At 32.4% G+C, this 144,179-nt stretch overlaps 9 protein-coding genes across 13 annotated transcripts in view; 2 read left to right on the top strand and 7 right to left on the bottom strand.

Moving 5' to 3' along the window:
* Positions 1-488, bottom strand: part of LOC132747993 (prestin-like) — a 55,532-nt gene extending 55,044 nt beyond the window's left edge. For both annotated transcript variants that reach the window (XM_060737531.1, XM_060737530.1), the window contains exon 1: positions 289-488. Coding sequence is in view for 1 of the 2 variants with exons in the window: in XM_060737530.1 (XP_060593513.1) it covers positions 289-307 (19 nt within the window). In the remaining variant the exon portion in view is untranslated. The remainder of the gene's footprint in view (positions 1-288) is intronic.
* Positions 489-12,905: 12,417 nt separating this feature from the next.
* Positions 12,906-16,663, top strand: LOC132747983 (uncharacterized). The gene is made up of 3 exons (XM_060737519.1): positions 12,906-13,044; positions 14,767-15,108; positions 15,626-16,663. Exons 1-3 carry the CDS (start codon positions 12,990-12,992, stop codon positions 15,931-15,933), a joined length of 705 nt encoding a protein of 234 aa, XP_060593502.1. The 5' UTR covers positions 12,906-12,989; the 3' UTR covers positions 15,934-16,663.
* Positions 16,664-19,463: 2,800 nt separating this feature from the next.
* Positions 19,464-22,616, top strand: LOC132747991 (uncharacterized). Of its 2 annotated transcripts, none has more exons than XM_060737527.1 (3): positions 19,464-19,615; positions 21,344-21,694; positions 22,246-22,616. In XM_060737527.1, the coding sequence occupies exons 1-3, from the start codon at positions 19,561-19,563 to the stop codon at positions 22,551-22,553; spliced, it is 714 nt and encodes a 237-aa protein (XP_060593510.1). In that variant the 5' UTR covers positions 19,464-19,560; the 3' UTR covers positions 22,554-22,616. The 2 variants fall into 2 exon arrangements, with proteins under 2 accessions (XP_060593510.1, XP_060593511.1); XM_060737528.1 differs by lacking the exon at positions 19,464-19,615 and adding an exon at positions 20,484-20,920.
* Positions 22,617-23,889: 1,273 nt separating this feature from the next.
* Positions 23,890-29,353, bottom strand: LOC132747992 (uncharacterized). Its single transcript, XM_060737529.1, has 3 exons — positions 29,240-29,353; positions 28,609-28,799; positions 23,890-25,002 (listed from the first exon to the last, which is right to left on the bottom strand). The coding sequence occupies exons 1-3, from the start codon at positions 29,256-29,258 to the stop codon at positions 24,832-24,834; spliced, it is 381 nt and encodes a 126-aa protein (XP_060593512.1). The 5' UTR covers positions 29,259-29,353; the 3' UTR covers positions 23,890-24,831.
* Positions 29,354-31,890: 2,537 nt separating this feature from the next.
* On the bottom strand, positions 31,891-36,658 carry LOC132747990 (transmembrane protein 26-like). The gene is made up of 3 exons (XM_060737526.1): positions 36,326-36,658; positions 34,759-34,966; positions 31,891-33,886 (listed from the first exon to the last, which is right to left on the bottom strand). Exons 1-3 carry the CDS (start codon positions 36,592-36,594, stop codon positions 33,230-33,232), a joined length of 1,134 nt encoding a protein of 377 aa, XP_060593509.1. The 5' UTR covers positions 36,595-36,658; the 3' UTR covers positions 31,891-33,229.
* A 2,513-nt stretch (positions 36,659-39,171) lies between these two features.
* On the bottom strand, positions 39,172-51,282 carry LOC132747997 (uncharacterized). Its single transcript, XM_060737537.1, has 3 exons — positions 50,952-51,282; positions 48,050-50,722; positions 39,172-43,072 (listed from the first exon to the last, which is right to left on the bottom strand). The coding sequence occupies exons 2-3, from the start codon at positions 50,690-50,692 to the stop codon at positions 40,391-40,393; spliced, it is 5,325 nt and encodes a 1,774-aa protein (XP_060593520.1). The 5' UTR covers positions 50,693-50,722; positions 50,952-51,282; the 3' UTR covers positions 39,172-40,390.
* A 2,089-nt stretch (positions 51,283-53,371) lies between these two features.
* Positions 53,372-63,577, bottom strand: LOC132747989 (cyclin-Q-like). Of its 2 annotated transcripts, XR_009628188.1 has the most exons (7): positions 63,429-63,577; positions 58,779-58,876; positions 57,416-57,504; positions 56,654-56,786; positions 55,198-55,425; positions 54,188-54,434; positions 53,372-54,154 (listed from the first exon to the last, which is right to left on the bottom strand). XR_009628188.1 is itself a non-coding variant. In XM_060737525.1 (6 exons), exons 1-6 carry the CDS (start codon positions 63,484-63,486, stop codon positions 54,342-54,344), a joined length of 699 nt encoding a protein of 232 aa, XP_060593508.1. In that variant the 5' UTR covers positions 63,487-63,577; the 3' UTR covers positions 53,372-54,341. The 2 variants fall into 2 exon arrangements, 1 of the variants encoding a protein (XP_060593508.1); XM_060737525.1 differs by having other exon boundaries at positions 53,372-54,434.
* Positions 63,578-68,696: 5,119 nt separating this feature from the next.
* Positions 68,697-93,917, bottom strand: LOC132747988 (protein Wnt-2b-A-like). Of its 2 annotated transcripts, none has more exons than XM_060737523.1 (6): positions 81,429-81,976; positions 75,670-75,905; positions 73,478-73,761; positions 71,174-71,314; positions 70,595-70,724; positions 68,697-70,026 (listed from the first exon to the last, which is right to left on the bottom strand). In XM_060737523.1, the coding sequence occupies exons 1-6, from the start codon at positions 81,509-81,511 to the stop codon at positions 69,779-69,781; spliced, it is 1,122 nt and encodes a 373-aa protein (XP_060593506.1). In that variant the 5' UTR covers positions 81,512-81,976; the 3' UTR covers positions 68,697-69,778. The 2 variants fall into 2 exon arrangements, with proteins under 2 accessions (XP_060593506.1, XP_060593505.1); XM_060737522.1 differs by lacking the exon at positions 81,429-81,976 and adding an exon at positions 93,071-93,917 and having other exon boundaries at positions 68,699-70,026.
* A 9,231-nt stretch (positions 93,918-103,148) lies between these two features.
* LOC132747987 (suppressor of tumorigenicity 7 protein homolog) lies at positions 103,149-143,146 on the bottom strand (the record flags this gene model as incomplete). The annotated part of the gene is given in 12 exon segments (XM_060737521.1): positions 103,149-106,820; positions 107,710-107,849; positions 110,159-110,251; positions 110,726-110,876; positions 111,785-111,893; positions 112,403-112,475; positions 113,067-113,181; positions 117,375-117,472; positions 119,875-120,029; positions 124,819-124,897; positions 140,459-140,629; positions 142,954-143,146. Coding segments are annotated over 12 exon segments (1,473 nt in total), but the record flags the coding sequence as incomplete, so codon positions are not given.
* Between the last annotated feature and the right edge of the window lie 1,033 nt (positions 143,147-144,179).

The raw sequence follows: 144,179 nt of genomic DNA, 5'->3' as shown, positions 1-144,179 counted from the left end.
AGGGTTCTGCATTTTACACACAAATGGGGATTCTTGAAACAAGGTTAACTAAGTTGTGCTAATCTTTTCATGACGGGCTTATATACCACAACAGATAAAAAAAAATGTTAAAAAGTGGCATACTGTGACAGTATCACTAAAGTTATAAGATATAAAGTTCTGGAAGCCAGAACTAAACTAGACTATGTTACTGTAGACCTATAAATAGTCACATACCAAATAAAAAAATCCTTGTTATCTAAATTTTGTATTTTATGAAAACAAACAATTTTGTAACAATATTTTTACCAAGTCCAATTTCTTCCATGACTAAGATGCATCAAATCTACATGTTTGTTGTCTTACATACAATCTTCATTAAAAAGCGGATAAATGTGTTACTCAAGTGCTCTCTACTTTAATTCGGAAAATATTGCAAGTCATTTTTTAAATCAAATCTATAATGCAAACGTGAATAAATGTAAACAGTCGACCTTTATTTTTAGAGTAGCGTCCCTTAGTTAACGACAATAAACACAAATTCAATCCGAGTGATTCCCGCCATATGTCATGCATTAAACACATGTAATATTTCTGCTATAAGATAGGTAGCACTACACTAAATGCAACTTTCCAGCTAGCCTACATTAGTTTTGTTTTTCTGTTTAAAAGTAATTGCCATTCATTATTCTGTACTGTACTGTATGAAATAATGAAATTTCTCTATTAAATCACAGATTTTTATTACGTAATATTATGATATATTAATCCGTGGTTGAATCCAAGAAATATGGTTGTAGATCTACTCCCTTACAGATTCCACGGATTTGTAATATAAATCCGTGCAGACTCTTAGAGTCTTGGACGAAGTGATCCTTGGGCACCCACCACAGAGCTATATTTCATTTGATTTATAATATATATCAAAAATAAAATTCTTTGGTATATCGTATTTAAAGTCATTTTAACACTTTCACTGAATATATATATCAATTTCCCCGGCAGATATTATACATAAATATTTTGATATTACATGTATTTCATTTACTTCGAAACCTTCATAACCGATACTATTCTTTGAAATAACAATTTATTTGTCCAATAAGGAATTAATACAAATATGGTTCAAGTATTATATTTAAAAAAAATATGGACACCTGAAATAAGTACATGTACGAGCATATGATTACAAAACATAACTACATATCAAACCAACTAGACTGCGCATCATGCACATTTAAGAAGTATAAGAAAGATTAAAATAGCAGGACAGTTATGTTAGGGTTAGACTGGTCCAGTCTGGCTTAGAACCTTACACTCTTTCAAAAATGCGCACAAACAATGTGACTGCATCTGCGAAAAAAAACATTCTGGTCAACGAGAAATGGTCCTGAAGAAAAATGAGTAGTAGTATGTAGTTGTTTGCATGTGAATGGGGATTTTGAGTTGTTACTAATATGACGTAGTCAGGCAGGGAAGTGGTGGCATTATTTTGCCGTCATTCTTTTTAATATAATAAGGCTCTGATCTATGCGTCTTTGCTTTCGTCATGAAACAAAAATCAAATACCTACAGAATAAAAGAATAAAAGACAAGGGTATATGACTAATTTTCACAAATTTCTTTTAACAGTGTATAAAGTGATTTAAAATCCTACATAAATTCGGTCAAATTCATTGCCCTCTCGAGGAGAAATTGTTTTATCATCAAACATCATGAGTTACATCTTCCACCACTCAAACTAAATTACAAATGTATTTATAATAATAGATAAATATACAATGAATAAATGCTTTTCTGGGAATTCGTTTTGCATTTTTCAATAAAGCAACATTGTCGCCTTTTTTCTTTCTAAGTATTTCACGCTGTCTCATATAATTCGGTATAGCAAACTACATCTACTTGCCATGAACAATCTCTCAACCAAGTTATATATTTTTAGCTCTTTTAACTTTTTTTCGGGTGCATGTATTGGTCGTACATAATATCACCGTGACCTTAACCTTTGTCCGCATGACTTCAAAATCAATAGAGGTCATCCACTGGTCATTGACAATGTCATAAACCACCACGTTTTCCTTCTGAGCCTAATGAAGGGACACAGCCTATAGGGCGATGAAAATGATAAATGATCCGTGTAGTTTTTATTCAGATTGTCATTATATACACATGTATAAATCAGCTTATTTATTGCATCTATCAAATGCACAAATCAAGAAAATCCGTACTGTGCAAGAGCGATATATAGGATATCTTTGCTGCTCTCATGGTATCGCGTTACGGTTGAATAGTTTCTTTGAAACAAAAAAGATCATTCCTAGGGTAGAGCAGGTTCAAACCAAAAATACTAACAGTTTGTCGGACGTGGACTTGAGAGGTCAATGTCCCATATGTTATCGGTGTTTCACCAGACATTTAAAGGAACCTTGGTTGCTTCTGGAACCGGGCATCTGCTAGGGTTTGAGATACAATGTACTATAATAACCTTATTTTATTAAGTAACTTAATATTATAGGTCATATCACGATCTATTTTAATACCATTTAAATCGAAATTATTTCTTACTTTTTTTTGATTGATTGATTGATTTATTTGTGTATATATATATGTCATATTACAAAACAAATTAAGACAAATTTATCACAGTTATATCTATCACATTGTTTTTAACACAGTAATTAATTGAAAAAAAATAACTTTACATTCATAATTAAATCAAAGATCTTGTTGACTTCAAGACAATATATACAACACAGGATAACCCATGAAAGTTCAATATAAAATAGATTTCCAATGGGGTCCTTTGATGGTAAAGAATATATTTTCTTGAGAACTGGCATTCGGGTCCATACTTAGAGATGATATACTGGACTGATGTTAAATTTCTAAGATCAAATAATATTAATTTCTATTGCACATTATGTTAATTACATATATCACATATTTGCAGGAATAATACTATGAATATGACTAGTTAAGACACCAATGAAAGATATCTATTTATATATATCACAAAACCAATCACAAGATACATATAAAACATACTATATTTGATTAAAACAATTATCTCTAAAACTAATAAAAAATAAAATCAGCTTGTTTCAAATTGTTTCATATTTTTGCTTAGTTTCAGCTTTTTACTTTCTTTTTAAAGTTAAAAAAGTTACTTTCCTTTTTAATATCAAGTGGGAGCATGTTTCCAATCCCTAATACCCTGGTAAAAAAATGTACTTTTTGTAAAACTATTAACATGGGGTATATGAAAGTTCCCGACACTGTTTCTACTATTATAACAATGAACATCAGACTTTAAAGAAAAGTTATCATACATATAAGATGGACACTTTTTTATTAAATATTTTTGTGTACATGATTAAGTCTTAACTGCATACTCTATTTTCTATATTAAGCCACCCAATACTGCAAAATCAATAACTTTCCACAATGATTTTTCTAGAGGAATAACCATGAATATAAACGAACAAATTTGTTTTTGTGCTACTTGAAGTTTATGTTTAAAGTTGTTTAGTAAGGCCACTATACCAAGATGAGCTGGCATAATCGAAGTGACACTGTAATAAGAGTTACATAATAGTTTTCTTAGCTCCATATTCAAACTGTTTGCCTTGTCGTGTACAAAAATTTTAATCGAGAGTTTACTTTTTGTACTATATTATCAACAAATAGAAGTGGCTGAGAGAGCATCATTACCAAGATAAACCGAGATACTTACTGATGGCGAGATTGTATGGTGTGATTATTCACAGTGTATTTTAACCTGCTCTAGTTTTGACAATTTCCCTCTTAGAACTAAAAACAATACATTCTGTTTTACCAAGATGTAATGATAGCTTATTATCAACAAGCCATTTACTACAATTTTCTAGTTCCTTACCCAAAACATTACAAATAACATCTGGATCTTTATGTGAATATAAAATTGCACATCATCTTCTGCATAAAGAATAAGCTTACATTTTTTGCTAATACTAATACTCATATCATTGACATAAACATAGAAACAATAGAGGACCCAATATACTTCCCTGAGCGGAACACCACATGTAAATTTCATAGCTTCCGGACATAGTATTATTTACATTTACAATTTGACTACGACCAGTTAAATAAGATTGAACCATTCTACTGACTCCACATCCCATTTTTTGTAACTTTCTACAAAAGATGTCATGGTCCACCCGTGGTCAAAACGCCTTTTGTAAATCTAACATAATCATACCGGTGAGCAGTCCTTTTGAAGTTTGACTTTTTACATGGTCAGTGAGATGGATTAGGCATGAGTCAGTAGAATAATTACATCTAAAACCACTTTGTAATTCATATAATAGTCCCTGCTTAACTAAAAAAAATTTCTAACTGATTATATACAGTTCTTTCTAAAGATTTTTGAAACAATAGATAAAATACTGACAGGTCCATAGTTGGAAACAATCAGATCTGTTATTCTTTTTGAATAATGGTTTGAACTTTAGCACATTTCAGTTCATTTGGGAACTGATTTAGATGTAATAAAGAATTATTCACTAAAAAGGTAAATATGTATCTTTAAAAATGGTGCAGCATCTTTAAGAAATTTTGCTGGAATTTCATCTAATCCTGTGCTTTTAGAACAATTTAATTTACAAAGCTACTTTATATATATATTCTTCACTAACAGTATGTAATTTGAAATTTATTTCCATCTGGATTTCTGTTCTTATAGAATTCTTTAAAGATGTCTGATTCTACAGAAAAAAGGTTAAATGGATTTGGCAATTTATCCACCAAAACAGAAGCAACAGTAGTAAAAAACTGATTAAAATGACAAGCACGTATAAATCATACCAAACATAAGGTAACCACAAAAACATACCTGAAAGAAAATAATTAGGATCCAACACCACTTCATTTGTTGCTGTAGCACCTATCGTATTGTCAGTAACACATTCCATTTCTTTGTCTGCCTTGGAAAATTGACTTTCATTTTTTTCATTCAATTCACTGCCGACAACATATCCATTATCTGTATTTTTCACAGCATTTATGGTATCTTTATTATATGTTATAGTATCTTTTGGTCCAGCAACATGTTTGTCGCATCTTTCATTAGATGTCGTTTCAGGATGTTTATTATTGGAACATTCATCCTCAACATCGATTTTTGGTTCCCTGTCAATAATCACTTCCGGGATGATATATTTGTTAACTTCATTTTCTTTAGTTTTAATTGTATAACTTGCATCTCTTTCACGTTCTACACTACCTGCCGCTTTGGTTTTATCGCATTTACTTGCTTGAATACCTTCTGGTTTATCTATTTTGCTCACATTACTTTTACGTTGCGTTATTGATCTCACACCTGTGCTAGCTTTAATTCCTTCTGATGGGTTTATTTCACTTATATCTTCATCAGATTCTGGATTTTTTGGCGTCGATGGTGTGTCGCTTTCAAATCCGTGATTTTCCATTGTACTGTAAAAAGTCAAATGATACCATATATGGAATAAAACCAGGCAGTGAAACTAAGACCGCACATTGATCTTTAAATTATCACGATTCATATTTGAGAAAAAGGAGATCTGTCTGTTATAGGTAGAATATTATTTAGTTTGTTTCTTGATATCTTGATAACAAAAAATCACTCTAAAGTTCGTAAGTTGAAATAATGATGATAGCTGGTGTCTGCATGTACATAATGATCCTTTCAACTACTTGAAAGGCATGCTTCAAATGATAGAGATACCATGTCTTCTCTTTAAGATATGACCATAAATTAATATGAAAACAATTTGAGAGTACATCTTCTTTGATAAAGTTATCGTATATTTCGCAAGTAATATCTTGACACCAGTTTCCGTAAACGAGATATTAGGTAATGGAAGACAAAAGAAATCTTTTAAGGTGCTATATTTAAAAGCCCATTATGCCCTAAAATGCTTTTGTTATTATGACCATTATTTTCTTCTGTTGCTTTTTAGTTTTTTATGGAAGTCAAAATACTACTTAGTTGACATTGTGCTACTTTTATGTAAAAACTTGTTCATTTCTGAAGTGAAATATGTCTTTAATTAATTAAAATTACATTGTTTCTTTTTAAATCATACGCTTATAATTTACTGGTGTGGCATATAGATAATCAAATAGAGGGATAAGTAGCAATAAATTGTAAAAAATGGCATAAGTCAAAAACATAGACAGTGAATGCATTGAATATAAACAGAAACGGATGCATTACATGCGTAAGAAAATACATAGACAATATCGCCACCAAGTGCAAACGGAACACTGTCCTTATAAAAATATATCAGGCCACATAAAAAATCATAAAGGAACAAAGTTATTTGTGGTAAATTTTATATTTATATACTCAAAACATTTTGTTAAGGAGATAAATTGTCATCGGACGCTTAAAAATGATGATGATTATCATTATTTGGATGGGCCATTTTTGTCAATGGATATTTGCAGTAAATAAAGAAACATTACATGTATATGTTCTCAAATATAAATGAGTTACTTAGAATTGTTTTTATACGTTTTTTTGTTGCTTTTTGCAATATAAAAACGATATATTATTGAACTATTAAAGAAGGATAAGTGTAATAGATAGCAAATTATTGCTTATTATTTAAATTTCCTATTAAAGACGCTTTAATAAAGTGGATTGATCCAAAATAGTCACTTTAAATACTGATAAAAAAAAATAAAAACAATACTGGCATGCGAGCAGTTCCCGTACAAAAATCACAGTTACTTAATCATTATTTTTTATTACGCTCACTCACCAATATTTGAATGTTACACATCAATATTCGGCTCGTCACACAAATCATGGAAATTCCATCATGTTCTAAACATAGAATAACCCTTACTTATGAGGCCTCATATGGGGTACCGAAATTATCCATTATTTTGTATGAAGAGAAGTAGTTCCCGTACATAAAATCTAACCCATTATAATTATACAATTTTATTATATCGGACCTATTTTTCATTTACTATTGTTGAACAGACCATTATCTAAGAGATAAATAGATGTAATTCAGGAAATAGAGCGTAGACTAAACGCGGGTATCTATTACCCGGTACCGTTACCCCAACGCATTCATATGCAGTAACATGCTTTGTATGCATGACATTTTACGCATCAAAGCCATAAAATTATTATTTATAGTAATATTTGGTCAACATTCTGATAATTAAACAATTTTTTCATCTCATTGCCTACTTATTTGTAAACAGGTGGTATAAGTGGAAAACCCTTTAACAAGCCTCACGTGTAAGTATTTTTGCGCATGCGCGCAAGGACGGAATCCCCCAGAGAAAACAAGGTCACGTTTTGACGACGCACAGGTGAAAGTGATTTAAAATGAGACTTTATATACGTACTGCCGAACTGACAATTAGATTTTGTCTCGTTTATGTATCTGCTTGATTTGAAATGCATTTTTGAAGAATGCAAGTAAAAATCAAGCGTTTAAATGAAAAATACGGGTACTGCTTCTGTACGGGAACTGCTCGCATGCCAGTAGAATGTATTTTTTTAATTTTCGTTTTGATATTTCTTGGAAAAACTAAGTTGATATACACGTTCAAGTGATTAAGTATGTTGAAAAAAAAATGTGTTCTTAAAAATATTATCTGTTATATGGACGTATATGTAATATCAGTTTATGTATATTATAACATATGGGCCAATAGCATTACATTATTGACTAACTAACTTTAGCGTTACTAGTACGGCGAAGTAAAGCATGCATTTTAGTGCTTTTTCTTGACAGCGCAAAAGGTGCGATTTCAGAAATAAGTTATTTAAACAAACACCATTTACCTTGTTTATATATAATCCATTCATTAAAATCAGAATAGAGTTAAAATATTTTTCAGCCTCTCTTTTTTTCATTTTTGAGATACATGGGATCACTGAGGCTGGATCAATCCAATTTAACTTGTTTATTGTCAGCAGTCATTTTGAAATCGGCTGGTTAACATTGATAGTTTGACAGACGACATGTTTCAATGTCAGCGTAGTTGGAATACAATATTGTACGCTTTATGACAAAGATTCGGCTATCGGGTTTCAAAAGTAAACGTGACCAACGAGTTACTATTCTCCTTGCACTATGTAGGAAACGTTTTTAAAAATAAAAAATATGTATATATGACTAGAAGAATAGAATCCTTCTAACATTCTTTTCTAAAAAATGTCCGTTTTAACATGTACCCTTACAAATATACTTTTAAATTAAAGTTAAATCTAAATTGTCAATGGTATTTATTACACGTGTTAATCAGAACTCTAGCACACAATATATTTGATGGTTACTTGGTACAATTTATAATTAGCGGTAGGCTGTTTATAATTGATAAAAAATAAATTATACAAGTTGTGACAAACTCAGACAAAGAAACATGTTAAAGAATAATTATTCCTAATACATGCGAGCTAATTACTTTAACCTGCTGAGAATATGTCCTAATTTATATACTATTTTGTCATGTCACTATTTAACCGAATTTTCTTAAAATTAATTTCGTGTATGTCCATTTTTAAAAAAAAAAAAGCTCAAAATAGCCATTGAATCTTATCAAATGGTTTATGAAAATTAAAGAAAAGCCGGCTAAAAATTAAAAAGCTAAATTAAATTTCCAACAAAAGGCCGGAAAAAAAACGGCTTAAAGGGTTCAAAAAAATTGACCTTCCATGTTTTTGATTAATTTAAACGACGAAAATTTTCTCTTTTTTTATTGGGAAAAGAGTTTCAAAAATTTTAAAATAGCCAAATATCAAAAACTTACTTAGGGATATTTTATCACGAAGCAGATGTTGTTACTGTTAATTTAACAGTTTACCTTACTAAATGTAAGCTATATGTTGAGAAAAGAATACTAAACATTGAATAATTCTCGTTTTTATTGTGTACAATGCATTCGTTTCAAAGGATACTTTTTGCTGGACGTGTACATATGATCTTCAGTATAAAAACAACAAATTAATGATAAACCTTTAAAATGTCTGTACCGAATATTCAGGCAGTACTTTTATGTAATTACATATTCTTTTATCCAAGAATACATTTACGGAAAGATAAGCGTCACTGTCTTTACTTACCTCCTTTTGTTATAGATAAGCGGGACAACTGAGGGCCGTCTGTCGTCATATTTCTTTGAATATCCTTTCTTAAATGAGAATAGTTTTGCTGCCATATTCATCCACTGACGCGCCCACCAAAAATGCGTGAAACTTTTCCGGTATTTCTTTGTCTAAGATTTGAACATTTCTTATATAAAATCTGAAGTCTTCAAAAAGTATTCAAACAAAAGCATTTATATTCATTTTGTTCAACTTATATGAAAAACTTATACATGTATTACTCAATTACACACATTTCATCATCAAAATTTCTGATGAAAATGAAAACATCATCAACATATATGCAATGATAATAGAGTTATTGTTATATGAGCAGATCTTATCTATAATAATAAAGTGTTCAAATAATCATAGAACTATCCTAAACAATTCATATAAATTGGTTACAGTCCATACTTATTATATATTATATTTCATTCCTTGTCCAATTTTGATTAAAACCATTTCATTATTTTTGGTACTTACATAAAATTAAAAGAGTATGATAATGCTGTAATTTCTTGCAAAGCTTTTTGAACCAGAACAGTTAAAATTTTCCAATACATTACAGTGGCCTATAAAATAAGTTACATGATTGGTCATTAAGTCTCTTAAATGAAGTTCAATAAAACATCAAGTAGCAATAAACAGGGATAGTTAGTAAAATTTGTAACATATCATTGATGTTTGCTACCATGTATTGAATCAAACAAGTTAGCAGAAAAGATACTCACTGTATACTCCAAGAAAACTTATTGATATTAAAGTGAATCGGTAATGGCATATATATAGTACAATTAAAATGATGTTGATAGTTTTTAGTATCATACATGTCAACAAAGCACGAAAGAATCATATATGGATGTTGTTGGTCAGTGTTAAACACATGACATTCAATATATACCACCTAATAAAGTGTTCTAGAAAATCATATTATCACTCATCATAAAATTGTTCATACTAAACACTTTAGAACTAAATCAACATTTTGTTTTCCGGACAATTATCATGATATTATCCAAATGATACATTTTTATCATTTTATCAATACTAGAAATTGAAATACTAATGGAAAATGTGCTCATTGTAGACCAAGCCACTTCTAATTTTATGTCGGTATGATACGCCGAGATGTTTGTTGCAGGAAATGCTCATGCAATTTAATATTTTTAATGTTTTATCACGTTTATACTACGAGGATTGAACTTAAAAGTCCAAAACACTATATAACACGACTAACACGACTAACACTGCCTTTTCATGTATTTTTCTGTTTACATTAGGCATGCTATATCGTTATTAGAGTACAAACAATGTAGTTTATTCACCCCGTAATTGCACAATAAAATTGATTGTATTTTAAAATATACCGTGTGATCAGTGCGTTACGTTTCAAAAAAAATAATGACAAGATTTGTTTGCTCATATTAGAGATTCCATATGTCTGTAACTTCTTGACCATTTAGTAATATATCATTTCCAATATTTAATGACGTGTTTTGTAGGCAATGTTCTTGATTCATCATAGAAATGTTTTCAAGTTTGATAACTGAAATGGCTTTAAAATTGTCGCCAAATTAAAGCTGTAAGCCTCCAAAACATCAAGTACAAAGAGAAGTATTAAGATCCTTGAAGATCATCCAACACGACATTATTGTAGTTTTTGTGGTACTTTTAGTTTTATATATAATTTAAAACGCTAATTTAAATTTGCCATAGCTTTCGGCCTTGCGACCTTCTTCAGCATCATTTATTATACTTTTATATACATGCATATATTAGGCTTTTTACTTGGATGATTATTATTATATTTAGTTCCACCCATTGTTTTTCTGTTAGGGTCACACACATTCTTTTTCTTTGGGACAATGCGCCGCTTTTCGTGGAATGGCACTAACATGTCTCATTAGAGGCTCTATTATATCCACCGTATGAACGAATACAACTCCGAATGATTCTAAATACAAAATTTCAACATAAACAATTTTAAATGATGGATTCTGTATAAACCTGTACTATGAGGCGTTGACAGTAGCTTGTACTTTCCAGTACTGTCCATGATTAGGCTTAATCGAACCGAGCTTGCAAAGTTTTCAGTTTTGCAATTTTGGACTTTCCTTAGGGGTGCTATTTCTCTCTTTTTTAAGAAAAATATTCAAGTAATAATATACGCATTATGTGCGATTAATGACTAATTTTGCAGTATTTATCAACATATTGTTGGTGAAGTTCGCAATGTGTCAATTACTTAATTTGTTTACTTCACTAAATGTTACTATAAAACATTTTCATGAAAACAAGCATACATCTGGAGGCATATTGTGGAATAGCTAACAATACCTGTGTATTCATTTGTTCTTATTCAAGCTTATTTGAAATTGTTGACAAACCAATTAATGTTCTTATTACTCTGAATTTCAACCTTGAAAATATTTGATTAGCAACTAGATGACTTGTTGTTTCCGAACAAAACTAGTAACAAAAGGTTCATAAAACGATTGCAGATGTAAACTTATGTTCCGAGTTGATAAAAAATATTTTATAGATGATTCTAATTGCGATATAATTTGAAAGTTTTCTGACATAGAGAGATAGGGACAACAGTCTGTCAAATACATGACCATTATGTATTTCTTTCAGTTTCTTTAGTACTACTTACTGTTGTTTTTTTATGAACATTTTATTACTGATTTTTTCTTATGCAATGCATGATGTAATACACAATAGTATTACGTTACGGAGAATTAATATGATAGATACACCTTACTACGTGATAAAATGTTTATCTTTACTTGATAAAATATAACCTATTTATTGTAAACTAGTACAATTGTACTTGATATTTGAAGGTCAAGTTGATTTCGTTTCATGCCATTAAAAAAAAGAACATTGTAAATAATAAAATATGAAAATAAATACCTCAGAACAGGTCATGAATTGGGGATTTTGGCAATTTTGTCCCTCTTCAATAACGATGTTTTGTCTATCCAAATAAAAGATGTTTTGTATACCTGCATGCCTTAAAACAAGAAACGACTACATAGTACCGACCAGTTATACATATTTAATTAGTATTAACCCAATTCATAACCATAACTCAATCATACAATCAATCACAATATACCGGGTATACTATGACTTACTGTCACTAACAATTCATAGACAATAATTACACACGAAGAACATTGCCCTGTGCAACAGAGAAATGAAATACCTAAGAATTGGAATTGCTTCAGAATCGGGGGGCTTAAGTCTGATCATGAACTTTGCTTAAAGCAGATTTCATCATTTAAAAAAAAAAAAAGTAACATATTCGCAGATATGTTCCTACGGTGTTCTAGAACATTTAATGTGACACGTTGTAATACCAGGAACAGATGTCCAGAACCACTCTTTCAAACCCTCTTTTGCTTGTGTACATATGACAATTTATGTATTAATACATCACCCCCAAAATATTGGTACAGTCAGCTAAATAGCCAGGGAGATACGGCATACAACCAAAAAATAAAAATATTATGCAACTTAATAACATAACAATCATATCTCAAGTTCACATTAGATACATTACAAATTGTTTTCTTTTTAAATTAAACATTTACATAAGACAAACGAACAAGTGTAAATTAGTTGTTTTTATTTTATTTTGGAAAACACGGTTGATTTAATTATGTCGACGCCCACTATCTGACCCATAAATGTATATGTACATTTACCCATTTCTGACGATAACCTTGAATTTTTAGCTAATTTACTACCCTAAAAATAAATAGGTCTACCCGATATGCTTCAAAGGCCATTATACTGTGAACATGTATTGAAAGAAAACAAAGTTTTATATATTTTTAAAAGAAATGAGGACTATTTATGCAAACTAATGGAGAATAGACTAGTGGATTTCACAATTTCAATCATTGTTTTAAGCTATCTAGGTAGGTAAATTTCATATTTAAGAAAAAAATTTCTAAAAAGAAAAATACACGGGGTTGAAATGGAGGAGAGACATCGAATATTTTATATGTTGTTTTTTTCACTTGATTCATCATGAGTATCTCAAGGTTTTCTGATTCAAATATAAACCATTGTTTTGATTGACTAGATTACTTTTAGCTTGCAAAATATGCTTCCATATTACAACCTAGAAAAAAACTTTATTAAAGGGATAATGTAAATGAGATTAAATGGGACTTTTAAGTTTTTGTAATAATGCACTCGGAAAATAACTGCAATAATATATAAAATACAATATTAACATATTCTTTCAAGTTACACATTCTTGAATTTACTTACGTAAAACATATAGTGTTTTCCCCCACAAAATAGGCTTGTTTATCGTCAGTGTTGACGTGATAAGCATACTAATATTATTTTGTAATCACACAAATCAGGAAGTGATTGTTTGTGTCAAAGTATATAAAAGGATGTTTTAGCGAAAGTCATTTATTTTACAATCTCGACATGAAAAAGAACTAATACATTCATACTGCTACTTCTGCAACATTTGCCTGCTCAAGGATAAACGCCTTCTTTTAAGGTTTCCGCTTTCTGAAATCCTTGCCATTCATCTGACAAAAGTTAGACGTACTTTAGCGAACTCATTATCAACTCATGTTTATATATTAAAACAATTATGTTTAAATAGTTTAATGTCCGGATATAAATGCCTCTATTCTCAGGTTATTTCAAAATTCCTAAATATGGATTGAACAGAGTAGAAATGACTTATCATTTTATATTTCGTCACAGAAGTTTATTAAACTTTAGTTGTTTGTTTTGACCTAAAATTCATGTTAGCAACAGGTTAATTTATTGGAATGTAAGTAGTCTGAACGGTAAATGTGACATTGGAAAAAACGAAAACACATACCATGAGTTTTAATTTACATTAATTGCTGATAACTTTAGTCAAATTATAAAAAAGGTTCAAATAGTGGCTATCATAAAATGTGAGGGCAATTGTGATAAAAAAAACAACTTAAGTATGCAGGCATAATTATATTATATCAAATCAATCTTATGTATAAAATGCATGCATTATTGCAAAATTATTACATTCCAAATGATACAAACTTGTTGTTTATAAAATTACAAGTTTGCAGCATTGTAAAAGGATTGATGACTTAATTAACTCGGTATTTGCCCGCGTTTGATAACCAGTGGATCATATTTCATTAACATACTTAAATCTTCCTTTATTTACATATTTTAGCAAGGTTAAAGATGAAAGTTAATTTTTTTCAGCTGAATTATTACTGTATCAGTAGATAGGTATACCCGATATACTTCATATAAGTTTATTTTGTAAACACCTGAAAAAGGAATACAATTTTGGTATATTTCTCTCACTAAATAAAGGATAAATTGTGTTTTTGTGTAAGCTATGGAAATGAAAGATACTGTTTGCCTTATTTTAAAAATTATATGTGCTCTCTTAGGTAAGAAAGTTTTATATCTCTGTCAATTTGTATTATCATATAATATGTAAAACAATTTTTTAAGTCGGTTATCTGGTAATTTGTCATCATCTGTCACCTGTTGCGATTGGTTTAAACATATTTATTCAACATAACACTTCGCGTCCATTGAATAGTTATTAAATACAATATAATTAAATTAATATCATGGGGTTAAAATTTTGCAAAATTTGATTTTAGGTTCATTTACCTGGGCAAAGCCATGCAATAACGTTAACCATACTTACACGGGAAATCCAAATGAACTTTGTGGCGAAACAACAACTCAATTAGAAAAAGACATCAGTAACAGTAACAGGGGAAGTGACTCGAAAAATTCTGGAATAGCTATTCACACTGTTTATACAATAATAGTAATTTCTGGTGTGATTCTGATACCAATTATTGTGTTAACAAGGGTATGCTGGTTAAGAAAACTGCAGAGGCAGAGATGTGAAGTCATCAACGAAATGAGGCAAATTGTTGATGAACGTTTTACAGAAGAGCAGATGAGAACAAGCGGGATGTTTAGTTTAGATCTGTGTAAGATACGTTGTTTTAATAAAGATTTCATGTTATGTTATTTGTTTAATTGGTTGATGAAGAGTATAGTCGGAATAAGTTTAAGATTATATGCATCGAGGCGTGTCAAATATACATTTGAAAAAAATCGTTTTATTGATTATTTGTAAATCTGTTATTGATATGAATTTGATTATAAACTTCGTTAGATATATCATTCTGATTGAAATTTGAATTGTTTATTTATAGTGCATTTAATTATAAATCTAAATTAAAATAACTTAACATCTCTTACTTCGAAGGAAAGTTTTTGTACTTATATTGAAGGCCTAATCAGTAAAGGTAATTATTAAACAAATGTAATTATAAGATAAATCAAAGGAAAATGCATCGAAATTATGGTTATTTCTGTCCTAAACCATGATAACTTTATCACCATTTAGTTATTTTTGTATAATGCAAGTTGTATTGAATTAGAAATGTGTCTATGGTTTGATGCTTAAGTTATTACACATATGTCATATTCATCTTTTTACAGCAAACCTACCACCCGTTGTGATGCTTGGAAAACCACCATCATACGAAGAAAGTATTGCAAACCCCTGTAGTGGATCTCCGCCACCCTATGATGATCCACTAGGCTATAAAAACAATCACTTTGATTTTGGTGAAAATATAACAAATACTTGTGGAGAAGAGACTAATATACAACAAAGTACAAGTTCAACAGTTGCTTTCGGACACGAGACAGAGAATGTCCCTGTGCCTTCAACAAGTTCAAATAATTCAAACGACTGTGTTGTTGTAAACAATGAAGTAACTTTTACTAGCTCATATAGATTCTGACCTTGATTGTAAATCGAAAATAAAATTGTTACAATACTCACTGTAAGCTCATAGGGGGCTAACAAATGAAATGCACGTTTTACCAGCTGAAATAGCTGACAGAAATCGGACTTATATGACAGCATAGCACAAGTCTGTATTTGAGAAACTTTTAATTACATCGTTGTGCTTGAAAACATGATCCAAAGATAAACCAAACTGGTTAATCAATGGTTGTGTTGTAGAGACAGATTGATCTACTTCTCTTGCAAACAGCTTGCTTGACTAGGATAAACTGTTTGAGTATACCTGTACTAAAACAAGAAAAGGAGATTATCATACAAACAAGTTGATATTATTTCACTGCAACTCTATGATGCACAAACAGATATGTAGATAGATATGAACATAGGCTGAAAGTGGGCAAAAAGAAATTCTTGTTACCTATTAATTACAAAAGTAACCAGCGGAGGGAGAGATTGTATATAAAACATATGTTTGGTATTTTTGTGGACCAATAATTCTCTTCCTGATACATTTCGTCGAATTTAATATATTTAGGCACGAACAATATATATTTTGTATCTCCGTTAACGTTGCTATTAAATGTATTTGTTATCACATGGCAACATTTCTCTGACCATTCCGATCCATAATATTAAACACTGTTTTGTTGTTTTTGTTTATTTTTTGTTTTGTTGCTGTTGTTGTTGTTTTTTTATCCAGTTTTCAAATCCTGTAACTAACTTTTAATGTACAAATAATGTATTTACAAGTATAAATGTAACTGACATTTACCTAATTTTGTCATTCAAATTAAATGTTTATATATCTGTTTATACACATTACCACTTTGCACATAAACTGTTAAATAAACTATGCATTTATTTGCACATAAACTGTTAAATAAACTATGCATTTTACTTATTTGTATTTATTTTATATATTTCTACAGTGAGAGATCTGGTGAGAAAATAAAAGTAAACAATACGAAGTACAAAACTTACATTGAAATAACGTGTTTTTTGTGTATTATCATTACTATTTTATTATTATAATGACCGCCTTCATTTCATCAAATGCACAATTCTTTTAGATTACTTTTCTTGTTTTTTTCAGCATGACTCTTTATTCATCATGATCTATCTGCAGGTACAGATAGATACGAATTTAATGGATATTCGATTGATAATTTTCATTTAAGATGTAGGGTTGTCTCCCATTGTTTGTAACTAATAGTTGTGTATTTGTGAAAAATGTAATTCATGCTGCCTATGTAAAACATTGTATTTGATTATTTGTGAAGTGTGTACTGTCCAAAAATGGTAACTTTAGATCTTGTTATGAGCGATGAATAGTTGGTAAAACACTCAGTTAGATAGACTGTTTAATATTCTGTCAATAACATTTACTTTGAGTAAAATCTCATTATCTTCTTCAGTTATATGATGCATCGTCTGTAATTAATAAAGAAAATAGTCAGATAATCATTTACTATTTAGATCCATATACATACAACAGTTTTACCACTGAGTTTGCGCGTAAATATTCTATAGCAATATATTAATGTTCAAAAAATCTATTAAGACTTGTTTATTATTGAATCTAGGTAGGACATTCAAGATTGAAAATAACATTTAAGCTTGTAAAACTACAAAATGAAATTTAAAATGAAGGCGAATCAAGCTCCATGCTTCTGGTAAAAGTCAGTTATTTCAGACACAAATTATATCAAATTATTTTCAAACAATTTTAGCATGCAATTTGATTATGATTATGATACAGGACATATACAAATGATTCAACAATCCATTATGAATGTGAGGATTTATTATTCGTTGACCCCCGAGGCACAAGTAAGTATATCATATTAAAATTATATGCATTTCTATAAGTCGCGAACGGATAGAACAGCCGACCTTGGTAAGTATTGTCTGAGGAGATCCTTTAATTGACGATGTCTTGTCTTGTAATTTTGTATATTTTGGACATACTTCTGACCACTTATCAATAATGTATATAAAATCCTTGGTCAAATTAAAAAAAAGCTGGTTACTTTAAAAAAAATTAGAGGTCCTGGTCGTTTGATGTCCATATATTTGTTTGGTATTAGATTTGTCACGTTTGTATTGTGTTCAAGTATGTACCTCAATTTATTACTTTCAGGAAAGGTAGGGTCAACAGTCTGTCAAATATATGACCATTAAGTACCGGTATCTGTTTCAACTACTTTAGTACCACCTACTTATCAAAACCGTTGTGTTTTTTTTTTACTTTTTAATACTGAAATTAAATTGTATGCTAGTGCTTGTTTATGAAGGTCTTGTCGATTTCCATTCAAAGAATAGGACGTTACGAAAACAAATAAGCCTCAAAACAGGTCATAATGTGGAATAAGTATCTATCTCTGACGACAACCTTGACTTTTCAGCCTATTTACTACCCTTAAAGGTAATAGGTCTACCAGATATGCTTCAAATGTTGTTATAGGCTAACAAATATGGAAAAAAAGTTTTACACACATGTATATTTATTTTTTTTCAAAGGAAGAAGGAATATTTATACAAACAAATTGGGAATAGAGTAGTGGATTTCATAATTTCAAGCACTGTTTTAAGCCATCTCGGTAGGTAAATTGCTTATTTAAGAAAAGAATTTTAACCAAAAAAAAAGAGGTTGATATAAAGTAGGAGAGAAATCGGATATTTTACATGTTATTTCTTCACTTGATTTCAAATTACAATCTTGAAAAAGATAAATAAACGGTAAGTGTGTCATTGGCATAAAAGAAAACGCAAACCATAAATATAAAAGATACATTAATTAATAATAATTCTAGTGCAAAATTTAAAACAGGTTCAAATAGTGGCTATCATATTGTGAAACATGTTTTATGCTGTGATTAAAGTGTTTTGCAAGCAGATGGCCATTTCGATTAAGCTATACCACAAAAAAAAGAATTAGTGTATAGGTCTACAAGAATGGCAACAGTAGGGATGGCACCAAAGACATCTTATATATTAGGAAATCAATTTACTGGATGTGGTATTGCGGATATGACGACCACCTATATATTAAGATAGTGTGACTTTTCAAATAATGAGTTATTAATTCTCGTAAACTATACGGGCAGGACCGAAGTGGAATCGAATATTTAAATGAGTGCTTTAATTTATTCATTATTGACAGGTCAATAAAATCAGACTTTACCTATGAAAATCTATGTATTTATACATCATCCCAAAAACTTTATTCAGTCAGGCAAATACTTCATACACGAAAATAAAAGCATTATACAATTTTATAACATTACCACTATATCAGTCTTGATTTACAAGTTCACATTAAATACATTACCAATTTATTGCATTTGAATTAAACACTTAAATAAAAGTACGAACAAGTGTAAATAAGATAAATAATACATGGTTGATTTAATTTCGTTCTGACCCATTTATAAAGGTTGATGTACTTTTATCTATCTCTGACGATAACCTTGAATTTTCATCATATTTACTACCCTTAAACGTAAATATAGGTCTACCCGATATGCTTCAAATGTTGTTTGTTATACAGGGAACAAGTTTGGAAAGAGAACACAGTTCTATATTTATTTTTTAGAGAAAGTAGGATTATTAATGCAAACTAATGGGGAATAGAGTAGTGGATTTCATAATTTCAAGCATTGTTTTAAGCCATCAAGGTAGGCAAATTGTACATTAAGAAAATAATATTTTTTTAAAAAAAAGTTTAAATATCGGATATTTTGTTTTCATCACTTGATTCATCATAAGCATCTCCAGGCTTTCTGTTTAAAAATAAACTATTGTTTCCAATTGTCTACATTACTTTTAGCTTGCAAAACATGTTACTATATTACAATCTGGAAAAGATAATTAAAAGGATAATGTCAATCAGATCAAATGAGACTTTTTTGTGTTTGGAATAATGCACTTGGAAAATAATTGCAATGAAATATAAAATACAATTTCAAAACATTCTTTATAGATAAACATTCTTGAAGTTATTTACATAAAAAATAAAGTTTGTTGTGTGTTTCATATATTTTGTATTCGACACTTTCAGACAAACGCCTTCTAGAAACGTTACCATTCAGGTATCCGCTTTCTGAAATCTTTGCCATTTTTAGGCAAAATTAGACATACTTTAGCGAACTCACTCTGAAATCGTATCTATATATTAAAAGAAAATAGTTTTATCAATTCAATTTCTGTCTATAAATGTCTCTTTAAACAGGTTCTTTCAACGTCGGAAAAAAGGCAGATGATATAAAGCAGAATTGTTTTATCATTATGTATTTCGCCACAAATGTTTATTTAAAATTTAATTGTTTGTTTTGACCTAAAAGTCATGTTAGCAACGGATTAATGTAGTGGAAGTAGTCTGAACGGTAAGTGTGTCATTGGTGTAAAATAAAACGCATACCATGCGTTTTAAGATAAATTAATTGATGATATCTTTAGTCAAATTATAAAACAGGTTCAAATAGTGGGGGTAATTGTGAAAAAAGATAAAAGTGATCAGGCATACCTATATGATATATCAATCTTATTATAAAATACATACATTATCGCAAAGTTATCACATTTCAACCAATACAAACGTACTGTATATAAAACTGCAACTTTGCAGAAACAAAACCTCACACTGGAAAAGGATTGATGACTTAATTACATCGACATTTGCCCGCGTGTGATAACCATTTTACGATCAGATTTCATTTATAAACTTAAATCTTCCTTTATTTACATAATAAAGAAAGGTTAAAGATGAAATTATATTTTTAAAGCTGCTTTATTACTGTATGAGTAGATAGGTATACCCGATATACCTCATATAAGTTTATTTTGTAAACAAACGTGAAAAAGGAACACAATTTTGGTATATTTCTCTCACAAAATAAAGGATATAAATTGTGTTCTTGTGTTAGCTATGAAAATGAAAGCTACGGTTTGCCTTATTTTAAGGATAATATTTGCTCTCTTAGGTAAGAAAGGTCTATACATGTATGTCTTTGAATTTTTAGTAAATATATTTTTTAAAGTTGGTTATCTGGTGATTTTTATCACTAATAACCTGTTGCGATTGGTTAAAAGATATTTATTCAATATGACATTTAACTTGTAATCAATATTTACAAATAACATTTTGAGATAGGCAGAAAGCTATAAAAGTTTATGAGTGCCCTCTACCTATTACGATAATAAGACAATAAATGCGTTGAAATTGATAAGATATAAATTATGATTAATATGGTTACATATACTCATTAATTGACATCGTCCAATTAATAGTAATTAAATCTCCCATTAATTATATCCCCTTTTCATAATTTCAATTATATATTTTTAATACACCATATAATTAAATCAACATCATGGGGATGAAATTTTGCAAATTTTTATTTTAGGTTCATATACCTGTGCAAACCCATGCAATAACGTTAACCATACTTACACGGGAAATCCAAATGAACTTTGTGACGAAACAACAACTCAATTACATGAATTAGAAACAGACATCAGTAACAGTAACAGTGGAAGTGACTCGGAAGATTCTGGAATAGCTAGTCACACTGTTTATACAATAATAGTAGTTTTTGGTGTGGTTCTGATACCAATTATTGTGTTAACAAGGGTATGCTGGTTAAGAAAACTACAGAGGCAGAGATGTGAAGTCATCAACGAAATGAGGCAAATTGTTGATGAACGTTTTACAGAAGAGCAGATGAGAACAAGCGGGATGTTTAGTTTAGATCTGTGTAAGATACGATGTTTTAATAAAGATTTCATGTTATGTTATTTGTTAAATTGGTTGATGAAGAGTATAGTCGGAATAAGTTTATATGCCCCGAGGCGTCTATGATAATCATTTACATTAATTACTTGTAAATCTATTACTTTTGATATGACCTTGATCAATAATCTCGTAAGATATATCATTCTAATTAAAATTTGAACTGTTTATTGATGGTGCATTTTATTAATAATCTAAATATCTCTTTCTTCGAAGGAAAGGTTTGATACTATATGCAATATTGAAAGCCTAATCAATAAAAGTTATGAATAGACAAAAACAATAATAAAATAAATCAAAGGACAGTATATCAAAATTTTCATCAGTATCGAAATGATGATTAATCTTATTATGAATAAAACATGGCGATTTTATCATCAGTTGTTCATTTTCGTAATAATTGCGAGGTGTATTGAATAAGAAATGTTTCACTAGATTCTATATTAGTTTCTATTGTTTGATGTTCAAGGTTACAGCTTAAGTTATGACACATATGTCAAATTTATCTTTTTACAGCAAACCTACCACCCGTTGTGATGCTTGGAAAACCACCGTCATATGAAGAAAGTATTGCAAACCCCTGTAGTGGATCTCCGCCACCCTATGATGATCCACCAGGCTATAAAAACAATCAATTTGATTTTGGTGAAAATACAACAAATACTTGTGGGCAAGAGACTAATATACAACAAAGTACAAGTTCAACTGTTGCTTGCGGACGCGAAACAGAGAATATCCCTGTGCCTTCAACAAGTTCAAATAATTCAAACGACTGTGTTATTGTAAACAATGAAGTAACTTATACTAGCTCATATAGATTCTGACTTTGATTGGAATCGAAAATAAAATTGTTACAATACTCACTGTAAGCTCATAGGGTGCTTACATTACAACAGCTGAAATAGCTTGTAGCTATAGGCTGATATACATCGGTTGGTTTAGACTAATATGACAACATAACACAAGTTTGATTTGAGAAACTTTTATTTGCAACGTCGTGCTTGAAAGCATGATCCAAAGATAAACAAAACTGGTAAATCAATGGTTGTGTTGAAGAGACAGATTGATCTACCTCTCTTGCAAACAGATTGCTTGTTTGAGTAGTATACCTGTACTAAAATAAGAATAGGCGGTTATCAAGTTGACCTTATTTCATCGCAACTCGATTATGTAGATAGATATGAACATAGGCTGAAAGTGGGCAGAAAAATATCTTGTTACTTGTTAATTACAAAAACAACCAGCGGAGGAAAGGTTTGATATATAAAAGCACGTGTTTTGGCTTTAATGAAGGTATTTTTGACAGACTCATACTAGTAAATAGTTTTCTTCCTCATCCATTTCCTCAGATTAAATACATTTAGCCCCAAACGATAAATATTTTGTATCCGCTTATAAAGGTTATCAGAATTTTTCTAATCATTCCAATCAATAGAATAAAACCTGTGTTTGCGCTGTTGTTCTTTTTTCATCCTGAACATGACTTTAAACGGATTTTAACAAATGAGTACAACATTAAATATATTCAATTCATGTTATACTTGTATGATTGTTGCGTTGTTAAGTCAATGCAAAGTTTTAGGACAAATGGTCTGGCAGAATGTGACGATTTGTAACCACATTTCAATAATATTTCTTCAATAATTGCACGGACCCTTTTAACTGAATATTTGGAAAAAACAAATATGTATTTATTTTTTCTATTTATATCTTTGCATCTGATATTACAATTAATATGAGTTACATAAATATACGAACACTATTATCTACTGAATATATTCTTTTGAATTCAATTGTATACACTCCTACAGTTCAATTTTTCCATTTATGTCATTTATTTGTATATACATGTATATTGTATTTGTGGTACTGTACACATCACATTTATCTTAAATGAGTTATATTATTCATAGGTTCTGGTAATATCCGCTGTTTATGAGGTTTAAACATTTATTATTTCTTGGCTTGTGATTTTTACAGTCAAAAATATATTGATGCATATTTTATTGAAGTATTAAAAACTCTGTTTGATATGCGTGTATATATATGTGTAAATCGTCGAATAAGAGTGTTCGTGGTTTTACTCATGCATGAATATTGTAAGCGCATTCGATTATAATAAAGTGTAATAAATGTTCGTAAAATATAAGTAAAAGATACTGACATTTACCAATTTTTAATCTCGTCATATACATGTATATATTATACAGTATGCACATATACTGTTACAGTAAGAGGTATTTCACATTTATTGTAAAATGTATTGTTAAAATTTAATGTCTGATACTGTGATGTCTCATGCTTATATATTTAAAATACTGAAATTTCTTAAATAACTTTTTCAACATGCATTTTTAAATTGATGTGTTATTTACCTGTCAAATACGTACTAGTTGTACGGTCTATGCACACAATATATTTTCGGTAAGTTTCGGTAAGTTTTGTGAGATGTACGTAGTCAGATGTGATTTGTAAACAGTCAAACACTTGTCCCTCGGTGTCGAGGGTAGTGTTTTGAACTGTTGCCCTCGGCCTACGGCCTTGTGCAACAGTTGAAAACAGTGAAAACACTATCCCTTCCAACTCGGGCCAAAAGTTTTAATGTTCCCAAATCACATATGAAATAACTGTATACTATTATTTTATTTTTCATGACCCATAAGCACTATTTACTTTAAGATTATTTTTTTCTAGTTTATTCAGTATAGCATGACTCTTTATTCAGCATGACTCTATCTGTAGGTGAAGATAGAAACGAAGTAAATGTATATTTGATAATTAAATTTAATTTAAGATGTATGGTTGTCTCCCATTGTTTGTAACAAATACCGTTTAGTACTAGTATTTGTTTAAAATGTTATTCAAGCTGCCTATGTAAACATTGTATTTGGTAAGAAGTTATTTGTCAAGTATGAACTGTCCAAAAAGTTAACTATTAGATTAATTCTGCGCGATGAATAACTGTTGGTAAAACGTTCAGTTTGCCTGACTGTTTTATATATTGTCGGTGACATTTATTTTTCCTCAATGCCTGCATCTTGCGGTCCGCTTTTATTTTAGATACAAATAAATAATCACTTAATGCGTGATTAAGATTAGTCACTATATATCTGTCTCTAGGTAGGGTTTTTTCTTTGTTTCCGATGACGCTCGTGTTGCTAGGACGGGACTTGTCTTCATTTCCATATGAACGGTGTGCTCCTTATGCTGCTCTTGTGTACCACTGTATGACTGTAAAATCTCCGTATCCTCTTCAGTTATATGATGCATTGTCTGTTATAAATAATAAAGAAAATAGTCAAATAATCATTTACTAGCTAGTATATCTTTATACACATATACCTGTATCATTACTAAGTTTGCGCATAAATATTCTCTAGTAGTGTATTAATGTACAAAAATGTATTAAAAATGTCTATTGTTAAATCAAGGTAAGACGTTCAAGGTTTGAAATAACATTTTAATTTGTAAACATTCAAAATGAAATTCAAAATGAAGGTGAATCCAGCTCCATATTTCTTGTAAAAGTCAGCAATTTCAGCCACAAATTATATCAAAATAGTTTCAAACAATTTAATTATTTTAACATGTTATTTGGTAATGAATTATGACATATACATATGATTCAACATTGCAATGGATGTCAAGATTCTCGAAACACAAGTAAGTGTAATATTGAAATAATCTGCATTTCTATTCAAATATCCAAGTCATTTTACGACATTAACCCTTTACCTCATATATACGCGAAACAACACCCCCAAACACATGTTCTCGTTTGAAAAATGTTGCTAAAAAAGTGAGCTCTTTTTCGGCGCCGTCCCCCATCCAGAAGATACATCAGGGGGTTGCCAGAAGGGGGATGTGTCCCATTCTGTTCGAGGGGTTTGAAGGGGGACGGTAGTCCCCTCATCGCCAAGAAAGTTTTGGACTTGTGAGAGGCTAAAAATGGCCACAGGTCGATCATAAGGTAACGTTAAACTAACGCTGAAAAGCCTTTGCCCTTGAGAAGTTGCAGCACTTTGAAATAAATTTTTATGGAAAAAATGAAGGCAAAATAGTGATTTTTGGCAATTTTGAGATGTCCCCTCGTTGCCATGGTAACAGGAAATTTAAAACTGAGTATGTCGTTACAAAGGCAATGGTCCAATCAACATTTGTGCCAAGTTTGATTAGTATTGTAACAGGAGGCTTTTCAATGAAAACGGCCATTTTTTCACAATATGCTCATGGGGGAAAGGGTTAACTAAAAAAATAAAAAATGTACAAAACAACAATTTTTCACCAAAATTTGGTGAAAAACCACATGTTAATGTGCAATAGTGAATAAATATGATGAGATAAAATATACCTCATATCCCAAAGAATTTGTTAATTATGGCTCACCACTTAACACTGTATCAATGAAATTTAGAAGACATTCGTTACTCTTGAAAAATATGATTTAAAAATAGAAAAGGAATAAGTCATATATTTCAAGACCTCCCTTACAAGGGACAGGTAGTGATGGGGTTGCTTGCAAACTTTACCAAACGGCTACCGAGTCATGAATATTTACAACACTCGTACGTATTTTTTTTTTCAGGTAAATGGGTTTGTATGTTATTTTGAAAAAATTTAATTCCTTAAGGCAATGCTTGTGACTCACTCGGTTTAAGGTTTCAGCTTCCTAGCAGTTATTGAAGATATGAACTGGTCTTGTTCATATTGTTGCGATTTAACAGATGACAGTTCTGGTCGTATTTTTTATTCATTTATTCACATCTTTAAGTTTTGGAGTTCACCAATCAAGACAAAATATATTTTTGTCAATCTTGAGTAAATGTTTTAATTTGCAAGTTCCAATTAAAGTTTCAATAGACACAAATAATTTGTTCAAACGCAATTTAGTCGCAAACTTGTACCTAAGCATTTTTGGTGGCAAACTTATGCTTCAATATTATTGCGTATAAAGTCGTGGACAGAACTATAATTTTAAGAAATAATTATTCCTAATATTATGGTATTTTTTTGTTTTTAGTGTCTTAATAATTAGATATGAAACGATAATGGAAGTACATGTATTTGAAATTGGTAGATTCTGGTAGGAAGAAAATTTCATGAAATGTTAGGAAAGTACATTTTAAATCACTAAATATCATTTAATTAGAATATTGAAATGTACGTTTGACAAGGTTTAAGAAAAGTAGCTCTAAAAAAATGTTACTTCTTGGAAAATAAAAATGGAAAAAAAATAATTTCAAGATCAGTGCATTTGAATTAAACAATATCCGTCAAATTACTCATATGCTATAAACAATCGATAAAAACCGGCAAATTTCGTTCGTTCTCAATTGGTATTTTCAGTCTTCTTTCGAAAGATGACCCAAAACAAGAGTAATTATGAAATATCGTGTGACAGCTGTAAAAGGTTCCCCGTGTTTTTTCTGAACCTTTGGGGTCATTGATTCCATCACATTAAATGTTGAAAATGGAGTACCCTCAAGTCGGGGCTAGGGGACGTGAGAGATGTTGCATAACTTTTTATGTAAAGACTCAATCAAACCAAATCTGCAACCCTTCGCCTTATTTTGTTGTTATTAATGCTTCCGAGGGATCACCATTTTCCAGGTTTTGATACATCTCACTGTTTCCGCCTAATAGCAACATCTTACTCATAACATGAAAATGTCCTCGCGTCGCGATGTTCATCATGAAAAGTTTATTTATGATGACATGTTTTTCAACTGGGGTTTTCTTTCATGTCGTATTTAATTTATGCTGTTTTTCTTCTTGCAACTTCAGTTATTTTGGTAACCTCCCATTATATTCTTTAACGCTTTTAAGTAATGAACTGAGGAACGTGAAATTAAAAGAAATACGCACGTGTATTATGGTTGTGAAAGAAGACAAATATAATAACAAAGATCAACAATGCACAGCGACATTCAGAGAATGCAGCCCCCAGCAAAATCCAGTTGCACTGAAATAACGCAAAGGCACACAGTAATGCACAGAACAAAATACAGGAGAGGGCACAAAAGCCGTGACATGGAGTGGTCGTGCCAATAAATCATAACAAATGACAACAGAGTTAAGAAACCCCTGAAGATGTCAAAGCCATAAAAAATAAAAACCAATTGAAATAACACATTTGTATAAAATTGTCTAGGAAATATCTGTGACTAATAAACATGATCTTCGTTGTATCATTTTGCACTTTTTTATTTGCACATTTATATTTGACTCTTCTTTTAAAAGATAATAAAATTAAGTTTGCAACCAAAAATGTTTGAAGTACAAGTTTGCTACTAGAATGCGCTTGAACAAGATGTTATTGTTTATTAAAACTTTATTTAGAACATGCAAATTAAAACACTTACAGTATTGACAGAGACAAATTTTGTCTTGTTTGGTGAACTTCAAAACTTAAAGATGAGAAAAATGTGTAGAAAATCCTGTCAAATCGAAAAATATGTACATGACCAGCTTATATCTTCAATAACTTCGTCAAATCAGAAGTTAGGAAGCTGAAACCTAAACCGAGTGAGTCATAAACATTTCCTTAAGAAATTGGCATATCACGTCTACTCTGGTTCTAAGCTATTAAGAAGAGCTAATGTGTTGGCTTTAGGGTGGATGAGGGTGACATGAAGGGGGTTTTTGTGGTTGTTGTTGTTGCTGCTGCTGCTGTTGTTGTTTGTTTCGTGTTTGTTGTTTTTTGTTGTTGTTAATTTTGTTTTTGTTGATTTTGCTTTTTTCTATTTTTTTTTTTTTTTTTTTTTTTTTTTTTTTTTGGGGGGGGTGATTTTTGTGTGTTTTTTTGTATATATCCCGTAGGAACACTTGTCTATGAACTATTTAAATTGAAGATATGTCAACAAAGGTTATTTTACAAACCAATTCTTCATCAACTTGTGAAAATCTTGAGAACGTCTGCTTCAATCTTGGTCTAGCGGTTCTCGTCTCTACTGGTTTGCCATGCTTTTTTCTGTACCATTTACAGCCAAACCAGAACCCAGCAAAGACGGCAAGGCCTAGCGACAAGCATAGCATCAATATGGTCCCCTTGTCAACTTCACTAAGCCCATCTTTACGGAAAAGAAAATTTTTTTTTATTGTTTTATGTTTCAAAACAAGAAATGAAAATATGAAATCAGGTTAAAGTTTTAAACGAGATGCCTTGTCTAAATGCATGCTTGATTAGTGCATTGTTGTATTAAAGAACGTGTAGAAGTTACAAGTGCTAATGAAACAGAACTTTGTGTGTTTGTTTATTTTATTTTCCTTATTAAGTAATCTTTACATTTACTGTTACTTAAACTGGATAAAATATTGAAGCTAAAGTGTTAAAGACATAAAATAACAACAGAAACAGTCTTATACCATTTGATAAATATTTCCCTAACAATTATCAAATTATATTTCGAATAATATAAAAAAAAACTTTGTTTTCGCTTATTATATTAATCGGGGTGCTTTCATAAAGTCATTAAAATCAGATCGAATGTGAAAATTTTAATTTGTTTACCTCCATCATCATCCGCCATATTAATCAACTCATTTCCAACTTCCAGTTCCCTTACAATAACTTAGTTCACTCTCACTATCTGACTATTACATCCTTATTTCATTTAAGGTTCTGGTCCACCTTTTGTTAAACAACTATCTTGTTTTCAATGAAGTTCTTTGCGCCTTAAAATGGTTTCCTATTGTCTGAAGTGATCTGTTTTAACCAATTATAAAAAGCAGGCTCTTTTTAGTGCATTACATATTTCACAAAAATGTCATTTTGCAGAACTTTATAGGATAATTTGAATCAAGCTTACCGAATATTTTGAAATAAGTGACAATTCTGCTTTGCAAATCTCTGTTCAATTAGACTTTGACATTAAGTTAGAATCTGACAATTTCGTCTATGTTTATAGATATCAAGAACACGAACGTTTATTTGCATTATGTAACGTGAAGGAATATAATATTTAAACTTGCAAATCTTCAGCAAAAGCTTAAAATAGCAAAAGTATGTTAATTAAAAGCTGATATAAAATAAAAGAAAATAGCCGTTGACTGCAATCACGTGATCCAAAAATGCCAGATATCAACTTTCTCGCCGCCTTAATATACGAGTAAAAGAATCAGTCATCGGTTGATGAAAACCTTAATATTGATGTCGGTTTGGATAAGTAGCTGATGGAGGGATACACAAAGATGTTAAATCGGAAGTAGTCTCTCGTGATGTGCAGAAATGTAACAATACTAGTATAAAACAATAATAGTATAAATATAGCAATAACATACAATCGTTTCTTCAGTTTTCGTTGTATTTTCGGGTGTACAAAAACAATGTTTGAGTTCGGGTTTTCTTTTTAATTACTTTTGTTCTGGTATTTTAATATATTTTATTTTCACTGGTATGTCCTGTTCAAAAGAATGGACGATTGAAAGACTGCAAAACATAAATTAAAATGTATATAAAACCAGATGAAGTAGCGTTTGGTAAATACATGTATAATCATTTTTACAGTACATTCGCAAATACTTTGTACCGGAAATTGTGTTTTTAATCAAATAGGTAGGCGGTTTCGTGATACGAAGTTGTTGTCAACAAACCTTGATTTTTGTTGTTGTTTTCTTTTATAAACGCTTTAAGGGATTCATTTAATAAAAGGTGCAAATTCATAATCTGATTACATTCGAGAATTTTATGTCATGCTACTTGTTGAAGTTCTTGTAGAATCAGAATATGTGTTATCCGTTTATATTAATACTTCCTCAAGGAATGAATTAAAAGTTTGTTAAGTATGGGTAGCACGTGGACATCTTTTTAAAGGCTCTCACCTCCAAATGGTAAAATGAAAAAAAAAATGAAAAAAAAAAATTCATGTTAACGGTAAATGCTGGTAAATGCTATGTAAATTCATTACTGACATCTTAATTAAAGAAAAAAAATGTTGACAAAATCATCAATATAGCGTGCGTTTCCTCTTTGAATAATACGTTGCGTTACTAACGCAGTAGCCAATTTAAATAGCAGATATTTTTTTCAACATGGTCACGTGTAACAACAGTGGTTCGCAAAAATTCCAGGAGCTGGTACTCCTGGGTCGTATATCACTGTTCGTAAATAAGTAGACACTTATCATATTTGAAGCTTGAGTATTAAATCGATATACTAGTCATCATATACATGTATATTATATAATTAATCAGTTATAACTTTTAGTGACACAAATTAGTTTAAATTACCAAGCAGTTAATTCGTTGCCTATGTTTGATACGATCCCGGATTCCGTGCGCTCCGGATCACAGGTCGCGATTTTGTCCTCTACCATCACGTGGTACGAGAAATAACCTCCGTAGTACAATGTATGATAAAAGAAGGTAAATACCGTTGGCGGAAAAGGGAACTGTCTATTTACACAATATGAACATTTTAAAGTGTCATTTCGATTTCTTTCAAATATATAAAGTTTTTGGAGAGAGATTTTAAAAAGATAGTAAGACGAGAGTATTTCGGAAGAAGCTGTGAAAGTGAGAAACATATTATTCATTAGAAATCCTTCTTTTTTATAAAATTTGATAGGGTTACCAGCTACAGTTTTACCTTCATATGGTTTCATATGATTACATTCTTTGATATATCCTTCCATATTTATACCAGTATTGTTCTGGTTTTGTAAGACAACAGTATAATTTGATTTTTTCTCACTAGTTCCTTGTCCACACTTCATACTTCAGTATTTTGGGATCATTGATTCTAAGCACATTGGGCGTTGACGATTGAATACTGCTTAAGCCGGTGCTAGGGGGCGGGGCACTTTTCCATTGTCCATTGTAAAAGGACATAATCAAAATGAGCCTGCAATTTTCATGTAATTTTATTGTTTTCATTTTTCCCCAAGGATCTCCTCTTTTGCAGATTTTTATACTTCACACCAGCAGGTATCAAGTGTTTTGTGGTATCTTTATATTATAGTTTTTTTTGTGACATCGATGTTTTTCATTTATGAAGTTTTTTCACACAAGGCATGTTTAAGGCTTTCTTGTTGTTGCTATTTTTTGTTTATCTCCACTTGAATGACATTTCAGAAACTGTTCTATTTCAAACTATATTATAAAGTAATAGATTATGTGATATGAAAGTTTTTTAGGATATAACATTACAAGGCAAACAGAAAATCATTTTACAAGAGTGTTTTTATTAATATTAAACAGCAATCAATTAAATACCTGAAAACCTGAAAAAATGGTATTGATAATAATTTAATTGTCTGTAATCAACACAAATATTGTACAAACTAAAATAGTTCACCATAACTTCAATCGAGAATATAGTGGGTTTTTTTTAATATCTTCCATTGATATAAAAATGAATAAACTTATTCTACGAATATTTACCTCAACTCAAATCAACTTTATTAGACAATCAGTCTGTATATGCAATGACATTGGGCAAAAACAAGAAACTGTTCATAATAAATAGTTTATATATTACATATAAATAATCATTGGCAATAGAAGATCATATATTGCACATAAATATGTATTGATAATAAATATATTATATATACATGTATTATATAAATACGTATTGATGGTAAATAGTTCATATATAACATATTAATACGTACTGACAATAAAAATTTCATTTATTACATATAAAAACGTATTGACAATAAATAGTTTGCATATACCATATAATACGTATTGATAATAGTTTATATGTTACATATTATTAAACATTGATTCATCATGTACATAATATATTACATTTACTTACAACAACTACTACAATAAACACACAATATACAGGAACAAATTAATTTTACATTATACTTTTCTTTAACTTTTTTTTCTCTCTTAAGATTAATGATTCTTTAAAAAAAAGCATGCAACATTTTATTATTTTCTTTTGTTATCTGAGTTCACAAGATATTTATAAACGGTTCGACATTGTCGGCTAAGATGAAAGTGTGTAAAACATATAAGTAAAAATGATATTCACTTTCAGTCTCGTTTTTACATACTCGACACAAAAGTACATAATTCTACATTAAATTACATGTACTAAATCTAAACAGAGCACGTTTATTCGTCCAACATGTTCCCGTTAAGTTAATTATATCACAATTTTCAACATAAACCCTATTAAATTTAGTAATCATTGTTAGTTTTAACCATTCTTTTAATGATTTTTCTAATACAATGACTTAAAAATGGTAACTTTCTAACTCGCCTAACACTGCAATATTTGTTGCTTGTTACTTCAAATAAAAAAACATCAATATCTTAATCAATAACTACAAGAATATCAAACAGTACAGATTCAATCTTACATCAAAATAAACCTTTTTTAAAAGGGAATTTTTTAAATAGCTTTACTTGCCTGTTCTGATAAACATTTTACAGCAAGTAAATCTGCAAAAGAACTTGATTTTGAAAATTTAAAACCCAGGTAACTAAAAAGACAACATTAATTTGTCATTACATACACTACAACAATATCTTTATATTTGTTTTAATATCTTGTCTTATTTCGTGTATCTTTTTTTCTCTTTTTGCCTTTCTTCTTTGAAAAATCTTCTTCCATTTCTAAATCGTCAAGGGATTCCATACTTCTCGCGATTTCCGACTTCCTTAGCAAATCGTTTCCCTCTGTGCTTATACAGTCGCATAGAACAAGCAGACGATAAAATCCGAGAATCAAAGTTAGAGCATTTTTCAGCGAAAAGAACATTATTAGATACTCAGAAATATGAATATAGAATATAGCGTAACATCTTACACCCAGAAAAGGCCCATCTTGCATAAACAGAACCATCAAAACAGAGAGTATTTCGGAGCGATCTTGGCTTCTTGACACTGTATTGCGTTCATGACGTTTGATCGCAAATGACGTAGTAATGACGACGACAAATTGCACGAGACTCCATGACCAAACGCCAAGCACTACGTATCTAAAAGGACCGCTGTGCTTTATTTGATCTTTATTAAAGATCTCAGAAAAGTCCAAAATATCAGCACTGATGGCAGAGTACATGATCAGTAATTGTGAAAGAGAATTTCTGTCTATCCTCCCTCGTGGTAAAAGCCATCTGCACAAAATGACCAAAAACATCATCGACTGCTCTAGCAATGAAATTGGTCCTACGTTAAGAAGAAATGTTGTAAGCTTCTGAAATACACAAACAATACATAACTATAAATATATACTATAAATAATCATCAACCACTCTAAGAGACAATTTCTACTTATGTTTTTTTTTAGTAAACATCATCATTTCACTTGGTAAAATCTATTATGAATTATTAAATAGAGAAAAAATGATTCCCTTAAGGAAGCCCAAAACTCAAAATTGAAAATGTTGCAGGCTCGGTTTGATTGAGCCTGTTCATGGACGGTACTGTCAATGCAAACTACCGTCCACGCCCCATAGCACCGGCTTAAAGGGACTCCACTGAGGTTTTTTGACATGATGGGACAGAAAATATTTTTTTCCAGATAAATGTACCATTTGATGTAGGTGTAGACCACGAATCTTTGTGCAAACTTTCTTAACGGTCTATCATTCGCGCACTTCGTTTTTCCATAATAATTATTCAAATTGTAAAGAAATGACCCAAAATGAAAAGCGTTCAAACGCTTTTCACTCAAATTAGGCTAAGAAAAGCATAAAACTACGATTTTCGATTTATTTTAAGGTATATTTCTTAACTATCTTTGCATATATTTCTGATTAAAGCGCCCCAGTTCATTTATGTAAGAAATTCTAATGTTATGTTTTTAGGCTTTTAAACCTCAGTGGAGTGAGTCCCTTTAAGCAGAATCTAACATTTAAACATGAAATGGTAAAATTTTGAATTTAGAAACATCTGCAGATGTATTCATACGGCGAACCTTCAATATGACACTTCTGTCCCCAAGTAATACCTAAACGAGAAAACAATTAGCGGAACTAAACAAAATGGAATTTTGAAAGGGGATGAGAGGTTATGAAGCCTCTTTTATATCGATACTTAGTATTCAGCATATGATTTTATACTTACAGAAGCTTGAAACAATTCATCTGAAGTATTATTCCCTCCGTTTGTAATTGAAAGTGGCGGTATTGTCGTTGTATTTGTTGCTGTTGCTGTTGTTGTCGTGTCATTTAAGCCTTTCGCTGATCCACCATCTTGATTTGCGTCGTGTAGCCTTAAAATCCACAAAACTGGTACAACAGTCGACAGATATATACAAAAACATGTACATATTCTGTAATGGAAATAACAAAGTTTTGAAAGAATATAAACATAATTGACAATATCCCCATCTAGTAATTAAGTATGCAGGTAAAAGTAAAAATGATTTTTCTTCCATTTTGACGTGGATCTAAATGTTTTCTATACTATAAATAGTTCACATAAGTAGTCAGTAACCCAAATGATCAATAAAAAAACTTCTTTAAATATCCTAAAATGTATAATGTATTGTTAACGTTAAATTGCTAAAAAGAGTAAGGCAGTTTTATTTTGTATTTCAGGGAGTTCCTGTCAATTATTAGTCAATCATCATTATAATGGCAAATATTTTGAAATAGATAGCTAAATTCCCTCGACTTGACAGCATAAAAATAAGCATACATAGAAAATGTGCTACATTTTATTGTTTAAGGGTAAAATTTCTAACAACCACGTGTTAAATATTTGTAACCCAAACTAGCGTACAGAAAACTCGATGGTTCTACTAAATAAAACATGAGTTATACAAAGAACGGTCGACACGAATATTCATAATAAGCATATTTATTGTGTCAAATATATGACGGTCTATCTGTATTCTGTGGAATGATTTTTAATATCTGAATTTAAAATCATACTTAAGAATTTGTATTTAAAGGACTCCACTGAGGTTTAAAAGCCTAAAAACATAACATTTGAATTTCTTATATAAATGAGCTGGGATAAACAGAAATATATGCAAAGATAGTTAAGAAATATACTTTGAAATAAATTGAAAATCGTATTTCTATGCTTTTCTAAGCCCGATTTGATTGAAAAGCGTTTAAACGCTTTTTATTTTGGACATTTTATTACAATTTGAATAGTTAGTCTGGAAAAACGAAGTGCACGAATGATCAGAAATTTTGCACAAAGATTAGTGGTATAAACCCTACATCAAATGATACATTTATCTAGAAAAAAGACTCAGTGAAGTCTCTTTAATAAAAAAGTTTGTAAATTTCCTATAAAAAGCACACGCCACGTTCTCTTATAGAATATTTAATATATTCCTATATGATATGATGCATGTGGGAAAACACTGCGCAATAATATAACAATTTAAATATTTAAATCACGTGATTTAAGAGCTTTACATATGCACATTTGTAGTATCTTTCGCTATCTCAAGCTTAAAAAATTGCTCTGTAAATTGACATTAATTTATTATTAGAGTGTGCATGCAGTAACGTTAAAAACATCTGTAGATTTATTCATTTGGTTGTACCAATTAACTCGATAAACTATCATTTTCTGACAAAAATATTTTAATATACCCAAAGTACCAAATATATAAATATCAAATCGATAAACATTATAAATATTTTTTTCTTAAAGTAACAAAAAAACATACCTGCTCCATTCGCAGCCCCATCTGCAATATAGAATAACGCTGGTTTCGAGCAGAAAAAAGAATATGTACGGTGCAAAGATGCCATAGAATCTAACATCAACGGTTTTCGCGACTATCAATATCGCCACAACACAATGTGTCAACAGCAAAAGTCGTGTTAGAATGGCGCGAAATATCTTTCTATATTTATGAAAGTCTGACCGAAATATCAAACTGTCTAATGATATTTTTTGTTTGACTCCATTTAAAGTGACCGTTTTACGCACCATTGTCTTTCTATATCATCAACTGTCACATCAATTTATAAATGTTCAATATATTATTATAAATTCTTTCTATATATATGTATAACTACTAATTACAGGAAACTGATCTCTTCATCTTACAATTACTCACTTCACATTTGGGAAGACGTCTTCCCAGCTGGCAAATATCACGTGATCTGAACACTAAAGAAAGCCAAATCCTTTAAAGGATATGTTAGTCATTTCTCAAGTACTTTTCTATGTACTCTAATAAATTTGACAGCAGCAATTGCTAAATGCGTAAAATCAAATTTGAATAAAAATTCATTCATTTATTATTGATTGATTGATTGATTGATTGATTGATTGATTGATTGATTGATTGATTGATTGATATTTTATCAATGTTTTGTTTGTTCATTATTGTTTGTGTTTTTTTTTAAATAATTAAATTAAAGTCAAGACATTATTTCTAAAGTTAGTTTGTTTATATTATCTTCAACCATACAAGTTTTCATATCAACTTCTGTTCAAATTATCTTTCTATGACCTTTGTCTTACTGAATATTGATTTGTTTCACGGTTTGAACATGCGCTATGGCCTATACAGATCAAACGTCGGATATTAGTCGAGATGTTCCATTTGATTTCCCATCACTAAACTTGATGTGAGACTTTGACCCTTTATTGCGTTTGAATAACGGAAATAATCGAGTTGATGAATGTCAATGATGCAATCTAGTATTTGTGCATTTCATTTTACAAGAAAAATTGTTTTTGTAAAGACGTAGGTGGTCCTTTGACGTCAACTCTGCGCATGCGTAACATCGGCCGAGACGCTTTCTCTCCTGATTCAAATGCTTTTTACTGGTACAATGGCAGGTAGTTGCAGAAATTTTATTATTTTCATCTAAGGTGGATACATCTGGCATTTTCCATTATTTAAAATACATTGTATTTATGGAATGCATTTGAGAATCTGAAACGGATTTTGACATTGCGTTTATCAGATAACTCTTCCGAATACAAAAAAGGTATAAAATTTTGGTGCAAAGTTTAGAAAAAAGACGATAATCAAAAAAAGATTAACATTTTATTAAAGTTTAATAAAGCCCGTAAACATTTCTTAATAAAAAAACTAACAGAAAATAAAAAGTTCACTAAAGATTACAAACAACAAAAATGATTTCAGACAATTATTATTAGGATTTCTAGAACACAAATTCCACTCTGTTATAATGAAAACAAGAAAAATATATTTCAAGATTTTCTTTGCAATATAGTATATTCAGATTCATAGAGGCGTTTTACATAACTTTGAACTATTTTGTATAGTGTCGTCCAAACAGAAAATATAAGTGCATTTTGCTGTTTTTTATAAGTGTTATAAGTCTACAATGTACCATGTTTTGAACTCTAATAATATACCGGATTTCTCAAATGCATTGTTACATTACAACAGTATTGTTTCAATGAAAACATTTATAATTTATTGATATATATACGAATGTATTGTTATGATTATAGAATGAATTAATCATCAGTTATGTTTATTTCCGGTATTTTTATTTGCTACATGTATAAATAGAAGAAGTCATTTCAGGGGCATACAGTAATATCTGAAGTGTTGACTTGAATAATTTTTATTTGAGCATCATATTGAATGGTAAGTACATGTATTATGTATATTTATAATCATAATCGCTAACATTAATAGATCTATCATTTACTCCATCTCACATATTTCTATATATATAAACGATGACTGCAACTGAAAACTACGGTGTCCCGTTTGGGTCATTGTGACACACACATAACTCGAAAAACGCAAACATAAATTTTCACCATTTTCATGTTTGAACGTTGAATTCTGCTTAAGCCGGTGCTAGGGGGCATGAACGGTAGTTTCCACTTGGCAGCACAGGCCATAAACAGGCTCAATCATAACAAGGCCGTGCGTCTGCTACACTATTCTCCAACTAACCAGGGGAAGTAACCGTTGCTGGAGTTTGCGGATACACTGCAAACTTTTCGCAGCGGTTACTTCCTCTGACAAGTACAGAAAAGTTAGATTGGTGAAACGCACTAATTAAGAGAGCCAGTTGTAGATCGTTAAATTAATATGCAGGTCTTAGAGAGGTAGATGGATTTTAACTAGTGTTATATCCTTTAAATATTAATAACAGTAGGAGACAGTATCTTTAACTAATACTAGGAGCTATAGACGACTCCATGCGGAAAAACAGAAGCTTACACTATTCTGTAATGTAATGCAATATTTAATGTTATGTAATATAATAGTTCATTACATAAGAAGGATACAGCGGTCCATTATCAAAGTTATTGCCGATTGATTGACAAATGTTATTAGCTCCAGGTCCACTGAAATAAAATAATAAAAAAATGTTTATTACTAACGAATGTGAAAGAAATGTTTCATGTGTTTGACTATCGGCATATTTTGCAAAAATATTTGGATCACTTATTCTTATTTAAATCACAGTAAACGAAGGATGGAGTTCTTATGATAACTTGTCAGGAGTTCTTGTGATAACTTTTACGGAGTTCGTCGGGAAACTTTTGTATAAACAACAAAAACACTCGTCATAAATGGTTGTATTATATGTCAAAACACAAAATATTTTTTCACCATTTGCGGAATTGGATATGATATTATATAATATATTTACAATTTATTACCACTCAGTATTATAGGGTAAATGCAAGTTTTTCCGTGTTATAACGTCTGCAGAATCCCGAGGAACAGTTGGTGTCGAGCCTGCAGACTTTAATAACAGGAGCGCATGACTCATTATGGCAAATTGTCGTACTTTTTTTACCGGCGCTGAATAATGTATTGCGCATTGGTAAAAGCGGGCTATAACAAGAGCACGTGACTCTGTTAACACATGGTTTTGGTCCCGTTAAAACATGAACAAACGAGGGGAAAATAACCGATTTTATACTATGAATGATATGATACAATGTGTCTTGTGAAAAATAATACATTTTAGATCAACGAGACTTTATGAAAACACCTTGATTTTAACTATAAAAAAATGTTTTCTGCAATATTCACAGTCACGCATGACTTCTACTTCCGCTAGTGAGCTGTTTTGTATATTCTGTAAATTTATTTGGTTTACAAGAAGTTAATCTTCCTGAATGGTTTTGTTGTCAATTGTTGATAGAATGGAATAATTAAACGAATCATAAAGAGCTTAAGATAAAAAAAATGAACATCCGTTTACTTGATAGATAATTGTCCCCGTCTTGTATAACACATGTACAATGACGATGAAAGTCCATATCATAAATAACATATGAAAATGATGTAATAATGTGTGAATGTTTAAGTTTGAAAACACATTTAACAGTAACATTAGTTTAATGTTTCATTTGTGCTTTTACTGGTGTAGAACTCGAAGCGCTACCTCAATGGTAGAGCGTTTGAGGTTCCTGGCTCCGATTCTCGGCAGACTATAATGTAACTGGAGAATGGAGAATTGTTTAAGGGCCTGCCAATCCGGTGACTATCATTTCCATGATATTTCAATTGGCAATCACTATCATTTTGTAATTATGATAACATTCAAGTAGATATTATTAGATACTGTTCAACAGATTGTTCACGTAAAGCATTCAGAACTCAATCTTACTTTATTTATGAAACTGTTTGTATGAATTATGAAAGCGAAAACAAAACAACAACAAAACACATTAACAAGGCCAATGACCGATTTACATGTACATATATACAAGGAGTAGAAGGCTCCGGTATTTAAAATATTGTAAATAACACTTAACATGGGCACCAGTCCTAGTAAGCATTGATTTCGGTAGCAAGGTTGGCCCAGAACGTTGTCCTGTCCTGCTGATCCACTGGGTACTCCAGGGATCGTTCATTGTGTAGAAACTTCATCAAGCCAATAGGCACAGAGTTCATTGGTATCTGTTCCATCAGAACAATTACAATCAGTTGTCTATTTGTCTCAATCGACTCCTGTCTTGCCATGTTCATTTCATAGTCACACCACGAATCTAACAGATATTCTCTGTTTATCAATAGTACAGATTTTCTGCTGTTATAGATGGCGTGACTGATATTCTCGGCTACTGATGCACCTGCTAATGCGTTCCTGTCTGCAACCCAAAGGTGTAGATTATGCTCAGTCTCGAGTTTCGGAACCATTTCGTTCTTAATAAAGCTTGCATTGTTCTTCGCATAGGATACAAATGCATCGTTCTCGAACAGGTGCTCGAAGCCCTCGTGCACATGCCGTCTGTTCCGGCTGTAGTATATATACCGAAGCTTCCATCGGTTTCTATACATAAGGCAACCAGCAATTAGTGTTAGAATACCAACAAAGACACTGCAAGACGCACTTATTGTCCATGTTATCCAACTTTTATCACGACAAATATCATTTTCAAGTTTATGCACAAGCTCGTCAACACGCTCATATATATAAGACGGGTATGGATAACTTTCACCGTCCAGGCGACACACATCTTTTTCTTTAAAGAGAATTTCGACCTTTGTTTTAAGCATCCATTTTAGAAATGGCAAATGTTTGCAATCACATTCGATCGGGTTTGAGTAAAGCATAATTTTAACTGTTACATTTTTGTTACAGTCTTCGTCTGCTATAGCGTCTAATTGCAGCCTCAATCTCTCTGGGAGACTATATATTTTATTGCTGGACAAATCCAAACTACGAAGGCAGCGAATGTTATCTAAAGAAATGTTACAGCCACAAATATTATTGTCACTCAAGTTCAAATACATCAGATTCGATAAGTTCGAGAATAAATCTTGTGGGAGGTTATAAATTTTGTTATAAGACATGTCCAAATGCGTCAAATTCTTCAAGTTCTGGAATATTTTGCTTGCATTTTCGTTTAACTGGAGATCGAAAACGGGCCCTAAATTGTTCGTAGAAATATTTAAATGTTTCAAAGACTTGAAGTTTAGAAAGAACTCAGGTGTAACAGCGTCGCAAATGTTGTCAGATAGGTCAAGATGTTTTATGTTCTCTACACCAAAAATGACTGCCGTCCAACGAGAGATGAGATTGAAGGATAAGTCTAGACGTTTTAAGCCTGCTGCCCCACAAATAGCAAAAGGAGTATCGATGTGTAAGTAAATCATACTTTTCCGCCATTTTATACTGCTTATACTTTTAGGTAAACAAACGACACATATACCTGGGCAATCTGCATTTATCTGTAGGTTGGTAAAGTCCGTATTCATTAATTGAGAAATATTCATACTGTTAAAATATCGAGGTCCTTCGTAGTGTTTGTTGAAAAATGGGTCGTAGTTTAAATGTTGCCTTGATAAGTCCAAATATTTGATTCCCTCTGCACGATGGATATATTTTTGAAATTTTCCATGTGTTAGCCGGTTTCCAGATAATGTTAAATGTCTGAGAGTCGCTGGTAACTGATAACTCGGATTAAATATTTTTTCATCAAAAACTTCTATCTTGTTTAAATCCATATGCAATTTCTCCAAGGTACGAAGTGTTTTAAGATACTGTATATCAGACAGTTTTAGTTTTATACCAATTTCAAACAGCTTATGAATTCTGTTAACATTTAATTCTTTCAACGTTGTAGAGTTCTGTAAACCGTACAAAGCATTGTTCATACCAGAGAAAGTAAGTTTCTCGTTGTAGGAGATATCCAAAAGTGATAGATTACCAAAGAAGCTGAACGCTGCTTTATCTATTGTTTCAATATAGCACGACGACATGAATAACTTTTCAACAAATGGAACATATCTAAAAGTTTCATTTCCAATGTGCGGCGCATTGCATGCGTGTTTGGATCTTCCGATTAAACTTAGAGTTTTTAAAGACGTTAACGTGCTAAAATTGTATCCAAACTCACAAGTTGAACATAAATCTATATATAAACCCTCTAGAGTTGTCACATGCTGAAGCTCATTTCCGACACAGTCAAAAGAATAAAAGTTGTTTTCCTTCAAGTTTATGTTTTTCAAATTTTTAAGAGGTTTGAACACTCCGACACCAAAGCTTTCTGGTTGATATAACTTATTACCAGTTAAGTTGAGGTACAGCAAATTGGTGAGATTTGTAAAAGCCTCTGAAGCAATAAAGGAAACATTACTGTATTCTAGATACAGCCATAATACATCTGTAGTGTTCAGATTCTTCACATTCACAAAGGAATTATTTTCTACCTTAGTGAAAATGTTGAACCCGAGATCCAACAAGCAAAGTGGCGGAGGAAACTTTGTCATATTGTCTGGCTTAGGATAATGATTTGGAATTTGATTTAAATTCGTGTTATTGCATCGCATAGCATACCCCCTGTTTCCACACTCTTCATAGGATTTATTGTCCAAGTGTCCGATAGTGCAGTTCGCTTCTTGCATTGATTTTGAAACCGTCATTTGCGAACAAAGACACAGTGTTGCAAGTTGTAAGTACACAGTAAACTCCAATTTATTGTGTTGATTCTTCCTGAGAAACATCTGAAAGTATGTTAAATCAATGCACATGATTCACAGTAACAACATAAAAATGACAATACCATGTAATAATAATATTGTTTTGCTAAGATAATGAAATTACTAGTTTTATAAACGCTGAAAAGACGTTAACTTAAAAAGAAAAAGGTTCTTAGTACTTTTTTCAAAACAACCAAATAAGTAACAACATAAATTCCGTAAAGAGAATAATCCTCGAATAAAAGTCAATTACCTTTATTTGTGTTTATGATATCACAGTCAAAACAACCTCCAAACATATAACGATCACGCGGTGATTTAACTTCGTACATATAGTATAGGGTTAGTCAATGTGCAAAGTTCCCTTTTTATATAAAGATATATAATCTTCCGCTCGTTTGTTTTATTTGCATATATAAGCTTAAGTCAAAAATACATTAATTTCCGTGTTTAACATTTGATTAACGGAATAGAAATTTATAATCAGCTTCTTTACGACATTCAATGGGCTCGGATCATTTAACACAACTGAGATAAATTTACATACTTCAGTTGTGTAGTTCTTGTGTTGCTATTCTTAGATTGGGGAACCAAAATTTCCTTAAGTTAAAGCTTATTAAAATAATTATACAATTAAAGTCAGTTAACTTGTTCTTAATAGTCCTAGTTATTACAAATATTTCGAAATGAAAGGAGGGTTGGGAGAGGGAGAAATCATATGATAAAAAGTTACCATGTATTTTAAAGATGTCTGTAATATAATAACTTTACCTCTAGAAATTCAAGTTCATGGTTTAGGTCAGCCTTCAAAACATTTTCCCTTCCCGCGACACATGCCAGTTTGATTAGGGTATGTAAAATAAATTGATTTCGAAACGAATAGTGAATGCTTAGCATCTGTTTAAAGTAAAGAACCAAAGTGCAAGTAAAGAACCAAAATGCTTATAAGTTTTAAACATATATCTCAGTTTGTATATTTATAATTTAAAAACATGACACAGATATTAAAGATGCGATTCTCACTGACAGATTCCTTTAATAGTAAAAATGATTGGGGGTCAGTAGTAAAAAAGATCATCCTTGTTGCAAAATACGCCCGTCACAAAAGCTTTTGACAGAGATGTGGACATTATAGATATGTTTATAGGAGATATTATGCTCTGGGCAATATCCGGCTGATATCTTGATATTTAATCATCTCTATAGTGACCTTGATCCTGCAAATATTAACTTAAATTACATGTGTCACACTTGTAGTCATGATAGTTATCAGTTGTGTTACAATCCATCTATAAATGAGGACTAACTATGATCACAAATTATTACCTCTCTATGTGATCCTGACTTTGGTAGCAGGGACCTTGATTATGTGCCCCATAAGCCTCACAATGGTGAACATTTATGCCAAGTTACATTAAAATCCCACATAAATGTAGTAGTTCGGCCCTGAACAAGCGTTTTTCAATGTCCTCTAAGTGTGACCTTCACCTTTAACCTAGAGACCTGGTTCATGCACGTCACATTCTTCTCATTGTGATGAAGTTTCGATAGAATCCCACCATGCGTGGAGGAGATATGCTCAGGACAAAATTCTATATTTTATCATCTTTAGTGACCTTGGCCTTGCATATTTTAACCTTAAAATTAAACGTTTACACCAGTAATTATAATAATGTCCATTTGCCCATTTTGTTCAATCCCTCAATAAATAAGTTTCACACTGCCTCACAATGGTGAACATTTGTGCAAAGTTATATTGAAATCTCTATGCTCTCTGGACAAGTGCTTTTAATGACCTCTATGTGTGACCTTGACCTTTGACCTAGAGACTTGTTTCATGCGTGCGGTACGGCTTCTCATAGTAGTGAACACTTGTAGGAAGTTTTTTTTCTATGCATGTAGGAGATATGCTCCAGACAAAAATTGGACGCCGCCGGCATGTATTTTATTTGGAAATGAAATGTTTTAGGTAGCCGTTTTCATGAGAAGGTAGCGGAAGGGGAATCAAACAATTTTATTTTAAGACTTATTGTTTAGAGGTCACATATTCTTCTAAATTGCAATGAAATATTCCACTTATAGTATCATGTTATCTAAAGGTTATATGCTTAGTTAGCATGTTAAGAGTACCCTGCTAAACTTATTTTAAGAGGCGTTAGTAGCACACATTATCTATCTGCAACGAAAAAGAACCTGCAATATTTCCACTGTTATCGTGTTAAGCTGACGTGTAATAGGACTCAGAATATGTCACATGCGGAATATATGTATGTTGTGTGTTATTTCTTTTAAAGATTTTAGATGCAACCGTGTACTATATTACTTATTCAAATTGATAGTACAGTAGTTAAATGAAATCACTGTACCCTTTCATGTGAGCCTATACAATTCAATATGTACCTTGTACGTTACACCATCATACTTTAGGTCATATGGCGACTTTCCAACTTCCCTGGTGGCGGAAGACCTCAGGTGCCCTTCCATACATTATTTTAGACATAACAGGCACCCGAGTAGTACCTGACGGGATTCGAACCTACTAAGGTGAGGTACAAGGGGCTTGAAGTCAACAACCTTAACTGCTAAACCACAGAAGCCTCTTGCAATACAAAGTCGATGCCTATAAAATCACTAGCTGTCACGCCATGTGCAGTCATTTTGTTGAAAAATTGCGGATGGGATGTCATTTTCGGTAAGTGTGCTAGCAACTCAAAACTATGACACTTGATTTTTGGGAAAATCAAAAAATCATACCCATCGTAAAGTTGAAGGCATAACACATGTTTGATTTTTTCACATCATTTATTCAAATCGCAAATGTTCGTGCTAAAAAATACCGGTATTAGACAAAAACAAATACACAACATGTACTTTCTTATCGTGACCTTTAGAGGAAGTAGGAAACCTGTGTACACTTATTCTAACAAGTGTTATAAAAAATAGTTTGTTATTTATATCATATATAAATCAACTGTATTATAGATCACTGTACTGACAATGATTACTCATTACATATTTCTCATAAATCTAGACAACAGATAAATAACAAAGCTATAAATTAACCTTGATCCTGCTGGTACCAAAACTGATGGGCCTTTACCACTAGTATATAGCCAGGCAAATCTGTATGTCTGTACAGTAAGACAAGGCTCTCTTCTGTTGGTGGACTAGTCTAAATTTAAATTTTTACCACGAGTTTTCCCTATCAAAGACATATATTGCAGAAATATGTTTGTGCCATAACTGACAATGGACAGATCTAAAAATGAAAATGCTTAAGTCCATTTTACAATTTCAGTTTTGTTTGTTTGTTTGTTTCATTTTACGCCTTTTCCCCAACAGTATTTCAGTCATATAGGCGGGTAGTTTTCTAACCATCGTTCCTGGACAGTTTCACCAGTACTAGACTACCTTCCTCCGCGCTAAACTACCAAAGCATCTCCCGGGGATCGAACCCACGCCAGAGAGGTAATTGGATTAGAAGTCATATTGACTCTAACCCCTCGACCACGGAGGCGAATTTTACAATTTCAGTAGGTAAAGGGTAAATTGAATGAAACATAACAACCTTGAATGTTTCTGGCTTGCTAATAGTCAGACTGGCCTTCTATCGGCATATTTCGCCAAAATATTTGGATCACTTATTTTTATTCAAATCACAGTAAACGAAGGATGGAGTTCTTGTGATAACTTGTCGGGAGTTCTTGTGATGACTTTTACGGAGTCGTCGGAGAACTTGTGTATAAACTACAAAACACTCGTCATAAATGGTTGTACTATATGTCAAAAACACACACACACACACAAATATTTGTTCACCATTTGCGACATTGGATATGATATAATATATTTACAATTTATTACCACTAAGTAGTATAGGGTTAATGCACGTTTTTTTCGTGTTATAAAGTCTTCAGAGTCCCGAGGAACAGTTGGTGCCCGAACCCGCTAGTTATAATAGTTACGAGGGACTGTGCAGACTTTAATAACAGGTCTGGAGCTGAAACTGGCAAATTGGTCAAATCGGCACGTACATTTCTTTTGTTTACCGGCCTTGTATAATGTATTGCGCACAGTAAAAGCGGACTATAACAAGAGCGCGTGCCTCTGTAAACACATGGTTATAGTCCCGTTAAAACATAGGCAAAAGCGGGGAAAATAGCCGATTTTATGCTATAAATGGAATAATACAATTTGTTTTGTGAAAAATAATACATTTTAGAAAAATAATACATTTTAGATCAACGAGATTTTATGAAAACACCTAAATTTAACTATGCAGTATTCACAGTCGTGTATGAATTCTACTTCCGCTAGTGAGCTGTTTTGTGTATGTTGAAAATTTATTTGGTCTACACGAACAAGAAGTAAATTTTCCTGAATCGTTTTGTTGTCAATTGTTGATACAATGGAATAATTAAACGAATCATAAAGAGATGAAGTTAAAGAAAACGTACATCCGTTTACGTGATAGATAATTGTCCCCGTCATGTATAACACATGTACAATGACGATGAAAATGATGTAATAATGTGTGAATGTTTGAGTTTGAAAACAAATTTAACAGTAACATTAATTTAATTTTACTGATGTAGGATTCGCAGCGGTACCTCAATGGTAGAGCGTTTGAGGGTCCTGGCTTCGATTCCTGGCAGACTATTATGTAAAAAGAGAATGGAGAATTGTTTAAGGACCTGTCAATCCGGCGGCTTATCATTTCCATGATATTTCAAATGGCAATCACTATCATTTTGTCATGATGATAACATTGAAGTAGATGTTATTAGATATTGTTCAACAGATTGTTCACGTAAAGCATTCAGAACTCAATCTTACTTTATTAATGAAACTGTTTGTATGAATTATGAAAGCGAAAACAAAACAACAAAAAACACCTAAACAAGACCAATCACCGATATACAATGTATATATATATATATACAAGGAGTAGAAGGCTCCGTATAATTTTGTAAATAACACTTAACATGGGCACCAGTCCTAGTAAGCATTGATTTCGGAAGCAAGGTTGGCCCAGAACGTGCTTCTGTCCTGCTGATCCACTGGGTACTCCAGGGACCGTTCATGGTGTAGAAACTTCATCAAGCCAATAGGCACAGAGTTCATTGGTATCTGTTCCATCAGAACAATTACAATCAGTTGTCTATTTGTCTCAATCGACTCCTGTCTTGCCATGTTCATTTCATAGTCACACCACGAATCTAACAGATATTCTCTGTTTATCAATAGTACTGATTTTCTGCTGTTATAGATGGCGTGACTGATATTCTCGGCTACTGATGCACCTGCTAATGCGTTCCTGTCTGCAACCCAAAGGTGTAGATTATGTTCAGTCTCGAGTTTCGGAACCATTTCGTTCTTAATAAAGCTTGCATTGTTCTTCGCATAGGATACAAATGCATCGTTCTCGAACAGGTGCTCGAAGCCCTCGTGCACATGCCGTCTGTTCCGGCTGTAGTATATATACCGAAGCTTCCATCGGTTTCTATACATAAGAAAACCGGCAATTAATGTTAGAATACCAACAAAGACACTGCAAGACGCACTTATTGTCCATGTTATCCAACTTTTATCGCGACAAATATCATTTTCAAGTTTATGCACAAGCTCGTCAACACGCTCATAAGACGGGTATGGATAACTTTCGCCGTCCAGGCGACAAACATCTTTTTCTTTAAAGAGAATTGCGACCTTTGTTTTAAGCATCCATTTAAGAAATGGCAAATGTTTACAATCACATTCGATTGGGTTTGAGTAAAGCATAACTTTAACTGTTACATTTTTGTTACAGTCTTCGTCTGCTATAGCGTCTAATTGCCACCTCAATCTCTCTGGGAGACTATATATTTTATTGCTGGACAAATCCAAACTACGAAGGCAGCGAATGTTATCTAAAGAAATGTTACAGCCACAAATATTATTGTCACTCAAGTTCAAATACATCAGATTCGATAAGTTCGAGAATAAATCTTGTGGGAGGTTATAAATTTTGTTATAAGACATGTCCAAACGCGTCAAATTCTTCAAGTTCTGGAATATTTTGCTTGCATTTTCGTTTAACTGGAGATCGAAAACAGGCCCTAAATTGTTCGTAGAAATATTCAAATGTTTCAAAGACTTGAAGTTTAGAAAGAACTCAGGTGTAACAGCGTCGCAAATGTTGTCAGATAGGTCAAGATGTTTTATGTTCTCTACACCAAAAATGACTGCCGTCCAACGAGAGATGAGATTGAAGGATAAGTCTAGACGTTTTAAGCCTGCTGCCCCACAAATAGCAAAAGGAGTATCGATGTGTAAGTAAATCATACTTTTCCGCCATTTTATACTGCTTATACTTTTAGGTAAACAAACGACACATATACCTGGGCAATCTGCATTTATCTGTAGGTTGGTAAAGTCCGTATTCATTAATTGAGAAATATTCATACTGTTAAAATATCGAGGTCCTTCGTAGTGTTTGTTGAAAAATGGGTCGTAGTTCAAATGTTGCCTTGATATGTCCAGATATTTGATTCCCACTGCACGATGGAGATATTTTTCGAATTTTCCAGCTGTTAGCCGGTTTCCAGATAATGTTAAATGTCTGAGAGTCGCTGGTAACTGATAACTCGGATTAAATATTTTTTCATCAAAAACTTCTATCTTGTTTAAATCCATATGCAATTTCTCCAAGGCACGAAGTGTTTTAAGATACTGTATATCTGACAGTTTTAGTTTTATACCAATTTCAAACAGCTTATGTATTCTGTTGACATTTAATTCTTCCAACGTTGTAGAGTTCTGTAAACCGTACAAAGCATTGTTCATACCAGAGAAAGTAAGTTTCTCGTTGTAGGAGATATCCAAAAGTGATAGATTACCAAAGAAGCTGAACGCTGCTTTATCTATTGTTTCAATATAGCACGACGCCATGAATAACTTTTCAACAAATGGAACATATCTAAAAGTTTCATTTCTAATGTGCGGCGCATTGCATGCGCGTTCAGATCTTCCGGTTAAACTTAGAGTTTTTAAAGACGTTAACTTACTAAAATTGTATCCAAACTCACAAGTTGAACATAAATCTATATATAAACCCTCTAGAGTTTTGACATGCTGAAGCTCATTTCCGACACAGTCAAAAGAAAAAAAGTTGATTTCCTTCAAGTTTATGTTTTTCAAACTTTTAAGAGGTTTGAACACTCCGACACCAAAGCTTTCTGGTTGATATAACCTATTACCAGTTAAGTTGAGGTACAGCAAATTGGTGAGATTTGTAAAAGCATCTGAAGCAATAAAGGCAACATTATTGTATTCTAAATACAGCCATAATACATCTGTACTGTTCAGGTTCTTCACATTCACAAAGGAATTATTTTCTATCTTAGTGAAAATGTTGAAGCCGAGATCCAACAAGCAAAGTGGCGGAGGAAACTTTGTCATATTGTCTGGCTTGGGATAATCTTTTGGAATTTGATTTAAATTCGTCTTATTGCATCGCATAGCATACCCCCTGTTTCCACACTCTTCATAGGATTTATTGTCCAAATGTCCGATAGTGCAGTTCACCTCTTGCATTGATTTTGCAAACGTCATTTGAAAACAAAGACAAAGTGTTGCAAGTTGTAAGTACACAATAAACTCCATTTTATTGTGTTGATTCTTCCTGAGAAATATCTGAAAGTATGTTAAAACAATGCACATGATTCACAGTAACAACATAAAAATGACAATACCATGTAATAATAATAATATTTTGCTAAAATAATGCAATTTTATAAACGCTGAAAAGACGTTAACTTAGAAAGAAGAAAGTCCTTAGTATTTTTTTTCAAAAAAAACAAAAACAAATAAGTAACAACATAAATTACGTAAAGAGAATATTCTTCGAATAAAAGTCAATTACCTTTATTTGTGTTTATGATATCACAGTCAAAACAACCTCCAAAAATATAACGATCACGGTGATTTAACTTCCTTCATATACTATAGGGTTAGTCAATGTGCAAAGTTCTCTTTTTATATAAAAATATATAGAATAATCTTCCGTTCGTATGTTTTATTTGCATTATATAGGCTTAAGTCAAAAATACATTAACTTCCGTGTTTAACATTTGATTTACGGAATAGAAATTTATAATAAGTTTCTTTACGACATTCACTGGGCTCGGATCATTTAACACAATTGAGATAAATTTACATACTTCAGTTGTGTAGTCCTTAGGTTGCTATTCTTAGATTGGGGAACCAAAATTTACCCAAGTTAAACCTTATTGAAATATTTACAATTAAAGTCAGTTAACTTGTTCTTAATAGTCCTAGTTATTACAAATATTTCGAAATGAAAGGAGGGTTGGGAGAGGGGAGAAATCATATGATAAAAAGTTACCATGTATTCTAAAGATGTCTGTAATAAAATGACTTTACCTCTAGAAATTCAAGTTCATGGTTTAGGTCAGCCTTAAAAGCATTTTCCCTTCCCGCGACACATGTCAGTTTGAATAGGGTATGTAAAATAAATTGTTTTCGAAACGAATAGTGAATGCTTAGCATCTGTTTAAAGTAAAGAACCAAAGTGTTTATAAGTTTTAAACATATATCTCAGTTTGTATATTTATAATTTAAAAACATGACACAGATATTAAAGATGCGATTCTCACTGACAGATTCCTTTAATAGTAAAAATGATGGGGGTCAGTAGTAAAAAAGGTCATCATTGTTGCAAAACAGGCCCGTCACAAAAGCTTTTGACAGAGATGTGGACTTTATAGATATGTTTATGGGAGATATTATGCTCTTGATATCTTGATATTTTATCATCTCTATAGTGACCTTGATCCTGCAAATATTAAGCTAAATTACATTTGTCACACTTGTAGTCATGATAGTTATCATTTGTGTTACAATCCATCTATAAATGAGTACTAATTATGGTCACAAATTGTTACCTCTCTATGTGATTCTGAATTTGGTAGCAGGCACCTTGATCATGTGCCCCATAAGCCTCACAATGGTGAACATTTATGCCAAGTTACATTAGAATCCCCCATAAATGTAGTACATGTAGTTCGGCCCTGAACAAGCGTTTTCCAATTACCTTTAAGTGTGACCTAACCTTTAACCTTAAAATTAAACTTTCACACTAGTGATTATAATAATGTCCATTTGTGTCCATCCCTCAATAAATAAGTTTCACACTGCCTCACAAGGGTGAACATTTGTGCTAAGTTACATTGAAATCTCTATGCGCTCTGCTATGTGCTTTTCATGACCTCTATGTATGACCTTGACCTTTGACCTAGAGACCTGCTTCATGCGTGAACATTTGTATGAAGATTCATTTATATTCTTCCATGCATGTAGGAGATATGCTCAAGGCAAAAATTGGACACCGTCTGCCCAGCCGCTCGCCGGGGGTGGGGGGCTATTATACGACCTGCTTTTCAACGTACATGTATATTAAATAAATATGTATTTTATTTGGAAATGAAATGTTTTAGGTAGCCGTTTTCATGAGAAGGTAGCGGAAGGGGAAACAAACAATTTCATTTTAAGCTTTATTGTTTAGGGGTCACATATTCTTGTAAATTGCAATGAAATATTGTACTTATAGTATCATGTCATCTAAAGGTTATATGCTTATTTTGCATGTTTAGAGTACCCTGCTAAACTTATTTAAGAGACGTTGGTAGTACACAGTATTTATCTTCAACGAATATGCAATATTTTCACTGCTGTCGTGTTAAGCTGATGTGTAATAGGACTCAGAATATGTCACATGCGGAATATATATGTATGTGGTGTGTTATTTCTTTTAAAGATTTTAGATGCAACCGTGTACTATATTACTTATTCAAATTGATATTACAGTACTTAAATGAAATCACTGTACCCTTTCCTGTGAGCCTATACAATTCAATATGTACCTTGTACGTTACACATCATACTATAGGTCAAATGGCGACTTTCCAACTCAGATGCCCTTCCATACATTGTTTCAGACACAAACAGGCACCCGAGTAGTCCCTGACGGGATTCGAACCTACAAAGGTGAGGGACAAGTGGTTTGAAGTCAACAACCTTAACTGCTAGGCCACAGAGTCCCCTTGCAATACAAAGTCGATGCATATGCAGCAATACAAAGTCGATGCCTATAAAATCACTGGCTGTCACGCCATGTGTAGTCATTTTGTTGTAAAATTTCCGAATGTCATTTTCGGTAGGTGTGCAAGCAACTCAAAACTATGACACTTGAACCGCTGTTTGATTGTTGTTGTAAAAATCATAAAAATCATGCCCATGTAAAGTTGAAGACAGAAAACATGATAATTTTTTTTCATACAATTTATTCAAATCGAAAATGTTCCTGCTAAAAAATATTAGACAAAAACAAATACACATGTACCTTTTTTATCATGACCTTTTAGAGGATACTAGTAAAACTGTGTACACTTATTCAAACAAGTGTTATCAATAAATAGTTTGTTATTTATATCATATCATCTGTATCATAGATCACCATGTGCTCACAATGGTATTAAAATCATATTAACAGTTCATTACTCATTACATATAACAACAGATAAATAACACAGCTATAAATAAACCTTGATCCAGCTGGTAGCAAAACTGATGGGCCTTTACCACTAGTATATAGCCAGGCCAATCTGTATGTCTGTACGGTAAGACAAGGCTCTCTTCTGTTGGTGGATTAGTCTAAATTTAAATTTTTACCACGAGTTTTCCCTAATCAAAGACATATATTGCAGAAATAGTTCTGAGCCATAACTGACAATGAACAGATCTAAAAATAAAAATTCTTAAGTCCATTTTACAATTTCAGTAGGTAAAGGTTAAATTGAATGAAACATAACAACCTTGAAGGTTTCTGGCTTGGTAATAGTAAGGCTGGCCTTCAAATTTATTCAGGCTGGCATAGCACACTTTATCCTTTTGACTGCTCCAATTTTAATACTATTTTCATATAAAAATCCCTAAAACATACAGTAGACTGTCCCAAATTCAAACTTTGGCAAGGTGTATCATTATTATATAAACAAGCTACATTAAACTTCTTCTGTTCTCCTGCATTATTAAAACATGTGAAACCTTTATTTCCTGGTTAACACAAACCCGCAAAACCTTTATATCCAGGTTAAAGAATTAAAGTTTCACTGCAAGTGAAATTATCTGTAACACAGGGTGGTTTCAAAGATTGCTTTTGTTAACTGCCCTTAACAATGTTTACAAACACTTGACTGGATGTTTGTGGTTTGATAATTATGTGCTGCTTGTTTCACGCTTGTAGAGTACTTTCCATGTCATATGTAAACACTATTTCATTTATGATATCCTTTATTTCATTTAATGATATATCTTCCTTAAACACCTGAAAAGGAAAATAATAGGAGATGGAAAGATAAGTATAACAAATGCTATTTATATACAAGTGTAAAATAATGTTTGTGAGATAGATACTACAAAGCCTACAATGGTATTTTAACTGATATCTTAGAGCTTTGTTATTAAAACTTAACTTGCTAAAAACTATGAATAATATTTTAACAGATATCTTAAGATTTTTTGTGTGCATGTTTAACCACATCAGTTCCTCGTCATATTATAATTTACTGTATAAATGGTTAATTTAGCGATGTTGAAATATTTGCGATTTTTGCGAATTGAAATTACATATGTATTCGCAAATATTTGATCACGCATAAATTATTTCTTTTTAGGCGAACTTTCTGCTATCATTTGAAAACACCTTTTCATATAGCATCATACATGAATAAGTTTGACTATTCGGGTACTGAGATTAATTTTTCTCATTGCCTGTTTGTTTAAGTTTGGTCTTAACAAAGCACAAAGGTATTACACAACTGAATAGAACAACTACAATAACAATGTAACTGCTTAATTAATGATGTCACAAAAAGAGTATTACACTCAAGAAATCATATTTTCGCAAATATTTCCGCATGCTAAAAGTCCACTTTATGACATTCGCAAAATTTTTGTGACGCATAAATATCCACTTATACAGTAATTTCCTCCAAGTCTGTTAATTGAAGGTAATATATTTAATAAATTTTAGGCTGGTCAAATTATATGTTACAAAAAAAGTGTATGCTATATTATGAAAAGATTACCTTCCACCATGGGGAATCTGCTACTCTGTTATATGGTACCTCTACACCATGGCTGAAAAGGGCCATATATATCACAGCAATAGCAATGTGTTGAGGCTTGTACCTCAAAGCTAGAGGTGAGTGGTATGAATCTCTCAGCAGTGCCCAGCAGGTGCGGGACAGAGGTACTGACTGCCATGTGAAAGGATCAAACCAATCTTCCAGGTATTTAAGGTAGTGTAACAAAAACTGAAGGAAAATAAAAATCAAATTTTTCAAATACAACATTTACATCATAAAAGTAAATTTGAAATAAATCTAAAACAGCATGAATCCTAAATAACCACACACAGCTTTTGAAATATCAACATCAAGCTTCAAAGCATTAAAACTGATGTACCAATCCATGTAATTTTTACAGAAGTGACAATTCGTTACAAAAATGCCCATCACAAATGCTCCATCTCATAATATTGAACATTTGTCACACAATTCGTTATGATGTTTTAGAATATATGATTTAACAATCCCTCACTGTACTTTGGACACATGTTTTTCCTTGACCTGTATGTTTGACCTTAACCTTTGACCAACAGACATCCATAAGGTGTGAAACACTATGTGTCAAGTAATACTAGGATCCTCCATGCACGTTGACGTATGCTCCGAACAAAATTTTCACATTTAATTTTCTCTCGTAACTTACTTATATTGACCTGAAAAAAGCTGGCTTGAGATTATACACAGTCTCATGATCGTTAACATTTGTAATATAATCCCTAAATTCAAGACTTAAAAATTGTCCTTACACTCATTTTCATTCATTTTAACTGACCATTAAGCTCTACGTTTGACCCTGACGTTGGCTAAAGGAACCTGGATTTTTGTGTGTAAAACTTTGGACCACACTGATGAACATTTGTACCAAATTTAATCAAAATCCCTATACATGTATGTAGAAGCTTTGCTCTGGACAAGGTTTTCCCTTGACCACTAAAGTGTGATCTTGACCTTTGACCTAACAACCAGGTTTATGAGTGTAACATTACATTGCACCTCTAATGGTGGAGATCATTTGTATCAAGTAATAATATAATCTATCCATGCATGTAGAAGATATGTCCTAGACAAAACTAGACGCTGTCTGTATTACAGCATTATTACTCAAGTTAGAAATATTTAAGGGAAACTTAAATAGCATGAAAGACCACTAGTGATGAAAAAAAATCTATTTTTATGAAATAACATGAAATTGTTACCTAGGTTACCAATTATTATGAAATAAAATGAAGTAATAACTGAAATTACCAAGTATTAAGAAATAACATGAAATCATAACCCAAGTTGCCCACTATTATTAAATAACATGAAATCATTACCTAAGTTACATAGTCACATAAAATATCATAACATCATTACATATATTAACCAGTTTTATGATAACATGAAATCACATGCAATAACATGAAATTATTACCTTATGTGGATGGTATACGACAGATTTGAAATGTAAACTTCTCAGTAAATGAAGCTCACAGTTGACCAGGGAATCTCTATAATGTTGAAATGTAGTGCCCATCTCTAATGCAGGTTTATCTCTGTTTAATGTTCTGTTAGTAGGAAATAATGAAAACATAGAAAATGACCTGTCAATATGACTTTAATGTTTAGTTTTCAGTCCCAAAGATCATAAACTACAATATAAATTCACACAATCATTATAAAGTATAGCCAATGAACTTTCAACATTTGCACCATGTGATGTCTCAACAGAAATCAATATTGGATCCAATCAATTTTACCCTCGTTTTCATTTCCAGAGTCCAAAAAGTCCATATTAAATGCATATCGTATCCCAAATAGCCTTCATATAATTTCAGAATCCAAATAGTCTATATCAAATATATATCATACTCCATCAAGCCTCATTTTCATTTGTGACCATTTCAAAATCAATATCAAATCCATATTGTTCTTGAAGTAACTTACAATTTCAATTCATCTGCAATTAATAAGTCAATTAAAGCCTAATTGTACATATTTACACTTATTTGTTACATGTATATACTGATTTTTAACAAATAATCCAGTTATGTATTACAAAGATTTTAATTAAAAACTGATCAAAGAGAAATCAAGACAACTGTAAAAGTAGGGCACAATGAAATACTGCTACATTTTGTTTCAACTATGATGTACATGTAACTTTGTAAGTACTTAGCAATTATTTTATTTGTACCTGTAAGTAACATTAACAACATCTCGAAGTTTAACATGCTCTTCTTCCTCTGTCTTACCACCAAGATACAAGCAAGTGGCGGCAATCAACTGAAACAATAATAAAATACAACATCTTGACATGATCTCTAACCCCTGTAGGTGGTAACTGCTACAAGTGCAGACAAGATCAACCAGCACATCCAAGCTGTTGGAACATGTTCTGCACTGTTTGCTTATTCATTCAGTACATATTTTGAAATATTCTGTAGGAATTGTAAATGGTTTTGTTGAATGTTCAGATTAAACAAGAGCGATCAGTGATCATATGTGTCGCCTCATGATGGCCAATTTCATGTTGGGACAAGTTTTGTGACAGACGGACAGTGCACAACTAGACTTGGTACAGATCAATCCTGTAAAGTTTCATTGAAATTGCATTAGTGGTATAAGAGAAGTAGTCCGGACAAACTTTAAAAATAAAAATTATTAAAGGGCCATAACTCTGACAAAAATCATTGAACCGGAAAATGCTGATAATATGCACAACTAGACTTGGTACTGATCATTCCTGTAAAGTTTGGATGAAATTGCACCAGTAGTTTATGAGGAGTAGTCCGGACAAGCTTTTGTGTATCTGGCAACACACAGAAAAAAACACCTTTTTATCAAAGGGCCATAACTCGGCCAAAAATCATTCAACCGGAAAACCCTTGCAATATGCGCAAGGACTTGAGCTACAGATCAATCCTGTAAAGTTTCATTGAAATTGCATTAGTGGTATAAGAGAAGTAGTCCGGACGAACTTTTAAAATAAAAATTATTAAAGGGCCATAACTCTGACAAAAATCATTGAACCAGAAAACAATATGACAATATGCACAACTAGACTTGGTACTGATCATTCCTGTAAAGTTTGGATGAAATTGCACCAGTAGTTTATGAGGAGTAGTCCGGACAAGTTTTGTGACGGACGGACAGACGGATAGACAGACAGACGACGGAGAAGTGATCCCTATATGTAGCCACTACTCCGTAGAGGCGACACAAAAATGGGCAAGTCCATTTAAGATACATGTATTTAGAGGGGAATCGATTAATTATACAAGTGAAACAATCAAACAGTTTACCTCATTACAAATAACAGTCTATAAAATTTCTTAAAGACATGCATCTAAGACCTATAAAAAATGTGTTGCATTCTTTATAATACATGTATATAAAAAATATTTCTACTTGTATACTGTATACAAAATATTTCTACTTGTCATCATGTTTTGTACAATTTTACAATGCTTTATATTAAGAGACATTTAAGAAATAAATTAAACACTCTCAAGGATACAAAGTACAGTACATAAACTAATTGATGGAAAAAATCTTACATATGGATCATAATCATCAACTTTGTTTTCTCTGAAGAATCTATGATACAGTACACACGCTGATGCCAATGATATTGTTTTCATTCGAAGCTTTAAACCTGAAAATATATTAATCTTGCAGATTAAAAATAGGGTCATAATTGCATATTGCGAAATATAAATAATTATCTTATATAATGTAAAGTCTTAAACAATATGGATATAAATAGTGGGGGGAAAAAATTAAGCTATGCATTTTCCGATTTACATTGTCATTATTTATAAGTAAAACAAATATAATAATTAAGGAAAAATATCTACTGGTTTCACCTGTTAAAGGAATCTTTAAGATAATGACATTAATAACATTGCTTGGTAAAGACTGGATAAAGGGACGTCAATGGGACATAATAATAATTTTCAATAAAATATAATACAGAAAAAAAAATTTTTTTGTTTAAATTCAATTCTGGTTTCAAAACATTTATTAACACAGTTCCATTCATTTTATTGATTGCCATTATATCAAATTTCAGAATAATAATTAATATCTCTTCCACACATGGAAATTATCGACTGGCTAGTAAAAATGCATTGTCTGAATTTCGTATATGTAAATCTGAAGTTTCTCCAAGCATCCTAAAAACATTTTAATTTAGGTTATTTATTAAACAATGTAGATACTGATGGAATTTTATATTTTGTATCCAGTTTAAACTTCATACAAATATTTTTTTCTACATAAAGTCCAAAAAGATGACCTACAGTGCACTGAGCATTGTTTTAATTAGACCTTAAGTGCACTCATTTTATCATTCTATTTATAGCGCAAAAAATGTAGAATGTCTTGTTTTCAATGAAACTATTTCATATCCTGGAAGGAAATGACTAGCTGTATGAGCCCATTCTCTCTCTTTTTTTTTTTGCTATATCCCGGTATAGAGCCCAGAGTCAAAACACATATAAAGGTTCATCAGTTTGATATATTTGATATAAAAGTTTAACTCCTAAAAATTATAGTGGTGTCTAATCTGGGAGATTGCCATTTTTATAGCGAGCTTGAAGAGCTGGCCCGAAGGGCCTGCTCGCAAAGCCAGTTTTATGGTAACATGAGTGCCTGCTAGATAGGGTTGGTTTTGAAAACTTTTGTCCGAAGTACTGAATTGACACATTGCAACTTTTCGAATGGCAAGATTACCTTTATATAAAAGCTGAGGTATTCTGATTGAAAACGGAAGCATAGACTGGTGTCCTGCGAACTTATATTGGAACCACAGGGAACCAGAATAATCGGTAGCAGTGTATAAAATACCAAATGACAATTTTAAAACAGAAAATGTTAAATAAAAATGAACGATTATTGTATACTTTTTCATGGTAAAGTAAATCGAGCTCGCTTGGAGGCTTTGCCTTTTTCATATTAACATATGTAAGGATTTTGCACTAAGCACTGGTCAAACCACTACAGTTTTCGACTGGCATAAGTCATTGCATGGGTGTTTATATCAGACGTTTATTTACGTAACAATTTTTTGAGAAGTTTCCATGTGAACATAAAGAAATAATTTTTTACCCAACGCGAGTCAGATAGTTCATAGGTTCTGTTTAAAATATATTTATATTAAATGCTCAAACTTGTAGAATATCTTTAAATATACTGGTCGGGGACCATCAACAGGACACTTGTTGAACATCTTTCCTTACAGATTTAATAATTTGAAGCTACGGATCTGAAAATTTGACACAGTATAGCTAGGTTCTTCTCCTAACTAACAAACTAGTTTGTTTTGTTCTGATTATGTTGACATTTATGTTTAAGACCCGTCAATGAGGGTATCTAAATTACGTAAATTGAACATAGTACTGTGAGTACCATGTGTCCGGACTGATATGTATTGACAATGATTTAATTAAGATAAAAGCTTGAGTGTTTTAATTTTAAATTTTTAACACGATGTACAATATATCAGCAGCAAATGTTGAAGTTTTGGGTGTTCTATTGTTTACACTGTAAATGATTAAAGCTGGTAAAAGAGGTCAGGCATTGCGCTCTTGACGTCTAAATTTCCAACGTCAATGTTCTTGAAATAGACATTAAAATATTACCTTTTACAAAAGTTGAAATAAACTTCATTACTTAATGATAGAAGAAACCTGTATTTATTGTTGATACCAAAGTGACTGATAAATCGTCAACAACTGAACAAAGAAAACAACTAAATCAGGCATTTATGGGGCCGTCTCGATTTGGTGGTTGTCCGGTTTTGGTGGTCCCCTGGGACCTGACCCCAACCAGTAAAGAGTGTTCGTTAATCTGGTCTCAACCCGGTACGGAATTAGACCCAACCCGTTGTAGTCTAGAAAGTAGTTTTTTAAAATTTTGAAATGGCCCAATTTAAGTCATCTCTAGTTAGATTGGTCATAATTAAAGTGTATTTATTGCATGTGTGTAGTTTTTGTGTGTTATATGATGACTTTAAAAGTTGTGTTTTGTGTATTCTCCAGGAACTCATTTGTTGGCGGAAGGATTAAAGATGTACTACCCACCAGCTGTCAGGAGTTTTTATTTGTTTGGGTCGTCAGACCAAACAAATAATGGTAGCGAAATTTCAGAGTCTAATGTTCTTAATTGCAAACGCCGAAAGTAGTCCACTTTTTTGAAGCGGTTACTTCCCTTTTGTATGTACACTAAAGCCGAAAAATTCAGGGGAGATCACTGCGTAAAGATGGTCAAAGACAGGCGCATCAATTTTCAAGCAAAGTAATTCCCGAATGGTCGAAGATTTCTAGTATTGTTTTCTGGTATTTTCTGATCGAAAATAACTAAATACAAAGCGGACATTCAATCTCTGACACAGAAGTTTATGACAAACCTAACAACAAGTAGTTCTCAAAACAGCTTAAAACTAGCGATTTAAAAGAAAGAAATATTTTATTATGTTACAAGTATCCAACAAATTACAACGCATTTAAAGTTAAACAATAGCGTTGGCTTATAGAATTGTCAATAAATGCACAATCACAAATTACGCGGATGAATATGATTTTATCAATGAAAATACTATTTTTAGCCATGTAGATTACCGAATACTACACAAACCGAGTAGTGGAATATATAGATTCTACATGTCGGACTGTTTGGGCGAGAGGATTTTCGCTAAAATATTTACTTCAATTTTAAGCAACAGGTTTACCCTGAACAAAATACCTCGAAATTAATAAGGATTACCAGGTACGTATATTAACGTACCTGGGATTACAAACCTGAATGCAATGGAAGTTCTAAATTTAGAATGACTTGATATTATTCAGACGTTCTGTGTATAACTTCTCCGTGGTACAGTGGTAACGCGCTCGCTTAGTGAGTGAGAGGTCTCGAGTTCGAATCCCAGTCGAGGAAATTTTTTTTTGTTAAATTCTTTTTTTAATTGTTTTTGTTAAGGAAGTAGCCATGATTTACAAGGATAAAGTGTGGCTGTCGTAAAAAAAGTACATAAATGATTTTTTGATGCAACTCTAGTTATGCAGAATTCCGTATGTGCCTTACAAAATGAATTATAATACATAAAAATAAACTTATACAGGAAAATGCATACAGATATACAGTACGATTTAGATTGCAAAGATCAGAAAATACCAAAGAACTTGAAGCCCTTTGATTCTTTATAAATATACATGCTTATAGTAAGCTTCAGGATTATTTACATCTGTGTTAAACAACAGTTTAAAGTCGTTACAAGCCCTAATTTAGAATAATATGGTTTTCTTCAGGCCGTTCACATATAAATTTAACCGTGGCTGAAGGGTTTTCGGGCTCGCTTAGGAAGCGAGAGGTCTGGAGTTCAAATCCCAGTAAAGGTAACTCATTTTTTTAAATTGTTAAAGTCAAATAAACATTGGATTGAATATCAGTGTTGCAATTAGTCTTATAGCCAATTTACTACAATTAAAACGCTGGAAAGCATTGGTGGCACTAAACATATAATCTCACAACCTGCACCTTTCTTACATTCTGAGACCCAAACAAATTCAGCGCCTTCTGTGCTTTGATTAAAGAGTGTGACTAAAAAAGGATTGGAGCACCACACTAAATTACCACATTCCGGTATATACTGGACAAGGCGCTTGAATGATAAAATGCTAAAATCTTGCTTTTTCACCCAATGGAATGAACTTTACAACATCTAATTCATCTTTTTACACCGATTTATGTCAGATAATGATTGAAAAATGTAAAAATCGGCTGAAAAAATGATATTTGTCTATTTTGTGATCATGATTTCTGCGTCTACAGGTACTGCTCCAATCCTGTATTGAGTTAAATCCGTTTTTAAAGTGGTGAATTTAAACAGTGTATTCTAACAACAGAATGAAGATTTCTGAAAAAGTAGATGGCTCACCTATTATATTTTGGGCCTCATTGGACTTAGATAGTGTTAAACTAATGTTTGAAGTTGAAGACAGTATATAATTCATCGAAAACAGTGGAATCCAGAATTAAGCCTCAAATTTGACTGAGTCCTAAAACCCTGGACCTAATTTCTCAAAGAATAAAACAAGTTGGGAATATAATTCAGCTAAAAATAAAAAACAAGTCGCGAAAACTAATTAAATTGTCGTTTCATAATTACTTCAAAACTTTTGCAAAGCTTTTAGATCATCTTCACTTACCAGCTTCATATATAAAGCGCACTACACGGAAATGAACCTTTCCCTCGCTTTCATTCATGACTTATTCTGTTTTGAAGTTTAGTTTTTTAAGTAATATTGAAAATTTGTGAAGAGTTTGTTCCCTTTAACTATTGACAGTAAAAACAGTCTTTCCCGTACCAAGAAAGGATGCAGAGTACTAAATACGACTTAAAAAAATTTAAGGAACAAGCGAGGTTTTACGCATGCGTAAAATGGCTGCGAAGGAATGGACAACATAAAATACTACCTTTACGAATGTCTGTATAGATCCGCGCAGTTGCGGAAATTGAAATTAAAGGGGAAGCGACACGACATGAAAATTCCAGTTCTGCAGGACGGGTACGCTTCCTGTATAGTTAATGCCAAACAATAATTGTGCCAGGAATATAATAACATTACGTATTTTATTTTTTATATATATGTAGATAAGGTAAATTTACTGCCTATCTGTATACTCATCCTATATTTACACACACAGTTGTAATCACTGTAGTGAACAACTAACTGTACATTCTCATTCATATATGCATAATCACATGACATCATTTTCATTCATCATTATAGAATTATGGGAAATGTCTTGTTCTTGTTGTGAGTTACTATGCTCAGTGAACTGTCTCTTGTTATGCCCTTGTTATGTCCTGTGTTGTTAAGTAATGTCCAATAAATATCTTGTATATTTATAGAGAGTGATTTCATATCATTTTATGCATGGGCAATTTACATTCCTTTTCTAAGAAATCATTTTCAAACTTTGCATTGTAAAGTTAACTTCAGTAGTTCTTCATAGAACATTTTGAGTATTGTATTTATATAAATCAACTTTACGTTTGTTATTTATAGAACAGAATGGCTATTATTTTATATAATAGAGGTCAGCCAGTTGCACCTGGTAAGATATGTTTTACTTTAAATTACTTAAAAGAAATGTATTGAAATGGATGAATTAAATGGTTGGAATTATTTGAAATGTGAAATGTTGAAATGATATTGATATTGAATTTGTACTTTAATTTGTGTTTTGTATTTCATGTATTTATAATTGTTTATTCATTTTATAGGTTTCATTTTCACATCATCAAAATAAATAGAAATTGAACACCCAGTTAGAGTTGGTCATGTATTCTACCCAAACCATACTCTACATATAGACACTGCGGACACGTTCGTAATGGTTTATTGCAATACATTGGACATAAATTATATCCAGATTAAACGAGTTTTACCATTTCTCGACAATAAATCGCACAGAACGTCAATGTTTTCTCTACCACTCTTTCACTATATAATTAATGAAATGGGACCTTCACACCATAACGTCATGGTCAGCGTTCTATGACGTTTTAGAAAACGTTGGTAGTCGCCAATGGTTGCTGGGAGAGCGCCAGAAGAGCACTAGTGAACGCCGGTAATCGGCGTTGAACGCTGGTCCGAAAAAAAGTTTTTAACATGCACAAAAGTTCTCATTGTGACCAGCGTTCTTCAACGTTTAATTTTAAACACAGAAGATCGTCTAACGTTCTCCGAGCGTTGCACGCGGTACGCTATCGTTAGAAAATCGTTAATCTAGCGTTGGTTGTTACAAATCGTTTGCGTGTGTTCAGTGGAACGACTACACTGCAATGGGCGACTTTTCAGCTAACGAACTCTGAGGACGGTCTGAAATACACTTCTGGGAAACTAAACACTCGACCGTCCAGTCAAGGATCCCGCAATTCTTACTCTGCGTCTTCCCTCTCTTTGCTAAGGACAGACCGTCCACATTGGGGATTTCGGGATGTTTAGAGTACTAGTGTTCAGGGGGTGTCACAGGGTGCGTTATTTCCCAGATGTGCTGTTCCTTCCGGTGTTCTTCTTCGTCCAAAGACATTATTGCTAGTGAAACACTATGAGATTTCAAGCGTTACGTAAAATTAATACACACCAGCAAGACGCTATTCTGCCGTTATTCACATGTTTGTCAGACGCTCAACACGCTCGATTAAAGTTGGCAAATCGTTCGTTGCGCGCCAGTCGCACGTTAGCACACGCTAATGGTTTTCAGGGGTATCCTATTCGGTCGCTGTTACACGCTTCTCGTGCTTTATATACATGTACACGCTAGTCATGCATTAAAAACACATTAAATCACACGCCACATCTTTCTTCCAGAACGCTCGAAAATCAAACGTTTGAAATGTTCAGAGAAATGTTCATGGTGTGACGACCCCATTACGGGAAAAGGAAACCCATGCACATATTTCATATTTAATGCGGGATTAAAATTACGGATATATTATAAAAGCTAAGTTTACACAATTTTATCTACAATGCAACTTTTATCTCTGTTTCAGCTTGATTCTTGCGGAATACAGTATTTAGTGTGGTGCTCCAGCACGTTCTAGTATCACTCGTGTAAGTTTTCCACCGTGGATGAACTACAATTGGAGGAAAATCCAACCAGAAAAAGCGTTCGTGTTAAATAAGGTTAGGTTTTAATTTTGTATCTCTTTTTCGACAAATCGGGCATACATGTATTTTAATTAGTGGCAACGGCAGTGCGTTTTTATAAATAAGTCATACCTGTGAAAAATGATTAGTCGAGTTCTTCAAAATATTCACCATGGACCCTACACACTGTTCAAACCTCAGAATCCTCGGGCTGAAAAAATAAGCCGTGTTTCATTCCCTGTGACAATTTATCTCAGGCGTCTTGATCTTTGATCCTAGTAAATAAGGGCGGGGCTTTTTCAACCCGCCCTCTTTCTGGTTGCGGTAACAGGCACATACTTTCCTTAACTTAAACTTTTCTTTCAAGATGGAAAACACATATGACACACTAAGGCCCGATATGACACTTATCTCCTCCACGGTAAATCTTGCATTTTCATCAACTATGGCTTTGACAGTGCTGATGTCTTTTTCAGAGATAGCGGAAATTGGCCGCCTAGGGCGGGGATCATCCTTTACATTAGTTGTCCCTTCTTTAAACATTGAAACCCCCCTGTCACTTGTATGATATTGAAGGGAATGTTCTCCGTGAACTAAATTTAGTTCCGTTTTTATTTCTTGCGCGCATTTACCCAATAACCCAAGAATTTTGCAATAAGCTGTTTGCTCCTCTCTCAAATTCCAGTGCAACTCAGCCATGTTTACAACTAGTATACAAAACCAGAAGTATTTATATGATCTGCTGAAATTTTATTGCACGTGCAAATTGTGGAAAAACAGAGTGTTGGTTAGAAAAATCTATAATATTTACAGTGTTATATTTTACATGTATTTCACGTACAAATAAATCATGGTTAAACTAATCAAAAATATGCTCGTATCTTTTAGAGTAATTATTGAACATTTCACTGTTTTACCTGGGGAAAATATAACCATTGGTCTTAAACTTTTTTCCATCCCTCCATTTTTTTCTTACGACACTTCGAAATTTGTAAAGTTACCAGCCTAACAGCCCGGCAGCCTGGTAGCCTAGCAGTCTAGCACCCTAGCAGCGTAAAGAAAACTAAGGATAATACAAACATGAAAACCGTCGGAAATGAATCGGTAGCACATACTTTGACCATTCCACGTCTTATTTCAGTATCGCGATCTTTATTTTTATAAATATTGAACTTTGTTTGTTTGTTTTTTGTTTTTTTTTTTGGTTTTTTTTTTACACTTCAAAATTTGTGAAGACTTAGTTAGCAACCTAGCAGCCTGGCAGCCTAGAAGCCTAACTAAAACTAAGGATAATACAAACAGGAAAACCGTCGGAAATGAATCGGTAGCACATACTTAGACCATTCCACGTCTTATTTCAGTATCACGATCTTTATTTTTTTAAATATTGAACTTTTTTTTTATTTTAACACTTCGAAATTTGTGAAGTTAGCAGCCTAACAGCCTAAAGAAAACTTTGTTGTTTTTTTTATTTTGTCGCTTAGATTTTGTTAACTCCACAAATTTCGAAGTCAAAATAAAAAGCTTCAAAATAAAAAAAGGTTTTCTTTAGGCTATTAGGCTGCTAACTTCACAAATTTCGAAGTGTCAAAATAAAAAGAAAAAGTTCAATATTTTAAAAAAATAAAGATCGCGATACTGAAATAAGACGTGGAATGGTCTAAGCATATGCTACCGATTCATTTCCGACGGTTTTCATGTTTGTACTATCCTGCTAGGCTGCTGACTTCACAAATTTCACACAAAAAAAACTATGTTAAGATGAAGTTCAACATCTTAAAACATAAAGATCACGATATTGAAAAAAGGCGTGGAATGGTCTAAAGAAGTGCTACTAATGTATTTCCGACTGTTTTCATGTTTGTACTATTCTTAGTTTTCTTTAGGCTGTTAGGCTGCTAGGCTGCCAACTTCAGGTTGCTAGCCTGCTAGGCTGCCAACTTCACGAACATCTTACTTGATCATATATATCAACGCTAGGGCTGCAAAACTTTAATGGGCAATGTTTAAATCATCCCGTTATTTTAAATTGAGAGCTATAGTAACTTATCACTCCTCTAAAATCAGATTATTTTCCTTTATTTCATACACAGTGCATTGCATTTTCGAGAGTAATAACAGTTCTATTTGTATTTGAGAAGAATTGCTTTAATCATTTTCAATAAATACACGAGACTTTGAAAACCTATAAAATTGGTCAGGAATTCTTTAATAAACAGGACTTTACAAATGCTTACTACAGGACATGATTTGTGACCTACTTTTAAGTTAAAACAAAAGCTTGTACATGTATCACTTGTACTTATTCTGATATTGTTTGTATGTATGACATTTCTTCTTCATTATCAGTCTTTGTAAAGAATCAATATCAATATCTATTACATATGTGTCAAACATACTGTGGACTGTAAACTGGAAAAATTATTAAACATAATGTTATGAAATTATATTGTTGTTTTCAATCTTTAATCCTTAAACGCAAATTGGGTCTCGTATTAAGTCAAACATATTTCTGTTCTCTACATCAGTCATTCAATAACTTTAGCTAATGACCGGGAAAGCAGCCCTACGTCAATATTGCATTATGTAATACATCCATAATTGTCAAACAATTATTATTTAAATTTAATATTATATCATATGAATAATGCTTTTCATGTTTTGTTGATTAACATGAACATTTGAAATACCCCTTTGTAACTTACAGGTTTATTGGGTCGGGTGTTTATATTATGCCATTTATGTTATTATTTTGTCAATATAATTAAATAATTACATGCTTACTGTTTCAGCTTTGTTTCTGTTTCTATGAATTTTGTTTTTTTAAGAAATAAATAAAACTAATAAAAACTCCGTCAAACATTTAAGAACGTCAGTATAAAAGGATACAATAATGTGGGTCTAACATATAAACTGATGCTATTATATAAAAGTCCAAAGATGAAATACAGCATATTAGTTTTAATCTCAATATTTACAATGAGGTATATCACATATCACAAGAGAAACATATATTACACTGTTCACCAACATATATATACATGTATACATCTTGAATTATCCAAGATAAATTACATGTTATCAACTTATCATAGAACAACTTCTGATCAAGCAAATTATGTTCCTTCAAAACCAAATAATTTAAGCTTCCTTTACCTCGGAAAAAAATGTGTGTACATATTGATTGTACAGTTTGCTTTTTGTTGAATATATTTGTAGCATTACTCTTGAAGATTTACCTTTTTTATTTGTATTTAAGTCATTCCAACTGTGAAATGAACATTTAGCATCTCTTGTAGTTGTCTTCTACAGACAAAAGTCTTGCCTACCTGGTCTAAAAGACTGCATGTACAAAATTTCAAGTTAACATTTTTTAATAGTTCAAAAGTAACAACAATCTTTTATAAAAAAATATTCCATTTATCTAATCAGTTGCAAATTCAATAAAACATTTGTATCTGCAACAAATAAATTTGACAGTCATAGTCAACTCCTATATGTACATAACGCTAACATCATATTCATCTACAATTATTTCAGATTCGTCATATTGCGCCAGGTACTTTTTAGTCGAAATCTCGTCTGAGACAATTTCTTTTGTATGTTATGGTTTTTTGTTGCTTTTCACCCTTTTTATTCCTCAAATACCATGACTCTCCTTAAAAAAGTGGCTGTTTCAAATACTTCAACATCCATATAATTGTCACTAAATTTCCAGCACCTTGTACATGTAGTTACTTTTACATTCAAACTATAATCAGATCTCGACTTAAAAGTCACTTTAGATAAATAAGCTGACAAACAACCATATGTGTGTAAAACTGTAGGGACGTAGACGCTGGGGATTTTTTTTAAGATTGCGTCAGATATTGCAAACCCAGCTGACCAACTGTATTTTCCTACAGTCTCAATCCGTAATTTCTATGTGTGGACCTTGGGTATGGAACCTCGCCTCTACAAGTATGTCTTTCAACAGTCTTTGTGCAGTTTTGACATATGACGTCACAACACCAGTGAAATTTACATTCACATTGGTCCACGCGCTGTACAACTTCAGTGTCAAAACCTCGACCACAACACATGATGTCACATCCGTCTGTATCCATAGACGTTTTATTACACTCTCGTCCGCTAGTTCCAAAGGACCCTGTTAAAGGAGGAAAAGAATATCTAGAGTAGAGGCTTTTCAAAGTGGTTTTACATAACCTGTTGGAGTCAGTGAGTAATATACACTCAAACTTTTAAGTAAGATTTAGTAATGAAAGTTACGAAGACTTTTAACAGCAATACCTTTCTATTTTTCTTAGTTTCCAGACACATTTGACCTTTTTCAATCTATCACTACATTTGTTATATTCGAACATTAATTTGTTTTTATTGAGAAACAACATGTTACAAACAAGGAAGACGAAGACACTGTAGGCATTTAATCCTCATGCAGTTCTGCTAAATGATACATAATACAAAACATGAAAGGTAATGAATTTCAAAAAGACATTTTAGTTCTGTTTTTATATTGACTTACACCATATCAATAGGAAAATTAATGAGAATACGATGATAAATCATTCATTTTCACGCATACATTGCCCATTGATACACAAAAAAGAATATAAAAGAAAATTCAAGAACAATTCATTTCTAACGCATTAATTGCTCTTGCAATCTAGACGTACATAACACCAAGAAAACTCTAAGCAAAATTTATGTTATACCTAGCCCTAAATCTTTTGTACAGTAGTCTGGTGACTCGTCAAAATATACTAAATCAAATTTTGTCGGTTTCTTCAAGTTTTTATTGGCAACTATCAGCTCGCTGTCTGCGGCATTTTGGTTCATCATCACCTATAATTATTTAAACATGATAATTCAAATTTCTGACTGTGCATTACCAGCAGTTTACAGCAAAGCTTTGAATATTGTGCAAATCTTTTTATCAAAGTGGTAAGAATATCTAATCTTAAAAAAAATATTTTTGATTAGTTCAAAAAAATGCAAGGCAGCTTATATTCAACGCCATATCACTCAAATTGTAAAAGGAATGAAAAAGAAAATCAATTTCCTTCTCATCAGCAATATGCAAGTTTTCTTGCAACAGACTCAATATAAAATGTGATTTGAACACAATTGTAATATATGTATAAGTCCTTGAATGTTATTTTTATTGTAGTTTGTTTTATTTCAGACAAGTAAAGTTGATATTTCTTTGTGCATAATTTGATTTTGTCGTCAACTAGGATTACATGAAACAGATCATAGTATAAATTACTTTACCAGATATGTTAAATACTTACCTTAACGGCTCCATTATATCGTTTCTTCAGGAAGGTACCTACACGTCTAAAATCTCTCATTGCACGCCAGCATGTTTTCATTGCGCATGACCCACTAATTCCGTGACATTTACATTCTAGTTTCCGCATCTTTTTTACAGTCTGAAAATAAAAATTTTAAAAAATCATGCTTTGTCTTTCTTATAAATAAAAACGCCCCGGGGATCTATGTCTTTTGTTTCTCAGTTAAAATAACGCGACTTGTTCACAATTCTATGATATTTTTTCAATCTATCTTCGTTTTTCACGACTCGTTTACAGTTAACCAAAGACATTTTTATGGTCTCTTCAATGTTCACAACTCATTTTACAGTATTGCGATATTTTTCCAAGGTCTCTTCAATATTCATAAACAATTTACTGTTCCCTTGATATTTTTCCCAAGGTTTCTTTAGTGTTCATAACTCGTTCATACGATATTTTTCAGGGTATCTTCAATGTTCATAACGTCACACTGATTATACGTATGAATATTGCTTGTTGCGTAAGTAAGTAGTGCATTCAGTTTTTTTTGTTTTTTTTTTAAATATATTTCATAACCACTTTTTAAAGAAAATGGTCATTCCAATTATTTCTTGAACTTTGGTCATTTGTTACAAAGTAACAAGCAACCGATCAATTTTGTGTAGTAACGAGCATTGCTCGAGGAAAGAATACATTGTGATCTATAGGTATATATACTGAATTTTGGCCACTCAGTTTTGTTATTTGTTTGGTTTATACAGAATTTATTTTAGTTCGATTGTGTAGGAAGGTATAAGCTTATCGACACACTTTCGAATCCGTTCCTGTACTAAACCAGTACTGAGCAATGAGTGTAAAGTTTCTTGCTGAAGGAAACATCGACTTGCCTCTGACGGGGTTTGAACCCACACGACTAGAGATCCTTAGATTACTAGTCATTGTTTGAACATTATGTCTAAATAATTGATAATAAACGTTGGACACTTATTTCTTTATTTGAAAGTTAAACACTTTACTTAGTATGATATAGATCTAATTCAATTTTTCCAGTATTCATCATCTTGAAAAACACACGGAAAATTAAAGAAACAATAAGGAATCATATTTTCAAGCTTCATATATACATGTAAATGAATCATCATCGCTATAGTATTTTCACTTTAATTAGAATACAAAAAGTAGTACGGAGGATATTCACTTTAATTAAAGAATACAAAAAGTAGTGCGGAGAATATGATTAGAGTCTAATTACAGTTACTTGCAGCGATCCATTAATTTTCTTTGACAGCATGGAAATGACATGACAGTAAATGTTTTAGTCCATAAAAAGTATTAATGGTTTTGGTATTGATACACGAATATACAAATTATACAAGTCTATATCTGATAATTCGGTTTTGTTTCCTGTCTTGCTTTATTTATTTATTTTTTATTTTTTTTTGTTTCTGCTTATAAATTAAAATTTCTTAAAAATTCATGATCTACTCTTTTCAGTAATCAACTATCAATTATGTTGCCACATAAAAACCATTTTATTTGTTTTTCCCATTGGCAGTTTTCGTGTTTACTTGTAGTTTTTGTTCCTTTGTTTTCTATAAAGTTCAATACAATCCAAGAATCGATTTTATAACCACGTTTTGCATGTGTATGAGTTTATTTGTGATGGCCCGGTGTAATGAATTATTTATACTGGTACACTGGTATTATTCCAAACAACAGTATTACAGCGAATAGCATGTCCTTTTAATATAATATATTTTAGATCACTTCCGATGATAAATGTTGTCTTTGTAATGGATAAAGAAATAACCATTGATCTTTTTCGGTATGTTGTCACATTTATTTCAATGAGAACAAGAGCCATGTTAGCATGGCCATCTCCCGCCGAATGTGTTTGCTCATTGGAAGAATGTATATGAAGTAAAGCAGAATAATTCAATTTAAAGTTGTCTTTTGGTAATGAAAACGGATGGCTGAAGTGATTACAGATTTGAAACCTATGTGAATACTGATAGCTGAAAATAAGAAAGGGCAATAACTGAAAAATAATGCAGGATAGGTTATCATTTTTGTGTGCTGCACTCCTCCTCAATGAAATCTATCCACCTATGGACTTTCAAGTTGATACCTCAAATACTTTTTGAGATATGCTCTGGACAAAAATGTCGGACGGAAGGACTGACGGACAGACGGACGGACGGACGAAGACTATTTCTATATCCTTTCGGCGGGGGATAAAAAAACCATAGCGAATTGTATTATTATGATTATTGTATAATACATGTTTTTAATTTATTTTACCTGGCGACCCGCTCTGTTGTTGTGAAGATTCATCAATGCACGTGCGTCCATATTTTTCCTCTCCTTAGCGTCAATAAACGTGCGAGCAAATTTTCTACCATAGTTGACATCATCGCTACAACCTCCCCACTCGAACCACTGACCTTTTTTGTCTCGACTTTTCCCTTTCTTACCGGGATCACAAGCGCACGTGCTTAAATGACCTAGACTACACGCACGTGTAATGGAATATACAACACCAGCAGATGATATGGAATAAACAAATGCTGCCTCTCGTGTCCCGACTGAAAAGAAGAATTGAAATAAAACTTATAAATGAAATAAATAGCACTAATATTCCCTTAAAAGGCACATTATGCTTCAAAAATCCATGTTTTAATTGTTTAGAAAAAATGTATTTAATAATGTTTTAATAATGAAATTTAGAGCATGTAAGATGTTTTACAAGTGAAGAAAGTAGTGCTGGGCGTAAAGTTGTCATAAAGCTAGCAAAATGTGAACAAAATAGTATTTTAACTTCCATTATGCAAAATACTATTTCCTTGTAATTATATCAATTGTCAACAGAGCAAAGAAAGCAAAGGATAATTCATCCATGTGAAAAATGAGTATTTCTTTTTAAGCTTTAACAAGATACCAAAATAAATGAGAATTTTTTGAGAAATGAAAATAATAGCATATCTGAGGCATAATGGATTTTTAAACTCAAAGTTTGATATTAATTAGGATTATCATTGTTTTGAACTTTCAGACATTTTATCATGCTTTATACGGTTAGTTTTAATCTTGATGATATTAACATTTTTAAAATTTTGTTTATGAAACAACGTTGTTTTTTTTTGTCTACACGTGTATCGAGTACACAAAAGCCAATATAAAATGCTCCGACAAACGCAAACATTTAGTCATTTTGGTCATATTTACATGTAGTATATCAACATTTGTATAAGCTAGGTTATCATGCCTTTAACTTTAAATTATATGGAAGAATAGTTATTCCCTGAAAAGAATTATAAAAAATTAAAAACAATTTATTCCGATACGGTCATCTTCGTTTAAAGTAAAAAGGTCCATTACTACACAACGGTTAGTTATGAGAAAACTTGCAACCAGAAAATTTACAAGACAAAAGGTGAGCACTAAAGTTGCCTAAAGTGAACACATTATGTTTAATTAATAACTTTCAACATAGTTATCATTGCAAACCAGAAACCTTACAAGACAAAAAGTGAGCACTAAAGTTGCCTAAAGTGAACACATTATGTTTAATTAATAACTTTCGACATAGTTATCATTGCAAACCAGAAACCTTACAAGACAAAAAGTGAGCACTAAAGTTGCCTAAAGTGAACACATTATGTTTAATTAATAACTTTCAACATAGTTATCATTGCAAACCAGAAACCTTACAAGACAAAAAGTGAGCACTAAAGTTGCCTAAAGTGAACACATTATGTTTAATTAATAACTTTCAACATAGTTATCATTGCAAACCAGAAACCTTACAAGACAAAAAGTGAGCACTAAAGTTGCCTAAAGTGAACACATTATGTTTAATTAATAACTTTCAACATAGTTATCATTGCAAACCAGAAACCTTACAAGACAAAAAGTGAGCACTAAAGTTGCCTAAAGTGAACACATTATGTTTAATTAATAACTTTCAACATAGTTATCATTGCAAACCAGAAACCTTACAAGACAAAAAGTGAGCACTAAAGTTGCCTAAAGTGAACACATTATGTTTAATTAATAACTTTCAACACAGTAATCATTGAATACATCGTAGAGACATTTGGTATGATACAGCACGTTAAGTAATAATGGTTCAAAATATTACCCCGACATACTCTATGGTGAGTTCAAAAACTTAATTTTTGTTCCCATATTTTTGTAATAAAGAAATGTGCCAACATAGCCTTACGGACTATTAACACTTTAATAAACATCAAATAACATACAAAGTTTAGTATATAGTTTTACTTAAAAAGTTATTTTCTGCTATCTTGGCAATCAGACCATTGACTTGTCGCTTAAAGCAACTATTCCATTTCCAAGGTTCTTTTGCCATCATAAACATTAATAAAAAAATATTGTTACTACAATATCTAATAAGGGATCGTGACAATTGTCATAAAAAGCAGACGAGCAAAGGGAAATCTATTTTATCATAATGGTACTCCCTTATTTACCTTTTAAAAGTATTTTTCCAAACACTGAAGCGTCCCTTTCCAATGTGCTGCAATTCCATCTATGTTTTCGAAATTGGTGTTGGCACTCGTGTACCCCTTCTAGCGCCCCCTGTCCGAGGGGAACCATTGCGTCCTGGTGCAAACGACACATTCGTCTTTGTTTTCCAATTAACCCGGGAATGTTATCACAGATAATGCCAGAACTTACCGCTTGAAGCGGCAACTGACTTATGAACCTGAAATAATAAGACTTTTTGTTTAAATATTATTTACGAATGTGGATTTTTTTGGTGTCCGCGCCTAAGCGCGACGCCCCTTATGGAATGAAAAAGGGCAAGTGCAATTTCTCGGGCCTTTTAGTCGGTCATAATAGCCGATCATTCCGATTGCTTTGAGGGTGTTTGATTATTAAAAATGAAATGTCGCAATATGTACAATGAATAGTGAACTGGACAATTCCGCAATGCAAATATATTCAAATGAAATAATCTTTTCCGTCATTTAATCGCGCTCTTCGGGGTTTTTTATTAATCATTTTGTAGTACACAGTGGGTTATTATGTATGTTATTGTTGTACATGTATCCGAAAGCTATAAATAGAATGATGACCTTATCATTGTGAAAGTCCGAAAATCTATTTATAGAAGCAGATTTAGTTTAACGAAACGGTAATTCGTGTCGCGCACAATTTATGGTAATAAATAACAAACTGGAGAATTTTGAAGGAAATGAAATGGAAACATATTCAAACAATTAATTGCATTCGTTATAAATCTATAGAAAAAAATTAAGTATGCCATTTTTTACGAATTGTTATATCATAGTATTATCATTTTGTAAAATTCTTTTCCGTAGGTTCTTTCCGGTTTTCTTTTTTACGGCTCTGATTGCACTTATGACATTTTTACTGTCGACCAAGTTCACAACTTTATATGTCGCTTTTATTTTGACGTTATGCGACAGTTAACAGGTCTAGCAGTAGTATACTATAAAAACCTATGTTCAAGTCTCTTTTTCTAAAATCGATCCTAATTTCTCTATTGATTTTGAGTACTATTTTGTATGTTCCAAAGAAAAATACCATATGAACTTGAAATTCTATCAAATCACCAATATTAATGATAATAACCAAAAATACCCCTATGCAGTATAAATAAACTTATACCATATGGAGAGTATATTTTGGATATCTTATCATTGACCTGTATATTTTGAATATTATCGTTAATATTGATAAAATTTTAAGTTCCTGTGGGAAAAAAGTAATATTTTAATCTCTAGCATGCCTACCAAAGTTCATAATGAACAATGTCTTTTGTCCAACCATTCATAAATGATATATAATTTTGGTAAAAACCAATTAACCATTGAAAAGTTTATAAGAATATCTTTTCTTGCATATCAGACTGGCGTTTCCGTTAGTTTTACCCATGCCGGAAATTTCATCTGGCATGGGGGGTTCCAGATGAGTCGCGTGCTGTACAATGGCACGATAAAGATGACGTCATTTTACCGTTATGAATGATTTGTAATTCATACGCTGTTGAATGAAAGTAGTTACGGTTGTAATGATATAAATTTTCATTGAAAATAAAGATAAAGAATTTAAAATATAATGGAATATGGTAGAATATGCAAGAAAAAATATCTGACATATGTTTGCGGTTCGGATCGGAATATCCGTCCCTCGGTCACCCGCCCATGGGCGGTAACTCGGCAAGCCTCGTTACCGCCCAATGGGCGGGTCACCTCGGGACGGATATTCCGATCCGAACCGCAAAATATGACAGATATTATTATTCTTGCATATCAGACTGGCGTTTCCGTTAGTTTTACCCATGCCGGAAATTTCATCTGGCATGGGGGGTTCCAGATGAGTCGCGTGCTGTACAATGGCACGATAAAGATGACGTCATTTTACCGTTATGAATGATTTTGTAATTCATACGCTGTTGAATGAAAGTAGTTACGGTTGTAATGATATAAATTTTCATTGAAAATAAAGATAAAGAATTTAAAATATAATGGAATATGGTAGAATATGCAAGAAAAAATATCTGACATATGTTTGCGGTTCGGATCGGAATATCCGTCCCTCGGTCACCCGCCCATGGGCGGTAACTCGGCAAGCCTCGTTACCGCCCAATGGGCGGGTCACCTCGGGACGGATATTCCGATCCGAACCGCAAAATATGACAGATATTATTAGTTATCATATGTCTACTAGTTCATCTTCACTTGCTGCATTTCCTGCTTGGACGCCCTTTTGATGCTTTGCATCAATGCTTTTCTTGTATTCATCTTTATAATAAAATTACAATAACTTTTCCTGTAAATTTCAACCGTCTGATGATACGAAAAACGTGTCTGCGCTAAAGAACAAATGTTTCATACAATGGTCTGGAGCCGCTTCGTTTAACATCAATTCTATTATGAATTGTTTATAGAAATGAATATCTGTTCTGAATTAAGTGCAAAAAGGTCAAAGCCAATATTTCTTGTAGGTCGAGGTGTGTGATATCAAGTGGGCAGAAAAGATTCAAACAATAAAATAATGATTTAATAATGTACTAATCTCAGTAATGGAAAATGTGCACAATTTATCGTCTGCCATCAAAAGAATAATTCAAGAGACTGGAGATTAGAGCAAATAAAACCCCACAAATCTGCTTTTAATATTATTACATGGATCATGAGCGTTCCAAGAACGTAGGAAATAAACATCGTCTGCTTAAATTATGATTTAATCTCGTGTGATATCGTAAATCTAATTATATCATACAAATATGACGTCATCGGTTCCATTCGGTGCACAATTGAGTACAGTCCAATCAGAAAATCATGTAATTGACGGTACTTTGATCTATTTTTAGAACATTAAATGGTCAAATTGAGGTATTTTAAATATCATATTTCCTAAAGTTGTGAAGATTAAAAACGAATATCGGCAGGTTGATTGCTTGAACTTTACATAACAATTCTGTAGCGCGTTTATATTGTTTACTAATTTTATAATAAACGTTGATTTATTTTTGAGCGTCATGAAAACAAAAAATGTCACTAATTTTATTCTTTTTATAGCATCATAGTTAAATACAAAATTACAAAAAAGCTATATTTTAACACTTCAGCGTTTGTGTTTATTCGTAGTATGTGATGTGTTGTTATACCTTTACTGAATACTGTTGATTTCTTTTTATCCATTTCCTTATGGACCAAATAAGACTGTTTACTGTTGTATTAACACAATCAGACAGCTATTCTTATACTTGTAGCTGTTCTGATCACAAAGTTAGGCAGATAATAGTTATGTACCAATTCTAATTACAAAGTTAGGAAGCTTATCTGCTGACAAAGTTAGGAAGATTTGTGCCGCATTGTAATTAGGAACCATTTAATTCCGTCATTAGATTTGACAAAAAAAATTGTTTTAACTATCCAATAGTTTAAAAATGTTTTTTTCGTCCACGATATTGTTGCAGTTATTGAGCCTGGGATCATTTTATTTGAAATAAGAAATATAGGTGATATTTAATTTATTAAAATGATATTTGTATACTATGCGATTATGTGTTATCAATTCTTTATTTAGTCAACGTTTCATATTATGTTACGTCAGACAATTGTCAAATAATATCAATATTGAACAGATCATTTATTATATTATCAAGCAATAATCTTTGATGTATCCCTTAAACTGCGAATAAATTAAATCATTTTAATGTATTAAATAAATCACGTTGACGATAATTTAATGAGCAGAGTACCGTGAATTTGTGAACAGAATGCTTCATTTGAATAATCCAGCTGTAAGATAGAAAAATATCTAGTGCAATCTATTAGTATTCTTTGTGTTTTTGTGGGGTTTTTTGTGTTTTGTTTATTAATTTTTTTATTGTTGTTGTTGTGTTTTTTTTGCTGTTTTTTCACTTATTTGTTTTGAACTGATACTTGATATTTACCGAATTTTCTAAAACTTTTAATCTATAAGAAAGTATAAATAAAAATATATATATAATACATCTAAATTAATGTATGTTTATTCTTTTGAAGCAGATATGCTGAAGCGGTATACTTTTCCCTTTTCCATATAGAAAATACACATATTTTAAATTCATGTAAAACTCTTGAAAATTAAACTTTAATTATTACAAAAAGCTATGGATTTTTGCTTAGATTATTGAATTTCTGGTTATTTCCTCCGCCCAATATTGGTATTTCACATCTTTTCTACCATCTGTAATGCTACATCATCCATCATCATTTGTTGAAATAAATCAAAAACTATGTATACCAATTACTTCTCCATTAATCAACCTGCGAAACAAAATAGTTCTTAATTAAGTCGCATGCAAACGATACGTCACTACGATATTCCGATATACATCAGACGAAAGGGCGCAGTGATATCGATTTCAAAAACGCGCACTATTTTTCATGATATATTGTAAACTGTAATAAACACACCTGTCAATAGATTTAGTAATTTCTACCATATTTGTAATCAATTTACGAGAGAAAATGCTTTGTTGAAAGGGGGTATCATATGGAGTTTTTTCATTTCCTCAAGTAATAACAGACCTAATTTGGTACATTCTGATTACAGTTGTATAGACGCTGGATAGATTAAATGTAATTAGAGATGAAAGTCCAGTCATTCTTACTGAAGAAACTAATGAGAATTTCTGTAGAAGAAAATGCCCGCAAGTTTCTCTACTTAGGATAAAACATTCTTTTCTTATGATATTAACATGTAATAATAATAATAATAATAATAATAATAATAATAATAATAATAATAATAATGATAATAATAATAATAATAAATAATAATAATAATAATAATAATAATAAATAATAATGATAATAATGATAATGATGATGTTGATGATGATGGTGCATTTGAAATAATAATAAATGCTATAACTTTGTGGTCATAAAAAAATCATCATTTCATTACCAATCAACATCCTCCAGGAACGGATTCAAGAGTGTGTCTATAAGCTTATACCAAACGTAATTTACTTCTGTAGAAACTAACATCACCATAATAATAATCATCATTATAATAATTTCAAAAGATGTAATGGCATTCTATTAATGCAATTTTATCTCGGTGTCTTTAATAATTGCACTGAAGCTCGGGGGTACATGGACATCAGAAGATGTTCATTAATAAGCGAAATGATATATAATTAGCGCCATCCTTACAAAAACTTTGTAGGTAAACCATTACTATACTATTTTCATCTTTTTCGGAAAAGAGACATTATTATTTTCAGGTCTACAAATTACTTTTGAAATCGTTTTCTTATCCAAGTCCGAATAAATACGTTAGGGTATATTATGTTTTTGACAGGCCAAAGAATTCTCGCGTAAAATTATACATGTATATGATAATCAGACAGACAGAAAGACAGACATGCTGTTTATCAAAAGGAAATTAATTTTAACATTAACTTTCCATTCGCCAATCAAATGAAATTGAACGTAATTGGAAATTATATAATATGATTTAACTAAAAGAATACATATGAACAGGCCGTGTAGATCTGTTAACACTTAATTACTAAATCGTTCTAACAAAATGTTACATCTATTTATGAAGGTGATTATATTCTCCATCATCAAATTATATATCGGCTAATGTTTATTTTTGTATAAAAAAATATTTCTTAGACAAGAGCTTTAAAATCCGGTTAATATGATGTGAAATAGAAAAGAGTATGCGTCTGTATTAAATAAAAACAACAACTTACCACCACGTCGACACGACTTGTTGTAATAATAGCAACACGCATATAACTGTTACATTAAATTTCATCCAACACTTTGTTCCCATTCTGTGTTTACCATCGACATGATCAATTATATAAGAAAACAAAACATGTCCAGTTTCACTTAAATATAATAAATATATCCATCACTTTAACATTATCACGAGTCATTCCGTAAGAATAAAGTCGCTCAACACTTTATTCACACTCGCTATTCTTGAAATAAATTGCAGTTTAATTCACAGATACCATTATATCAATCATTGTTACATATTCCGAAGATATCAAAAATAAAAACAAATAATAAATCATGAGAGTGCAATAAGTTTGTTCTCCCTTCACTTTATCATCCCGATCATCGATTTAGAATTCTTTTTCCGTTTAATTTTAATTCAATAGTAAGAAAATTTAACTGGACAAAATCCTATCAACAGCTTGTCATATGCACAATTTTCAATCACGATTTTGTCAAATACATATCCCCAAGAACTAAAATAACACGATGTTATAAACCGTGATAAAGGAATCCAACTAGTTGAATAAAAAAACAAAAACAATAAAAATCCGACTTTTTTTAATTTTTTAAGTCCTGTGTTGTTTTAATCCGATGTAATTGTGTCCGGTGTATAGCGAATTGAATTGGAAACGAACGTCTATGTCATTTGTAAGTTAATATACCAAATATAAACAAACTTGTAGTTTTATAAGAAAACCAATAGTTTTGACAGAATTATGGTGGTAAACATTTATTCCCTAAATATTTCACTGTGTCAAGTATATTTCGTATTTCATATGTAGCAGCGCCAACACAAATGTAAAAAATATACCACAATGAACAAATCAAAATGTACGAAAACGTGCCCTGCGTCAAATTAAAGAAACAAATTCAATTATAGTCTTAATTTGATTGAATAATTGTAAGTTACACCGACCGAACCAATATTCTAATTCTGTTGAACTATTTTAATTCACGCAGTATTTCCAAATTTAGTTTTAATCAGTTTTTGCTTTGATAATGACAATGGCATTCTTATATTTATTTGTTTCATCAAAAGAAAAACTTTGAAATAAACTAAAGTAATATCACAGTTTGTCTCCCTTTCACAAAGTGCTGTATTCATAGAAACCTTCTTGAAAAGTGATTCAGTTAGAATGTTGAAGAAGAACACGGTGTTTATTAATCCCACTGACTATCTTGAAGTTTAATATCGTCTGCAACTGTTTCCTCTCCATTGTTGAAATTGTCAGTTTTCAGTTCAGAAAAAAAATCTATATTGAAATAATTTTAAAGAACAGTATGCCAGATCCTCAGACAAGATAATCAAGCGTACCGTTAATATTCTTTACTTTGTTCGATTTTTTTTCACCATTCATACAGTCAGTCAAAAAGTCTGATTAAAATGATGTTAGAATGCTTGTTTCCAGTTTGCTATATACATTGTTAACATGATTAAAAAATATCCAGTTTCTTTCACATCACATTTATGTTGTTCTTTTCTGTTTTTAATAATAAAAAAGGTCTTTTAAAAAGGACCACCTCCATATTGTCCACATTAACCTCAAGTGTTTGAATAAAAAAGATTCAATATCATAAACCAGTGTTTAATACGCATAAATAGCTTAAAGAGAAATAGAAACAAATTATAAAAGGGGGTAAACATTTACACAGTTTCATTATAGTCTTTGTTGATCCGCCTAGGGTAACATTTCTGTTATAATAGACTTTACAATTGGATTGACAGAACAAGGCTAATTTGGTATATGGAGAGTCTTCTATACGGTATCGTACCATATATGAGCCGCGTCAAGGCAAAACCAACATCATGGGTTTGCGACCAGCATGGATCCAGACCAGCCTGCGCATCCGCGCAGTCTGATCAGGATCCATGCTGTTCGCGATCAGTTTCTCTACTTGTTATAGGGTTTGGAAGCAAACAGAATGGATCCTGATCAGACTGCGCGGATGCGCAGGCTGGTCTGGATCCATGCTGGTCGCAAACCCATTATGTTGGTTTTGTCGTGACGCGGCTCAATTATGTTTTCTTTACAAACTTCAATCAGTTTCTACAAAATTGACTTTTCTCGTATCCGGGTGAACTACTATTTAAAACAACCACATTACCATGTTTTCGCCTTTAGACAGATTATTTTTTAGAGAAAAAAAATAATTTCATAGCGTAAAATAATAACATAGATTCTTTAATGAACCTTGTGGAAATAAAAATACATGCTAGAATTGTTAATTTTGTCCCATTCTATTTTTTAAAGAACAGAATAGAACAGATTTTATTGCTCAATATTTTCTCGTAATTACATAAATATAGTTCATAGTTCAAAATCATTTCAGTGTGTCTATCTAATTTAATTTCATGATTGTTGCAAACATTGACCTACATCAAACTCTTTTAAAACGGATATATAATATTGTGTTTGGGCTATAAAGTATTTTCAATATATGCACACCATTATAGAAAGCGACGATAGGTTAATATACCGGAAATTGAAATTTACTGTAGCACCGCTTTTACTTTCGACATTCTGACAACGATAATGCGGCAAATTAAGCGTGGGATTCGTATCAACACAGCAAGCTATAAAACGGAGCCAATATTTTAATTGAAAAATTACATTTCCTTTATGCAACAAAAAAGTAGCACATTACTAATAATTGGTGAAAATTTGCACTTAAAATGTGTTACATTCAGATTTCACAAAGGCATATGACTCAGAAGTTAAAAGAAGGAAAACGTCTATAAAATATAATAAATATGCCGTTCATGTTTTGTTTTTTCTATGTTCCAACCTATCAAAATAATTTAATTCGGGGAAAGAGTATCGGCTACAAGAAAAATATCATCTATGTACATCATTATTTTAACATTGAAAACAAAAGTTTCAAAGTTCTTTTTTTATTTGGTGGTATCTAATGCATGCTTTGCTTTCGTTTTCTTTTTCTTTTTTTCTTTTTTGTTTTTGCGGGTTGGGGAATTACATGCAATTGGGAAGTTTTGAATGCTATATAATAATAATGTCACAGAAGGGCCATTCAGAGGAAATGTTTATATCATTCTTACAGCATTAAGCAACTTCAAATGTGAAAATTAATAAAAAGAACATCATTTAAAATGAACTTATACTCATCATAAACCATCTTTCTGGAATCATTTCTGATGTTTTCATATGTTACATATATACCTTATAATGAAAAAGATTGTCCAAATGGCATCTACATTATTAATATTTGAATAATCTGTTTGTCTTGTATTTGACACATAGTGTGCCTTATCATTTGATTCTGATGTATTTTTATATATATGATTTTTATGCCACTTAATTATTGTTTAATTTATGTTTCACATTATCGACTACGTTTTCTCAATGCATTCATCAGGAAGACTGGCGTTCCTATAAATTTAAAAGATTTAAAACAGCGAATTCTGACAGATAACAAGGTGGTTCAACAAACAGTGCACCTGTTATTAATAGAGGCAGAAAAAACAACGTTCTAAATGCAAATTCTTCTTTCGTCGCATTAGACCAACAGAGACGTCGATAAATTCACGCGCGTAGCAATACAGAATCTGTAAATATTTTCAAACTTACTCTCATCTTCAACACTACCGCCATCATCACCATCACTATCATAATCAGCATCACAACTATCGGCATTACATTCTACCGGCATCAAAATCATCATCATCATAATCACCCACCTGTAGTTATTTTATCATTATTGTTACTATAATAATCAAATCATGCAAAATTAATTTATTATCATTCTTGTATTTTTTATGATGACTATTCAGAAAAAGATAGGTAATTTGATTTTTCCAGCAATATTTTCCCTCACTCAAGACTAAGTACATGTAGTGTACTCAAGTAAGATACAATTAACGGACCTCTGTACAAAAATGGTCGTTCGTTAGTGTCTTATTACATGTATTGTTAACAAAGACAAGGTGCCAGAATGTAAAACTATTTCTGATTGGACGAGCTACGCACGTGCAAGTTTTTCTCTTTTACCAACGTGTCTATATCTTGTCTCATTCGTCTTCATTATGTTCTCACGGCGTTCTCGTCACTTACAAATGCATTCTAAACTAATATTTCAACGTTAAATTTCTGACACGTTCATATAAATGTGTCTAAGGGTGGAACCGTACTAATTTAAAAAGCAAACACGGTACTTAAAAGTAGAAAAATATAAACTACAGGTGTATATAGTCAACTTTTTTTCTCGTAAACATGATAATTTACTTTTAAAATTTGTCTTATGTAGGCGAGATCAGTTGAAGCGTTTGGATTGAAAAGTTCTGAAAAGTTTGGAAATACTATTGAATGGGGCATTCTTAATGCATGTATTTTCTCTCTTATTTAGTATGTTCATGTTTTTTTGTATTGTCATGAACAATATATCAGAAAGGAATTTCTTCTTATTTCAGAATGTTGTGAAAGTTCTAGAGGTCAAACATGAGGTCAATTCTTAAACCGGAAGCATATCCAGAACCCGGAATTTGAACACAATACTACACCGTTTATGTAAATTAATCTCACTAAAGAAGTAAAATATTAACATAAATTCTGTCTTTGATTCTTTAAAAATACATTTCACGTTAAAAAGGTACACGAGTAATCGTTCCAGTTTGGGTGGCAAGTGATAATGGCTCACAGAATGTTTCGGAAAGGGTTGCTTTCCAAATTATAAGCCAACAACATATGGTTAATTTCTCAAATTTATAAAAAATCTTAGTATCTACTCTTTAATACAGCTTACTATAGACATTCTATTGGGGAATTGGGGAAATGTTCCAGATAATATTCGTACAATTAACTGCCCGATCATTTTGCATGTACATTTAATTTTGCTAATTGATGTTATTTTGTGATGTTAATATATGATATTATTTTATTTACATTTACATAATAAACTAAACTAATTTAACTCAGAAACATAGTAAACTGAAACTAAAAAATGTTCTTTTTTAAGCACCAGACAGGGAACACCGATTCGATAATATATCGATACACAGTTTACCGAAGTTTGAGAAATATTTGATAAAGCTCTTTATACTAAATCAAATATTATTATACTATCATAACATTTTCAATACAACAATTAAAACATTTTGTGGTTATGATAACTCTTCAGTGAGACGTAAATAATATATATCCCTCCCCAAAAATGTTAAATCCACAAATATGCACTTGGTATTTTCATTTGGATTATAGAAATATTTATTGGATTATTGTCATTCAGTTAGTTTAAAAAAGGCTTTAGGAATGTGTCATCTACGGAATGCCGTTAGGGCCATCGCCTATGAATATGTTAATCTGAAACGCGATAGTCGATAGTACGATGGTGAAAACACGACATCACGAAACTACGATGGTGAAAACGCGATAGTGCGATGATGAAAACGCGATAGTACGATGATGAAATCACGACAGTACGATGGTGAAAACGCGATAGTACGATGATGAAAACACGACAGTACGATGATGAAAACGCGATAGAGCGATGGTGAAAACGCGATAGTACGATGGTGAAAACGCGATAGTACGATGATGAAAACACGACAGTACGATGATGAAAACGCGAAATCACGAAACTACGATGGTGAAAACGCGACAGTACGATGGTGAAAACACGATAGTTTATCGCGCTTTCATCATCGTAGTATCGTACTGTCGCGTTTTCATCATCGTACTTTCGCGTTTTCATCATCGTGCTTTCGCATTTTCACCATCGTAGTTTCGTGATTTCGCGTTTTCACCATCGTACTATCGACTATCGCGTTTCAGATCAACACATTCATATGCAATGGCCCTAACGGCATTCCGTACATCACCGCGCCAAAGGTCAACTGTTGGCTAATATAACATACTTCTAAAGAGTTAAACAGCCGAAATGTTTCACCTACATATGAACGTTAATATAAAATTAAATTAGATTTTGTTTTATATTATATTATATAGAGTGTTTATAATAAGATATCATTCGTGTACCTTTTGAACAAAATTCGACCATAGACAATTGAAAATATTTCATATGCTGTGTGTAATTGGAAAGCTATGGCCGCTTAACAAGGGCGAATCAGAATTTGATTTATATTATATAGAGTGTTGATATTAAGAACTTCTAGCAATGTAAATGTCATGTACATTTTGACACAATCCGAAAACAAAACAAAAAGTTGTAAATCTTTGATACGTAGTCATTATCAATTGAATTAAAACAATAATTATAAACATTTAAGATTTGAAAGATTGTTGTAACAAGATTGGGTGCTTAAATTAGAAAATGCGTTTAATAGAGGTGATGGATAGCTAATGTTTGCTTGCATTCCAAGTACTAGATTTCAAAACGCATAAGACAGTTTAAAGCCTTAGCTTCTACTTTCTTCAAATTCTTCCTCGTGTTCGTCTTGTTTATCATTGTATTTGGCCTAGGATTCTTTTGTCTCATACAGACGGTATTTTCTCTCAATTTTATACACATGTTAAAATATTAACATTTGAGCCGCATCACGACAAAACCAACATAATGTGTTTGCGACCAGCATGGATCCAGACCAGCCTGCTCATCCGCGCAGTCTGATCAGGATCCATGCTGTTCGCTATCAGTTTCTCTACTTGCTATAGGGTTTGTAAGCGAACAGCATAGATCCTGATCAGACTGCGCGGATGCGCAGGCTGGTCTGGATCCATGCTGGTCGCAAACCCATTATGTTGGTTTTGTCGTGACGCGGCTCATTTGTTCTGATCTGTTATAATTAAGTGCCTTATTTGTAACATTCGTCAGAAGATTTCGTCATAAAACAATCCTATCTCTTCATATCATTTTTATTTTTTCATTTCATAACTGCAATTCATTGATTTCCTTATCATCAATACTCTTTATTTAACTCAACATGATTGCTAGTGTAATAGAGACACATAGATGGGCCTGTGGCTCTGGACTGCCGAAATATGAACAACCTAGCAGCAAATCAAAAAATAGATAGACAGAACAGAACAGTAATAAATAAAGAATGTGACGAATATAGAAAATAACGGTCCGAAATGCATTTAAAAAATAATCAATTTCTAAGGACACTGCTGTGACCTTTAGGTTGCTGGAATGTAAAGTTAGCAACCAAGCTGCCTTAAGTAAATGGCAGATAAAGGAAATGTGGAATCGGTCAAAAATGCGTTACAATCATTACATGCTTATAATTGAAACTGACTGAATATTGGAAGAATGCAAAATGTTCCATAAATACTTAGAACTTTGCATTTCTTACTTAAAAGAATCAATTTAAGCAGCAACAGCAACAATAACAAAATACAAAAAGGTAGGTCTCCAATCTCGCTTTTGTCTAATCTGTCTTTGAATTTTTTTTATATTTCCATGTTTTTTTCTGGGACAGATACGTTGTAATGAAGTAAAGAAAGGTCTTATTTTTCCCTGCTTTAAATTTAACCGACTTCCTTCAGAGTAATTCTGCAAATTTTCAAGAATTGGTAAAGAGAGGTGAAATTATTTTTTTCATACATGCATGTACTTTAATACCTTAGGGTCTGCAAGTTTTTAACTGTTCATCATCACATTTTTGGATATTTAAGATCAACATATAATTTAGCAAACAGTCAATAGCCAGGTCAGACTGCACGGCAGTGGGTAGCTGGCCTTGCCCTATTCAGATGGCACATGCTTATCACTTTTGTTTAGAACATGGTAAAGGGTAAGAAAGTACGTATTTCAAACGCAACACTAACGCGTGAAACATAAACGTCTGGAAGCGCAACAGACAAATTGAAATCAAAACGATAAAAAAGGCATTCCTAACAACAATTAAAAATGCATAAATAACATAAAGGGAGACTTAATCTCACAGCACGCTTCCATTAGTATAGATTTTTTTTTTCGTGTGTAAAAAAGATGTATTTTATTCATTCACACTTTCGGTAATTAAATTTGGCAGTAGATCAGTACAAACGACCATAGATTATCATTTTTATCTACAAAATCAGTGAGCTACTGTCAGGCGTTTTCATGCAAAGCAATATCCCCCAGTTATTTACGATTTAAGCATTATTGTTTGCCAAGAAATCGCCAGTATAGACTAAATTACCAAGTCTTTCATATCCTCGTTAAACTGCCACATCTTCTCGCAATATCTCGTGAGAAAAAAAGAATATAACATAATGTGTTTTCAATACGTGAAAATTTATTTCCGACAATTTCTAAGCAGAATAATTCGGATGTGACCGGTCTTATTAGTTTTGCATTTATAAAAGTGCATTAAAATAATGGAAGTGAAGCAGGTATCGGTTCAGTTTAAAACATTAAAATGTCTAGTTTCAAAGGTGCCTATGTCGTCGATAGGAAAATTTATATATGTTAGTTATTAACCTTTTTGTTTTTGATCGAAAACAAAACAACATTGAAAACATTAAAAAACAAAAGCATCATCAGATTAATGCTTATGAGTCTGTCTGGCCGATAGAATATCCAAAGGCAGTTCACAAATAACTTGTTTCTTGCACTTTTTCTGGCCATAGGCCCACAGGTGGCAGTATCAGTGTTTGACCACCCCACCCCTATCTGCCCCTGGACCCCTACTACAACCCTGAAAAAAAAATAATTCAACACTCTAAGGCTTACTAAAAGGTACCAAATACAAAACCACCGATGAAATTATATAAAAAAAAATTTTTTTTCCACTATCAAAATTATAGTTATAGAAAGGTGAAAAGCCTACTAAATGTTTATTTGCCAAACAATGTGGAACACGGGAAATCGTCGTTTCGGCGACTGAGGCGCATTCCGGCGGGATTTCGCTGCATCATTCATTAACATCAATAAAAAGAACTAGAATTCCACAGCTTATCTAATTCAAGTCCAACGAATATCACTATCATTCCGATTTTTTCTGTTTCACGGTATTTTTTGAATTGTCGTAGCCATTTTGCAGTCTGATACCTGGGTTGAAATACGCGATCTGATTGGACGAGCCAAATTGGACGTCCAATCAGATCGCGTATAACACATGTAGGTATCAGAATCCAAAATGGCAACGACAAGTAAAAAATTACCGTGAAATAGAAAAAATCGATATAATATTGATATTCGTTAGACTTGAATTAAGTAAGCTGTGGAATTCAAGTTCTTTTTATTGATGTAAATGAATGATGCAGCAAAATGCCTTCGGAATGCGCCTCAGTCGCCGAAACGACGATTTCCCGTGTTCCACATTGTTTGGCAAATGAACTTATAGTAGGCTTTTCACCTTTCTATAACTATAATTTTGATAGTGGAAAAATTTTTTTTTTATATAATTTCATCGGTGGTTTTGTATTTGGTACCTTTTAGTAAGCCTTAGAGTGTTGAATTTTTTTCAGGGTTGTAGTAGGGGTCCAGGGGCAGATAGGGGTGGGGTGTCCAAACACTGATACTGCCACCTGTGCATAGGCCGGTCTGTATTCAGTTTGACTTCCTGCAAAATTTACATGGAAGAACTGAATGTAAGAAGAATTTTCATTTGTTATTTTAAAATTACAAACTGAATTCTGTGAATCTCATTGACTATTCTAAAATAAAATGTAACGGATAGTTCTTGTCATTCTAAAATAAAATTGTTAGGATATTTCTAAACAAATGTGAAGGATAGTTATTGCCATTATCAAATAGAATATAAAAAAAGTTCTAAAATAAACGTTCGCACAATTAATGTGGTGGGTGGGTTATAACACCAGTTTTACTTCGGTCGAGTATCGTTTTAACGATAATTCTTGTTTATTTTTTATTTTTATAAAAAAGCAAACAAAACATACATGTATAAAATCGAACAAAAATAGAGATCCCGAAACTCATTATGAGAGGCAATATCACATTATAAGAGGCAATTCCACATTATAAGAGGCAATTTCACCGATACGATTATATTTCCTACAAAACAAATGAGATACCATCCTATGTTATTGCACCTTTACTGAAGGGACTCTCTCGGCTTCCTATGATATAATTTATTGTCAAGAGATGGTCCTAATAATATTGACACGTCTACAAGTTATATTTTGATTTGCACAACGCCACTGGCAATTTGGATTTACACAATGCCACTGTTAATCTGGTAATCTAGTGTTAAAAATTCAATTAAAAAAAACAAGTGAAAACATACTAGAGAAAATATTTTTAAAAAATCATAACGGAAAGGATAAGAAGGAGTCGGTGTTAAATGGCATAGACAAATTATGATATATATCAAAATATGGACTGTAAACCATCATGAAATAAAGACTGCTGTGGAAAATATTGCTCCATTAACTGGTGAATATCTGTCTACAAAATGTATTTAAAAGTTTAAAAGTTACATTCATACTTCCAATGGTGTCAAGGCTGGTTTGTTCATCACCTTTCGTGATAGAGCGAAACCATGGAAACACGTGCCGATGAATATCCCGTCAATCTGGTGTCAGTACATATAACGCTGTTTTATATCAATTATCTATTTAAGATTTTAAGTTTCTATTATTGTATGAACTGAAAATATACAGAAACCATGATATTTCAAGCAGCTTTATGTATTTAACTTGATGGTTTAATATGACATCTCTCAAAATAATCTCCTCTTTCATATCAAGAAAATCTCACATATACGTAACTGTATATTAGACAATTAGCAAAATAGATAATATAATCACGTTAGACGACATATATTTAACACTATTTAATACCTATCAAAATGTTTTTGTTTTTTTGTTGTTGTTTTGTTTTTGTTTTCAGAATTAAATGATCACATCTCTTTTCTGACCCGCTATGTTGAACTTTCATATTCTGTAACGCGATGAGTTCTACAATAATGACGTCTTTCTCTGAACATATAACCATACAAAAAGAAAGAAGAATATTTAATTTATTAACAAGTTAAATATCGTCTTCGTGTCTGTCTGCGTGTGTGTCTGTCTGTCTGTCTGTGTATATGATATATTCAAGTCATTGTAAATACATATAAAATTAATTACTGTTATCAAGTACATATAGCTTAAACGACTTTTGTACCAAAGCATAGATTAGTTACACATTTTTTTTCTTTTGAAAATGGAAATAACTTGTCTGGTTTACTAGCTTGTTTCTAAAACTTTGAAGATGTACTGATTAAAAAACGCCAGCGAGTAGCTGAAGAACAAGTCGGCCTTGTTAAAACAATTTTCCCCGCTGGACGCATACCTTTTGCTTGTCAAACACCTACATATTTTGTTCGTTGGGAATTTTACATTGTTGTGGGTCTCAACCGAAGTTTATATGACAAAATGACATAACTCCGTCTACGACGCAAGGAGGCGTTTTACATGGATACTTGGTGATATTATTACACAGTAAGCCGTTAGTGTCTAAAAATGTCTTGAGAAACACCATCCAGTTAATAAAATTCACTAATATCTCGTAGAACTTGAATAACCTTTGTTCCTGGAATTATGTTTATTGTGGGGACTTGAAAAAGGTCTTCCTTGCTGTTAATTATTGCTTTTTATAAGATACTGAAAGTGACCAATCATGTCGAATTATCTTTAGCATACGATAGATCAATTGCAAAATAAGCAGACTGTGAAATAGTTCCGTATAAGACATAATAACTTACCAGAATTCATTCAACGTCTTTGTTTCTGCTGATGTAAAAGTTTTCACCAAACACAAGAGAACCAAGATGCAATTCACACAACCTAGCCACCAAGTAACACTCAATCTGATTGGTCGCATTCCGCACGAGCCCTATCGAAGCTATTTTTAGCAACGGATATTCACCAATCCAAATTATCCAAGCACTTTTTGCACACGATTTTATTTTATTCCAAACTGTCACATGATCATGTCTTTACAACTGATGTTTTTAATTTGAGTTCAAAATTTAGCAATCATGTTTTATAAGGCGGGAATACCGCAATAATTTAAAGCGAAAAATAAATATTTCAATAAAGTTTTAATGAAAATACTATCCCTGAAATCGATACAAATTGCAAGCACTAAAAACCACATTTTAAAAACAGAGTTCTCGCATATCACTGCACTCGTAGCTAGGCCTATTTCATAGCAATTTAATGTTCATATTTTCTGACACGCGGAATCATTTTCATAAAAATTCACAAACTTTATCACTAGAATTCATTTATTTTAACTTAGTGCTATCAAAATCATAGTGTAGTTTACAGACGATTAATGGCTTTCCAAAGACATTCATTATACAATCAAAATTCCGTGCATATCGTTCATAAAATTTTAAGCGTCTAGATATAAGCCTGAATGTCACTATATCTGTAGATAGGGAAATCACGGCTCCGTACTAATAAACTTCAACTCTCTACAAATATTTTCCCCTTGAAATGTTAACGAAATCACATAACATTTTTTATTTTTTTCGTATTTTCACTTTACGACTTTTCTCAACTTTGATAACCACGACTATTTTGCACCACGCAACAAAATTTGGCCACTTTCCGAAACAACAATTTTCACAACTTCCTTTCTTCTTTTTTTCAGTATATTTTTCATTTAACGAGAAATCAAAAAAGATAACATAGGTGTTTTAAACATTTATTATATTTTTTTCTTTTGACAAGGTTAAGGATTTTGGATACCTTTAAAATTAGAATTCTGCGTGTGACGTCCTATTATTGTCAGTTGTGATATCATTACAATCATGGTAGTGTCCGGTAAAACTAAGGCTTCCATTGGTTATGTGAACAATTTTGATTCTGTAAAACACTTCAACTGTTATACAAGTCCACACTTTTGTATTGTCTGCGGAGAAACCTTGAAATATTATAGATGGACTTAAACAATGTCCGAAGTCAGATTCTTGCATTTTTTTTAAAATGGTTGTTTGAATTTAGCGGATCATTTACTTTATCTACGGTAATGCTTTAATAGTAATATAGTTTTCTTTTTCATACAGTTAAATGATTAAGCCATAATTTAGGTCGATAGAACATAATTTTATGTTTTCTGTAAACCAAACTCGCCACAAACTGTAGTTATGTATCCTAAACGGTGTACACCTTCCAATATTTATGATCTTTAAAGGAAAAGCGAAAACCCATGGTTACCCCTCATTAATGGATACCTGGGCGTAGAAAATGGTTACTCTTCAATAATGAATACCGGGACGAGCTCATGAATGGATACCAGGGCATAGACCATGGTTACTCGTCATGAATGGATACCGATGCGTAGACCATGGTTACTGTCATAAAAGGATACCGAGGTGTAGACCATGGATTCTCGTCATTAATGGATACCGGAGTGCAGATCATGGTTTTTAGTAATTTATTATGTCGGTTAGAATATTTCCGGGTAATAGACCATGGATACAAATTATTTATGATTTCAAAACGAACGTTTTCGAGGCGTAGACCATAGAAAGTAGTTATTTATGATTTCAGAGCGAAGGTTTCCGGAGCTTAGGCAATAGAAACACACCACTCTATGTTAATGGATGTAAAACTAACACATAATACCACTGTTTACAATAAGATCTAAGGAATAAACTCAACACTGCTGTTTATACTGAAATTTATTATCTTTGCAGTATATGACTGTTTTCTGGTTTTTCCTTTTGTTTTATAGATATATTTTTCATATAAGAATAAGATATTAAGAATTTAGTTGTATATAGAAATCTGATAAGTAATGGATTAATTATTTATCAATTCTGTTAATTCTGAAAATGTTGGGGAAATGGTGGACGCATTTTAAAGACATCGCTTCACTTTATAGCCTCAATTTAGAAATTTACAGTTTGATATAGTTGTTTCTTCACTATTCGGATTTAAGGCATCTTTTATGATATACATGCTCTATTTCTCGAAAAACAAAACCGTAGGCCTTAAAGTTTATCTAATGGCGGAAAAGGTGAATTATTTCGCAAGAGATTTCTGCGCACAATTATGTTTGATTTGTAAATAATCCAGTTCCTTTGATCTGATTCACTGCTCTTGAAACATGTTAATCTTATTAAACTAAGACAGACGGGACGTTGTAAAACATTTTAGTTTTCATTTATCTGATGTATGATTTTCTCCTACAGTATTTTTGCCATTAACCAAGATAATTTCATATGTAGTGCAAGCGAAAAATGCCGGGAAATTTTGAGAGTTTGTAACATATAAAAAACTTTAATATTGTAGAGTTAATTAAAAATCTATTTTATCAGTTGGTTGTGGAATAAAAGCCGTGATAGTTCCAAATATTGCTGTTAATACAACTTTTTGTTGCCAGGATGATTGTGAAAGTAAGGACAAAAAACATATTTGACACTCAATAATGTCCATTATGCCCCTTACCTTCCCCTCCCCCACTTTAGGAAAAAAGAGGGTCGTTTTTGATTGATTTTACATAACATAGTTACTTCATCGTAACCCGTAATACGAGGGTTGTTCAAAAAGTAATAGGACGGCAGTTCTACTGTTCACATTTTTAATTTACGTGCTTAATTTTACAAGATAATACTATCGGAACATATCCTCTATATACAGTGAAAAAATCAATAAAGTATGTTTGAAAATAACGAGTCTGTGAAAATTTCAAATGACAAGGGGTACACGACCCGGCGCACGCTAACAGCACAATAAATGACGTTTATGACGTCGTAAAATAAAAACAAAATGTATCAAGCGACATCCCTTCTGAAAGAATTCCCCCTAGTGTTCTTGGTTTCTAAATCATGTAACTTTGACCAGACCTCATATGTGGAGATGAAGTGAGAAAGAAAACTCCACTCTTCGAAATAAAGCCCGATAGCCGGCCACTCTCCGCTTTTTTTTCGTATTCTTGTATCTTATAGTAATCAATATAGATTAAGCAGGCATGAACTTATGATGTTAATGAAAAAGCGATTAATAGAATTAATTTACACATATCATCGTACGTTCTGAAAACATTATGATTATGTAAGTAAAATAACAATAGTTATCAACTGAAAAAGTATGTTTTCCTACTAGGAACAGTGTATCATTTTTAAAAGAAAATCGGGGAAAATATTAATAATTACCGGGCCGTTAATCATTATACCATTAATGTATTGATAACACATATATCTAGTTAAATAAAATAGAATTTTGTTTGAAACAAATCATTTCGGCAGAACTGAATCAAAATACCCAATGCAGAAATCAAACGTGCCGGACAGTTCGTGGACTGTTTAACGTCGATCATTTTGTAGCGCTTTATCATTTGACGTCGCTAACGTCCCGTCAATTTCCCAATATCATTCTCATCCTTTCCTGTATGTGATCTCGTATGTGCACTTTTTGAATTGCTTGCGCAAGCTGAGGACGAGTATCCTGATAGCCGATTAATTATACTGTGTTAATTTTATGTTTTCATGTGTTTCTGAAGGAGTATCGCCAATTTGTTGGCTAAGTTTAACGATCGCACACATACGAACGTCAAATTTCTAGATTTAACGTCATGACCACTGCTGTTCAAAATTTGATGATTTAGCCATTTCATGTCTGAATGACGTCAAATGTGGGCATAATGTCACTTAAATATAATAAATTGTGTTGGCGGAATAAATGGGAAAAAAAAGAAAATGAATTATGAATAAAATAAAAGTTCAACTAAGCTTCAATGACTTTTTAAGTGCTGCGCCGGGTGCGTGTTACCATGGATATTCAATAACACAGGGAACACACGTTAAGCACAAGAATTTAATAGTTTTATGCTTAAATTGAAGAAAACATTTTTCGACCGTTGTACATATAAAAATATTCTAAATTGAATTGAATATGAAGATGCAAGACTCTTAGTCCTATTACTTTTTGAACAACCCTCGTAAATCGATTGAGAGGTTAACGACAATATATTAAATTGCATGGTTATGTCGATCATTTTTAGAAGGTGATATTGCTTTCGTTTCAAATGCCGACATTTCAAATTCCGTATTCACGACAAATTTGGTTGTTGACATTTATGTAAATAAGCAACAAAAAGACTCTCACAGGGACGGCTATTCCGATCCGAACCGCAACATACGACAAATATGATTAATTCAGACGGCATTAACTGTCTTTCAAATTGTAAGTACAAAACAATATTGTAAAAATATTGTTGAGTGTTTATGAAAGACCCATATGTAAGTTTAAAACATTTTGTAATAACATCTCATTTAATATCAAAATTTGCCTGGTGAACTAATAGTACCGTCTAAAGTATTATTCTAGTCACATTATGCCCCAGAAACAAATGATATTTTATTTTAAACGGCAAACATGAATTTTATAATGTTTAAAATAATTGTTTAAAATAATGTAATTAACTGATTGTTATCCGAAGAATGGAGCGATAAATGTGAAATATTTTGTCATAAAAGTAAACAAAGTAGTATTTGAACTTACAAAGAAAGTAGTATTTTGACTTCCATACAAAATACTAATTCACTATGACTGTACTTATTGCCAAAACAGCAACAGATGGCGGCCTTAATTGTCTTTCAAATTTAACAGATGAAAAAGATGGTTTAGGTAGTTGACCAATGAATAATTTATTCGATAATATAAAAGTACACCAAAATTAAAAAGTTTTTGAGAAATGAAAATGGAAGCATTTCTGATGCATAATGTGTTGTCAATATGAATATCCTGTTACAATAAAGTAGTATTTTGAAGAAGAAAACAGATACTCGGATTTGGTAAATCAGTTTTTACCGTGTACCTGTCAGGCAAATATCGGGGAATCGCGCCTTAATCAATCGGAAGATAACTTAACCTGGAAACAAACTCCTATATACGACCGAAAACATTTTTCGTCTATGTCAATAGCTCTTACAAAGTCGGCCAATGCCGTCAATTTTCGATTCCTGTACATTGACATAATGAGCCCCGTCATGACAAAACCAACGTAATGCGTTTGCGACCAGCATGGATCCAGACCAGCCTTCGCATCCGCGCAGTCTGATCAGGATCGATGCTGTTCGCTATCAGTTTCTCTACTTGTTATAGGGTTTGTAAGCGTATCGTTTTATATGACACTGCCTTTAATACGCGTGGATATCTTTTTTTTCCTGGTCCCGTGTGGGTTCATTTAACATTCATTACTTTATGCTTGGTAGGGATATTTTAAAGGGACTCCTATGAGGTTTTAGTAATGATCTGACTGGAAATATGTTTTTATTACTTCATCCAAGACTTTCACAATAATATGTGTACAAAATTCAGGACCATCCGCTTATTCCGTTGTCCCAGAATAATTATTTTTATTGTGCAAAATGACAAAGAAATAAAAGCGACTAAAGTTGGGCTAACTATCGCAGACAAGATCAATTTTGAATTTAATTATGAGTAAATTGTATATTTTTGTATTATCTTTTCATGTTATTTAAGTGCCCCGGTTGATCGATGGACCTCAGTGGAGTTCCTGTATCATAATAAATTCATCAAATTCAATATTTCTTGACATTTTAACATATTGAATTAATGAATTAACGACCGAAGTTCATAAATTCATGATTTCAACTTCACGAATGCACAGTTTCAACGTCATGAATGGTCGATTATTCAACTTTATGCTTTGAACTTCCAGAATTCAAGTTCAATCTTCAAAAATCATATTTATGAGTAAGTATAGTTAAAATTGTGAAAACGTTAAGATTTCATGAAGTTAAAAACATAAAATGACCCGCTGATCTCTCGTAAATTTATGATAATTGAAATACCTTACAAAATGACTGATTTCCACAGACACATAATTTGCTGTTTGATCTACATAGTTTTCAATAGGCAAATAATGATTTCTGGAAACATTTGAGCTGCGTCATGACAAAACCAACATAATTGGTTTGCGACCAGCATGAATCCAGACAAGCCTGCGCATCCGCGCAGTCTGATCAGGATCCATGCTGTTCGCTTACAAACCCTATAACAAGTAGAGACACTGATAGCGAACAGCATGGATCCTGATCAGACTGCGCGAATGCGCAGGCTGGTCTGGATCCATGCTGGTCGCAAACGCATTACGTTGGTTTTGTCAAGACGGGGCTCATTTATTGTTTTGTGGTGTATTTATACTTGTATAATAAAGCACCTATAATTGAATCACTCGGTTATTTTGTACAATAGGATGGTGTTTGGCCAGCGGCTGAACAAGATAAAACTATTTCTTCAATTGACAGCAGTTTACAAAAATGTCTGAAAATGTTTTATTCTTTTCGCGAGTTTGTTTTCATTAACAAGTCATTTAACACTGAGAAAATATTACTGTTTAAGTGTTTGTTATAACATCCGGGCATATACCCCTGTAATCAACCGTTCCCTAGTGAAGATCTAGTTTCAAAAATAATAACATCTCTTTATTGGTAATCCTACACAAACTGGTTTTCATGTTTAAAATTTAATACTTTCTGTATATTATACAAAAACACATTATTTATATATTTTAAAAAAAGATATTGTTTAAAGCTTCTCGTTTACATTATTAAGAAATATCATCATCATCATCATCATCATCATCAATACTACTATAATCATCACCATCATCATCATGCAGGTGACAGCCATTCTGAGTGTATCTCTAAGCATCTAAACGACGAATAATGAATGAACAACAACAAGGGCTAAAAAGTATCAGGGAAAATATATATGTACATGTATCATGAAACGTCCATGAATAGACATGTATGTCCGTAGTAAAAAAATCCTTTAACTTAAATAAACGCACTTCATCAGTTTCCTCCTATTTCCTTTTCACAATACCTTACAAACAAACATGGACAAGCGGTCCCACTCTAAACTTTACTAGAACAAATAAATATTTATAAAAACAACCTTAAAGCATTAACATAAACCGACTTCTAAAACCAACATCCTTGTTTTCTTACATTTCATATTTTTCACAATTAACCTCCTTTCAAATCTTTTCGATAGCATTTTATATCTCAAATTTTGAAGCATTTTGTCAGTTCAAAGTGTTTAGATGGAATATCAAAAAAGATGATCTTCGTACACACGTCAACGGCCCGCTGCTAGTTTCTGATGAAAACCATATTTTGTTTGCGTGTGGCAGACTGAGCTTATACAAGATCAGAAATCTAGATACTGTTACTTTAGTGTCCTTCATTATGAAGAGTTAAGTGGAAAGATAAGAATATAAATAAGATAAAAGCCACTAATCGAGACACTAGTTTTATCATATCTGTTTTGTTTTATTACTATTTTAACTATCTCGTCTGCAATTATGGGCCTTCAAAAATGCAGTATATTGTACTTAATAACGCTTTCATAAGCTGTCCGTAAGACAGCTCGCTTGACTATTCTCAGTGTTTGACAGTAAGAGAAAGGCATAACTGAGGTAAAAAGGTAGGTAACTCAACGTATGGGACCTGTGTCCATCACGTTAGATTATCACAGAGAACAAGTGTGTAAAATTTCAACCGTTTCCCTTTAGTTCTAGAGGAACCAACTTGTACGCAGACGCCATGTTGAGTACAATAGCTCTTCCTATTCTTCGAAAGCCGAGGTAAAGATATTTGCGTTTAGGCGTTTTGCGTCCATGTCATTTCTGTTTTACCCTTTTACAGTTTTGTTCAAAAATTGTTTTGCACGTTGTTTTATTAAGTCCATGTGTTAATTATATATAACTACCAAACATTTGTACCGTTGTTCAGATACATTTTAACTAGACTAAACAGCGTTACGTCGGTCCATTGATCATTCATGAATTCGGTGTCATTTCATTCACATTTGGCAAACTGCTCGAATAGAATTCTCACCCTGTCCTGGAAATAGTTTAATGAAGATTAAAATATAAAAGTTTGAGAAGCTGTATGTAATAAAATTTCTTTCAATTTTATGGTTTATTTATATCGGCACATTTACTAACCATAGTGATCGTTTCGGCCATCGATTTGTACGATTCGGCACTACAATTACATAATTTCTGGATAAATTTAACGTCCTTGCATTACGGGATAGGGATATATATGATGGACCATCAGAATTATACCTGCATCGACATTTTTTATAATCTTTAGGATTGGATTTTAACTTTCTTTCAAACTGATATCGAAAGTTATACCTTCAATGGCATAACGTCATGGCGTCATTTCTAACATTTACGGCTTTAACCGGCACCTAGTCCGCTATATCATGTGGTATACCAAATCAAACAATACACTCTCCGTGGCAGTTTTGTGCCGACTGTGATGAGGGACAACGCTGGCTGTAGCAAACACAATATGTCCCTCAATGGAATGTATCTAGCTGGACAATATGGACCGTGCATATAAAGAACCACTTTCTGTTTACCACGCTAAATATACTAAATAGACACATTCGTCTTCAAATGTGGACATAACCATTTTCAGGGTGAAATGAATAATCAGGGACCAGTGTAGACCATAATCAGACGGTACAGATGTGTATGCTGATCTGCACTGGTCACATGGGTGAATTGTTGCCGCCAACAGACTATGGGTTAAATAGCTTTCTGACAGAAGGCATCTATTCAACATCTTAACAGAATGAATATGTGTAACTTAGACCCCTTGGTCTATCAAATGGAATTCTATTTGAAATGCCATGCATGGACATAATGGAAAAGTAAAAACAAAACATTTTTACAATGGCAGTATTTGTTTTAATTTCCACCTCCCAAAATATAATCTGAAATTGAAATCTCAAAGTTATACGACTTATTATCTACTTCACATAGACAATGGATTATTTAGCACAACAAATAGTATTTCCTGTAATAAATGCAAATAAGTACGTTCTAATAGCATCATAATAAGCATAGGAACACCTTGCCGATTACCAATAATCAGCCACATTATAGTCTCAAGATGGAAATAGTAGTAGAGAATGGTGTAGCTGACAAAATATATACTTTAAATTCTTCACAAAATTTCAGTATTTACTTTCAAGAGAAGAATACAATGCATCTATAAATGTTATTTTACTGTTAAATATCAATTTATTTTATTCAACTTCTCAAGTAAAGTCAAAAGTAGCTAAATATGACCAAAAACACACATTAGTGGATTAGTTTTAGTTTCCATGGTTTAAAAAAGATATAGTATCAACAATATTTTTACTCTCTTTATCTGTATTTAAAGTCAAGATTTGCAAATATTAAAAAAAATATATAATATTTCAAATTAGATCCCATACTTGCTGACAAGGGAACTAAATCTGTATGTTTTAACATTTATCTTAATCATCTGAGTTAATTCCCTTGACAACTATTGTAATATGGTGCATTAATACGACAATACGAAAATATTGTTCAAGAAAACATAGAATTTTAACAGAAGTGTGCTTTCCTCTACAGAAAAGAACAAACGTAATAAAAAAATTTGTGAATGTATCTTTCACAAATATCAAATATGTCATGGTATTTTACAATACTGAAGTACCCTTTGTAAACTTATAGCCATTTTAATAAATAGAAAACTATCTTGTTTAAATTTAGCCTACATGCAGACATTTGTACCTTATATATGTTATTTTTTCTACACATTGAAATCTTCAATTAATTATTTTTGTGTTTGTAAAATAAATGACAGTAGCTTTGAAAAAATACTAAAATTTCGTAATAACTTTATCAATAATTTCATGTGAATCATTAAAGAAAACAGTCCATGTCATTTTCAAATGTACATGATTTATATTATACAAATATTGCTTAAGAAACTCGACAAATATTAAATGAAATTTCATGTAAGTGAATTAAAATTTCTAAATGTTAAAAAAATCCCTTTCCCCTTTTCAAACATATGAAGAAATGCATGAACAAATAAATTATGATGGCTGAAACTGTCTGTGTTATTTAACCATAGTAGTGTTCACTGTAATTTAACCATAGTAGTGTTCACTGTTATTTAACCATAGCAGTGTTCACTGTTATTTAACCATAGCAGTGATCACTGTTATTTAACCATAGCAGTGCTCACTGTTATTTAACACACTCATGGGCAACTTTTAGTGAAAACTGTGAGTGACTAGTTCATAACTATCTACTTGCTAACTGGAGATCTTAACACTGATAAATTATCTTTGTTGAAACTATGAGTCAAATTTGTGCAACCAATAGTTTACTTCATATTACATGCTACCAATGGTTTATTTCATGAATTACAAGCCATTAATAGTTAACTTCATGAATTACAAGCTAGCCATGGTTTATTTCATGAATTACAAGCTATTCATTGTTAACTTCATGAATTACAAGTAACCCATCGTTAACTTCATGAATTGTCAGCTACCCATGGTAAAATTCAGGAATTACAAACTACCAATAGTTTACTTCACAAACCACAAGCATGGTTTATTTCATGAATTACCAGTCATTAATAATTTACTCAGTGAAAAAAAAATCATGATTTATGTAATGAATTAAAAGCTGTTCATGGTTTATTTTGTGAATTACAAGCTGAATGAATGGTTGACCTTAAAAATTACTAAGTATGTGAAAATTTATGTTAACCTTTTGTCACATGTACAATTTTTCTTTATCCATCTTGACTCATGAGTGAACCATATTATTAGTTTCTCTCACTTGTGAAAGATTTCTAACATGTCTCATAGTTGAAAAAATGGGTAATAATTTTTTGACAATTTCCTTACCAGGGAACTTTATGTACCAACACCCTTACCTTTGAAAAATTGCCTCAGAAATGATGTGCTAAACATTGTAACTTAAATGTAAGAATATTTGCTTCACTAATGAAACATAATGTCTTAATTTGACCAAAGATTCACAGAATGAGAAGGAACTGCTATTGATAACTCCCATAATAATGTCTTAACTTGACCAATGATAACTCCCATAATAATGTCTTAACTTGACCAATGATAACTCCAATAATAATGTCTTAACTTGACCAATGATAACTCCCATAATAATGTCTTAACTTGACCAATGATAACTCCCATAATAATGTCTTAACTTGACCAATGATAACTCCAATAATAACGTCTTAACTTGACAAATGATAACTCCAATAATAAGGTCTTAACTTGACCAATGATAACTCCCATAATAACATCTTAACTTGACCAATGATAACTCCCATAATCATGTCTTAACTTGACCGATGATAATTCACATAATAAAGACTTAACTTGACCAATGATAACTCCTGTAATAACATCTTAACTTGACCAATGATAACTCCCATAATAATGTCTTGACCAATGATAACTCCCATAATAATGTCTTAACTTGACCAATGATAGCTCCCATAATAACATCTTAACTTGACCAATGATAACTCCCATAATCATGTCTTAACTTGACCAATGATAATTCACATAATAAAGACTTAACTTGACCAATGATAACTCCCATAATAATGTCTTAACTTGACCAATGATAACTCCCATAATAATGTCTTAACTTGACCAATGATAACTCCAATAATAACGTCTAACTTGACAAATGATAACTCCAATAATAAGGTCTTAACTTGACCAATGATAACTCCCATAATAACATCTTAACTTGACCAATGATAACTCCCATAATCATGTCTTAACTTGACCAATGATAATTCACATAATAAAGTCTTCACTTGACCAATGATAACATCTTAACTTGTCCAATGATAACTCCCATAATAAAGACTTAACTTGACCAATGATAACTCCTGTAATAACATCTTAACTTGACTAATGATAACTCCCATAATAATGTCTTAACTTGACCAATGATAACTCCCATAATAATGTCTTAACTTGACCAATGATAACTCCCATGATAATGTCTTAACTTGACCAATGATAATGTCTTTACTTGACCAATGATAACATCTTAACTTGACCAATGATAACTCCCATAATAAAGTCTTAACTTGACCAATGATAACATCTTAACTTGACCAATGATAACTCCCATAATAATGTCTTAACTTGACCAATGATAACTCCCATAATAATGTCTTAACTTGACCAATGATAATGTCTTTACTTGACCAATGATAACATCTTAACTTGACCAATGATAACTCCCATAATAATGTCTTAACTTGACCAATGATAGTTCACATGATAACATCTTAACTTGACCAATGATAACTCCCATAATAAAGTCTTAACTTGACCAATGACAGTTCACAAAATGAGAAGCAACTGCTATTGGTTATCTTGTTGGGGTGTAAAAGCTGTATAAGGGCTGAGAATTGCACATAGCAGATTATGTAATGTTTGTATCATAATAAACTAAATGATTTACTACAGGTAAACCAAGAAACACTGTGTGTAAACTAAACCATGTATTATGGGTTATGTCAATGATGTACCCTGGGTAAACTGAATGTTGACTGTAGAATGATGGTAAAAATGGTAGAGAATTGATGCCACCATCTTGAAAATCAAGATACGAATGATCCAGCTACATTAATGCTGACCATTCAACTTCAATCTCATTGTGAACATTAATGTCTAAGCATCAATGAATGGGTATTTAATTACAAAGCAACTTCATCAAATTTGTTCATGCCAATAAATTTAACTTTGCCATTTATGAATACTGCAAATTAGTACAAAATTTATACAGGTAAATCCAGATTAACTCAGTGTAATGCTTTGTTCTTTTTACAGCTTAAGTATTTCATCAAAAACATTTGAAAAAAAACAAAACAAACCTTGTCCAATTCTTTTTCATAATATTGCCAAAAATAATATTTTTATTTAAATATTTTACATTACAGACTGTTTTAAAAACAAATTTTACAGCATGTATTCCATACATGTCTAATAGGAAAAATAAGTATTTCAGATCATTGTGATCAAAGTATACTATACAATATCATAGATCATGTCTTATCCAAAAAAACAAATGATAACTCCAAAAAACTAATTATCCCTTTTAGAGCTCCTGGTGAATATCTCAGCCTAAGATTTTTTGCTACCAGTGTAAGAACGGGCCATCCTGTTCATTTATGCAGTTTAACCAGACTCTTTATGGTTGGTTTCTTAAATAACTAAAACACTTTCTCAAGGGACATAACTTTAGAATAAGCCCCTTTTCTGTTGCTTTTTTATTTTTAAAATTTATGACATTTGTACTTGATTTTACCCCCCAAAAATCTATATAAAATCCTTGTATATAGTAATATTCAAGTTTGAACTAGGAAATATTGCTTGGTATGTTGATACCTAAGCAACCAACTTGAAAAACATCAACAATAATGTTGTAGAATAGCAAAATAAGACATGATCTATAGTATTGTGACAGTACATATTATGATGTATTAGACAAGTGTCCATGTGTTTAATTAATCCTATAATTACAACATCAACTGTTTATATGCGAGACAGTTGTTGGAATAGATTAGACGGTAGTATAGCCTCTAGTTTCTCCAGAACGTAGCTAACTGGCATGTATACCCATGTCACTGCCTGAAAATATACAATTTATATTGCCATGGTTACCAAAACGTAATTAATTGTCAGCTTAACTTTCTGATAACTGGTGGTGATTTTTTCTGATCAGAGTTTAGACCATTGTCTGTTCAATTTATGTAATGTCACCGTAAAAATACGGAAACAAAGGACAGACAGTTCTATATTCAGAGTAGGACAAGTTAACTAAGTCAAGGTTGAAATCTTTCATTCCTTTACTCATAAATTACTATATCTTAAAATTTTAACTAAATATGCTTTCTTTCATCAATAATGCTTTCAGTACTGTTGTTTTATTCTGTCTGAGACATTGGTTAGTTTTTGAACTTTTTTTATAAATATTTAACTGAACATTACTATTCTTTTTTGTATTGTCCAATGTTTAATTTTTTACATACAAGTAAATGTTTAGGAACAAATCTTATATCCAGGGTCAATTCAAGAAACAGAAATAGGTTACATTAAAACACAAAAAGCCTAATACCATAAAATATCAATATTTGAATTTCTTTCTAAGATGTAAATTGGAAATTGTATTATCCCAGACTTTAGCTAAGGGCATTTCAATTTTCAATTTAGGTAATTTTTTACAATTAAAATAATTATTTCGGGAAAACAGAATAAGTAAATGATCTGAAAAGTTATTGATCAACACCAACATCAAATGGAGCATTAATCTAAAAAATACTTTACAGCCCAATCATGTCCAAAAAATCTCAATGGAAACCCTTTAACTTGGCCAGAAGGTCACTTTAGATGAAGATTTATAATAAATTTCACTAAAATTGTAAAAGGTTTGTAATGATATTGTTTAAGTATATATAGACAGTCAGACATGCTCATTAAAATAAGTTTAGCAGAATGCGGTAAAATACAAAGTACTTACAGTTTTAGCAATTATACCCATGGGCTCTGGGTATTGATGTGTGAGTAATGCAAGAAGGGCTGTGAATGAGCACAATCCAGCTGTAAACAGGATAAAGAAAGGCAATTCCTTCTTCGGGTACACTGAAACCTCATGGAAAACTGAAAATACATGTTTAAATCTTGGTAAATTCTAATGTTAACTTAAAACCTCATGAAAAACCAAAAAGACACACACTCATCACTGTATCTCATGGAAAACCGAAACGACAAGTGTGAATCTAAAAAACAAGTTCCTTTTTTGGTACACTGAAACCTCATGGAAAACTGAAAATATTTGTTTGAATCTAGGTAATTTTTTATGTTCTGCAAAAAAGTGCATCAGAATAAAATATCAAGGAAAATCTTCATCTCTTTTAATAGTTAGAATGCTTTTGAACAATTTTCATTATTTGTGAAGGTTTTCATTTGGCACGTGATGAGTGGATTTAAAAGGATTCAAAGGATTTGCAAGATGTTTTTCAGTAGAGTAAGTTGAACTAAGCCGGTTTATTACGTATGTTGTATGTAAAGTCAATCTGACTAAATTTCAGATCTTGTATGTTTACAGACCTACTGTTTTTTAGGAGATGATTTTAATCAGATTGGGTAAATCTATAAATGAGCCGCGTCACGACAAAACCAACGTTTTGCGTTTGCGACCAGCATGGATCCAGACCAGCCTGTGCATCCGCGCAGTCTGATCAGGATCCATGCTGTTCGCTATCAGTTTCTATACTAGTAAAAGGGTTGGTAAGCGAACACCATGGATCCTGATCAGACTGCGCGAATGCGCAGGCTGGTCTGGTTCCATGCTGGTCGCAAACCCATTATGTTGGTTTTGTCATGGCGCGGCTTAAAGTGACATTATGCCCATCTAGGGGTATATAGTGAGTGAACAGGTGAAGATCAAAATATGTTTTCATTTTGCCATAATCCCTTTTAATTTAATAATTAAGTTCACATAAACAATAGATAACACACAAATCCAAATGACATTTCTGTAAATATCCATTAGAATTTACATTTAACGCTTAGTTTATAAAAAGTGACAATTAAATGTTTTGATTGGATCAGGAGAAGTACAAGTAGAAATAATGACTTGTGTGTATGTAAGAAAAGCTTTTAAAAGCCAGTAGTCTGAGGCTGTTTACAGTAATCTGATTTATTACAGTAGTAATTAAATCTATAAATGTAACAAAATTCCTAGGGCTTAGGGCAAATCTACTTGATAAATATAGACATGTAAGATGATGTATCCTTTTTATCTATGTCATAGTAAATAATACTTTTATCTCCTTTTGATATGGCATAAAACAAGTAACACTCTTTACTGATCATATTTTATACAGCCTTGACGTTTATTATACCAGGGAATTTAACACAGAGCTGAATTTAATCAGGAAAGTTTAGACATTTCAAAAAAATATTGATATTTTCATTTTAATGACATTATGTATCATTATTTTCCTTTAACTACCAACTATACCACAGAATAAAGCTAGAATTGTGAGATAATTGGATTAAACAGGGAATTCATGAGGTCATGCAGGAGAACATATAGTCCTTAGTGTATTAGTTATATCAAATTATTATCCTGATATTTACCACTCTAATATTCCCATCAGTAATTTCACCAACAAGGTATAGTATTACATTTTACCACATGTATATCACTCTCTATCTAGCTGAACTTTGTAACAGATATGCTACAATTTTTACGCAGCCTTCAATTAGAGCTGTCATTGATTCTGTGCAAAGCATATTGATGATACATCGATATCAGCTGACAAATATTGGCAATACACCGATATATCGATAAATACTCTTATTTTCTTATATATAATACTTTTCATATCTGACCTATCTAGCATGCACAGGATTGAAAAAAAAAGTTAATAAAGAGACTGCATAATCTGTCCTATTAGCTCACATAGGAAAATGTTTGGTCAATGTACTTTGAAACTGAGAGTGAAGGGATGATTTAATAAATGAGCTGCGTCACGACAAAACCAACATAGTGTGTTTGCGACAAGCATGGATCCAGACCAGCCTGCGCAATATCCATGCTGTTCGCTTACAAACCCTATTACAAGTAGTGAAACTGATAGCGAACAGCATGGATCCTGATCAGACTGCTCGGATGCGCAGGCTGGTCTGGATCCATGCTGGTCGCAAACGCATTACGTTGGTTTTGTCATGACACTGCTCAAATGACGGAGGTTTACTTAATGTTCTCATGTAGGATGGAAGTTTATAAAATTACTCAAAAAATATTTTCACATAGGAGGGAAGTATACAAGGTTTACTAAACAATAATCACATGTAGGAGGAAAGTATTTAAGGTTTTCTTCAAATTAGTTCTCATGTTTATCATAAAGGTAAGAATATACATATTATTGTCATTAAACTGATGATAGAAGATATATTACCAGGTAGAAGCTCTCTATCAGCACTTTCTGTACATGTGGGATATGGATAGAATAGATGACCTTTCTCCAATGGGTATGGTATCATTCTAAATGCTGAAACATACAATAAAACAATATATCAACATATGAACTTGACTTAACAGAAGATTTATATAAAAACAACATTATGTAAAGATTTATTTCTATAATTATTAAAAAACTAAGAATGTTCAAATCAGTTTTGTCCAACATTTTCGTGAGTGTTTTGTTTTTTATAATTTCCCTGGCACAAATAGCAATGGCAAAGTTATATAATGACTTTTCCTATTTCCAAGTAGAGGAAGACCAGATTCTACTCAATGTCTTATTTCAGACAATTATGAATAGTAATCCTCAGATAAATAAATTCAAACCCCCAAATGATAAAAGGCATTTAAAATTATAACATCAGCAAATTAAATCTTCAAGCCAGAGAGACTAGTGTTTCAATGAGCAACAACATAACATTCCTTGACAAAAGGTATGGATGTCAACTTTCAACTTTCAGACAATCAATGCTTAAAATAAATAGCTCTCATATTTCCTTACTTCCTTCCCATGTACAATGTAGTAGATTTAGAGCGCCCTCCACCCGCTTCCAGTGTTGTAAGTGAAAAAATGCATATGCCAGGGCCTCGCTGTCTCCCCGCTTTAAGATATGTTCTGGTGGTAATACAAGACTTTTCATTTCCAAAAGGTACTGAAACCAAAATATAACATTACATAATACAACTTAAAAAAACAAACTATCATCAATTGAAAACTATAAATAAAACATCGAGTGTTTATTCATTTTGAGTCTTTCGTCACACATCATGGTATTATGAAGTATATAGACTTAGATGCCCATTAGTAATTTATTAATAAAGACACAAGCAAGCACCTAGGTAGAGTCATCCAGTCAGTCAGCTCAACAGGAAGAGGGTTGGTATGTGAATCAGGCGACCCCAGTTCGATTCCCAGATGGCGCAGGTCACGTTCATTGTGATTGAACATGAATTCTTATCTACCATCATTCGCACTGTACCTCTGCTTATGGATGTACAGAAGTTATCTATGGATGTACAGAAGTTATCAGTTCCTTGCAGAAATGAAGGCTTTTAGTACTGGTAAGTGCTGGACAGCCTGTCTAGGAATGATACGGTGGCTGAACTCTATAAAATTCAATGTGACTTACAGCCGTGATCCGGAGTGAAAACTACCAACACCAACACTGCACCTAGGTAGTCTTTAAGATTTTCAATCAGAAATTAATCATAACACATTAACCTAGATTAATCATTAGCTTTATTTATTAGCCTTACCTGAGACTGAACTTAACAGCTCTGTATTATCTCTCCTACCTAAGGTACGTAAGGACTGAAATCTATACCTCTGGCTATTATCTCCCTTACTTTCCAAACTCCTGACTGAAATCTACAGCTCTTAATATAATTTCATTTACCAAAGGTTGGAAAGAACTTAAATTTACCCTCACTGGCTTCCAGCTCTTCATATTATTTCCCTTAATAACATTAATCGGAGATTCTGCTTTATTACATCCATAACATCCTTTACATGAGAAAACTTTACACACTGAGGTAAATTAAAATCTTGTTATTATCTAGCCTTACCTTAGGTTACATGAGGATTGAACTCTACGGCTCTGTGTATTGCTTCTACAGCTGACATTTCTGCTGTACTTAAACCTCTTTTACTAGCTATATCAGGGGAAAATCTGAAAGTAACAGTAAATGAAAATTTATAACCTACACATCCAAAAACAGATTCAATTTTGTTTTTTACAATTACTCATAAATATTTGTGAAATTATGAAAAAACCCTTTACTTTAAGAAAGTAGATTTGTAAAAAACTTCAGACAAATCAGATTTACTTTTCTTTTTAAAATTTCCTTAAAAAGTTTAATATTTCCAGTATTTCTGTAAACCCATATTTCCCAAAAATTTAAATCATGTGTAGACTTTTTTTGTTATACCTTTTTTATTCATTTCAAAGGTCTGTCTTGTTTTAAAGCAATACAATTTTTTTTATAAATTTTCAGATCAAAATCCTTAAACTGAGCAGAAGCAATATTAAGGCTGACCTGTGATGGTGGCCAGTCTGGCTCTATACTGATGACCAAGGTCGTATAATCTTGCTGCTAGAGCCAAGTATTGCCATAGGATTTCAAATTGTTGAACATTACAGTAAAAAAAGTTATATTAGAAACACACAGTGATACATACTTGTCTGCTACTGCCCGTGCTTTGAGTAGAGCCGCTGTGTAACATATAGCCGCTGATTTAGGTAAACTGATATCTGAAAAACAATACCAAAGATTAGCACAATATTCAATGATGTAACAAATGTAGCAGACCTAAAATAAAAAGGGAAGCATTCTTAAAATGCCAAAACCATATGGCAAAAAAAACACCCAAGAGTTTTACAGTACAATGGAATGTAACATATTACAATATGCCGTCAGCCATCTACAGTTGTTTAAAATCACACCAACAATGGAACAGTGAAGACCTAAGAAGCCCCATAGAGCATCATTTTTGGCATCTGAGAAGAATCACCTGTACTCTATAAGCTTGTTTCCTCAATAACTTAAGGCTTACAGTCACTGATAAATAGTCATTAATGAAGGTTTTTAAACAATCTGGTAAAGCTAACAAGAGCTGTTCATTGGACAGCATCTTTAGCTATTTTCAGTGCCTGATACTGGACAATGTACAATGTTCGAAAAATTTCAACCCAATCCCTACAGTAATTTTGAACATACAAAATTGCACACAAGAACTTCACCAAAGTGTGATGCTGACACCAACACTGACAAAAAATACAATAGCTCTCATTCTCTGAATAATCAAGCTAAAAACAAAACATTAGTAATTACTCATGACTTACCATCATATTTAGCAAGTACAACTTGAACATCAGCATAAGCTTGTAGTTCTAATAAGGCCTCTATAAGATTTTCATGTATATTAAACATACTGAGCATGGGAAACTCCTTCATTATCTGTAAATACAAACAAAACATAGCAGTGATCATTTTTTTCCATTCAGCAGAGAAGACCTCTAGGGCTGAGCAAGGGGTAATGCTCCACTGATGAATGTACAATATCAAAGTTATAAGCCATTCTTGAGAAAAATTTTAAGTTTTTCACTACAATACATGTTAACAAAACTGTCCACAGGATGGGGCCAATTTGACCCCCCAAGGACCAGAATTCATTCAAATCTGGTACAGGTCTGCTAGTACTAGGTCTTGTTTCATGCAAAATATCAAAGCCTCAGGCCCTACATTCTGAAGAAAAAGATTGTTTTAAATATTTCTATAAAAATCTCTACATCATAAAACTATCTGCATATAAATCTGATGTAAATTTGACCCTGCAGTTGCATGGAAACTCTTTTGGCAAATAAGGTCAAAGTGACCCTGACCTATGAGCCCTCTACCCCAAAATTAATAGGAATCCTCTACTACCCATAACCAATGCACTTGGGAAGTTTGAGTGCCATGGTCCCATTGGTGGTCAAGTTATTGATCAAAAACAATTTTGAAAGACAAGATCAATGTGACCTTGACCTTTGACCCAAAGGACAGGAACCATCTACTGGCCAGAACCTATACACCTATGAAGTTTGAAGGTTAAGGGCCCATTGTTTGTCCTCTAACTGGTTGGTAACTGTTTTGACATACAATGTCAATGTGACCCAAAATGAAGAGAGGTCATCTATTGCCTAAAACCAATGCACATGTGAGGTTTGAGGGACAAGGGCCCATGGGTTGTTGAATTATTGTTGGGAATCTGTTCGGACATACATGGTCAATGTGACCCCAAAATTAATTGGGATAACTTTTTCCCCAAGACCAATACACTTAAGAAGTTTAATGGTAATGGGCTCATGTCTTCTCAAGTTATTGCACAATGTGGGATGGATCAACTAACAGACGAGCCAACATCAGGCTGCAAATCGATATGTCCCCTCTTTTTTAAAGGGCGACATTGTAATGCTGTCTTCTTCAGTTTGTTTAGTTTCTACATTTCTCAACTATCATATTTTGCAATAATACAAAAACATAATCATGTGGGATAATTAAAGAAACATTTTTTATTTTTTTTTATTTTAAAAAAAGAGCTAACAAACATGTTTTTTCCCTTTTATATAGAAAACTAATAAAAATTATTTAATAAAGCAGAAATTTAAAATTTACCCCCGGTCACACAAAAACCCCAAAATAGGGTTGCAACCCCCTGGGTCCCAAACCCCCTGCGACCAATCGACAGGATCCATGTGTTCGTAAACATTTCTCTACTTGTAATGAGTGGTAAGCTAAACATGATCCCGTCAACTGTGCGATGGCAGGGTGGGGCCATCCATGCTGGTCGCACGACTATTTGGTTTTTTCGAGCGGGTCAATTTTAACAAAAAGATTCCCAAAAAACATTGATAATTAGCTGAGCATAAATATGAAAATTGTTGCTAAGTTCCGTGAAATAAACGTAAAAAAAACTCCCCGTAAATATTCCTATATTTTGGGAGATTTTAAATACAACAGAACGAGACAAAAAAAAGCAATATAAACATTAACAAAAAATTTCATCAGCAAAAAAATCTAATATTTTCCCGACAAATTTAAAATTTTTAAGATTTTATCATTTAGTTCTTTCAAAAATGCCTCTTGACAGCTTTTTTGGTTGATCTGGATTGAAAAGGCCTGGTGCAATTTTTTTAATCAAATTTAAAAACAGGGGGAAAACCAGGGCCCCTTCCCTTAAGCAGGGGTGCTTTCCCCAAATTTAAAGGATCCTAACAAAATTGACAAATACAGCAGACAGGGCATTAATCTCAAAAAAGTATTTTTTTAAAAAAATTGGTCTAAATTGGGAAACCCACACAAAAAAATACTAATCCAAAATTTATAATGCACTTTTTCCATCAAAATTTCTATACATTAAGAAAATCTATTTAAAAAACCCCTCACATCTTAAGAGTCTCATTATTGAGAGTACGTACTAAATGTTGGAGAACGTGACTATTATCGTGATCAACCCGGAGAGTCACGTGTCTATAAGAGGAAACTTAATCAATTATACAATAGAAAGCCTTATTAAATTGTCTAAAGTCTGAGCAGAGAGGCAATAATATAGCAGAACCTACGTCACAAGACACAGTTTTTACTTAGCATTATACAGATTTATTTGGCGGAGATTACTCGAGGCTTAAATCAGCTTAATAGCACTAGAAAAGTTATCCATTTTAGGAAATGAGGAGGTTTATCTCAGAAACTCTCCACTTTACAAAGACAATGTGGGGTATAATTTATGAGATTTTTTTCTTTTCTATTCTTTGTATCTGTAAAAGTTCTTGAAAAAGCATCCATCTTTAGATGACAAAACTATGTAAGATGTAATTCTCTTTCTAAATATCAAATAATAAAAGACATGATGTTTCATTAATATCAATGAATGTAATATAACTTTGTACATACGAAAAATTAATACTGTATCAGTGGTTAATTTTGCTACATGGAAATGCATGCATTTGCAATTTTTGCGAATTGAATTTATTTGCAAATATTTGATTGCACAAAAGTTATTTCATTAAGGCAAACTTTCTTCTATCATTTGAAAACACATTTTCATACAGCATCTTACATGAATAAATTTTCTCATTGCATGTTTGTTTAAGTTGGGTTACTACTGTTCTAATGAAACAATATATGTGTTAATAATACATAAGTTATTCACATAACAATATAATGTTTCAAAATATGACAAAGAAATGTGTGATCAGGTCCTTTATCAAACTTACAATGTATATTTCAAACAATTGTATAAATGACAAAGGTATTAAACAACTGAATAGTACCTACTTAATTAATGATATCACAAAAACAGTATTAAAGTCAAGAAATCATATTTTCGCGAAAAATTTTCGCACACAAAAAGTCCACATTCACAAAATTTTTGTGATGCATACAGTATATATAATGTAAATTTATAGACAATATAGCACATTCCTGTATATCAGACTGGGATTAATTTGGTTAGTTTTTACACATGCTGGGAATTTAATCTGGCATGGGGAGTGCCACATAAGCCGTGTGATAAACAATGACGGGCAAATTTTATAAATAAACTCCTTGCTTTAAAGTATGACATCATTTGGCAAATATGAATGAAGTTGAAAATTCATATGCCACTATAAGAAAAAGGTAAAAGATCAAATAACATCAATTCCATGAAAAAAATAATTTATTAAGGTTAACCATTAAAATATTTGTAGAATATGCAAGAAATTATCTGCAAGAAATAATATTAGAATCTTACACCAGCTGCAGGTGCAGACCGGAAAATCTAGCTCGAGGTTAATTGTTTACGGCGATAAAACAAAGCTCTGCCAAGTTACCGCTTAACAGTTACCCGAGAACTAGACATTCCCATCTGTAAGGACAGGCAGTGCTTGAATCTTTTTCTTGCATATAACATTATTCATATTTCGGGAAGAAATTTCAAAAACTATTATTTTTTTTTTGCACTTGTTACTTATAATAACGTATGAAACTTAAAACTTCATTCAGAACGGCAAAATGACATCATTCTAAGAACCCAATTCATTCATAAAATGCGTGTGGGAATGACGTCATTTAAAACACATGACTTGTCTTAAATAGGGGGTGTAAGACAGATTTTTGTAGCAACAGTGTAAACAGTAGATAATCCTGTCTGATATGTAAGAACAAAATATCTGTCCCTCAGCAAGTGTTGTTTAAGCCCAAAGGGCAGGCATTTTCATTGGAATATTATCAAGAATATATGCATAATTAATAATATTTGATTAATTTATGTAAGTAAATTGTAAATGAGTTCCAAATATTATAGTAATATATTATGAAACTTTTCTGTGTTATATAAAGTAAAGCATTTTTCATCACAGAAGTATTTTCTATGCAAAAAGCTGGCTAGTTTGAGATGGCACTCACCACTATTTTTCAGTGCTTTAAAACTGAAACAAGAGCTTGAATAATAAAGGTAAGGGCATGGTTCACTTACAGCCAAATTTGTTACTGCGGCATATAATGCAGTTAAATTTCACATTAGAGTTTTGTATCTAGAACAATTACCAACACTTACAATACTGATGATTTTTGCGTATTTGAACAACTTGAGTCACGACAAAAATATTCTAGAAATGGTGAATTACCTCTCTCATGAGTTTGACAGCCTCGCGTACACGACCTAACTTCCTCGCACACATGGCTAGTCTTCTTTTAACATATACCATCACATTTGTATCTCTTCCTACAATACGTACAATAGTAGTAAATATAATACACTGTAAACCCTTTTACCTGTATTCCGAATTATTATGGAAATTTTGCCATTTGAAAACTTGCAGTTTCAAGTGAATATGTTCAGTAGTTTTAAAGAATGATGTTGAATGCAAAACTTGATCATCAGAAGTTTTCTAATTAGTTCACAATTGGCCATTATTCAATCAACATGTATGAAAGAGTCATAGGCTTTGTGTAACAACCTCCAATTATAATTTACAAAAACATTTCTTTCAGTAGTTTTGGAGACTGATGTTGCATGCAAAAATTTTATTAGGAATTTAACAATGGGCTATAATTCACCATGACCTTGGATAGTGATCTCCTATAATGATCTCAAAGGCATGTGTGAAGTTGAAAGCAATTTATATCTTAAGTGGTAAATTAATGATATGAACAATATGATATGAAGTTGTAAAAGATGTTGCACGCAAAACTTTAATGAAAGAGTAATCTCCCAAATGAGTTAGATTGCCCTGCTTTTCTTTGAATAGTAACACTAAACAAGAGGGCCATGATGGCCCTGAAATTGCTCAACAGTATATAGGCCCTTTGGGCGGGGCTAATTTTAACCCAGACACTCACCAGAAGATATTTCATCCTTAATATCTAAGCTCTAACTCTTTGGTTTTTTTAAAAGAAGATTTTTTTTTACTATTTACATATATATAGGAAAATCAATGATCCCCCGGGTGGGGGCTAATTTTGACCTCAGGACTTTAATTTGAACAAACTTTTAAACACTCACTAGAAGATGTTTCATGCCAAATATTTAAGCTCTAGCTCTTTCGGTTTTTTCAAAGAATATTTTTTAAGTTTTAATAATATACATATAAGGAAAATCAATGACCCCCTGGGGCAGAGCCAATTTTGATCCCAGGGCTTTTATTTTATCAAACTTGGTAGACATTCATCAGACAATGTTTCATGCCAAATATCTTAGCTCTACCTCTTTGGTTTTTTAAAAGAAGATTTTTTTTTTAGTTTTTACTATATACATATAAGGAAAAGTAATGACCCACAGGGGCAGGCCAATTTTGACCCCAGTGCTTTTATTTCTTAAACTTGATAGACACTCACCCGAAGATGTTTCATGCCAAATACCTAAGCTCTACCTCTTTGGGTTTTTTAAAAGAAGATATTTAAAAGTTTTTCTTTCCGTATGCTATACATACCAGAGTTCTGATGGAATTAAATTCTTTGAACAATTTTTAAAGGTGACCACCAAAGGACCATTCCTGTGAAGTTTGGATGAAATTGGCTTAGTGGTTTATGAGGAGATGTTGTTTAAAGTAAAAGTTTATGGACGCTGGACGGATGGACGCTGGACGAAAAGTGACCACAAAAGCTTTGTGACAGGTGAGCTAAAAATGTTTGAATAAATTATCAATTTTCCTAGGTCTAGCTGGGGCCATGCTCGACATTTTCTGACCTCTAAAATAGATAAATACAGAATCCCTAAAGAAAGCCCAACACGGCAAAATTGTAAAATGTTCTAAAGTCAAACACATCAAGGTAAAGTCAAACACATCAAGGTAAAGTCAAACACATCAAAGGGAGAATATTGTAGTAAAAAGTACTCCTAGAAAACACTATTATTGTTTAATAAAAAAATTCAAATTTTAGCGGCGACCACACTCCACTTTTTCTAATCTCTAAAGTCAAAGGCAAAAGTCAAAATATCTATACAGAGCAAAATTTAATGCTTTAAAAAACTTTCAAACAATTATTTCCAGAAAACTGATGACACTAAAGTTAAACAATAAAATAAATAATTCAATGCAAATGATTGAAACCCAACAGTTTAAGTACAAACACAGTTCTATTATTCATACAATCTACATTAAAACAGTGTCAATAGCCTGACAACTCGAGTGTCCTCATACAAACATTTTATCATCTCTTCTTGTATTCCATGTTTCATTATATTAGCCTCCAATATTATATAGCTACATAACACATTAATGGACTGATGTTCAAATAATATAATGGACTTCTATTTGTATTTATCAAATTTCAACCAGCTTAAAACTACAGGAATATCATCTGTGATAAAATATTAATAATTTACCGACATCATTAGTTTATACTAATTTAGTTGAGTTTGATTGTGTAGGATTGTGTAGGAAGTTTTAAGCTTATTAAAATACTCTCGAATCTGTTCCTGTAACCAACCAATACTAAGCAATGAGTGTAAAGTTACTTGCTAATGGAAACAACAGCTTGCTACTGACAGGGTTTGAATCCACACAGCCACCAATCCTAAGATTACTAAGTTGTTTGTAAAATCTTCTAAAAATTCACAAACTTTTAATGTTTGTGTACTTCAATAGCCTACATACAACACAATACATACAACACAATACATACTATGAATAGCCTCTTGTGTTGAACCTTGGTGCTGTGTTTGTTGAGATTTTTTATACTGGACCTCAGCATATTTGTAAGCTTGTTTAAATAATTTCTCAGCATCAACTATAGTGGAAGCATCTTCTTCAGCTAGTAATATCAGGGCTGTTGAACATCTGAAATGTATAAATAGCAGAAATATAATGGAAATGTATAAAATGGCAGAAATACAATGGAAATGTTTAAATAGCAGAGATACAATGGAAATGTATAAAATGGCAGAAATACAATGAAAATGTATAAAATGGCAGAAATACAATGGAAATGTATAAAATGGCAGAAATACAATGGAAATGTATAAATTGCAGAAATACAATGGAAATGTATAAAATGGCAGAAATACAATGGAAATGTATAAAATGGCAGAAATACAATGGAAATGTATAAATAGCAGAAATACAATGGAAATGTATAAAATGGCAGAAATACAATGGAAATGTATAAATAGCAGAGATACAATTGAAATGTATAAAATAGCAGAAATACAATGGAAATGTATAAATAGCAGAAATACAATAGAAATGTATAAAATAGCAGAAATACAATGGAAATGTATAAAATGGCAGAAATACAAAGGAAATGTATAAAATGGCAGAAATACAATGGAAATGTATAAAATGGCAGAAATACAATGGAAATGTATACAAGAGCTGTCAGAAGGACAGCGCGCTCGACTTTTTTAGTGCTTGCCTATAAAACAAAACTTTGACAGTTAAGGGCACACAAGACTTTAACTAGGAATTTCTAAGTACAAATCAAGAAACATTTTCACAGAGTTATCTTCTCTTGCTTACAGATAGGTCTCATGATGGCACATAAGAACTCCAACTTCCAAAGTAATATCTCAAATGGTTAGGTCAACAAGTGGACAAGAATGAAAATTTTAACTGAGTTTCTAAGTCAAAAAGGGCCATAATTCAAATAAAATCCTTAACAGAATTACCTTCTCCTGCCCATGTTTGGGACCATGATGGTAAACAAGTATTCCAACTTTCAATTTAATATCTCAACCAGTTCAGTCAAAAAGTTGACTGGTACAAAAAACTTAACCAAGATTCTAAGTCGATAAAAGGCCTTAATTTTTAAAACAAATCCCTGACAGAGTTACCTTCTCTTGCGTACAGATGGGGGTAATGATGTGAAATAGCATTAAAAGTTTCAAAGCAATATCTCAAAGGGTTAAGGCAATAAGTGGATTTTACCCATATTCAATGTATTTTCTAAGTCAAAAAGGGGCATAATTCTGTCAAAAACCTTGACAGAGTTATGTCCTCTTGTCTGTTGATGAAGGTCGTGATGGTAAACAAGTATGGTCAGTTTCAAAGCAATACCTCCAATGGTTTTGAAATAAAGTGAGGTGGTACAAAAAACTTAACCAAGCTCAATACACTTTCTAAGTCAAAAAAGGGCCATAATTCTGTCAAAAACCTTGACAGAGTTATGTACTCTTGTCTGTAGATGGAGGTTATGATGGTGAACAAGTATGGTAAGTTTCAAAGCCATACTTGTAATACTTCTGAAATAAAGTGGGGTGGTACGAAAAACTTAACCAAGGTGTGACGCCAACGCCGACGCTAACGCCGACGCCGACGCCGGGGCGAGTAGGATAGCTCCCCTTTTCATAGAAAAGTCGAGCTAAAAATGGCAGAAATACAAAGGAACTGTATTAAATGGCAGAAATACAATGGAAATGTATAAAATGGCAGAAATACAATGGAAATGTATCAATGGCAGAAATACAATGGAAATGTATAAAATGGCAGACATACAATGGAAACGTATAAAATGGCAGAAATACAATGTCAGATAGAAATCAGTTACAACTGTTCTGTCCAGTCACTAGGGTTTACATAATCAAAAAATCCCAGCCAATGTTAGACAGTTAAGTATCTAACTTCACTTGAAATAGTGCCATACAATAAAATAATTAAAAACAAGAATACATATAGAAAATGCATTGTATAGCTAGCAGGAACAAAAGAAGTTTATCATTTGTTTGTATATATGAATACGCCACCTCTCAATAATCAAAATCAGAGGAGAAGACTTTGAATGGCCTTTCAAAACAAGAGGGCCATGATGGCCTGGGGCCCAATAGTCATAATCATAATCAGCCCCCTCACCACATGCAACAAACATTTATATATGAAGTCACATTTTATAAAATTAAAACAAGCTACATTTTATACTTTGATATTGTATTAACAACTTGAATGCAAGCTAAAATTAAGTTTATACTATATATATATCAGGAAAAATAATGAATCTTGGGACGGCATAATATTAACTTCAAGGCTATATTTCGAAAACTTGGTACTTGTCAACAAGATAATTTTTCTTGCTAAATATCTAACCTCTTGCATTTGTTGAATCAAAGATTTTTATAGTGTTTCCTACATACAAAAAAGGGAGACCTATGATCCCCCAAGTAGGACCAATTTTAACCCCGGGGTTATCATTTGAACAATCTTTGTAAAGGTCCACAAGATAATGTTTCATGCCAAATATCTAAGACAAACGTCACAAAGTCCTTGCTGTTTTCGAGCTGAAAACCCACACATAAGTAAATTGCTTTGAGCCACCACATCACAGATGCTGTGGTGGCATAAAAATTAATGTGCCCATAATTATATGTTCATAAGCCCACTTCATTTGCTGTCAAAGTGGCATATTTACATACTTACTCATAAAGTTAAGAGTTATAATAGTATTTTAAGTTTGATACTTCACAAAACTAGACTTATCACTGAAGGTGATTAATACCCCCACCAGCAACTTTGACTTTTTGAAAAATAAGTAGTCTGAAGAAACTATCAACTGTGTACAAAGAAATAGTTCAATTAATTGTAATCCCAACTGGGGTCTCCAAATAAGCTTGCTTTTCACAAAGTTTGATTACAATATCTCATTCCTAACTCTAGTTATTGTCCGGAAACCATTGTTCTATTTTTAGTAACACTGTTAAGGTGACCTTGACCCTAGGGGGTCCAAATGCAATACCAACCCAGGTCTTCATACAGGGCCTTTTTACCTTCTATAACAGGGGCCGGTATAGGGCTGCTTCCCCAAAGAAAATTTCTTTAAAATCATGCAGTTTTCCCCAAAAATTGAATTTACATCAAGTTTTTTCTTCCCCTTTTGCAAATATACCGTGTAATTTTTCCCCAAAATTAAGGGCTGGGCTGCTTCCCCAATCTGTGAAAAAAAGCCCTGTCATATCAGCTTGCTATACACCAAGTTTGATTACAATATCTCATTCCTAACTCAAGGTACTGTCTGAAAACCATTTTTCTATTCTTAGTAACGGTGACCTTGACCCCACGGGGTCCAAATGCAGTACCAACCCAGGTCTTCATATAAGCTTGCTATACACCAAGTTTGATGACAATATCTCATTCCTAACTCTAGTTATTGTCCGGAAACCATTTTTCTATTTTTAGTAACGGTGACCTTGACCTTGACCCCAGGGGGTCCAAATGCAATACCAACCCAGGTCTTCATATAAGCTTGCTATACACCAAGTTTGATAACAATATCTCATTCCTAACTCTAGTTTTTGTCCGAAAACCATTTTTCTATTTTTAGTAACGGTGACCTTGACCTTGACCCCAGTGGGCCCAAATGCAATACCTACCCAGGTCTTCATATCAGCTTGCTTTACCCCAAGTTTGATAACAATATCTCATTCCTAACTCTAGTTATTGTCCGGACAACATTTTTTTATTTTTAGTAATGGTGACCTTGACCTTGACCCCAGGGGGTCCAAATGCAATACCAACCGGAGTTTCCACATAAGGTTGCTATATACCAAGTTTGATTACAATACCTCATTCCGAACTCTAGTTATTGTCCGGAAACCATTTTTCTATTTTTAGTAATGGTGACCTTGACCTTGACCCCAATGGGCCCAAATGCAATACCAACCCAGGTCTTCATATCAGCTTGCTATACCTCAAGTTTGATAACAATATCTCAATCCTAACTCTAGTTATTGTCCGGAAACCATTTTTCTATTTTTAGTAACGGTGATCTTGACCCAAGGGGGTCCAAATGCAATACCAACCCAGGTCTTCATATAAGCTTTCTATACACCAAGTTTGATAACAATATCTCATTCCTAACTCTAGTTATTGTCCGGAAACCATTTTTCTATTTTTAGTAACGGTGACCTTGACCTTGACCCCAGTGGGCCCAAATGCAATACCAACCCAGGTCTTCATATCAGCTTGCTATACCCCAAGTTTGATAACAATATCTCATTCCTAACTCTAGTTATTGTCCGGAAACCATTTTTCTATTTTTAGTAACGTTGACCTTGACCCCAGGGGGTTCAAATGCAATACCAACCGGAGTTTCCACATAAGGTTGCTATATACCAAGTTTGATAACAATACCTCATTCCAAACTCTAGTTATCGTCCTGAAACCATGATGTGGACCGACCGACCGACCGACCAACAGACTCCTATATACCCCCCCTAAACTTCGTTTGTGGGGGTATAACTATAACTTGTGAAAGTTAAACACGTAGCTTAAAATTCAAGGATGTTATGGCCAATATTAAAGCTGTTTGCAGAAGGACAGACATACAGTACAATAAAAAAAAACAATATCTCCATTGACCAATCAATGTACATCAATCACATTTTATGCCTTTACACTTACATATATGTTTAAAATTGGTTCTAAATTACAGCCAAGATGTACAGTAAATGTAAAACCTTTACCTCTTTTTATTGCTGTATTTCAGAATATTTTTTTCGTTATTTCTATTTTGCCAACATTTATGTTTCAATGTACAGCTATAACTTTGTGTGCTGTAAAACAAGTGAACAATATATGAACAGAACATGAAATATTTCTTTGTACAGTCATTCTATATATACAATACAATATATGAACTTACTCTGAATTTTTCTCTAGGGCATCATTTGCTGCCTTTATTCTTGCCTGTGGTTTTCTTTCCCTCCATGCTGTCTGCATAACTGTAAACATAAATAAGAATCATGTTCACTTACTCTGAGGAAATGAAATGAGGAACACATCATGTGAACTCATGAATTTAGTTGAACTGTGGAGATGTTGTTTAAATGAAAAGTTAATTAAAGACAGCTTGTTTGTCTGTATGTTTGTTTGGGCTTTAGGTCACATCTGAACACAGTATAGGTCATATGGCAAAGTTCCAGCTTTACTGGTGGAAGAAGACCTCAGGTGCCCTTCCGTGCATTATTTCAGGTACAAACGGGCACCTGAGTAGAACCACCGAGCTTCCATATAAGCTAAAGACAGACAGACTCATGAACAACCAACAATGTAATCAACAGGCATTCACAAAAGGTACTCAGGAAATTTATGAAAGTGCCAAGTCAGCAACAAAAAAATACAGGTAATAAATATCAAAACCAGTCACTAAAGGCAGCCATTTTAATTTCCCATTTTACAAATTACAACAATAAAATGACCTATTTCGAGGGACTGCCTGCCCAGAAACAAGAAACAAAAAAACCTTCAATAAAACATAACCTTTAGACACATCTCACATATTGAAATATTGCTTCACAGAATTAACTAATAACAGCAAGCTACTGAGCTAAAAATTAGCTTAATCATCATTCCAGAATATTTCATAAATAACAATTTCTGTATACAGTACAGAGAATGCTGTTTTTTCACAGCATGAATGTCACATGTCAGTTCTCGTGATTGTGTACGTTATATAATATAAATGAGCCGCTTCACAACAAAACCAACATAATGGGTTTGCGACCAGCATGGATCCAGACCAGCCTGCGCATCCGCGCAGTCTGATCAGGATCCATGCTGTTCGCTTACATACTGTATTACAAGTGGAGAAACTGATAGCGAACAGCATGGATCCTGATCAGACTGCGCAAATGCGCAGGCTGGTCTGGATCCATGCTGGTCGCAAACCCATTATGATGGTTTTGTCGTGATGCGGCTCAAATGTTATATAATATAAACATGGCAAATCAGATGGTGCTGCAACACCTAAATCGTGACATCTCTTGCCGCCATATTGATCTTGGTAACACTACAATATACCACTATCAATAATAAATTTAACGCTTAATATATATTCTATACCATAAGACACGTCTTTTCCTATATTAAATGTCTTCATTTGATACAACACAGCATTTAAATGGCCTCATCATTGTACAAGAAGACATTATGTTATAATGATTTCCAGGAAATTTCACAAGACTATGACGTCAAGCCAGTCTGTATGAGTTACTTCTATCAATTGTTGTTACTGGTGGAAAGCAGTGAATTTTAATGACAATAAATCGAAGACGAAAATAAATCTCAGACTGAAAATAACTCTAAAGACTAATTTAAAACTATACCAAAGGTTATACAATGATGGTAAGACACTAATAGAAATGTTTAACTTTCTTCTTAAAAAACTGAAAGACAAATTCAGTCATTGCAAAAAATTAACAAGATATGTTTGTAAAACATGTATGCCCCCTATCAGCAGCCAATTAGTCATGTGATAAGGTTATTATGACTTCTGACCAAGTGATCAAACAATTAATAAGGGTTATCAAGTATCTACTGGTCATGACCTTAACCTTTAACCCCTTGACCCAAAACTCAATAGGGGTCATCTGCTGGTCACGACCAATCATCATACAAAGTTTGAAGTTCCTAACCCTAAGCGTTTTTAGTTAATTGATCGGAAACCGTTTTAACATACAAGGTCAATGTGACCTTGACCTTTGACCCCTTGACCCCAAAATCAATAGGTCATCTGCTGGTCATGACCAATCACCATACCATGTTTGAAGTTCCTAGGCCAAAGGGTTCTTAAGTTATTGATTTGAAAGCATTTTTACCTACAAGGTCAATGTGACCTTGCCCTTTGACCCCTTAACCCCAATATCAATAGGGGTCATCTACTGGTCATGACCAATAATCTTACCAAGTTTGAAGTTCCTAGGCCTAAGGGTTCTTTAGTTATTGATCTGGAAACCGTTTTTTACCTAAGAGGTCAATGTGACCTTTACCTTTGACCCCTTGACCCAAAATCTATAGGGGTCATCTACTGATCATGACCAATCACCATATCAAGTTGAAGTCCCTAGGCCTAAGGTTCTTTCGTTATTGATCGGAAACCGTTTTTTACCTACAAGGTCAATGTGACCTTGACCTTTGACCCCTTAACCCCAAAATCAATAGGGGTCCATCTGCTGGTCATGACCAATCACCATACCAAGTTTGAAGTTCCTAGGCCTAAGGGTTCTTTCGTTATTGATTGGAAACCGTTTTTACCTACAAAGTCAATGTGACCTTGACCTTTGACCCCTTAACCCAAAATCAATAGGGGTCATCTGCTGGTCATGACCAATCACCATACCAAGTTTGAAGTTCCTAGGCCTAAGGGTTCTTTCGTTATTGATCGGAAATCGTTTTTACCTACAAGGTCAATGTGACCTTGACCTTTGACCCCTTAACCCCAAAATCAATAGGGGTCATCTGCTGGTCATTACCAATCACCATACCAAGTTTGAAGTTCCTAGGCCTAAGGGTTCTTTTGTTATTGATCAGAAACCGTTTTTACCCAAGAGGTCAATGTGACCTTGACATTGACCCTTGACCTAAAATCAATAGGGGTCATCTACTGATCATGACCAATCACCATACCAAGTTTGAAGTTCCTAGGCCTTAAAGTTCTTTAGTTATTGATCAGAAACCGTTATTGCTTACAAAGTCAATGTGACCTTGACCTTTGACCCCTTGACCCCAAAATCAACAGGGGTCATCTACTGATCATGACCAATCACCATACCAAGTTTGAAGTTCCTAGGCCTTAAAGTTCTTTAGTTATTGATCGGAAACCATTTTTGCTTACAAAGTCAATGTGACCTTGACCTTTGACCCCTTGACCCCAAAATCAATAGGGGTCATCTACTGATCATGACCAATCACCATACCAAGTTTGAAGTTCCTAGGCCTTAAAGTTCTTTAGTTATTGATCGGAAACCGGTTTTGCTTACAAGGTCAATGTGACCTTGACCTTTGACCCTTGACCCCAAAATCAATAGGGATCATCTACTGATCATGACCAATCACCATATCAAGTTTGAAGTTCCTAGGCCTGAAGGTTCTTTAGTTATTGATCGGAAACCGTTTTTGCTTACAAGGTCAATGTGACCTTGACCTTTGACCCCTTGACCCCAAAATCAATAGGGGTCATCTACTGGTCATGACCAATCACCATACCAAGTTTGAAGTTCCTAGGCCTAAGGGTTCTTTAGTTATCACTCGGAAACCATTTGGTCTACGGACCGACGGACCGACAAGTGCAAAGCAATATACCCCCTTTTCTTCGAAATGGGGGCATAATTATTGTTGTTTTCACTTTTTCCATTTTTCGAGTGGAAGATTTTTCATTACAGTAATAAATTTAAATACCATAGTCAAGTTGAAACACTTTTTTTAGACTTACCCCACTAAATATTTAAAATGAACTCATCTGTCTTTCAATCTGGACAAGACCATTTGAATTATTTTTTAAAGTAAATTTCAAAACGTGTACATTAATGTAACTGCAAAGCAAATAGTGCAGACTCGATGATCAGCACTGGTCACATGGGTAGAATCAGTTACCCCTAGCAAGCTAAGGGGTTAACCAGTACTTCTTTCAGCTTTTTACCATAAGGGAAGCATCTTTCTACTATGAACACAAATTGCTTAAAGGTTAGTATCTCAAAATGATATAAATTTTGAATTTCTGACGTCAAGTTCTCTAAGGGTTGTAATCGTTCATTAATGGAATGTCACCAGCTTGTTTTAAATCAGGAATATATCAAACTGATTTATGTGAGAATTGGGATTCTAACAGTGTGGACAGTATTATGCCTGCTATGTCTTAGCTGAAGAAGCATTTGAGCCTTGTCACGACAAAACCAACGTAATGCGTTTGCAACCAGCATGGATCCAGACCAGACTGCGCCTCCGCGCAGTCTAATCAGGATCCATGCTGTTCGCTATCAGTTTCTCTACTTGTAATAGGGTTTCTATGCGAACAGCATGGATCCTGATCAGACTGCACGGATGCGCTGGCTGGTCTGGATCCATGCTGGTCGCAAACGCATAACGTTGGTTTTGTCGTGACGCGGCTCATTTACTGTTGATGTGATGGGAAACCTTATCAAACACAGTCATATATACATTGTATGTGTCTTACAGATATAATACAATTCTGTCACCTAATGCGTTAAATAAAAAATCCCTGACATTTATCAGCCATTTTTCTGAGAGCTTATGTTCCAGTAATATGGCATTAGGGTCAAAAGTTGAACATTATCCCTCTGAGGAAATAGTAGTCTGAATAGATCAATTTTCTATACATTGTGTTGATTAATCTATCATTCAATTGGGTATTATAATGTGACAATATTATGAAGAGAAACCCCAGTTTTATCAGATATTCTACAGTAAATTTTATGTCCATGTTATCTGTTTTTGTTGAGATTATGTCACATACACAAACGTTTCATTAATGTCACATGACTAGATTTCAAATTATTCAGTTTCCAGGTTTGAACAACATGCATATCATAAGCTACTTTGATAACTTCTTCACATGAAAGAAATACTGGTCTCCGGTAAGATTCAATGGATCAGAGGAATGGCAAAATTGATTTTTAAGAAAGAGACATGTAGGTATCACACTATATAATATATAGACACACTGTTTATTTTGACAATATATGAAGATATTTTATCAACATAACCTACATTTGCCACAATAGGCAGCGGCGGGCTATTGGTTGTTTGTCTCACAACCTGGAGATCATTGGTTCGAGCCCTACTTGGGTCTCAATCATGTTTCCTCATATCACACCAGTACTGGTTAGTTCCAGGAAGCAGACTGCTCGAAAGTGATTAATATATGTTGCAAAAACTTTTTTTACAATCAACTAAGTTTAAACTAAACTATTTCACTGCACGTCCTTTACGATTGTTCAGAGAAAATTGTAAAAGTTTCCTTCTATATAATCTTAAGATTTAAACCATTTCATAAATTCCATATCAGCAACGTATAACTTTTGAAAGTGAACATTTTCTCATCCATCATTGTGCATTCAATGCAAAATCTAATTTCGTTTAGAAATTAATTAACTTACAACTTAAATACCGGGAGTTGTATTAAATTAGATAATTGATTTTATGTCACTGTAATGATTGAATGTCTTAAACTAATGAGAATTTCTGTTTCATATAGCAGAATGATTGCTTGTTTCAAAGTGTCCTGAACATTGAATCAGCAATTTTCACTCATGGATTAATAATGTCACTAGTAAAATTACCAAATTTGGACAGAAAAAAAGTAAATGTTTACCTAAAACTAAACAAACTTCAGTACTGTTTCCCCATGTGTTTTTATTGAAACTATAATTTTTGCATAAAAACTGGTAAAAAAATTACTTTAAAACGACATCAGATGACAATCACATACATGACATCACCATGACAACAAAGACATTTATATTGCTGATCTGTTCTAAATGGGATTAATTTACTATATTTCACTGCTCTAAAAAAGTGCTACACTGGAGCCGCGATATAGCGCTCTTCGGTATAGCGCTAATCTCAGTAGAACGCTCATATGCCTTGGCTCCCCCCAAAAAAATCGTATTTTTCGCCGATTATAATTTTTTTTTCATGTATATCAATACCGCACCTTATCCACTATAACGCTTGTTCAATGTGTCAGTCGAGTGCAATAAACAGTCATAATTACATCACTCATGATAAGAAGGTGTGAATTCATACACAGGTAAGCGTTAATCTGCTCTTTTGTTCATTTTGAACTGTTGATCAGTCAGGTATCAAACTGTTAGCTAAAACATGCAAACACCAAAGAGTTAAGTTAATCACCCAAGCATACAATTAATTTTAAAAAGCAATTACTTTCGATCTATCGGCAAAAAAGTTGTTGAGGATGACTGATTTTTTCACAAGAGACAGCAGGAAAGACGATTAATTTATTCCCATCCACTATGTATCAATTTTCATGACCACACATAACACACGTTTACACCGCTGTTTTACTGGAAATTTATAAACAATTGTACATTCGTGGTTTATATTTTTAATTCGTAAATTTCATGTTTATATTAAAGATATTCAGTAATGCTTTACAAAATAATTAATAATTATATATAAAAAAGCTTGGACTGATATCCATTGGAAGGTAAGTAAACAATCATTTCCACTAACAAGCGTTATATGTTTCGGCTGTGGGTGGGGTAATGCGATATTTTCGCTATAATTACACAATGAGTGTTATAAAAAGTTACTTGTTACAACGCTGTCTTGAGATCATGGACCCCAACATGAGCGCTATATCGCGGCTCCAGTGTATATGACTTTTACATTTCACTCATAATTTTCATCATATGACTTAAAAGCATCAAACAAAATTAAATTTAAATTTAAAGTTAAATAGGTATACAATCGTGTAATTCATTGACACATATTTGATAATAATTGAGGCCTTTTGGGTAATAAAATATAAAACTGCCATTGTCTTGGTTACTCAGTCAGAAAAAAGGATTTTATATCAGAATAAGGGCATTTATTAAAGAAAATACGGCAATTTTGTGCTACTGGGAAAATTGACTGTCCATTAGCAGCAAAAGGCCTGAGAAACTGCTGAATCAAGCAAATGTCATTTTCTCTCTGATAAAATTCTTTCATAACTTAATCAGTCACCAACACAAATTGATTTTATACAATCATGACCTATTATGGACATCAAAGAAGCTTTGGAAAGTTCTAAACAAGGCAACTAAACAACAAAATATTTTGTGCAGTTTGCAGGCATCTTTGAAAAAATAAAACTCAAATTATTTGGCAATTAATATATAGATATGGGTTGATTATATGCTACACTAACATTTATACCCAAAAGAAATAATTCTACAAGAAATGCTTGAACTCTTTGAGGGAGAAGCAACAACATACAACTTGCCTATATCCCCATCATCCAGTATTAAAACTAGGCAGAATTACTATATCGAAAGTTCAATCAATTTGAGCATTTTGAAATCCGTGGAAAATTTCAAATTCTAATGAAGGGATAAAAGATTAAGTGACATTTGTAACTAGAAATATTGGATTACACATGATGGTAAAGCCTGGTAAATGTCATCCGTTCAGACAAATGATTTCACTCAGATCATTACCTAGACAATGAACATTCCAGGCAGGCATTTCAATATCGTACTAAACATTTCCATATTGTACTTAACTCTCTTGTCTAAATGTGCCATACATGCATTAACAATGACAATATTGTCTGACAAAACATAAAATTTCTCCATGGTGTAACAATGTAATATTTGTTATAGTAATAACTCAGTAAACACAGACAGAATGTTGTTTCCTGAACAGACAATTTTCTTTACAAAATTATAATGACTTGACGTCTGTTTCACAATGTCATTCTTTGTCAATGTTCTATTGATTTTTATTCCATTAGAAATTCAATTTATGGTGAATTGAAATGATATATCACCCATTTATTAAGGGATTATGCTGCAGTTCATTATAAATTTATCACAAGAAAAGCATTGATGTAAAGCATCAAAGGGCGTCCAAGCAAGAAATGCAGCAAGTAAAGATGAACTAGTACACATATGATGACAAGATATTCTTATAAACTACCAGAAATGTATATCACTTATGAATGAGCAGACGAGTTCATTATGAACTTTGATTGGCATGCTAGAGATTAGAATATTACTTGTTATTTCTTCATGATCGTTGTTATTAATAGCAACGGATATACATGTATGCAATCATTTATAATCCATATGTGTAACGCATGATCAACACGTACCACACCTTTGTAAGTGTCCTTTATTATGTTATCGCTATTAGCGAAGACCCCCTCTTAAGGTATCTGTTCACACTTTAGTTAGTAAAAATATGACACTGGTTATATTACCATGTTGATCATGTTGAGCATAATTGTTTATTATACAATAATTGTAATATCTATTAATTTTAATAAAAAAAAAATACAAATTTTATGAATATTGTTTTCTTTTCTTTTTTGTGTTTTATGTGCTATTTTAATACTGAGTTTTTACTACTATTTTTTTATTAAGATTGTAAAATAAATTTTAAGAATTCAATTGTCATATTGACCGACGATTATAAGTCAAAGCTTAACTGGAAAAAGGCAGTAAATTATGGTTTATCTTTCAATATATAATATTGTTTATTCTGAAACTATGTACATTTGTATTTCTCTTTATCATTTTTTAAATTATCAATCAATTGAATAATTCATAAAATCTAATTTGTAACTTTGAATAATTCCTCGGCATCTTTACTAAACACGGATAACAAATTAAATAAAATGTTTCAAAGTTGATAATGTCATTTTAATACCATAAAAATGTACCTTTTTCTCAATTATTGTACATATCACGGATTTATATTACATATAAATCTGTGTACATATTTATTGTTTTTATCTCATATAGATAAAATGAAACATGCTATTGTTGTTGTTTTTTTTCTAATTGTAACGATATCAAACATCTACTCCAAAACCGGGAGAGACCGGACAATAAACGTGTGGTACTATTCGCCGGTCACTAGTAAAGCCCGGTCAAAATAGACCGGGAGAGACCGGTAATTACCAATAGGAGTGATAAATAGATATATCTATAAATAGATTTTTGGAATATTTAGGTCATCAACTGATCATTCTAGGATACATGTACAACAATAACATATCATGATAACCCACTGTGTACTACAAAATGATAAATAAAAAACCCCTAAGAGCGCGATTTATTGACGGAAAAGGTTATTTCATTTGAAAATGTTTGCATTGCGAAATTCTCCAGTTCGCTATTCATTGTAACATATTGCGACATTTCATTCTTAATTAATAATCAAGCACTCTCATACCGATCGGAATGATCGGCTTTTATTATGACCGACTAAAAGGCTCTAGAAGTTGCTGTCGCCCTTTCACAAAATCTGATTTCATTCCATAAGGGCGCCGCGCTTCGGCGCGGACGCCAATAAGGCAGAATTTATGGTTGCAAGATTCATTTCTCAGCTAAAACTACAACTCTTTCATAACAATTCCTGCTTTTAGTAATAATATAATGATCAAAACTTTTACACAAATAAAAGTAAACACTGATAATAAAACTTGTGTAAATCTTAGTGTCTTTTTTGTAAGAACAATGAGCAACATGTAATTCAATTGAGCATAATTTACATACACACACATACACTTGAATATTTTATCAGATTTCCATTTTCAAAGAAATATATGCATATGAAATATTCTTTATATATACAATTAATTAAATCATGTAGCAATATCTATTAGGCAAAAAAAAACTCTTTATTATTTACAATTACAATATATTTTGTGACCATCTCACTTTCCGTGTGTATTAGCCAGTATTTTTAACAAATTTAACTTCCTTTGCAGGATTAAAACATTTTGAGGCGAGAGACAAAATATATTTACAAATTAAAGAGGGGTTCATCATTCTTCCATTTGTTTCTTTGGTTTTACAGCGCACCAACACAATTTAGATAATTTCACACAAAAAATAGGGAAGATGATTTTGGCTAACCTTGGGTGTTACAAACTTAAAGCAAAACCAGGGGTCAAAACCACCTCACCAGCTAGAGCCAAGAGATGCATAGATTCCAGTTATTCAAACCCATTTAGTCTGACGCCTCTTACGATTAAGCATGGTTAAACAGTGGCTGTAATTCTAATGCCCCAACTCATAAAGGCAACCCCTTAGCCACTAGGCGCCGTTCTTCCATTTAAGATCGAACCATCGAAAATTATAACTCGAGATATACAGTTACACGTAACTTATCTAATGTATCTAATTGAAACGATTTATAACATATCATTCCACTCATTACTGTCTTGAACTGTTAAGTAAACTGTCACAATAAAACATTACATCTTTCAGTTATTAGTTTTCTGCACGTAAATTCCCACTTTAACCCTTATACTTTACAATTTGTTTTCTTTTAGGAAAGAAAGTATACAGATATTTTATGACAACTTGGCAGTAATTAAGACAATAAACATTATATAAGCCGCGTCATGACAAAACCAACATAGTGCATTTGCAACCAGCATGGATCCAGACCCTATAACAAGTAAAAAAACTGATAGCAAACAGCATGGATCCTGATCAGACTGCCGGGTGCGCAGGCTGGTCTGGATCCATGCTGGACGCAAACCCATCATGTTGGTTTTGTCATGACACGGCTTATATATAGGCTAATGATATATTCATGAATCAATGACTTGTCATAAAGATTTATTATTCCTTAATTGATGCTGTCAAGACAGGTATAAAAATTTCCTGTTTCAAACAAAAGCAACAAACTGTAGTTTCAAATAACAAGAGCCATCGCTGGGCGAGGGGCAGTGCTAAACTTTTTTCCTTTTTCTAATAGTAAAGACAGTCATTTTACAATCTGCATAACACATATACTGAAGGGGATTTAACTCTTAGCATGCTGACTGCTACAAAATCTACTAATGCCACCAGTGCAGACTAAAATCAGCCAGCATGGATTGTTTGATCATCATGTCTACCCCATTTAGATATTTAGCTTTGTAACTGTCAAATATCTCAATAAACTTAAATTTACATCTGCATGACCATAGTGATATATAATAATATGTAATATGTCAGTCTGATGTTCAAAATCAATTCTGGGGATGAAGAGTTTTTTTGTTTTGTTTAACTGTCCACCAATTAAAATTTTGGCCATATGGTGCCAAAACAGGAACAATGATTTTGGCTAACCCCAGGTGTTACAAACTTGAAGCAACACCAGGGCTCAAAATCATCAAACCTGCTGCAGTAAAGAGAGCATAGACTCCAGTAATTCGAACCCATTTAGTCACCTTTTACGATGACATAAGGATAAATGGTGTCGGCAATTCTAATGCCTTAACCCATAACGGCAATCAGCCACAAGGGGGAGATGAACGAGTATAAGTTTTCTCGTTTCTATATCATTTTCAACAGAAGATTAACATCAATCTATATAAATGCAAATCTACATTAGCCGAATAACAGAACAATACAATAGGGTAATCAAATGCTGAAGTATTACTTTCTTAACACATTAATGTCAGGGAAGTATTTTAAAATACCATTACCACTGAATCTTTCTGGACACTCGTGAGGTTTATAAGTAAGTTGTGTATTGATTTCCATCATCCCGAAATTCTCCCAATAGACATATATAATCACAGTATCTGATGAAAATTCTGTGTACGTTCTTGTGCATTTAATCAGGAGAAAAAGCTTTTTTTGGCATGCATTAATCAAAGAAATACGTAATCCATTTCCTAGAATATATTATTTGTCGTACAATTTTTGACAGGACTTAAATGGCCCAGATTAAACAATGGTATTAAGGTAATATCTCTCGAAGCCACTAGATAAAGATTATATAGTAAAACAACAGTTTATACATGACCTTGAAATACTGCGTAACCAATCAATAATGCAGCAAAAAGTACTTTTTTCTTTTATTCAAATATCAAATAACTATTAATATCCTTATATACATATATATGTCCATATATACAATTAATATAAACCTTCAGAGCTGTCACTATAAAATGAGCCATGTAACGACAAAACCAACATAATGGGTTTGCGACTGAGCATCCGCGCAGTCTGATCAGGATCCATGCTGTTTGCTTACAAACTCTATAACAAGTAGAGAAACTGATAGCGAACAGCATGGATCCTGATCAGACTGCGTGGATACGCAGGCTGGTCTGGATCCATGCTGGTCGCACCCATTATGTGTGTTTTGTCATCGCGTGGCTCAATTATATCTCTACTATCATAGTCTATTGACTCAGTGTTTACCATTAACCTGAACTGAATATTTTAAATGGAATTGTCCATGTTCCATTTTAGAACTATCCAGTATCAACGTTTTGGATATTATGATGAAAATTTGAAACTGGTCAGCCAACAGTATGAAGCTGGCCAGGCTCTAAACAAGTGGCAAAGGCTAATCAATATGAAATCCAGCAGAACTTGTGTTCACATATTTAACACTGTACATTTACCTCAGTTTTCAATCATGGCAGCATAATAATATAAATGAAATCAACTCTTTTATAAATTTGACTTTAAACCTTTAAGGAGTAAAATGATACAAATTCATGAAAAAACGATTAAAATAAAAATTAAGAACAAAAGACAACAGTCTTCTCAATAATTTTTTTTTTGTTTTTTAATTGTCAAACTTTAAAAGATCGCTGGACATTTTTTGTTTTCCACGTAACTTAACAGCTGAGCTGGGTAACTTGAATTCTGATATGCTATCTTTCTGTAAAGCTGAGGCAACAAAAAGATGGTGATCCAAATGGTTATACTGGACTACTGGTCTATAGATAAATCTTACTAAATATTCTAACTAAATCTGAATAAACATCTGATTTTTTATATCAATCGTGCTTACATCAGAATGAACAAGTTGTATTCTTCATTATATATTCATTAAAAATCTGTCAGATAAGGTACATACAAGCTTTATTTCTACCAAAAAAAACCCCATAAAGTTTGGCACAGAAGCATTAGGACAGTATTTTGTTGTATTTATTGATGTAAATCATGCAATATTCACGGAATTATATCCCAGAACAGAACGCTATCTCTAAATCAGTTTATATATTTCACCTTACTTACTCTGAAATATCGGAATACTTAAGGACTACTTTAATACAAAATTTACTTAAATTTGCTTGTGTAGGAAGCTATAAGCTAATAAACATGTTTTCCAAAATATTCCTAGGACAAACCAGCACTATAAGCAGTAATTGTTTAACGTTTCTTGCTCAAGGAAACAATATGGCTTGTTCCTGACAGGTTCTGAACTTAATCAGTCAATACAATATGTTTATGAATTGAGGAACATAACAAAACACACTGTTTTATTAAGGTAAATTAATCAGCAGAGAAAATAAACAGCAAAACAAGAACATTCTGTCAATCAGCATGTCAGTACCAATAACACTTTATATACTGATGCACTTTTCTGAGCACTGACCAACAACTAAGTGCTTCCCCTTGCAAAATAATAACTAATTAGCTGAATTATCAGTTGGTCAATTTTTGAGAAAAGTAAATACACCTTGTGACTTCCCTTTTCTTCATTGTCAACTCATTCTTTATTGATGTTTTTTGTAAAAAAACTTTAAATAGTTCTGACAGATGGGACTAACTGTTATATACTTAAACATTCCTAACTTTTTGTGACTCACTATCAGACTTACTTATATAGTTAACTTTTTTTTTATTTATTGCTTATAGTTAAGACTAGAACCTTTAATAATACAGCACATTAATGCCTCCAGGACAGTATAAGAAACTGATGTTACCTGGAACTCGGCAAATGTGGGGTTTTCCCAATCTTATCCTGGGTAGAAACTCTGTTATAGCTTCATGGTATAATACTGCTCACAATAGTGCTCAACTTTGCACTTATTATTTATGCACAATTTTACCAATTTATTAACTGACCTTTTTACCAAGTGCAAAACTCCAAAATGTCTATATGAAAGAAATATGTTGGCATTACTTAAAACTGCAGCAAAATATTTTGTTTCAAATCATTTTATTCTGTTTAATACATACATTATAAATGTGTGTGAAATAACAAGAACAATCTAAATAACAACTCCATCGAGAATCCAACATATTAAGATTATGGAAATAAAGAATTTTACAGTTTTTAGTTTGTTTTTTTTTAAATATTTCATTAGACATAGATTTATACCCTTTATAACACTTTAGTTTAAAGCACCATTTCTGCACTTCTACCAGAAATATAATAGAGACATTCTACATCTATGTGTTATCATAAAATTGTAAAAACATGTTTGCCTGATCCACAGAATGAAAAAGATCAAATGTTTCTGAGGCATAATGTGCCTTTAAGGAATCAATATATACATATACTGCTCTGACAAAATAAGACTAATTTGACCATCTTTATTTTGTTATTTTGACAAGATACAGTATCAAAAAGCTTTTTAACCAAGGTTATTTTTTCTATTTCTGTAGACATGAATGTTAAATGTAAAGTGATCAATAATACTTTTACAGTCGTGGTTTATCACAGGGAGACATTTCCCGCCATTATCTGTCTCAGTATTTAATAACTGCCTTTCAATAATGCTTTTTCTCCATTTCTCTAGTAGATATACCCCCCCAGGAAATAAAATATAATAGGAACTCCTTAAGGAAATAAAACCAAGAAACACTACATGTTTTTTTACCAAATAAAGAAAATAAGTTTATTGTGTAAGACACATGTGTTATCAAGACAGAATAAAAAGACTTGCCACTTAAAGATTTTTTTACTATATAAAAGACAAACGATTCAAAATTTAGAAAATATTTCAACAAAGATCTAACTAAAATTGGCTTTATGAAATGAAAATAAGTAACATCACTTATTAACATCTATGGGTTTTTTTTTCCATACAATAGCTATATATTCAAGAAATCTCAGATTTTTTTGTCCGTAACTTGATTCTTTAATAGTTTACTCAATGGTGATCTTTTTACTTTGTAAATATTCTCTCTAAGAAAATCATTCACATCATAACATTTTACTGTTTCTGACATTTGTGTTGTTACTGTTTGTTTGTAAACAACAAGAATTCATCAACAGGTATCACAGAGGTTATAACAAGTCATTGTACAAACAGATTACATCTTGAACACTATCTGTGCTATAGTGACTTAACTAAGTAAGTCATCAGTAGAACTACAGGCCAAACTGTAAATATAATTGAGCCATGTCATGACAAAACCAACATAGTGTGTTTGCGACCAGCATGGATCTAGATCAGCCTGCTCATTAGTGCAGTCTGATCAGGATCAATGCTGTTTGCTATCAGTTTCTCTACTTGTAATAGAGTTGGTAAGCGAACAGCGTGGATCCTGATCAGACTGTGCAGATGCGCAGGTTGGTCTGGATCCCTGCTGGTTACAAAACGACTATGTTTTAGTTGTTGTTTGTGATTTGGCTCTATAATTGAAAGTAACCAGATTCTTTCCGTAATTGATTTTTCATAGTTAATCATTATTTACACTGGAAATATTCTCAACGTAAAGAGAATTTTCATTTACAAATTGATAGGATAAGCTCAGTAATGTGTGACAAGTGTTTAATGCCTCTAACAAATGGAATATCATTTCTTCTAAATTTAAAGTTACATAAAATGATATTGAAATAGGATAAAATGAATGTGTAAAACTGAGAAAATTATTAATATACCTAACAAAAAATGTCAGTAATTTAATTAACATTTAAATGTCTATGATTCTACACCAGTGATTTTGCTATTACCATATATCACCAATATTTTCTAGATAGAAAAAGCAAACCATCTCGAGATTAGGAATATATCTCCTTACCACGAAAAGTTATTGAAATTCACAACTCCATTATTAACTTACTCTCATATTCCGGTTTTCCGGCATCAGCGTCGCAGGTAAAAAACGTCTGATGATCTTGCGCAGAAAGATTCATGTCATAATATGTCAGCGGGTCTTTATTCGCCTTCCATGTAAATCGTAAATACTCAGCCCCTCGGAATAAATTCAACGGATTTCGCCACACTTTACACTCTATAGGAAGTAAATTAATACACATTTAAGTACATGATTCCTTCAGTTGATAATCTACAACAGATATTGCCATGTCTAAACCAAAATAATTCATATTTAAAAACAAATATTCACATTCTCTTATGATGAAAATTACTTCAAATTTCATGCTAAGTTTTACAAGATGTGCATAAGCTAGTAACATCTATAACCACTGACTCTGATGATATGAGCTGCGTCACGACAAAACCAACATAGTGCGTTTGTGACCAGCATGGATCCAGACCATCCTGCGAATCCGCACAGTCTGATCAGGATCCATGCTGTTCTCTAACCAACCCTATTACAAGTAGAGAAACTGATAGCGAACAGCATGGATCATGATCAGACTGCGCAAATGCGCAGGCTTGGCTGGATCCATGCTGGTCACAAACGCACTATGTTGGTTTTGTCGTGACATGGCTAATATATTTTTTGTACAATTGGCTTAAATCTCAAGAACTGAAAGCCTCTATGCTTTGACTACTTTATGTATAACAGATTTTGAGATATTTATGAAAAATAATCAAGCATACCTAACAAAATATTTCAAATTCAGTGGCTTTACAAAAGTATTCAACTAAAATTCAAACAGCAAAAAAACTTCACACAAATCACACAATGCATGCTGGTCAATTTAAAATCATGAATTTAAGGTGACAACAATATGAAAATTGAACAAACATTATCTTGTAGCAGTAAATAAATGACATGGACTCACAGAAGTTGGATCTAAAAGTAACAACAATCAAAGAAAAAAAAATCTTGCATGCACATTTTTCATGAATTTTTTACTGCTTGAGTTTTCAGTACCAGTGAGTAAACAGCAAGGTCAATTTTAAGTTTTACTAAATATAGCCCAGGAAAGGCTAGTGGGAGAGGGGAGATGATGGAGGCTGTCAATCAAAAGACCAATCATAAATTAGTTAAAATTTGTTGACTGGACAGTAAAGTGTGTTGAGATATATCAATGTTATTTATAGAATTTCAAAAAAAACGACAATAAAAACTGTCGGCAGGTACATGCAAGCAGTGTGTGATTTGTGTGTAACATCCTGGCAAGGGGCAAACTGTACAACAAACATGCAAAAACACTTGGAAAAAAAAATAAACCAACATTAAATTCTTGGACAAATTTTGATAAATTAATTGTATCTTTCATTTATTATTTATATTTATAAAAAAAAATGACATTGTTTGTGCCTTCTTGATAGCATTAATAATGCATGCAATTATATTCTGAATGTGACCATGTCTTGAAATATTTATAAATAAAAGAAGAGTTGCTTTTGTTATATCTTTTCTTCTACTGAAATATCATTGTCTTTTTTTTCATACAAAGTAACAGATAGCATCAATACAAATCCATAAAGGATACCATTTAAATCCAAATCTTCATCATACAATGGCCAGTAAACTAGTCTGGATCTATGTTTATCAGCTTTATAAAGAGTAACCTCTGGGTAGAAATGCAAAGCTAGTCTGGATTTATGACTATTTAGATTTTACTGTTGATTTATATTGTTTGGTAATGAGGTCAACCTGATGATTATTTATTGGTCATACAGAAACTTCAAGCTCTAATGCTAAAGAATTTAAGACTTTTAAATGATTTCAGGCACTATATCAGTAAAGAATAAATGTTTTGCCATGCTTACTGGATGTTTTGTTTTCTCCTTTGAGAACAAAATCCATGAGAATAACTGAGCACAACTTTCAGTCAGTGACTATGTGGTGAGACTACTTGGCCATTGTAATATCATTAATATCATAGACAAGCTCCAAAAATCTATCCATGGCTTTAATAAACCTGTTATATCAAGGGAAGTAACGCTTCATCAGATAATATGTAATCATTTATCATACATACCTGAAGGTCTTTCTAAACAATAGATTTTATGACATGTCTCAATGACTATGCTCATTTGGTAAGGCAATCATGAAAAAATGAACAAATTATAAACTTTAAATAGCATGCTTATAAAAAACAACACAATATGCAAGTCAAACAACCAAACATTGCAAACAAATGAAGATATATAACTTAGAGAGATATGAAAATCTCTAAAACTTAACATTTTAACTATTTACCTATCTCTATCAGATAAACTGTATCGTCTATAGTGAAAAATAAAAGCAGAATCTACAAGAAAAAAAATCAAGCCAAAGTTGAATGTTTGAAATATTCACAAAAAAATGTTCTGTAGTTTTTTTTACACTTTTGATCAATTTCATTGTTATATAACTAAATATATAACTATCAAGTTTTGTTGTGTTTTGCCCATTACCAGCATAAACTTTGATACCTGGCATACTTTGCTGTCCTTGAGTGTTATTATTTCCATTACTTGTGCCGTTGGCAGTCCCGTTGGCCGTAGCTCCGTTACCATTCTCCGTGGTAGTAGCAGGTTCACCGCCCAGAAGTGGCGATATATGGTTCAATGATACCTGTTCTATAAAAGACGTCCCATATTTCTTGAAATACCACCACTCAAATATCTGAAACGTAAACCAAATACAATTCATGTAAGAAACTTAATAAAAAGTTAAATACATACATATAGATAAGCTTCAAGCTTTTCTCACAATAGAACTACATGTAAATTAAACATGTTTAAAATAATGAGAAGTCTGGTTGCTACTGGCTAATAAATATATAATCATTATTCATAATTATTACTACCATTACCTAAAGTGTTTATATTTGTGTACAGCTAAACTCACTCTGATTTCTTGTCAAAAGAAAAGTACCAGTTTTCATATTTTTTTTCCCCTAAATTAAGGGACATTAGAATAAATATGTCTTACTCGCCTCTTGGCACAATATAATTATGCCTTTATACTGTATTAACACTCATTGTATACATAATATGTATGTGATTATCATGTTTTTATCATTTATAATTATCAACAAGTTTCAGCAACTTTGCAAAACCAAAACCAAAATATAAATAAATAAACACCAAAGAGATCATATTCTCATATATAAAACAATCACTGTTGTGACTAAAATGAACTCCACGAAAAAACTCTCCAACAATATTATTATGTTTCATGATTTATATTCTTAGAGTGAAAACACCATTCAAGCCATTGTCCTTTCCCAACCTTGAACTGGTAAACCTGAGTCAGTTTTTGATGACCATGAAGCCAGAAATAAGCAGTAAATGTCTCTTTAACTTCTCTGGAAATGTTTGCCATGAAACATTTATAATGTCGCAAGAAATCTTTTGCATAGAACACTGACATTGAAGGTTTTCATCTACATTAAGTTTCACAATGGTCCTTAACAGAAACCCCTTAAGTTTTTCATTACACGAGTCACCGTCAATATGAGTTTGATATACATGAAGGTCCTGACCAAAATGATGCTGTGTCTAAATATGAAGTTAATCTATTCATAACAAAAATTGACCTTGATAGTCAAAGACAATTAGAGTTCAAGGTCACATCCAAGTTATTCAATATGTCTGTTTATTAGCAAGTCTTGTTTTGCCCAAATACAAATCAAATCCGTACATAAATAACAAAA

This window comes from Ruditapes philippinarum, unplaced genomic scaffold, assembly GCF_026571515.1.
Source record: "Ruditapes philippinarum isolate M1 unplaced genomic scaffold, ASM2657151v2 ctg241_1_1_1_1, whole genome shotgun sequence".
NCBI classification, from domain to species: domain Eukaryota; kingdom Metazoa; phylum Mollusca; class Bivalvia; order Venerida; family Veneridae; genus Ruditapes; species Ruditapes philippinarum.
Note: the sequence above shows the minus strand (reverse complement) of the source record. Positions and strands in the feature narration are given on the sequence as shown.

Bases quoted from the DNA above. Each gene is read 5' to 3' on its own strand.
- LOC132747989 (XM_060737525.1), bottom strand. From the start codon at position 63,486: ATGAATGAAAGCGAGGGAAAGGTTCATTTCCGTGTAGTGCGCTTTATA. The intron at 58,877-63,428 runs GTAAGTGAAGAT...ATATATTTTCAG, and splicing joins GCGCTTTATATATGAAGCTG to GTTTAAAGCTTCGAATGAAA. The intron at 57,505-58,778 runs GTAAGATTTTTT...TTATTGTTTCAG, and splicing joins TTGATGATTATGATCCATAT to TTGATTGCCGCCACTTGCTT.
- LOC132747983 (XM_060737519.1), top strand. From the start codon at position 12,990: ATGGAGAATAGACTAGTGGATTTCACAATTTCAATCATTGTTTTAAGC. The intron at 13,045-14,766 runs GTAGGTAAATTT...ATTTGATTTTAG, and splicing joins CATTGTTTTAAGCTATCTAG to GTTCATTTACCTGGGCAAAG. The intron at 15,109-15,625 runs GTAAGATACGTT...ATCTTTTTACAG, and splicing joins GATGTTTAGTTTAGATCTGT to CAAACCTACCACCCGTTGTG.
- LOC132747988 (XM_060737522.1), bottom strand. From the start codon at position 93,189: ATGCGACCAATCAGATTGAGTGTTACTTGGTGGCTAGGTTGTGTGAAT. The intron at 73,762-75,669 runs GTAAATAAGGGA...TCTTCTTTTCAG, and splicing joins TGGAAAAATACTTTTAAAAG to TCGGGACACGAGAGGCAGCA. The intron at 70,725-71,173 runs GTAAGTATTTAA...AAATAATTATAG, and splicing joins GATATAATGGAGCCGTTAAG to GTGATGATGAACCAAAATGC.
- LOC132747991 (XM_060737527.1), top strand. From the start codon at position 19,561: ATGGGGAATAGAGTAGTGGATTTCATAATTTCAAGCATTGTTTTAAGC. The intron at 19,616-21,343 runs GTAGGCAAATTG...TTTTTATTTTAG, and splicing joins CATTGTTTTAAGCCATCAAG to GTTCATATACCTGTGCAAAC. The intron at 21,695-22,245 runs GTAAGATACGAT...ATCTTTTTACAG, and splicing joins GATGTTTAGTTTAGATCTGT to CAAACCTACCACCCGTTGTG.
- LOC132747990 (XM_060737526.1), bottom strand. From the start codon at position 36,594: ATGGTGCGTAAAACGGTCACTTTAAATGGAGTCAAACAAAAAATATCA. The intron at 34,967-36,325 runs GTATGTTTTTTT...TTTCCATTACAG, and splicing joins TGGGGCTGCGAATGGAGCAG to AATATGTACATGTTTTTGTA. The intron at 33,887-34,758 runs GTAAGTATAAAA...TGTGTATTTCAG, and splicing joins ATGAATTGTTTCAAGCTTCT to AAGCTTACAACATTTCTTCT.
- LOC132747992 (XM_060737529.1), bottom strand. The intron at 25,003-28,608 runs GTTTGTAAAATA...TATTTATAACAG, and splicing joins CACAAGTTGATGAAGAATTG to ACAATGCATCATATAACTGA.
- LOC132747997 (XM_060737537.1), bottom strand. From the start codon at position 50,692: ATGGAGTTTATTGTGTACTTACAACTTGCAACACTTTGTCTTTGTTTT. The intron at 43,073-48,049 runs TAGGACTGGTGC...ACATACTTTCAG, and splicing joins CTTCCGAAATCAATGCTTAC to ATGTTTCTCAGGAAGAATCA.